Consider the following 144,179-nt stretch of genomic DNA (forward strand, 5'->3'; position numbering starts at 1 on the left):
TATCTGATTTAAAGAATTTATACATTTTAGGTATTACTCCATGTTTCATTTGGATTCAACTATTTCAGTTGCTCAGCTTCCTCTGTCCCTTTTTTCCCCTTAAAATGGATTCCTGGTGGGATACTTGGGTGGCTCAATAGGTTGTGTCCCACTCTTGATTTCAGCTCAGGTCATGATCTCAGGGTTGTGAGATTAAGCCCCACATCTGGCTCGGTGCTCAGCGGGGAGTCTGCCTTAGATTCTCTTTCTCCCTCTGACCCTCCCCCCACTCTCTCCCTCTCTCAAATAAATAAATAAATCTTCAAAAAAACATGGATTTTTGGTTAAGTGTCTTCATTGAGGCAGAGGGTGTGGTCTTTGGAGTTGATGCCCTCACTCTCCTCTGATACCAAGGGCAATACCCTACAAGGCAAGAGCACTGTAAACCAAAGATGAGAGAAGATATTGAAATATGTTCAAGGTTCAATTTTCACTAACTAAGGGGACATCTGGATGGCTCAGTTGGTTAAGCATCTGCCCTCAGCTCATCTGCCCTGATCCCAGGGTCCTAGGATTGAGCTCCACATTGGGCTCCCTGCTCAGTGGGGAGTCTGCTTCTCCCGCTGTCCCTCCCCCTGCTCATTCTCTCTCTCTCTCTCTGAAATAAAAAATATATATATATAATAATCTTTAAGAAAAACTTTCACTGACTACATTACCAGGGAGGATGAATTGAGAAGCATATTCTCTAAACTAGAACAAGGCAAATGTCCCTGAAGATGGCATGAGCCTAATTCTAGGCTTCCAAGCTACAGTGGCCAGAAAAATAAATCTCTTTTCCCCACCATAAGAGAACCAAACTATGAACTAATCATAGTCCTCTCTTCTCCCTTCTTTCATCTATTCCCTCTTCTGGATTTATTCAAAGAGTTCACCTCCCAATATGCAATTCTGAAGAAAAGAGAATGAAACTAGAAGTGATTATTTGCATCCAAGTATGTTTGGCTGCCTAAGAAACAGCAATGTGAACAGGGACCAAGACAAGAAAGGCTCTGAATGTAGTACATGCTACAGAGGATAATATTTTATACTCTTCACTTTTCAAAGCAGAATTGTAAATTGCATCTGAGCCACTTGCTGATGTGTGGAACTTGAAATTCAAAGAGAAAAGATCCAGTTTCTCTAAAACATAATCTCACTAAGTGTCCGATTTCTTTCACCAAATACCCCCTTTTGGCTGTCCCATATTGATCCAGCTGGCATGCAACTCAACCTCAGCTTTAGGCCTCAGAAAGTTCACATGACTAACAGCAATATTCAGCACACTTTGACCCAGGCTGAGGCTGCGTAAGTTCTCATGAGAGGGATGATGAAGGAGGAAACCTCAGAATTCTAAAGCTCCAATGAAAGTAGATTATAATAGGAAAGTTGTAGTAAACACAAAGGCTAAGCATGGAAAGAGCTGGCTAAACTGTTAAAAGCATGGAACAGATAGAAGTTAGATCAATTTTTCATTTGTTGAGTATTTCAGAGCTCAAAGTTGAAATAACACTATTGTAAAATTTACTTATCTGAGTTCTCATATACTTGAAAAAAGGAATACATTTTCTTCAATATAAATAAATTGAATTTACATTGTGAAATACTAAAGAAATCTGTTTATCTTAACCCAATATCCAAATATGTATGGAAATTTAATGCTACATTGTATTGTAAGCAAAAAGAGTTCTAGATACAAGTCATGTGCTGTGATTAGCTGTAGATGTGACTTTACCCAAATCACTTTACCAAAGTGAGCCAGCTCCAGGGTGGTTATGTGAGAATGTGCCAGCTGTCATGGCAAATCTCCAGCAGCAACGCTTTACTTCCTAATCTAGGTGAATGATGCCTCCTGTGGCACAAATATATTCCTGTCTAGATGAAAAAATAAAATTCCTATGGGCTTCAAATAGGAAATGAGGAGCAAAATGAGAAAGTTGCAGCCTGGATTCAAGAATTTGCTTGAAAAGAATTTCTGGACAACGGTCACCATTTTAAAGAGGTAGAACAACTCCCAGCATGCAGTGACTCCATTCATTATCTTGACATCTTTCTCGTGATTAGTCATTTTTTGTTAAGGTTTATTTATTTATTTTTTTTTTTTAGAAATCTCTATACCCAGCATGGGGCTCAAACTCACAACTCCAAGATCAAGAGTCACATGCTCTTCCAACTGAGCTAGTAAATACAGTGAAATGCCATAATATGAAATATACAACTCAACAAAAAAAATTTTGAGATCTCTCTCTACTTGTTACTGAGAATTTATATATATAAATTATATATATATATATCAGCACAATAATGACAACTCCATTTAAACTCCTGTACTTCAAAAACTTAACCAGGGATGCCTGGGTAGCTCACTCAGTTAAACATCTGCCTTTGGCTCAGGTCATGATCCCAGGGTCCTGGGATTGAGTCCCACATTGGGTTCCCTGCTCAGCAGGGAGCCTGCTTCTCACTCTGCCTGCTGCTCCCCCTGCTTGTGCTCACTCTTTCTCTCTCTCTCTGACAAATAAATAAAATCTTAAAACAAACAAACCTAACCAAATTTTAGCATGGCTTCTAGAAGCTTAACACCATGTCTCTAGGATGAGTCCAACACCACCCCTCTCCCAAGAAAATGACTACCTGAGAAAGTTCAAGACTGCCAGGATAATTTACCATTTGTTCCAACTAAAACTTGGTGATAGGCAAATAGGCCTCTAAATGCCTTTTAAGTGCAGTTATTTTAGGAGGCTTGCAATTATAAATTCCCTCTCTGCCCCTTTAAGATATAAATCTTTCAGTACCCAGAACTACCTCCTCAAAGACCTGAGACCCATCTTTTTGAAATGCACACAATCAAGTGACTTTTATTGGTCTTAGTCCCTATGGAGAGTAAAGTCCTAACTTCAGTGTGTGTATCATTGTATCCTTTCAAAAAGGTATAAGAAATTTGTTTCCCCTCCAGATAAGCACCGCTTAACAAGTCAATATGGCCTAGTCACAAGGACCAACATTGACCTGCCGTTAATGCTCTCAGTGCCTTTCCTTTAGCACACCTCAGCCTGTAAAAAGTCTGTCTTTTGTTTCAGTGGATTTGGGTCCAGGTAACACTCAGTCCCCTATTACAAAAGTTATTACCAAATAAAATCTGTCTTTATGACTTGAGCGTCTGGCTGTATCGGTTATATTACATATAGCAATATTTTTTATGTCGCTGAATAGAATTTCATTATAGGAATATGTCACCCATTAATTTCTCCATTACACTTATAATCAGATTTTAACTCAATCTCTTTAAGAAGCAACTGTAAACTAAGCAAAGAGAATTTGGTTATACTCGATTATGAGACAGTTTTGGTGGATACTGGTAACCTCTCAAAGAGATAGAAAAGGGTCTCCATGTCTCCTCTCCTGGGTTCTCACTACCAAATGGTATGCTACAAGTCATAAACACCATTCTGCTATGTGAGCTACATTTATGAGAAAAAGTGGACATACCTTGCCCGTTCAGGCATTTCAGAAAACATTCTGCTGCAAATTTCCATCTATGACAGACTGGCACCATTCAGAAATCCTCCAAAATGGCTACATACAAAAACCAGACATAATCACAGACCCAGAAAACCAGTCTAAAAGGTGCAGGATTCTGGCTTCTCTAGATCTCTTACTTCACTTCATGCAAGGCAGAAATGCAGACAATATTTCTAGCCAATCCACATATGTTAAAACCACTCAAGTCAGCATTTAAAAATCATTCTTTAAATTTTACTGATTAACAAACCAGCTGGTGCTGATCAGAGATAAAGATAGTCGAAGGGCACCCATGGAACCTGAATTTCTGAATACAGATTCTGAAACACTGGGTTAAAAAGCCCAGTAGTGTACACTCTTGATTAGGAGACTCAAATCCTCTTTTAGTGATTTCTTTTTTTTTTTTAAGATTTTATTTATTTATTTGACAGAGTGAGAGAGAGATCACAAGTAGGCAGAGAGGCAGGCAGAAAGAGAGGAAGCAGGCCCCCTGCAGAGAGCCCGATGTGGGGCTCGATCCCAGGACCCTGAGCTGAAGGCAGAGGCTTGACCCTCTGAGCCACCCAGGTGCCCCTCATTTAATGATTTTTAGTGTGTGGACTGAAAGCCCTCTGCTCCACACACAAAACATAGTTTAAATTACAGGAGCACCTGGGTGGCTCAGTCGGTTAAGTGTCCAACTCTTGATTTTGGCTCAGGCCACGATCTCAGGGTCTTAAGCTCAGGCTTCATGCTCCACAGGAAGTCTGCTTGAGATTCTCTCTCTCTCCCTCTCCCTCAGCCCTCCTCCCTTCTTGTGGGAGCACACATATGTTCTCAAAAAAAAAAAGTAAATTGCAGACAATACTAGAAATTTTCCAATAAACATCCAAGTATAACTTGCTAACACTAATCTCTATATCCAGGAGTTAGCACAGGGAGGCTGCTCTTCTTAAAAAATTGGGGAATGCTTGCACATGTTCATTTGACTGACTCTTTCCTAGCTTCTCAACCCTGGGCCATGTCTGAGGTTTAATTGTCTTTAAAGAATCAAAAGGTGAAAGACACAGAGCAAACCATTTTCTGTGATTATAGTCTATTGCTGACCTAGAGCCCCTGACATTTAACTCTAGAAACGATGGGAATATCTCCTGTATTCATTAGCTATTGCCGCAACACTCAGTGGCTTTGACAGAAATTTTTATTTCACCGGATCTGCAAATGGATAGTAAGGTTCACACGACTAGAAGTTGAACAAGCTAGGGTGGGCCTGGTTGACTTATCTTTACTCCACATTACTCATTTGGGTCTCAGGGTGGGGAAATCTTTTTCACAGTGATGCCTAAAAAGTACAAGAGGGTGAGCAGAAATAAATAAGGCCTTACAGGGTCTAGATTTAGAAATGAATCTAGATCACTTCCACCTACATGACAGAAGCAGGCTGGCCAAGCTCAAAGCAGCTGGCCAAGCTACTTTTTTTCCTGATGAGGTAACCATAAAGCAGTAGACGCAGGAAGGGCTGAAGCATTTTAGACTGTCATTCAGCTATCACATTTGCTGCACAGATTCATCACCGAATTAATGATTTCCCTTTTCATTAATAATTATTAAAACATTACTGACAAAGAACAAAGAGACTTTGCTTTTATTTTGGGCTCCCCCCCATTTTATGTCAAAGCCTCTTGCAAATATCAAGACTGATTTGGTTCTGTTTTATAAAATTTATTAATTCATTCATTTGACCATCAAATATTGAGTACCTAATGTATAGAAATCAAGTGAAACAGGGATATCTGGGTGGCTCAGTCTGTTAAGTATATGAATCTTGATTTTGGTTCAGGTCATGATCTGAAAGTCAAGAGATCAAGTCCCACATTGGGCTCTGTACTGAATGTGGAGCCTGCTTAAGATTCTCTCTCTCCCTCTCCCTTTGCCCCTCACTCTGCTTGCATGCTCTCTCTCTCTCTCTCTCTCTCTCAAATAAATAAATACATCTTTTTAAAAAATCAAGTGAAACAAATATGACCCCCAAAAAATGGATCAGGTGTAGATTCCTCCTCAATGATTTTGGGGGTTTGGAGATTGAGGCTGGAAGCTTGAGGTGGAAGTAGCCTCACGTACTGAACTAGAGAAGGTGGAGGGACACCTGAGTGGCTCAGTCATTGGGTGTCTGCCTTCAGCTCAGGTCATGATCCCAGGGTCCCAGGATTGAGCCCCACAGTGGGCTCCCTGCTCAGCGGGGAGTCTGCTTCTCCCTCTCCCACTTCTCTTTCTTGTGTTCCCTGTCTCGCTGTATCTCTCTCTGTCAAATAAATAAATAAAGTCTTTTAAAAAAATGAAGTAGAGTAGGTAGATAAAACCATCAGTTTGTGGCTCAAGCAATCCTAGATTTGAAGCTTAACCCCATCACTTCAAGCAAGCTATTTTATTCTCTCTTCATTAGTTTTACTATGAAACAAGAATACCTACTTCATAGATTAAGGATTAAAACTGTATAATTTATGTCTGTCACTTTTAAGTGTTCAATTAACAGTTAAGCACAAGACAGCAGATTACTTTTACCAGATTGCACACCATCTCCCCACCAGTTAAAGCCCTTTTCAGCTAGAATCAACCTCATCATTTCTTTGCAAAAATGACTAAGAGTTGCTTATAACTGATTTCATTATAGAATATACCCTTGGGAAAAGGCCTAACTTCCTATACCTTGTGTTTGTATCTGTGTTTTATTATCCCCTTTTTTTAAATAAGGGGATAATCATATCCAATTACAACCCACTTTTGTGATCTCATCTTAACTTGAACATCTGTACTTACATTGCCAAATGAATTATAATTCCCAAGGTGCACAGGGAAAGCTCAGAAAATAAGAGGAGAAAGGTAAAATCTTGTTACATGTATATTACATCATCAGAACATCATCTTACCCTCTGGAATCACCATGCTCCAGCTCCAGCAATGTCTTTTCTCATCAGAGGGAGCAACATAAAGCCTCCTGTGATGGATGCCTATGAATGTAAACTTACTAGAAAATAGGGTCTTTGTAGACTCAGAAGGAAGAAAGGCAGTCAGGGTGATGAATCTACCAGCTAAGGAATGCCAAAGACTGCCAGCAAGCGACAGGAACTGGGAGAGCTATAAGGCAGATTCTTCCTCACAGCTTTCAGAAGGAGCCAACTCTGTCAACACCTTGATCTTGGAATTATAGCTTACAGAACCATGAGACAATAAATTTGTGTTGTTTAAGCCATCCAGTTTGTGACACTTTGTTACAGCAGCCATAGGACACTAAGACTGTGATGAAGACTAGGATCCCCCAATAGTCTGTGAGGTCAGCAGAGCTGTGGGTGACTCTATTCATCCTTCCCTCTCTTTGTTGACCCTTTTTTCTCCCTTCTCAAGTTCCCATGTGCCCATTGCCTCTACCCCAGCCACCACCCTCCTGCTCTCTGTGAATTCACTTGCAAGTGCTTTCTGGTTATAACACAGCATCAGGAGATACGGGAGGAATGCCAGAGTGAGAGACAGGACACCTTTACCCCTCGAATTCATTCAGTCAGTCAACAAATAGTTTGTGTGCATCTGAAACATGGAAGCCACTCTTGCAGGTGCTGGCAATACATTCAGGAACAAAACAGAACAATATATATGTATATATATATATATTCCTATCCTCTCAGAGTTTATATTCTAGTGAATTTATGGCCCAGAATTAAATCTAGTTCTCAAATTCTTCTTTAACACCAAAGTTAGAGTGAAATGTTTATTCTTAGGAAGAATAAATCCCAATTACATCAGTATTTCTCAAAATACCTTCCAAGGATGAACTTCATCAGAATCTCTTAAGATGCTAGTCAAACAAAGATCGATGGGCTTCACGGCAGGTCCATGCAATGAAACTCTTTGAGGGTGGGCTGCAGGAACTTTAACATTCTTAGCAGGAATATTCCCTTTGGGAGGATCTGTCAAACTAAAAGGATTAAGTTCAAATAGAGATTTTTTTTTTTTTTTTTTTTTTGCACAAACTGAAGTTTGAGATCTATTGCTCAACCAAAGAGAGAAACTCCCATGGTGGTTTCAGGCACCAGTTACAGCAATGTCTCCGCAACTTCCTGTAAAGTCACCCATAGAAACTGAACTGGTAATACTGGAGCTTCCCTGACTCCTTTCAGATTCTGATCCAGAGGGGCTGTGGTGCGACCACCAGTGAATCGTGGGTTGACAGCACTGTTTTAGAAACACAGAGCTTTAGAATAAAAGTACAAATTGGGGACATTAGAAGTATTCCACATTTATGGAAAAGCATCCAGGACTGATACATTAGCTGCTCTTATTTTTCCCCCAATATAGTGACATTTTTTCTCACATAGATTTGACCCCTTTGCCTCTTCATTTTCTTTCTCTGCTGTATATGTCTTTAAAGCTCAGCTGTGTAAGCCTTATGCTTGAAGGAACAAGCTTTTATCACAAGATTCATCATAAGATCTTCAAGGGTAGGGACTAAACTTGTCACCTAGTATCCACCTCCAGCTTCTCCCCAGTAGGTGCTCAGTAAGTATTTACACAGTACTAGCCTGGTTAATGATATTCTGAGGGGTTAGAAGGTTTTTGAATCTAACTGAGACCACATCTTGGAATCCTCTGGCCTGCAGTCAATTTTCAACTCTTCAATAAATGAGGCACCAAGAGTCAGTTCCTTTGCAGAACACCCTATAACACCCATTGATTCCCCCTAATGTCTCCTCTGCTCTCCCCACCCTAAGGACAAGAGCAGAGCAATATGGGCAGAAGAACAAGATCAGAGCTGTGCAAGTAAGAGATTATACCTTCTGATTTTTCTGGTTGTTGACTTCAAGTTGGTTACTACACCACTGTGATAGCATTTTAGTAGTAAATAAAAATGCAGTGTTTAGATTTTAAAAAGTCAGTAAGCATCTCCTTTCCTTTTTATCTATAGGGCAAATTGAGGTTTGAAATTATACATCTGAAATAAATTTGGGGAAAAGATAAAGGATAAAAGACTGGAACATGTCAAGTGAGTTTAAAAAAAGAAACACAAAAGCAATGTGCCTTGAAGCTATTTTTCATAAAAACCTCTCTTACGATTTTTCCGAGCAGGAACCATGGTTGAGCAGAGAGAGGGAAGAGGCAGCTTAGATAAGCAGAACATTTGGCAGATGAGGACAGCAGAAAGAGAACAGGCTTTGGAGGTAGTGAGACCCTTGAGAGAATCTAGATTTTTACTCGGAATGATTGTGTAATCTTGGGCATATCACCAACCCCTCAAACATTAAAAAAAAACCACACACACAAATTTTTTTAGCAAACATTTGTGAAGACAAATAGTCATCCATCTTCCCTCCCTTTTAAGTAAACTGGTGTCACATGAATTTTTAGAAATGGAATAATACAAAATAGATGAGTTGTAAACTAGTCTATTGGCACAGAAAATACAGGTAATATCTGTCTCAGCAAAGATTTCAGCTAAGCAAAGTAAACAAATCCCTAATCCAGCTGAAGCTCATTCGGCTATTCACATAATCATACATTAAAACAAAAAACAGGGGGCGCCTGGGTGGCTCAGTGGGTTAAAGCCTCTGCCTTCAGCTCAGGTCATGATCCCGGGGTCCTGGGATCGAGCCCCACATCGGGCTCTCTGCTCAGCGGGGAGCCTGCTTCCTCCTCTCTCTCTGCCTGCCTCTCTGCCCACTTGTGATCTCTGCCTGTCAAATAAATAAAAATAAAATCTTTAAAAAAAAAAACAAAAAAAAAACAAAAAACAAAAAACAGAACAGAGCACACACACACACACACACACAAAACAAAACATACCTAACACAGCAGAGATTTCTAAACCCGTTCTTTGTCACTCTATTTGGAATTTCAACTTAATTTGCATTTATCACATGATTATGTCTTTTGGAAGATAAGTTGACATTTCAATAACTTTTATATATGTATATGTTATATATATATATAACATATATATATATATATTTAAATATTTTATTTATTTATTTGACAGACAGAGATCACAAGTAGGTAGAGAGGCAGGCAGAGAGAGAGAGAGAGGGAGAAGCAGGCTCCCCGCCGAGCAAAGAGCCTGATGCTGGGCTCGATCCCACGACCCTGAGATCATGACCTGAGACAACACAGAGGCTTAACCCACTGAGCCACCCAGGCACCCCTATAGATATATTTTTAAGTAATGTCTACACCTAACATGGGGCTCAAACTTACAACCTGAGATCGAATCACAGGATCTACCCACTGAGCCAGTCAGGTGCCCTTCAATAACCTTTGGATAACCTTATATCAGATTTCTTATGTAAACTCCAAGGTTATTAATCATTACCCTTTAGAAATCTGTGCGTTTAGGTAGGAGTTTTAGCGCACTATATATTTTGATGTAGGTCTGGCAACAAAACATGGGGAAGGCCCAGCCTCAAGTTCCAAATTCAGTAGAGTGGTTTAAGCTGGTAGGTGGGGGCAATTAACAAGACAAAGAAGTTGCTCAGAACCACAGGAAATCTGCTTCAGTCCAACACTGTATTCCGGAATGTTAGCATTTGACGAAAAAATGAGAACATAGTTCTACCTTATTTCCTCTATTTCTAGTTTATCCAGCATGTTGGTAATATAAGGCACAAACAAGGGTGTATGATTATGTGCAAAGATGAATCATTAAAAATTAGTTGGAAAACAGCTTTTAAAGAATTCCCCAAAATTCAGAGTTTGTAACTTGGAGTAAATGCTTAGCTCTAGTCTCTCTTTGGAAACTATGAAATACACTCCATCTTCACATGTAAAAAAGATTTTAAGCAAGATTAACTGGTTTATTATGAAGAACATTCATCTTTTGCAAATAGGTTATTGTCATTCTGAAGGCTGTATGTACAAGTACGAAGTCAAAGCTTACATCAGTAAAGGTAAAGGTGTTGTGATCCATTCCAACACAGGGAGATGAGGGGGATAACCTCACACCAATAACCAATCCTCCAAACAGCAGCTGGATGTCCTCAATTCAAATGAATTCTGATACTATCTACCCCAAGGTTCCTACAAGACTGCCCCCTACCCAACCCCCACCACTACTGATGTAGGAGGCAAGTCCACCCCTGGGGATAAAAATATAAGTTTATAAAAAAATAAAAAATTAATAAAAAAAGAGGAGGCAAGTCCAGGCCTTTAAGCTCTGCTTCTGACCAACCGAGGTTCTAAAGGTCCTGTTGTTCAGTTTGCTGAATTTGCTAGAGCAGTTTATGGAACTCGGAGGAAATTTTACTTCCTGGATCACCAGTTTGTTATAAAAGGAAAGAACTCATGAACAGCCAGATGCAAGAGATGCACAGGGCAAAACAGAGAAGAAAGGCGTGGACTTCTATGCCCTCTCCATGTGTGCCACTCTTCACAAATCTCCATGTGTTTACAGAACCAGAAGCTCTCCAACCCCTGTTCTTTTGGGTTTTTAGAGAGGCTTCATTACAAAGGCATGATTGATTAAATTGTTGGCCATTGCTGATTGACTCAACCTCCAAACCCCCCTCCCCTCCATTGAGGTCAGGGTGTTGGGAAGAATTCCAACCCTCTATTCATGATTGGTTTCCCTGGCAACCAGCTCCCACCTGTGGATGCTTTCCAAAGGTTACTCCAGGAACATCAACCCAGCTGTGCTGGAAAGAAGTTTGTTCTGAATAACACCTTCCACTGCTCTTTTAGCTCAGGAAATTCCAATGGTTTGGGGAGCCATGGTCCAGAAACCTTGGACAAAGAACAAATCTATTTCTTATCGATCACAATATCACAACAAGAAAAAAAATTCTCCAAAGGAGAGCAGAATTTGCCCCCCAAATATTTCACTTTGGCATAAGGGTTATTTTAGGCTGATTATTTCTAAGAAGCAGCAAGCAGTGAAAAAGCTCTGAAAAATGAAGTTACTCTTTTGTAAGAGACATTTTAATTTATAAGGGAAATCCCCATTTGTGCAGGTGGCTCCCTCTCCTTACCAGGATCACTGAATCTCTAAAGACTAATCAACAGAGAAGGCAAAGATTTAAATCTGCATAATGACCTTATCCTTGTTTTACCTGGCTTTTCCTGGTGACCTCCCACTCCAGGATTCCTCATCCCCCAACATCTCCTTCGTCTTTAGTTAGAAATATTATTTAAGGTAGTGGCTTGGGCCATTTCTGAGTTACTCAATTTTCCTGGCTCTCTCCCAGGTATACAAGTTATTAAACTTTGTTTTTTTCCTATTAATCTGTTTTTCTTATTACAGGGGGTGTCTCAGCTAAGAGTCTAGAAAGATAGAGGGAAAATTATTTTTCCTCTCCCACATCTTCAAAGGTCTTGCTTGTCATTTAAAATAAAATCTTCCAGAAATATGTCAAATCAGAACTTAGATAGATTCTGCCTAAAATGCCTAATTTAAATGAAAAACTAACATCACTTGGTGTAGAAGTATTTCTTCCAGAGTTTCAATATCCCTATCTGCTTTTTATGTTGCAAGGAAAATTTAAGCATGCCCTCACTGAGGGATAGTGACAAAGTAGGAAAGACAGGACTTTCAGCTAGATCCTTGCTTGATGTTATACTCCATTAAAAGATAGAAATCAAATAAAATATTTCCTCGTTTGTTAATATTTTATACTAACAAGCACACAGTTCTTAAGAACTAAAAATGCCATCAGGAACCAAGTAGCTTTTTATGAATGTGAATTCTCAATAATTAAGTAGGAAACCAACAGGGTCTTAAACATGCTAATTGCCCCTTAGGCAGGGGGCAAATAGGAATTCTCATTGAATCAGAAATCAGAAAGTAGCCTGGATACTTCTTTATAAGCGCCTATCTCAAGGATGGTATATTTATTTCAAACTCTGAATTCCCACTAGTTCTGATTTGTTCTAAGTCTTTTGTTGCTGATTGTAGTGGGGACTGATTTCCTAGTTATTTTGAGGAGACTGTGCTTGTTATGGTGTTGTCTCTACTACCTCCCTGCACAGATAAGCAACCAGAGGAAAGCTCTAACTGGGTAAACCGAAGGTTCAACCCGGGAAAAAGGGACAGTGGCTAATGTGGTTATCTGACCTCCTGGTCTCACACCCTGTCACCTGAGACCCCACAGGGAGAGAACGGGGTCATTTCTCTCCCTCCTACTAGAAGCTGCCCAATGTGGGAGTCCATGTGGCAAAGCCCAGCTTCATCTTTGAAGCCAGATGAAGTCCTGGAAGGAAGACCCTAAAGCCACTGGACCACAAAAAGACTATCACAAAGTTCTTTTTTCCTCCTTTTCTTGTTCTTACTGGTACAGATGAAAAATCTGGAGGCATGAGGGGCATGTACATTGGAAGTTTTGTAAGGGGTTTTGTGAGGACTTGGGAGGTAACATGTAGGATTTAAGGGTCATCATTTTTAGATGAGTGCTCCTGTAAGCAAGGACCAGCTGTCACATCCCCTCTTCTGGCCCAGCAAAGTTGAGAAGCTGTCCTTAGGGCAAGATTGTTTGGAACAATCTGTGCACATTCATGAATGACTGATGGCACAGCCACCTGTTGGGAAAAATTTTTCCACGGATCTCTCAAATTTCTACATGCCTTTTGAATAAAGGCATTGAAAACTTTTCCTCTATGATGTGGAGAACAAAGGCAAAAGATATGTAGAAAACTTAAATCGCCTGACAGCTTGCAGCCCGTTGACAAATACTTGAGACAGGCAGAGTGACCTTCCTCAAGGAACTCGACTGCCTTAATAGTAATACTTTGCTAGATGCAAAAGGTAAACTTAGCTTGACGTCCAGGATCCTGTAAGTCTCCTTTGGTAAGGGCCTATTTAGCCAGAGCGATTCCATCCGGTTAAACAGTGATTTTGTTGTTTATACAGTAAAACTTAAACTGACCCTGCCCCCCTCATGTCTCCCCCCATCCTCCCCCCCGCCAGGGGACTTACTTAAAAGCAAGTCCAGGAAACCAGTCCCAGGTAACAAAGCCCAAATACAAGGGCGGGTCAGGCCAGGTGGAGACATCCAATCAGTGGGGCATGGATAATACTGTCTCCCTAGCTACCAAGGAGTGTGGGCCCCGCCTTTTGGACGCCAATTCTGACCAAGGTGATAGGCTAGTTCAAATAGCTACTATGGAGTGAATTGTAATTCAGTTGGCCACCCGTGTGTGACCTAGCATGACTGTGCCTTCTCTGTGTGTTACAATCTCGTTGGCCACCTGTGTGTGGCCAGGCTCAACCACATGGCCCTTGCCCTTTAAAAGTTAGTCGGTAAGGCAGGGAGGGATCACCCTCTCTGTAAGAGGTGGCTCTGACCAGTCAGTTTGATTCTCGATGCTTGAAGCAAAATAAAGCTTTGCTTGACCTTCACTTTGTATCAGTCTCTCTCCTTTGATTACGGACCCATCACTTTAACATCTAAAAATCACTTTTATCTCTTTATCTTTATCCCTTTTATCTCTTACCCATCCCCCCCCCCAAGATATACATCAGCAATCATCCTCCAAACATATGGCCCACTGACTTACATATAAAGGGTCTCCTGGCTAATGTTTTACTAGTAAATTAGTAGTAAATGACTTACTGTTTGTTTATTTGTAAACTAGTAGTAAATGACTTACTGTTTGTTTATTTGTAAACTAGTAGTAAATGACTTACTGTTTGTTTATTTGTTTTATATATGACATAGCATAATTTAAAAAAGCAAAATTTGGGGCGCCTGGGTGGCTCAGTGGGTTAAAGCCTCTGCCTTCGGCTCAGGTCATGATCCCAGGATCCTGGGATTGAGCCCCTCATGGGGCTTTCTGCTCGGCGGGGAGCCTGCTTCCTTCTCTCTCTCTCTGCCTGCTTCTCTGCCTACTTGTGATCTCTGTCTGTCAAATAAATAAAATCTTTTAAAAAAAAAGCAAAATTTTATTAATCTCTATACCCAACATGGGGTTCAAACTCACAACCCCAAGATTAAGAGTTACATGGTCTTCTGACTAAGCCAGCCAGGCACCCCAGTAAATGACCTTAACAGCAGCTAACCCCTCAAGGCCCTGAATACCTTGCTTCCAAATTCCTTAGAGACTTGTGCTATCCCTAACCCCCTCCCAACTTGAAAGTATGTTATCAGTCACTCCTCACAATCCCAGTGCAGTTCTTTCTGCCCATGGGTCCTGTCCCTGTGCTTTAACAAAAACCACCTTTTTTTGCACTTCAGGCATCTCAAGAATTCTTTCTGGACTGTTTGCTCCTGACCCCCAACATTGTACATTTTCAAGGATGTTTACAGCTGGGTAAACAGAAACAGTTTACAACTGGATGTCAGAATAAAGACTTTTTTTTTTTTTTAACTCTATAGGACCATAAAGATAATGTCTTCCTTGAGGCAAAGGTTAGGCAGGTTTGTTGGAAGTCTTCTGTGAAGAACCTTGTTCTTAAGTTCAAGGTTCCTCATTTGTGACATACATCCATACTGTGCACTGTTGCTCCATACCAGTTCTACAGAACTTGCGGGACAAGGGGAACAGATGCAAATATGAAGCTCATGCTGCCTGCTTGCTGTCTTGTGAGAAGCAAAGACCTTTGCCTTTGATCCTGGAGTACTACAACTTCTGCCAGAATCCATTAAAATGTGACAGACTAACTTGTTAGTTTGCCAGTAGTCTAGAATCTCAGACCAGTGATAGTCACTGCCAAGTATCTCCCCTGTGGTTGCTCTTGTAACTATGGTGCAAACTGTCTTTTAAAAAATTACTTAAGGAGGGGCACCTGGGTGGCTCAGTGGGTTAAAGCCTCTGCCTTCGGCTCAGGTCATGATCCCAGGGTCCTGGGATCGGCCCTGTATCGGGCTCTCTGCTCAGCGGGGAGCCTGCTTCCCCACCCCCTCTCTCTGCCTGCCTCTCTGCCTACTTTTGACCTCTCTCTCTCTGTCAAATATATAAAATAAACTTTAAAAAATTTTAAAAAATTACTTAAGGAAGGCAACTAGGTGGCTCAGTCATTAAGTGTCTGTCTTCGGCTCGGGACATGATCCCAGGGTCCTGGGATCCAGCTCTACATTGGGCTCCTGTTCAGTGGGAAGGTGCTTCTCCCTCTCCCATTCTCCCTGCTTCTGTTTCCTCTCTCCCTGTGTCTCTCCCTGCCAAATAAATAAAAATATTTTTATAAATAAATAAACAACCAAGCAAACAATTTTTGTAGCACCTGGGTGGCTTAGTTGGTTAAGTGTTAGCCTTCAGCTCAGTCATGATCCCAGCATCCTAGGATTGAGCCCCACATCCAGGTCCTGGCTCAATGGAGAATATGCTTCTCCCTCTGCCTCTCCCCCTGCTCATGCTTTCTCTTTCTGTACCTCTCTGTCTCCAATAAGTAAATGATATCCTTAAAAAAATGTCAAAAAATAAAATTAAAAATAAATAAAAACTATTTCAGGTGGGAGGCACCTGGCTGGCTCAGTCAGTGGAGCGCGCGATTCTTGATCTGGGTGTTGCTGAGTTTGATCACCACGTTGGGTGCAGAGATTACTTCGAAATAAAATCTTTAGGAAAGCAAAAACAAAACTATTTCAGGGATATGTAGTACTGATGTAGTTTTGAGCAGTGTTGTTGTTGGGGTTCAGAGCTGACAACCAAGAAAGAATTGTTGAGGTGTCTTTGGTGCAAAAGTTGATTTTATTAAAGCACAGGGACAGGACCCATGGGCAAAAAAATGCTGCTGCACTGGGGTTGTGAGGAATGGCTGATTATATACTTTGAAGTTAGGGGGAGGTAAGGACAAAGGGAGGTTTCCAAAAGGACTTTCATATGCTAAAGAAGTTTCTGGATACTGGAGGTCAAGGTTGTTTGTCCTTAGAATGTTATATTCTGCCTATCTCAAGTATTTGCCAATGGGCTGCAGGTTACAAGGAAATTTAATTTTATTTGCATTTCCTTCTGCCTTTGTTTCCTACATCACTAAGGAAGGGAGGGTGATGTTAGGACTTCAGGAAATTAAGTTATGGATCTCTGAAAGTTAGGCTATTGGTAAGATTGCTTTTTCCTTGTTAATCACTAAGACATCTGTAAACTGAGGGAGACTCAGATCCTGCAGGACTGTGATCTCTGTTAGTTATAACCACTTGCTTTTTCTCTTCCTTTAGTTTTAGGGCAGCCAGGTGTGCCTAAGGAATGTCACATATACCCCACCTGGGAGTAGAGAGGGAGGTCAAGGGGTGTCACCTTGTGTTTTGCCCTCTGCTTGCCTTCTGCTCCCTCTTCAGTAGGTGAATATACCTTCGTGAACATTTCTCCATCCTAAGATTTTATTTATTTATTTGACAGAGAGAAATCACAAGTAGATGGAGAGGCAGGCAGAGAGAGAGAGAGAGAGAGAGAGAGAAAGGGAAGCAGGCTCCCTGCCGAGCAGAGAGCCCAATGCGGGACTCAATCCCAGGACCCTGAGATCATGACCTGAGCTGAAGGCAGTGGCTTAACCCACTGAGCCACCCAGGTGCCCCCTTTTTTTTTTTTTCAAGGACAAACACCTATTTATTGTATTAAATACAAGCCTGAAATGTTAAGTAGATAGAACAGGTTCCAAAAAACTACATTTCAGATTCTCCAAGTCCTGCTGGTGCTTTAAAACTAAAACAGTGCTCGGAGGGCTTTTTCTTTTCTTTTTTAATTCATAAAAAAAAGCAACAATCGGGGGATATAAAATATGTAATAGGTGCAATGATTTAGGGATCTGGATATTCAGACAGTCTTTAGTTTACTTAGATGTGTTGTTCTTTCTGCCAGCATCTTTGCCACATTATCCATAATTTCATCATAAAATTTCATTAGAATTCTTGATGAAAGGGTGCCTGCATGGCTCAGTCGCTTAAGCACCTGCCTTCAGCTCAGGTTATGATCCCAGGGTCCTGGGATCGAGTCCTGCCTCTGGAACCTGCTTCTCCCTCTGCCCCCCACTCCTCTCCGTTTGTGCTCTCTCTCTGACAAGTAAATAAATAAAATCTAAAACAACAACAACAACAAAAAACCTAAATATGCCTACAAATAAGTTCCTTTCAGCTTTCTTTTTAAGATTTTATTTTTGGGGCACCTGGATGGCTCAGTATGTTAAGAGTCTGCCTTCGGCTCAGGTCATGGTCTCAGGGTCCTGGGATTGAGCCCCAGGTTGGGCTTCCTGCACAATGAGGAATCTGCTTCTCTCTCTGCTCCTCCCTCTGCTCCTGCTCTCTCCCTCAAATAAATAAATATGGTAAATAAATAAAATAATATTAAATAAATATTAAATAAATAATATTAAATAAATTAAATAATATAAAAATTTTATGTAATGTCTAAACCCAACATTGGGCTCAAACTCACAACCCCAAGATCAAGAGCCACATGCTCTACAAACTGAGCCAGCCAGGTGCCCTTCCCCAAACTTCTTAATGTCCTGGTTCACAGACAACCAAAGTGATTTTCTCTGAGGTTATACTGATGGGTCCAACTAATTTTTTTTCTATTATTAATTTATAGTAGTTGTAAGTGCTATTTTCACGGTCAGCATTCATATCTACTTTCTCTGGTTAGAGCTTTTCAATTTTCCATCAAGGAATTATTCTGCACTCCACTGTATATAATCACAATGTCTTCATATTCTCTGGTTTCCCTCCCTTCCTATTAAAAAGAACTGCAAATCTAAAAATGTCATAATCAATACACAATTACAAAAAATAAGAGGGTCTAAGGTATGAACCCAAAATCAGTTATTATGTCAGCACAAGATATGACAGAATCCAATGCGTTAAAATTTTAATACATTTAATTAATGTATTTTGTCTTTATTACCATTTTAAAATATTTTAATATCATGTTAAAATTTATAAAGATTTTATTTATTTATTTGAGAGAGAGCACAAACAACAGTGAGGGGCAGAGAAAGAGGGAGAAAGAGACTCCCCACTGAGCAGGAAGACCTATGTGGGGGCTTGATCCCAGGCCCTGGAATCACCACCTTAGCCCAAGGCAGATGCTTAACTGAGCCACCCAGGTGCCCCTCAGTCAAACATTTACAGAATCCCTAATACAGGGCCACCTGGGTGGCTCAGCTGGTTAAGCATCTGCCTTTGGCTCAGGTCATGATCTTGGGGTCCTGGGATGGGCTTCACAGGGCTTCCTGCTTGGTGGGGAGTCTGCTTCTTCTTCTCCTTCTGCCCTTCCCCCTCTCCTTCTGCCCCTCCCTGCCCCCCACCCATGCATGTGCTCTCACTCTCAAATAAATAATAAAAAAAAATCTTTAAAAAAAAGAATCCCTAGCACAAAATGCAAAACCCAGGCAGCAAAACACTGATATTACTCTTTTCTTATCCTTCTAATGTATTTTAGAATCAAAACATGTCCTTCCTAAAATAATGCCTAGCAGCTAAAGAAGGGGCATACGGATGTGGACAACTGCAAATGTAATTTTGCTAAAGAGAACTGCAACTTGACTTGGGTGACATTTATAAATCTGACTTTCTTATCTCATTTTTTTGTAAGGCACTTGTGTTTTGCTTAATGGAATGGATCACCATGACCTAGATAATTTTATAGCTGAAATCAAGGGTAAATGGATTAAAGATCAATGCAATGTAAAAAAGCAAGTCTGGCTTTGACAAAATGATGTGTAAACAGGGAAAAATATTTGTTTTACAAAAACTATTTAAAGGTGAAAACTAACCTTTATATAACTTCTAAGCAAACACTAAAAATGGCTAATTGCTTTTTTCTTCTTTAATAAATAATTTTCCAGTGGGAATATTTTATCTCAACAATGAGTTAGGAAGTCTGATTTACAATCTTGTTTAATTGCTAATTTACATATTACCTTGTAGGGGCTATTAACTTCTGCATTTCAATTTCTATTGAAGGGGAGCTGAATTTGTCCACAGAATAAGTCTCTTTGGCATAAGGATTATTTCAGACTGATTATTTTTAAGAAAGAGCAGACATAGAGGGAGCTCTAAAAACTGAGTAGAGGGGCATCTGGCTAGTGTAGTCAGTAGAGCATGTGACTCTTGTTCTCAGGATTACGAGTTCAAGTCCCATGTTGGACATAGAGCTTACTTAAAAATTTTAAAACAAGTAGAAGTTATCCTTTAATAAGAGACATTTACATTTATAATGATGCTTCTCATTCTGTACCAGGATGATTGAATCTCTAGAAACTTATCAGTGGAGAAGACATGGACATAAACATGCATTAGAACCATACCCTTGATTATTGTGCTTTGCCTGATAACCTCCCATAACTGGTCACCCTCCCCTCAACATCTTTCATTTTTAGCTTTCATCTTTCATCTTTCAACATCTTTCATTTTTAGATGATATTTAAGGCAGTGGCTTGGGAGCCTGAGTGGCTAAGTTGGCTGAGCATCTGCCTTTGGCTCAGGTCAGGATCCCTGGTCCTGGGATGAAGCCCCACATCAGGCTCCCTGTTCAGTGTGGAGTCTGCTTCTCCCTCTCCCTCTGATGCTCCCCCTGGTTGTGTGTGATTGCATATGCTCTCTGACAAATAAATAAAATTTTTTTTTTAAAAAGACAGTGGCTTAGGCCATCTCTGGGAATTACTCAGTTTTCCCATTCCTCTCCCATATACATAGGAGGTATACATATTATTAAACTATGTGTTTGTTTTTCTCTTTTTACCCTGTCTTTTATTATAGGGTATCTCAGCCAAGAACCTAGAGAGATAGAGGAAAAATTACTTTTACTCCCCTACAATATATTTACAAAATAAAACAAAATAAAGCAAAAAAATAAAAAAAGAATGAGACCAACATTTACAATGAATCTAGAAAAGGCTGAGTTTTAGGTAGGTTCCCTCCCTTAATTCTCTCAATAATCCCAACAGGAATATATCACATCTCCATTTTGCAGGCAAGGAAAATGATGTTGAAATATGCTAATTTGTTCATATTAATATAACTATTGAGAAATCCAGTTAGGGGCACATGGGTGGCTTAGTCATTTATGGGTCTGACTCTTAGTTTTGGCTCAAGTCATGATATCATGATCCTGGGATGGAGTCATGTGTCAGGCTCCATGCTTACTGTGGAGTCTGCTTCAGATTCTTTCTGCCTCTCTGTTCCCACTCCTGCTCTCTCTCTCTGTCAAATAAATAAATAAAATCTTAAAAAAAGAAAAAAAGAAATCCAGTTAGAGTCCAAACTGAGGATTCTCTAGCTCTATGATAGATGCTCACTACTCTGCTTCTGCACATGTGTGCATACAGCTACTTAGAAAACTTGAAAGATACATGAACAGAGGATTAAAGCATATATTAATATAACTGCTTGAAATATATTACAAACAAGAAAGGACTCTATCTCAAAGATTATATTGTTTAATAGACACTAGAAGATAAGGAAAACATGCATTATTGGGGCACCTGGTTTGCTCAGTTGGAAGAGCATGTGACTCTTGATCTTGGGGTCATGAGTTTGACCCCATGTTGGGTGTAAAGATTACTAAAAATATGTATATAAAGTTAAAAAAAAAAGAAAAAATGTTATTTTATAAGTAGTACTAAAGAGGTAGAATTTAGCTAAATAGAAGATAAACATATAATGGAGAATAAAAGGAAAAATTCATCTTTTGGAATATCTGACATTAATTAACACTAAACATGGTTTTTCATGATAAGACATAAAATTATCAATATCAGAGATTTAAGAAAAAGAACATCAATGAAAACCCTGAAGGCATTAAAAGCATATAAAAGACATATAAATATAAAAAATAAAATATACAATATATAAATATAAAATATAATATATAATAAATAAATATATGTAATTATATATATAATAAATAAAAATATTTAAAAATATAAAAAGACATATAAATAGCTTCTTAGCAATATATTTAAACATTTATATTAGATTTTAAAAATGTAGAGAAACACCAATTAGCAAAAGTAAGAAAAGTATAAATAGAGAACCAAATAATCTTATCTTTTAAATAAGTTGAATTTGTAATTTAACATCTCTTCACTTCCACCTCCATCCCCAGAAGATACTGTCTATCCCTAGGTAGTTTACCCATGAATTCTACCAAATATTAAAGGAAAAAATATCAATAATACTGTAAAAAAAGATGAGAAATATTTCCAAGTCATTTATTAGTGTAGTATAATCTTGATGCCAAAAATGAAAAAAGGCATTACAAGAGTACCTGGGTGGCTCAGTCAGTTAAGCATCTGTCTTTGGCTCAGGTCATGATCCCAGGGTCCTGGGATAGAGCCCTGTGTTGGGCTCCCTGCTCAGAGGGGAGTCTGCTTCTTCTTCCCTCTGCCCCTCCCCCTGCTTGTGTTCTCTCTTTCTCTCTCAAATAAATAAAATCTTTTAAAAGAATAAAAAAAGACATTACAATAAAGGAAAAATATGGGTCAGTCTTTCTCACAAACACAGACACAAAAATCCTACATAAAATATTAGAAAACAGAAACTTTTAACCTAGAGATGTTTGGGTTAATTCACCCCCATATTCTTGAATCTTCCAATTTCCCTGAATTCTCTGAGCCTATAGAAGTGGCCCACTCGCGCCTGGGTGGCTCAGTGGGTTAAAGCCTCTGCCTTCAGCTCAGGTCATGGTCTCAGGGTCCTGGGATCGAGCCCCGCATCGGGCTCTCTGCTCAGCGGGGAGCCTGCTTCCCTTCCTCTCTCTCTGCCCGCCTCTCTGCCTACTTGTGATCTCTGTGTGTCAAATAAATAAATAAAATCTTTAAAAAAAAATAAAGAAGTGGCCCACTCTTATCTATTAGTGGCTAGCCCTATTCCCTTGTTTGAAGATGATGTCAAAGTTGAGAAGTATATGCAATAATTCTTTCGGTGCTTTCCCTATTAAAACTATGATCATTTACTTAAGTAGCTGTTCCCTGGGCTACATAAATATACATACATCTCAAGGACTATTGACACAGGGTCCAAACTGATGCTGGAATCCAAAAATTCCAAGTATCACACAGACCCCTGTCAGATTTAGGACATATAATAATCAGGTGATAAATGGAGTCCTAGGGCACCTGATTGGCTCAATCGGTAGAGTATGTGATTCTTGATAATGGGGTCATGAGTTCAAGCCCCATTTGGGTATAGAGCTTAATTTGAGTGAATGAATGAATAAATGAATGAATGAATAAATGGTGTTCTGACCCGGGTCAACTCACAGTTAATCCTTTAGGAACACTGTGCAAAATATTCAACAGAATAGATTATGTTTGTAGTTGGCAGAACCCCATGTTGGTTCCTTGGCCTGTAGGGTAAGAGATATAATAAAGTAGAAGGCCATAAAAACTTTAGAAACTACCCCCATTTTTAAATTTTATTTATTTAAGAGTCAGAGAGAGCATGAGAGGGGAGAGGTCAGAAGGAGAAGTAGACTTCCCATGGAGCAGGGAGCCCAATGTGGGACTCAATCCCAGGACTCCAGGATCACGACCTGAGCCAGAGGCAGTTGCTTAACAAACTGAGCCACCCAGGTGCCCTGAAACTACCCCCGTTTTCAACCAAGAATGTAAAGAAAAATCAGTCCCATATTCCAAGGTTAGCAGCACCTAAAGAATGCTGAATTGGTGCTCACCATCATATCTCCCTTTGATTTCTTAGTCTTGCACTTTCAAAATCCAAACACATTCCATACTGTATTAGTGGACTACTGCAAACTCAAACAGTTAATATTCCCAACTGCAGCTACTGTGCCAGATGTGGTGTTTCTGATAGAGCAGATTAACACAACCAAAGTATATGATAAGCAGTTATTGATCTGGCAAATGCATATTTTTCTGTTTCTATCAAAAGGGAGGATTATAAATAGTTTGCATTTACTGAGAGGACATAACAATATATGTTTATAGTCCTGTCCTAGGTCTATATTAAGTCCTCTCCCCTCTGACATCATATACTCTGAAGACATCTGAACTGTCTGGACATTCTGCAGAACATCAAAAATTTCTAACATATTGACTGTAAGTTGCTAACTAGACCTGTAAGAAGCAGCAAAAACATTGAAAGTCCTGGAAAGGTACATGTACTCCAAAGAGAGGGGCCCACAACACTGGTAAAAATGTTAATGGTCCAGTGGTCTGAGACATGCCAGTGTATCTTCTCCATGGTAAAGGGCACATTATTGCATCTCAAATATTCCTCCACAAAGAAAAAAGCACAATTCCTGGAAAGGCCTCTGGGATTTGTCACAAAGCATAATCCATAACTGGCCATATGGTTATAGCCCATAGACTGAGTGACATAAAGTGGTCTCAGCTTTGAGTAGTGCCCAGAGCAAGAATGGGCTCTTCATCAGGAAGAGGCTGCAATGCAAATATTCCTACTGCTTGTCTCCTATCATCCAGGAGACTCTATGTTACTATATGTCTCAAGGTTGACAAAAGATACAATTTATTATTATTATTTTTTTAAGTAGTCTCCAATCCCAATTTGGGGCTTGAACTCACAACCCCAAGATCAAGAGTCACATGCTCTACCAACTGGGCCAGTCAGGCACCTCTCATAATCTGGTTTTTTTTTTTTTTTTTTTTTGAGGACTTTAATTCCAGTTAGTTAAAATACAGTGTTGTATTAGTTTCCGGTATACAATGCAGTTTTTCAACACTTCCATACATCACCCAGTGCTCATCACAAGTGTGCTCCTCAATTCCCATCACCTATTTTACCCATATCCCTACCCACCTCCCCTCTGGTAACCATCTGTTTGTTCTGTATAATTAAGAGTCTGTTTCTTGGTTTGTCTCTCTAAAAGATGCCAGCTAGAGTTTATGGCAAGCCCCAGTGAATGACTCATGACAGAATCCTAGTGTTCTGGAGTAAGACTCTACCATCTACAATACAGAATTGTATGTATTTCAAAAAGCAGTTTCTGATTTTATGACATAGATATTTTTAGTAAATACAGTCCAGTTATTGTGTAGAACTTCTATTACTTCTTTCCCCATCATTAGGTTATGATATGCATTTTTTTCTGGAAGATTACAATAGTGATGTGTCCTTTTTTGGTGCATCATATCAGGAAGCATATGACTGGTAATTTACTTTTTGATCCCTTGGTTAAAGTGCTACCTTCCTAGGTTCTCCATTGTAGTTATATTTTTCTTTCTCTCTGGAGGAAGACTCTTTTGAATGATGTCACTACCTTATTGCACTGTAGATTTTCAATCACTAGTTTTAGAGTCTATTTATGATTCTTGCATGGATTAATTTTTACCATGATGATTACCAAATTTATTTTTTTGTACATCTAACAGTTGGTTTTCTACTATAAAGTATAATTTTCCATTCTTTCACATTTTTCCAGCAAGTTATTTGGGTTCTGCTTGCCCAACTACAAGGTGGAGTGTGGATTCCCCCTATACCAGCAATTAATTAATTAATGATTAATTAATAATTAATTAATTCTCAAACACTATCTACCAGGAGATAGCATCAGATTCCACAGGTTGAGGGCTGTCCTACAAGGTTGCCTCCACCTTAACTTCAGATGCCAATCACAAACCCAGGTTATCACCTATGTTTCTTTTTTTTTTTCCAAAGATTTTATTTATTTATTTGACAGACAGAGATCACAAGTAGGCAGAGAAGCAGGCAGAGAGAGAGAGGAGGAAGCAGGCTCCCTGCTGAGCAGAGAGCCCAATGCAGGGCTCGATCCCAGGACCCTGGGATCATGACCTGAGCCGAAGGCAGATGCTCAACCAACTGAGCCACCAAGGTGCTCCAGACCCACAGTTTAAACCCATGTTGTTCAAGGGTCAACTGTACTTACTAGATTCCTAGTTTATAATAAGATGATATACCTCAGGAATATCCAGATGGAAGAGATGCACAGGGCAAAGTATGAGGAAAGGACTGAAGCTTCCATGCCCTATCCAGGAACTTGACCCTTCACAAATCTCCATGTGTTCACTAACCCAGAAGCTCCCCGAACACCATCCTTTGAGATTTTTATGGGGGCTTTATTACATAAGCAAGAGTGATTACATTATTGGCCACTGGTGACTGATTCAATCTCCAGTCCCAGTCCCCTTCCTAGAAATCAGAGGGTAGGACTAAAAGGCCCAAACCTCTAATCAGGTGGTTGGTTTCCTTGGCAACCCGCCCCCATCTTTAGATGCTTCCAAAAGTCCCCTCATTAACATAAACTCAGGTGTAGTTGAAAGGTGCTTGTTATAAATAACAAAAAACATTTTTATTGCTCTTACCACTTAGAAAATTCCAAAAACTTTAGAAGTTCTATGCCAGAAACTGGACAAAGACCAAATATATATTTATTATAAATCAAAAATTCACACACATCTATAACTCTATTGCTTTGACTTGCTCTCTCTTGTTCTTGGAAATATCCTGTTGGCTGGGGAGCCTAGGTGGCTCAGAAGGTTAAGTGTCTGACTTCCGCTCAGGTTATCATCTCAGAGTCCTGGGATCCAGCCCTGCCCTTGTGAGCCCCACCCATGTCAAGCCTGGCCTCAGTCTCCACACTTTCCTTCCTTTTCCCTCTGCTCCACTTCAAAAAAGGAAGACAACTATTGAGGTCAAACAGAAAGATCTCAATTACTTATTTTTTTAAGATTTTATTTATATATTTGAGAGAGAGAGAGAGAGCATGAGAGGGGAGAAGGTCAGAGGGAAAAGCAGACTCCCCATGGAGCTGAGAGCCTGATGCAGGACTCCATCCTGGGACTCTGGGATTATGACCTGAGCCGAAGGCAGTTGCTTAACCAACGGAGCCACCCAGGCACCCTAAAGATCTCAATTTCAAAGAATAAATAGTCCCTTTAGCTTTAGTAGCTATTGGTCAAGTGATGCTAAGCTGAACTGTGGCTTAAAGATTAGACTGAGGTTGGTTTGTTTGTTTTCAAAGACTTTATTCTCAACATTTAGTTCCTATCTGAGTCCAAATCCGAAACCTTTGCTTGATACTAAGAGGACAGAGTGGCTGGAAAGTTATTTTGCTGCTGAGGTAGAGAGGCCCGGGATTGGCAAAATTGGGAGACAGGCTTCACACTAGATGCTACCAGTCAATCTCTATCTCTGGGTTTCTCACTCCTTCTGTTATCACCTTCAGGATATTTAATAAAAGGACAATTGACATAGATGTGGACAAAGTTAAGAAAAATATGAAGGTGAGTTGTATGTTATATATCTTAATAGAGATCTCCTTGAAGGCTTTACCTCCAGAATTATCCTGGGGTCTAACAGAAATATCATAATCTCTGACTTGCTGTTTCTTTAGTTTATTTTGCTGGATTTATACACAGCCTGCCTTGGAATTTTAGTGTGTAGTTTTCAATTTCCATTATTACAAGTCAGGGAGAATGCAGATGAAAATAAGTGCTCAGCAAATAAGTAAATCTGATTTCTAAAATTCTCCTCTGAACAAAGTATCATGCTGCTCTTATAAAAATTTAAATATAACACACATATTTATGGAGGAGCTTGACTGAGTCTCAGTAGAAGTCTAAAATAGTGAGTGTATATGCTTGAAGAAAGCAAATAAGTGAACATCCATCAGGAGGGAAAGGATGGATATAAAACAGAAGTAGATTTTATGTTACTATTTTCATCTTTTTGAATTCTACAAATTTAACAACATTCAGTAGACAAAAGGAGGATAGAAAAGAAATTGGAACCTCAGAAGGAAATAAAATACCTTCCAGCCAAAGATGATAAAATCAATATTTATCAAACAAGATCATAAAACTTAAATGGCTTCATTTCCTACTTAATCAGAAAAAGGTCTATTAATATTTGCTTTAGGTAGTAGAAGAAAAATAAAGTTGAAATTGTGGGAGGGAGATTTTGATACTTGATTTTTCATCAGCTAATGGGATATTTATTTTTTTCTTTTTAAATTTTATTTATTTTTTAAAAGATTTTATGTATTTACTTGTCAGAGAGAGAGAGAGAGAGAAAACACAAGCAGAGGAAGCAGGCTCCCTGCTGAGCAAAGAGCCCAATGGGGGATTCAATCCCAGGGCCACAGGTTCATGACCTGAGCCGAAGGCAGATGCTTAACTCATCCACACAGGCATTCCAATATTTCTTCTTTGAAAAAAAGACCAGGGACACCTGGCTGACTCAGTCAAAAGAGCACACAGCTCTTGATCTTAGGGTTCTGAGTTCAAGCCCCATGTTGGGAGTAGAGATTATTTAAATAAAACTTTTTTTTTTTTAAAGGGCAAATAATCTAATAGAATATATAAAGACATGAACAGGTATTTCCCAGAGGAAGAAACATATAGCGAGGAAAAATTGTGAAAAAGTGGTCAGCTGCATTAGTGAGCAAGGCAATGCAAATCAATACCAGAATGACATGCCACTTTGTACCCATTTTATGGGTGAAAGTGAAAAAATCTGATAATACGAAGTATTGGAGAAGATCTGGATTATTGTGAAATTTCACACATTGCTAGAAGAAGTATTGATTACTACAACCACTTTGGAAAGCAGCTGGCAATATCTTGCAAAGATGAACGTTCCTATACCATACAGGCCAGCAATTTCCCTGCTAGTCATATACCTAAAAGAAACTTTTGCACATATCCTCTTTCTCCTCCATCACCACCATCACCACTACCATCAGAAGATAACAAGAATGTTCATAGAAACCCTTAGTCATAAAAACCTGAAAACAACTATCAGCAGCAGAATGGATATATAGAACATATAAATGACTGAAAAGCAGCTGTAGGCAGTAAGAATGAATGTAAGCAGTGCAGTTTTGAACAACAACAACAAAACAACAACAACAGCAACAAAAAACCAAAACTAATCCCAGAAGGTGTCATGTTGGGAAATAAAATCTTGGGATAATAACTGATTTTTCTGTCATTTCTCACCATTCTTTTTATTTGAACCACACAATCCTTCCCCATTAAAACAAGACTAGGAGGTTGTGGTTCCATGTTTCTTACCCAAGAATAGCAACATACAGCAAAATGCTGAGGCACAGATTAAAATTCGTTTTGTACATAGGGAAGGAAAAATTTTCTTTTATTCATCAAGATTCTGTGGCTGGTCTAATAGTTAAATCAACATAAGACAAATTGACAGAAGAAAGACAAATTTGATTTCATACATATGAGAACTCCATAAAAATGTGAGATCTGTGGGCAATCAGGGAGTTGGGGTTACATGATGTCCTGAGATAAGGAATCAAATAGGGCCTTCAGAGAGGAGGGTAATTCATAAGACAGCAATAGGAACACATGTTTGATAATTAGATATTTGCCTTGTGTCAGGGAAGAAAACCTTCCTCTGCCCTATGCTCCTTCTAGCTAGACTCAGAATGATATTGACATCCCACAGATTCACAGGAAAAAATCAAATTTAATAGGGCTAGATACAGGGACTCCACACAAACATGAAAATCCCAAAGACAGTGAGGCAATAGGAAGCTTATAGGAGCTAAGGAGAAAGGTAGGGTCTGAGGATACAAAGGGGAGAAAGACCATTAGCCTGAAGGTGAAAGGGGATGTTTTGAATAACAAAAGTTGTGTTCTTGAGAACACAGGAGTATCTGGTAGTAGCTCTCTTCCTGGTACAGCCTCTCCTTTCCAGTGTAAATTTAGGTAGTTCAGGGGGAGGCCAACAGCTTTTCCTGCATCTGCTGGAAAGGACTTTTAACTCAAAATAATCTTTATGCCAGAGTGGCCCATCTTGGGGCAGCCTGCCAGGGACCCCCCCCCATCCCTACCATACAGATGGGTCATTGGAATAAAAGCTATCTCTGGCAGTAACTCTCTGTGAACCAGGTCACTGTCTACATTTTTCTAGGTCAGTAAGGGAAATTCAGTAAGTTGTTTCTTAAGTCTTCTGGGTCCTGATTGCCTTCAGTTCAAAATAACTCATATGCCCAAGTGGCGTATTTTGGGGGTTACATATTCTGCTCCCCTTCAAGTACCATCAATTTGATGTCGAGTGTTTTTAAAAAAACATTGATTGATTAAGAGAGCAAGTGGTGGGAGACAAGAATGCGGGGAAGCAGGAGGAGGCTCCCAAAAAACAAGAGCCCAGGACCTGATGGATTCCCTGGGGAATTTTACCAAACTTTCAAAGAATAAATAACACCTATTCTCCTGAAGCTGTTTCAAAAAATTGAAGCAGAAGGAAAACTTCCTGCCTCTTTCTATGAAGCCAGCATTACCCTGATCCCCAAACCAGGCAAAGACCCCACCAAAAAGGAGAATTTCAGACCAATATCACTGATGAATATGGATGCTAAGATTCTCAACAAGATCCTAGCAAACAGGATCCAATAGCACATTAAAAAGGTTATCCACCATGACCAGGTGGGATTCATCCCTGGGCTACAAGGATGGTTCAACATTCGCAAATCAATCAATGTGATAGAACAAATTAATAAGAGAAGAGAGAAGAACCACACGGTTCTCTCAATTGATGCAGAAGACGCATTTGACAAAATCCAGCATCCGTTCCTGATTAAAACGCCTCAAAGAATAGGGATAGAGGGAACATTCCTGAACTCCATCAAATCTATCTATGAAAGACCCACAACAAATATCATCCTCAATGGGAAAAAGCTTGCGTCCTTCCCGCTGAGATCAGGAACACGACAAGGATGCCCACTCTCACCACTCTTGTTCAACATAGTATTAGAAGTCCTAGCAACAACAATCAGACAACAAAGGGAAATAAAATGTATCCAAATTGGTAATGAAGAAGTCAAACTCTCTCTCGTTGAAGATGACATGATTCTTTATATGGAAAACCAAAAAGACTCCACCCCCAAACTACTAGAACTCATGCAGCAATTCAGCAACATGGCAGGATACAAAGTCAATGTACAGAAATCAGTGTACACTAATACACAAGTGTAAACTTATACACTAATAATGAAAATACAGAAAGGGAAATTAGAGAATCGATTCCACTTACTATAGCACCAAGAACCATAAGATACCTGGGAATAAACCTAACCAAAGAGGTAAAGGATCTGTACTCGAGGAACTACAGAACACTCATGAAAGAAATTAAAGAAGACACAAAAAGATGGAAGACCATTCCATGCTCTTGGATCGGAAGAATAAACATTGTTAAAATGTCTATACTGCCTAGAGCAATCTATACTTTTAATGCTCTTCGGATCAAAATTCCACCGGTATTCTTCAAAGAGCTGGAGCAAATAATCCTAAAATTTGTATGGAATCAGAAGAGACCCTGAATTGCTAAGGAAATGTTGAAAAACAAAAATAAAACTGGGGGCATCACGTTACCTGATTTCAAGCTTTACTACAAAGCTGTAATCACCAAGACAGCATGGTACTGGCGTAAAAACAGACACATTGACCAGTGGAACAGAGTAGAGAGCCCAGATATGGATCCTCAACTCTATGGTCAAATAATCTTCAACAAAACAGGAAAAAATATACAGTGGAAAAAACACAGTCTCTTCAATAAATCGTGCTGGGAAAACTGGGCAGCTATATGTAGAAGAATGAAACTCAACCATTCTCTTACACCGTACACAAAGATAAACTCAAAATGGATAAAAGACCTCAGTGTGAGACAGGAATCCATCAGAATCCTAGAGGAGAACATAGGCAGTAATCTCTTCGATAGCAGCCACAGCAACTTCTTTCAAGATATGTCTCCAAAGGCAAAGGAAACAAAAGAGAGGACGATCTTTTGGGACTTCATCAAAATCAAAAGCTTCTGCACAACCAAGGAAACAGTCAAGAAAACAAAGAGGCAACCCACGGAATGGGAGAAGATATTTGCAAATGACAGTACAGACAAAAGGTTGATATCCAGGATCTATAATGAACTCCTCAAACTCAACACACACAAAACAGACAATCATATCAAAAAATGGGCAGAAGATATGGACAGACACTTCTCTAATAAAGACATACAAATGGCTATCAGACACATGAAAAAATGTTCATCATCACTAGCTGTCAGGGAGATTCAAATTAAAACTACATTGAGATATCACCTTACACCGGTTAGAATGGCCAAAATTAGCAAGACAGGAAACAACATATGTTGGAGAGGATGTGGAGAAAGGGGAACCCTCTTCCACTGTTGGTGGGAATGCAAGTTGGTGCAGCCACTTTGGAGAACAGTGTGGAGATTCCTCAAGAAATAAAAATAGAACTTTCCTATGACCCTGCCATTGCACTCCTGGGTATTCACCCCAAAGATATAGATGTCGTGAAAAGAAGGGCCATCTGTACCCCAATGTTTATAGCAGCAATGACCATGGTCGCCAATCTGTGGAAAGAACCAAGATGCCCTTCAACGGACGAATGGATAAGGAAGATGTGGTCCATATACACTATGGAGTATTATGCCTCCATCAGAAAGGATGAATACCCAACTTTTGTAGCAACGTGGACGGGACTGGAAGAGATTATGCTGAGTGAAATAAGTCAAGCAGAGAGAGTCAATTATCATATGGTTTCACTTATTTGTGGAGCATAACAAATAGCATGGAGGACATGGGGAGTTAGAGAGAAGGGAGTTGGGGGAAATTGGAAGGGGAGGTGAACCATGAGAGACTATGGACTCTGAAAAACAATCTGAGGGTTTTGAAGGGGCGGGGGGTGGGAGGTCGGGGTACCAGGTGGTGGGTATTATAGAGGGCATGGATTGCATGGAGCACTGGGTGTGGTGCAAAAATAATGAATACTGTTATGCTGAAAATAAAAAATAAATTAAAAAAGAGAGAGAGCAAGTGGTGAGAGGGGCAGAGGGAGAGGGAGAAAGAATCTCAAACAGACTTGGTACTCAGCACAAAGCTCAACACAGGGTAGGCTCTATCTCACGACCCCAAGATCATGATCCCGGGATCATAACCTAAGCCAAAATCAAGAGTCGGACACTTAACCAGCTGAGTCACCCAGGCATTCCTGGTGTTGGGTATTAAAAGCAAATCTCTAAAATAATCAAGAAGTACATTTTAGGCTTAAGCCATAGTTCAGAGAAAGAAGGAGAAAGTTACCCAAGATGCCATCAACCACAACAGAAGTTTATACTTAATGGTGACTGACTAAGAACATTGCTTTTGAAGTGAGGAACAGGAAACCATGTCCACCAGCTCTGCTAATCTTTAATACTATATTTGCAACTTTAGGAAATGCAGAGACAAGAAGTGTAAGGATGGGAAGGCAAAAAGCAGACTGATTTTTCTGCATAGATACAATAGCCCATATGTCAAGATGAAGCCTGCATCAGCAAGGAGTCCTGGATAACCTCCCTGAAACACCATCCCTGCCAATCCATATAGAACATTTGGTGTGAAAGAGACATAAACTTTTGCTGTTTTGAGTTGCTGAGACTTGGCCATTGTTTGTTGCTAACTTATTCAAACTGGTACAGATGGCTTCAATTCAATCTATAGTGCTTTATATCCAGCTGGAAAGCTTCACATCCAAGCTGGAAAGCCTGTATTTTAAATGCCTGAAATAATTTATAATATGTATTTACAAATAGAGTATGCATGATTATACAAATTTCCCTAACCTGGACATTAGACAAAGTTAATTCAGCCAGAGTAAGAGTCAGAGAAAGGTACAGAATTGTTTTATGGTGTGAATCTCTTAGAGGGGGCTCTGAAATTTCTCCTGTTCCTTCTCAGGGGAAAGACTGTGTGTGTGTATGTGTGTGTGTTTCAAAGAATGGTTTGGAATATAGCACACAGAAGAGAAATGGCAGCATAGGAGATCGGGACTGAAACAGCCTACCACACCCAGAAACTTTCTCCTCAAACAGTATCTGCAAGTTTCCCTAGCTTTACCCTATCCCCCAACAAGGTGGTGTGGAAGCGCTGAGCGATGGTAAAGGGCCTCATGCCTGAGAGAAACAGGACACAGTGTGGGTAGATGGACTTCCACATCCTGGGCGTGATGGCACAAATGGTACCGGACTGCCAACATGAACAGCTGCCAGGGACCAAAGAGAAGTCAAGCCCCTATCACAGGACTTCTGCTGACAACCCAGTTTCAGAGGTTTTCTAAAATGCCATTATTCTACATGAACCCTTGAAAATATTGGCTACCCTAAGAGAAAGAGGGATATGCAAAAATCTTTAACCGCCCGCGTTTAAATTTGATTTGACTAAGACAATTCTATAATGGGAATGACTGAGTTCAATTTTTTGAATGGGGACTCAAAATGAAGACTGAACATTTGCAAAGTTAAAAGTACAACGATTTGCATTTTGCAAATGAATTTTGCAGTGAATCAAGCACTCCCTCAAAGAGCTGGTTGGCATCGTTAGTAAATTAAATGTGCTGAGAGGGAGAACACTGGGGAATGGATTAGATTTAGATAGAGGAGCAATCAGAAGTTCAATTTGTAGACATGGTAAATTCGAGATGCCTAATAAACTTCAAAGTAGAGGAAGTTGAGTATCAGTAGAGAGGTTTAAGGGAGCTAGGCCCCTTTGGGGGGTTTTAGATATGGATGAAGATTTAAAGTTAGGGACCTGGGAATTGGATTATGTAAGGAATAAACACAGAAAAAGAACAAATCTAGAGACGTCAACTTTGAGGCATTCCAACATTTGCAGATTAAGAGGATGTTGTTCCAACAAAGGAGACAGAAACAGCAGCAAAATGAAGTAGTGGAATAAGACAGGATCGTGTGGTGTCCTGGATGTCAAATAATGTTCCAAGAAGGATGTGAGCAACCATTTCAAATACTAAGAGGAAAGATGGGGATTGAATAACGGCCATTGGATTTGGCAATGCAGGCATAGTAGATAACTTTGGAAATGCACTTTTGTGAGTGTTGGAGATGAGAACATTGTGCAATGGGCCAAATCTGGAATAATTCGTCTTTCCTTTCTTATGTGGTTTTTCTAAAACAGTTTTTTTGACTTGGCATGAGGAAGCTCCTTGATAAGGAAGTTATTCATTTGAATATGTCTAGAAACACAGCATTCTACCTCAGATGTTATAAGTCAAAATGAAAATAAACAAAAACATAAGAAATGAAAAAACAGACCTGTTTACTTCATCTAGAAATTCTTAAACTCCTGTCCTACAAAGTGTACACACGTGTGTGTGTGTGTGTGTGTGTGTGTGCGCGCACATAAGGCCCCACAATCTCTTATATGAAGCCCTTTGGGTCAGATGTAATTTGTAAACCAGAATATTTCAGACTTCAGAGAGACAATGACGTGGATGGTGCATATTTTATGTAATTCCACCAACCACGAACAGGAAATCAAACACAGGAGTACTTTTGCAATTTTTTATAAAAAGTTTCACCCTGGGATAAACAAACAAACAAAAAAAATAGATAGCTTCACACTTCTTTAAGTTTATACATCAAAGAATTATGTGCCAATATTTCTAAGGAAGTAATTTCAATTTCAGAACTTTTGGGGTTTCAGAGCTGTGGGCTTATATTAGGACTCAGTGGAAATGTTTCCTAGAATAAAGTTTGTACAGTGTTGACAAATGACCTTGAAGTGAGGGTCAAGAGCTAGTGGTAACTTTTGGGGTAAAATATAAACATGGGCATTTGCTAAGTACAGCTTAATTGTCGCAGACAATATTTCATGCAAGCCACATATGTCATATCATGAGACAATTAAGTGTATGATTTATAATTTCAAAATGTTACAGGACTGTTAAAAATGACATGAAAATGATATCAAACACAATGTTTTTGTGTTCTAAAAAGGAAAACAAAAGGGGCGCCTGAGGGGTCAGTCAGTGGAGCACCCCACTCTTGGCTTTCAGCTATGGTCACTATCTCATGGGTCCTTAGATGGAGCCCTATGGCTGGTCTGTACTCAGAGTGGAGTCTTCTTGAAGATTCTCACCCTCTGCCCCTACCCCCACTCACAAGCACACGCTCTCTCTCTCTCTCTCTCTAAAATAAATAAATCTTTTTTAAAAAATGGATATATTCTTGAGAGACAAGATGGCGGAGAACTAGGAGGAGGCGCCTTTTCAACCTGTACCCTAAAGTGAGTTGATTACTTACCAAAGAACTCCGATCACCCATGAAATCAGCCTGAGATCAGAATCATACACGTCTGGATCTCTACGGGGGCAGAAGACGCCAGTAGGCAGGTAAAGCAGAGTGGGAACGTTGGACTGATATTGGAAGATAAACAAAAGGGGGAGGGAGCCACCATTGTGACCCATTGGAAAGTAATACCCCAGTATGAGAGTACCCTGCGTCTGGGAACCAGCATTAACTTGGAGTCTGGTTGAAAGCACTCAAAAAGAGCAAAGGATCATGGGGGGAAATTGTGGGAATTGGGGCAGTTAGGGACAGGGGCTTAAGTCCCTGGACCCAGGACAGCCACCCCTGGTGCTGAGCCAGAGAGAGTGCAGCAAAGAAGCCAGGTGTTGGTCCCTGAACCTTGAGCACGTCTGAGAGCGCATTGGGTGTGGCTCCCGTGAGGGGCTGGGAGCCTCTCCAGCCAGTAGAAGCACAGCCTTTTTGCACTCTCCATGCCTGTGCCACACCGAGCTACCAGAGTCTGAGTCGCGCCCCACACCCTCCCCTGAGAGAGGTGCATGCAGGTGCCAGCCTGGCGCACTCAGACCCAGAAAGTCTGAGCACTCCCAGCCTGGGCCAGCAGGAAAAATCTCAGTGTGCGATCACTGCTTGGAACCTCTCTGGCGGTTTGGAGCTGCCCAGACAGCCGCCGTTGCCATGGTTTTGGGTACAAGCAGGAGTTCCTATGTCCTCAGGGACCTCCACTGGGAACGTGCTCTGCCAGCCGCTGAGGGGGAATTTACGTGCTCTGGAGCACCCAGAGGGGAACAGACTGAGGCTTCTCTCTGAGAGGGAGGTTGCGGTGCAGTTTGCTTTCCTCTAAACCTCCAAAAACCATCAAACGCTGTCAAGGCAAGAGAAAACAAAGGAACAAACAAAAAAACCTCCAGAGGATAAAAGCCTGAAAAACCAGTTTCCTCAGAGCCCACCCCCTTCAGGGGGGTGTGAGGACTTAACTCAGGGAACACTGCCTGAAAACCCACATGGCAGGCCCCTCCCCCAGAAAGCCTACCGGAGGAAAAAAAAAAAAAAAGACAAGAGAACAACCACCACTACTTCATAGATACAACTTTTATGTTTAATTCGTTCCCACAATTCTGGTTCATTTTTTTTAATAGATAATTTTTTAGCCTATTTACCATCACAATAAGATGTCCAGTACATCAAATTCCATAATAACCTTTTAACCTGAACTTTTTGACACATATACCCGTTTTTCTTTTGCTTTTCTATTTTTTTATTTTTTTAAGTTTTATTTTATTTTACTTTAGTTTATTCTTTTTTTATTTTTATTTTTTAATATTCATATAGAGTTAAACTTCAAGGTAGTCCCCTTTCACCAATCAATGCTATTCTATAGGCAAACCAATTTTTAATCTCCCATTATCTTAGGAAAGTTGAGTCCCTTAACAAAGATATCAAGATATATCCAGGAAGAATCAAAATAACCTTCTTCCCCCACACTGAGCATTTATAACCACTCTCCCATCTTTTTCTTCTGCCAGTGTTTCTGTGTATTTGTGTTTGTCCTGGTAGTATACAAATTTTATACTTGGGGTTCTTTTTGACGAGGTTCTTTTTTGGTTTTGCTTATATATATATATATATATATTTTTTTTTCTCTTGTCATCTAGTTTTGTCAGTCTTTTGTTTGTCTGTTTTTGTTTGTATACCTCATAAATCTTACCTTGGGGCCCACTTTGGCTGGGCCTTCTCTTTTATTTTCTCTTTCTTTTTTTCCCTGTCTCTCTGTCCCTCTCTCTCTCTCCTTTTTTTTTTTTTCTTTTTTCTCTCTTTCTTTTTTCTTTCATTTGGGTGGGGACTCTTGATTGCTCAGAAGTATTCCAGGGTTCACCTCGACTTAACCATGGTCGATACATCCACCTACATCTGTTCAGTCTTCTCTCACCAAAATGACTAAGAGGAGGAATGTCCAACAGAAGAAAAATTCAGAGGCTGGGCCTTCTGCAGCAGAGCGAATGGCTATCAACATAGACAATATGTCAGAAAGGGAATTCAGGCTAACAATTATCCAGGCAATAGCTGGGTTGGAGAAAGCCATGGATGACAAAATGGAATTGATTAGGACAGAACACAAAGCCACCAAGGATGATGTTCATAATGTTAGGGCAGAATTGAAAGCCACCAGGGATGATATTCACAATGTTTTCAATGAGTTCCAATCAATCTAAATTCTCTAAAAGCTAGGGTAACTGAGACAGAAGATACAATTAGTGATCTGGAGGACAAACAGATAGAGAGAAAGGATCAGGAAGAAGCCTGGAACAAACAGCTTAGAAACCACAAAAACAGAATTAGGGAAATAAATGATGCCATGAAACGTTCCAATGTCAGAATTATTGGAATCCCTGAAGGGGAGGAGAAAGAAAGAAGTCTAGAAGATATAGTGGAACAAATTCTCCATGAAAATTTTCCCAATCTCACGAATGGAGCAAGCGTTCATGTACTAGAGGTAGAACGGTCTCCCCCCAAGATTATAGAATCTAAAAAAACATCAAGGCACCTGATAGTAAAATTGAGAAATCATAATTGTAGACACAATCTCCTGAAAGCAGCTAGGACAAAGAGGCTCCTTACGTACAGAGAAAAACCCATCAGAATAACGTCAGACCTGGCCACAGAGACCTGGCAAGCCAGAAAGGGCTGGAAAGATATATTCAGGGCACTAAATGAGAAGAACATGCAGCCAAGAATACTTTATCCAGCAAGACCGACATTCAAAATGGATGGAGAGTTTCCAAGACCAGCAAGGCTTAAAAGACTATGCAACCACCAAGCCGACACTCCAGGAAATATTAAGGGGGGGGGGTTCTATAAAAGAGGAAAAATCCTAAGAATATCATTGAACAGAAATATGGAGACAATCTACAGAAAAAAAGACTTCAAAGATAACACGATGTCAATAAAAACATATCTATCAATAATCTCAATGTGAATGGCCTAAATGTGCCCATAAAACAACACAGGGTTGCAGATTGGATAAAACGACAGGACCCATCCATATGTTGTCTACAAGAGACCCATTTTGAACCTAAGGATACACCTAGACTGAAAGTGAAGGGATGGAGAAGCATCTTTCATGCCAAGGGGCTACAAAAGAAGGCCAGGGTAGCGATTCTCATATCAGATAAATTAGATTTCAAACTAAAGACTGTAGTCAGAGATACAGAAGGACACTACATAATTCTTAAAGGGACTATCCACCAAGATGATTTAACAATTGTAAATATCTATGTCCCCAATATGGGAGCAGCCAATTACATAAGAAAACTATTAATCAAGATAAAGAGTCATATTGATATGAATACATTAATAGTAGGAGATCTCAACATGCCTCTCTCAGTAATAGATCATCCAAGCAGAAAATCAATAAAGAAACAAGAGCATTGAATGACACATTGGACCAGATGGACCTCATAGATATATACAGAACATTCCACTCTAAAACAACAGAATACTAATTCTTCTCAAGTGCACATGGAACCTTCTCAAGAATAGACCACATACTGGGTCACAAATCAGGGCTCAACCAATACCAAAAGACTGAGATTATTCCCTGTATATTCTCAGATCACAATGCTTTGAAACTGGAGCTCAATCACAAGGGAAAGTTTGGAAGGAACTCATACACTTGGAAGCTAAAGACCACCTTGCTTAAGAATGCTTGGATCAACCAGGAGATCAAAGAAGAACTTACACAATTCATGGAAGCCAATGAGAATGAAGACACTTTGGCCCAAGATCTATGGGATACAGCAAAGGCAGTCCTATGGGGGAAATACATAGCCATCCAAGCCTCCCTCAAAAAAGTTGAAAAATCCAGAATACACCAGCTGTCTCTGCACCTTAAAGAACTGGAGAATCAACAACAAATTAAGCCAGCTCCACACACAAGGGAAAATAAGATTAGAACAGAGATCAATGAGATAGAAAGTAGAGATACAGTAGAACATATCAATGAAACTGGAAGCTGGTCTTTTGAAAGAATCAGATCGATAAACCATTGGCCACACTAATCCAGAAGAAAAGAGAGAAGTTTCAAATTAATAAAATTATGAATGAAAAGGAAGAGATCACAACTAACACCAAGGAAGTAGAAACAATCATCAGAAGTTATTATCAACAGTTATATGCCAATAAGTTAAGCAACTTAGATGAAATGGATGCATTCCTGGAAAACTAGAAACTCCCAAAATTGAACCAGGAAGAAACTGACAACCTGAATAAACTGACATCTAGGAACGAGATTGAAGCAGTGATCAAAAACCTCCCAAAAAACAAGAGCCCAGGATGTGACAGATTCCCTGGGGAATTATACCAGACTTTCAAAGAAGAAAAAACACCTATTCTCCTGAAGCTGTTTCATAAAATTGAAGCAGAAGGAAAACTTCCAGACTCATTTTATGAAGGCAGCATTATCCTGATCCCCAAACCAGGCAAAGACCCACCAAAAAGGAGAATTTCAGACCAATATCACTGATGAATATGGATGCTAAGATTCTCTACAAGATCCTAACAAAGAGGATCCAACAGCACATTAAAAAGATTATCCACCATGGCCAGGTGGGATTCATCCCTGAGTTACAAGGATCGTTCAACATTCACAAATCAATCAATGTGATAGAACAAATCAATAAGAGAAGAGAGAAGAACCACATGGTCCTCTCAACTGATGCAGAAAAAGCATTTGACAAAATCCAGCATCCATTCCTGATTAAAATGCTTCAAAGTATAGGGATAGAGGGAACATTCCAGAACTTCATAAAATCTATGAAAAACCCACAGCAAATATCATCCTCAATGGGGAAAAGCTCACACAACAAGCATGCCCACTCTCACTACTCTTGTTGAACATAGTATTAGAAGTCCTAGCAACAGCAATCAGTCAACAAAGAGAAATAAAAGGTATCCAAATTGGCAATGAAGACATCAAACTCTCTCTGTTCACAGATGACATGATACTTTATATGGAAAACCCAAAAGTCTCTACCCCCAAACTACTACAACTCATACAGCAATTCAGTAATGTGGCAGGATACAAAGTCAATGTACAGAAATCAGTTGTTTTCTTGTACACTAACAATAAAAACACAGAAAGGGAATTTAGAGAATTGACTCCATTTACTATAGCACCAAGAACCATGAGATACCTGGGAATAAACCTAACCAAAGAGGTAAAGGATCTGTACTCGAGGAACTACAGAACACTCATGAAAGAAATTAAAGAAGACACAAAAAGATGGAAGACCATTCCTTGCTCTTGGATCAGAAGAATAAACATTGTTAAAATGTCTCTATTGCCTAGAGAAATCTATACTTTTAATGCCATTCCAATCAAAATTCCACTGGTATTTTTCAAAGAGCTGGGGCAAATAATCCTAAAATTTGTATGGTATCAGAAGAGACACCGAATTGCTAAGGAAATGTTGAAAAAGAAAAACAAAACTGGGGGCATCATATTACCTGATTTCAAGCTTTACTACAAAGCTGTAATCACCAAGACAGCATGGTACTGGCATAAAAACAGACACATAGACCAGTGGAACAGAGTAGAGAGCCCAGATATGGATCCTCAACTCTATGGTCAAATAATCTTCGACAAAACAGAAAAAAATATACAGTGGAAAAAAGACAGTCTCTTCAATAAATGGTGCTGGGAAAATTGGACAGCTTTATGTAGAAGAATGAAACTCGACCATTCTCTTACACCACACACAAAGATAAACCTGAAATGGATGAAAGACCTCAACGTGAGACAGGAATCCATCAGAATCCTAGAGGAGAACATAGGCAGTAACCTCTTTGATATCAGCCACAGCAACTTCTTTCAAGATATGTCTCCAAAGGCAAAGGAAACAAAAGTGAAAATGAAATTTTGGGACTTCATCGAGATCAAAAGCTTCTGCACAGCCAAGCAAATAGTCAACAAAACAAAGAGGCAACCCACAGAATGGGAGAAGATATTCACAAATGACAGTACAGACAAAAGGTTGATATCCAGGATCTATAAAGAACTTCTCAAACTCAAAACACACAAAAAAGTTAATCATGTCGAAAAATGGGCAGAAGACATGAACAGACACTTGTCCAGTGAAGACATACAAATGGCTATCAGACACATGAAAAAATGTTCATCATCACTAGCCATCAGTGAGATTCAAATTAAAACTACATTGAGATACCACCTTACACCAGTTAGAATGGCCAAAATTAACAAGACAGGAAGCAACATGTGTTGGAGAGGATGTGGAGAAAGGGGAAACTTTTTACACTGTTGGTGGGAATGCAAGTTGGTGCAGCCACTTTGGAGAACAGTGTGGAGATTCCTCAAGAAATTAAAAATAGAACTTCCCTATGACCCTGCCATTGCACTCCTGGGTATTTACCCCAAAGATACAGATGTCATGTAAAGAAGGGCCATCTGTACCCCAATGTTTATAGCAGCAATGGCCATGGTCACCAAACTGTGGAAAGAACCAAGATGCCCTTCAACGGACGAATGGATAAGGAAGATGTGGTCCATATACACTATGGAGTATTATGCCTCCATCAGAAAGGATGAATACCCAATTTTTGTAGTGACACGGACAGGATTGGAAGAGATTATGCTGAGTGAAATAAGTCAAGCAGAGAGAGTCAATTATCATATGGTTTCACTAATTGTGGAGCATAACAAATAACATGGAGGACATGGGGAGATGGAGAGGAGAAGTGAGTTGAGGGAAATTGGAAGGGGAGTGGAACCATGAGGGACTATGGACTATGAAAAACAATCTGAGGGCTTTGAAGGGGTGGGGGGGTGTAAGGTTAGGGGAGCCAGTTGGTGGGTATTACGGAGGGCATGAATTGCATGGAGCACTGGGTGTGGTGCATAAACAATGAATTCTGTTACACTGAAAAGAAATAAATTTTTAAAAATTCTTTTTAAAAATGAAAAAATTAATTAAACCAAAAACATCTGTGCGCCTGGGTGGCTCAGTGGATTAAGCCTCTGCTTTCGGCTCAGGTCACGATCTCAGGGTCCTGGGATCGAGTCCCACGTTAGGCTCTCTGCTCAGCAGGGAGCCTGCTTCCCCTTCTCTCTCTACCTGCCTCTCTGCCTATTTGTGATCTCTCTCTGTCTGTCAAATAAATGAATAAAAATCTTTTTTAAACAAAACCATCAGTACAGAATTTTGAAAAAGAAGATGGGGGGGCAGATGGAGAGAAAAATGTTCTCCCTGAAACCTTAGTAAAATAAAGACAAATTAATAAATAATTATCAAATGCCTATTTCTTTTTAAATTTTTTAAATATTTATTTAGTTAAATAATCTCTATACCCAACATGGGGCTGGAACTCACAACCCTGGGATCAAGAGTCACATGCTCCTCCCACCAAGTCAGTCAGGTGCCCCTACCTATTTCTTCCCCCCCCCTTTTTTTTTTAAGATTTAATTCATTTATTTGTCAGAAAGAGAGAAAACACAAGCAGGGGAAGTGACAGACAGAGGGAGAAGCAGGATATCCACTGAGCAAGGATCCCAGTGCAGGACTCAAATCCCAGGACTCTGGGATCAGGGCCTGAGCTGCTGAGCGGATGTTTAGCTGACTGAGCCATCCAGGCATCACACCCCCCTCCCCCGCCTATTTCTTATTATAGTGCATTTAGTGTTATAGGACATAGTTTCCCCATTCCTTCCACTCCACAAAAAACCACAAAAGATCTGTAGATCCCTTGGAGATTATAGCTAATGGAATGTTCATCTTATAAAGTGACCAAATGAGAGCTATACAGAGCCTATGGTAAGAGATAACCTGGTCATAGGAAAGCCAGTGCTGATCTACTTATATAAGTCATCACGGTTTTAGGCTATTCATTCCATTCAAGTGCATCAGGCATAGATAAGAGCTAAAATATCCCATCTTTGTACTTTTAAACTGATTTTCCAGCTTCCATAAGCAATTTTCCACCCAACAGTGATGGCTTGTCCCCACTCTTAAGTGAGATTCAACAGATGCAGCCAGATATCTCATTTACTAACCAAAGCCCAACAGAAGGAAATTCCACAGGAATCTGAGATGAATTTGGAAATAGCAGTTAAAATAACTCAGTCCCACTTAGTTTACATGTTGCCCTTGGAAATGGCCATGAGAAGGATGGGAATGCAAGGAGAGAAATGAGGGCCTCTAATTCCAAAATGAAATACTTTTCTCTACGCGTAAAATAAAATGGGGACCTACACACACGAAAATACAGGCCAGAGAGGTTGTATGACTGAGAAATTGGAACATGGGTTGCTTTCCCCTTGCTCTCATCATGTTGCCTGCGGGGGTCACAGGGCCTTCAGATACATTCCACAATTAATCATTCTGCTTGATTTGGTGTCTCCTCCTGAACACAGCTCCTAAATCATTTGCTGGAAGTTGCAGAAGAGTAGTGATTGGTTCAGGAAAACTGCAGGTGGCTTCAGAATGAGCCAGCTGGAAGGAAGGTGGGACCATCCATGGTTACAGGAAAGCTGACCTAAGCCTGAGCCTCAACTTTATGGTGCACTGGCTTAGAAGAAATTGCCTGATGTCAACCCTTTCCTCAAAGAAAGACAGTGAGGAGATGACATACTAAAAAATAAGCAATACCAAACACCTTTGAGAAATGTTCTCACCAACAATATGCTGTACGGGGGAATTATGCATTTTACTGTGTTGAACGGCATTGTATCTGGTGGTGGGTACTGACTGATAAGTGAAAGCCTCCGGAAGGACATTTGTATGGTTCCCTTTGTCACTGGTTGGTATTGTTCTCTCCTATCTTAGGATGCAGCCCACTGGAGTTCTTCAAAGACGTGGCAGCTTCATGAAAGCAATCCATTGCACCGTGTGAATTACATTTTGTCTTTCCCGAAGAATATCAGGAAAGGAATACATCTTAGAACCATTTCACAAGACATACTCCCTACATAAATTAAGTTTGATAAACTAATGGGCAGCTTGGGGGAAGAATAACACATTTGGCAGCCTCCTGGAGTTCCCAGAATGGCAATGGCGTCCAGAATTAGTGCTGAGCAGGAAGATGAGGACAAGGCAGGGAGGAAGAAAGGGGCAGCTACTCTCCTCAGACCCTCACAAGAGAAAAGAAATGTCTGGCTGGACAAGACTTCCCCGATGGATTCTTAACACTATTCCAGGGGACTTCCTTCAAGGATACAGTTTCTTAGATTATACTAGAAATCCCCTCTCATTCACTTTTGGGTTGCTTGAGAGGCTAGGTCAAAACCCTGTCATACAACTACTGACAGCTTGTTTCCCCAGCTAGTGTTTGAGGACTTGAGTGATGATATAAGAAGAGAACAGCCCATGGGGCAGGATTTGGTTCACTATGCACTAGACCTGGTTAACTTGGACTAACTACCAGTCCTTCCTGAGACTCAGCTTTCTTGTCTGTGAAGTGAGTACTTCCCATACCCGTCTCATAGAATTATTGTGAGACATGCATGAGAAAGGGTGAGAAAGAGCCACTTGTACAGGGTAAAACAACACACAAATTCATTAGAATTTATTTTAAAATTTTCCATAGAGCAAAACAAAGATTTGACCAGGATATAGACACAATGCCTCCAGAAAAAATGAGTGAATTTAACTGAGACTATAATAGTGCTTCTTTTATAACTTTTGTATCACAGTCTCCTTTCCTTAAAGACAAATTGATGGATTTTTTTTGTGTACTATTTTCATTCTCTTTGATGATCTTTAACTCACATTCTTCTAGGTACTTCCCCCAACTTGGGGAAATGGTAACCTAACTTCTGTAACTCACTGTCTAGATGTCTGAATGACTTTCTTTGATCCTTGTTTTTTTTTATTTTAATACTATTAGTACAAAGTAATTGATACACAGGATTTTGAGACACAGGCTATTAATCATGAAGATAAGTGATACCTGTGCTCATTTTGTCCAGACCCAGCCCACTAAGGCTGATGATATTGCTTCTACCTACATTATAGAACTTAGTTCTATTTATTACATATTTATACGCTCACATTTATGCATCCTTGGCCAAGCTCTGAACTTGCAAAGACTCAAAAACGTATCTTATTTTTTTTCTAGCTCGAATGTTTTATTTTTTGGAAAAATGTTAGATATTTTAAGGGACTGTATTTCCCTTTTTTGCTTTGGCTGCTAGGAAGCTCACAGGCAAAATGGAAGCCCAAACTTGCTAACTCTGAAGGCTGAAACAGTATGTATTTCTATGCATAAACTTTCCCAGACCTCTTATTATTCTACCTTCATCTTTTAGACTTCCTTATTTTCATTTTGTTTCATGGTTATAAATTCTTGTCAATCTGTTACAGATTCTTTCATTCTGCTTCAAAGATGCTTCTTTGGGTTCCTTATTATTTTGACCCTTTTGTCCCAACTGGTCTTCTCCTAAACCCATGACAAGTTCACTTTCTGAATCAGAGTCCAGGCCCATATGTACTTTGGGAGAATCTATATCTTTTCCCTTCAGTTTATCTTTTGTGGGAAGAGAAAAGGCTTTCACTTTTTCTAAAAAGTCCTTCTTAGGCTGGGAACTTGCCTTTTCTTGAAGCTTGGATCTGCTTTCTCTCTGGTTGGCCATGCGCTTTTCAGTTCTTCCTAGTTTCCACTGGGTTTGACAATTTGAGTTTTGTTTTGTTTGACAGTAGATGACTCTTCATCCATCCAACTGCCTTCTTTGTCTTCTGCATCTTCTGGCTCATTCTTAGACTTCCACTCATTGCCACTGATACTATCACTCCTATCGGACTTCTCAGTATCTTCAGGATCACTGGGCTCTACAGCTGTGTAAACATCATCTGAGATTTCATTTATGCCTAGTTGTGCTTTGAAAGTCTTTATCATCTTGTCAAGATTTATCTGGAATCTGGTGTGACTCTGCCAGTTGGGTGAGATGAGAAGAAATGTACCACCTGCTGCTGGACCAACTCGCTTAGCTCCCTTAGGTCTATCTTGGCCTTGCTTCAACAATCCAGGTTAGGATTCGGGATGCTTCCAGTGGTGGACATTTCGTTTGTTTTTGTCATGATTGGCATGGATGCTTGAGGAGAGAAAGTTTCAGGACAACTGGATAAAGTGCCTGCTTGTCCCATGTTTGCCAAGGCTGATGAAGCTGTGCTCTTGTCCAGGAAGTCCATGGACTCCTTGCTGGCCCTGAAGTGGCTCAATGTGGCCTTCTTGACATCCTGCTCCATGTCAGAACCTGCTGGCATGGAAGAGTTTGTACTTGTGGGAGAGCTTGGCATATGTGACAAGGAAATCCTGCAACCCCAGCCCCTGCTCAGCATGGGCTTGCCATCAGGATCTTGGGGAACACTGTCATGTCAAAGCTGAGCTTGACCTTTTCCTGCTTGTCTAGCTGGGCAGTGCCAGCTCTGGGGTTGCTGGGGTCAAGCAGCATTTGGCACTGGATGTTTGGTGTGTATGGTTTCCCAACGGGAGAGTAATTAAGACCCCTAATCTTCCTGCAGATGTTCTTCACCTACACCTCCATCTTTCTCATTGCACCGTTGAAGATGCTTTTTGTATTTTTCACAGAAAAAAGGAATTTCTTTTTAGACATGAGGTGGCAATTATTTATTGGAACCCAGGCCTGTCTTGTTGCCCAAATAAATGTACAAATAAATGTAATAATCATGCTACCCATCTTTATCCCTCAGATCTTCTATAGGCCAGAATGAAAGCCCCTTCAGTTTTGCCCAGACCAAAGGATTTGGACTGCTACAAGGTTCATAAAACCAGTTATCTCATTTTTGTCAAACAGCTAGATATTTAGTGGACATACTTTGATTTCATTCATCCCATACTCAGAGACTTTGATCAGTACTTTTGCCATGTCAGTTTGTGATTTATTCCATTTAAATGATGCATTGTGCAAAATCCACTTTGCATCAGCCAGGAAAGCTTCTATGCAGCCCTACATTTTCTTCTTCGCTTTCTTTTCCAACGTATGAGGGTCCACAGAATGGAAGATGTATTTCATGTAGTCAGGATGCTGTTCCAATGGAACAGGTTTCTGGAATGCATCTGTCCCTGGTTGTTTCATTTTCTGAATGGCAAACTTGAACAGGTAGGATAACTCTTTGATAGTGAGCATTGTCATGGCTTTACTCTGAGCCTCAACGCCTTCTGTTACCATAATCTTTTCACATTCAGGACAAAACCCATCTCCCTCTGGTTCTGTTTTCAGTCTCAGACACTTAACATGGTAAACCCAGGGATAAATCTCACAGCCAAGGACTTGGCCTTTCTGGTGACAAACCCAGCAGTAGAAACCATTCCATCCATCCTGTGGTACAACACTGCTGCCCCTCCTCGTATTGACAGGATGCACTGAGAAGGTCCAGCATTCTGTCTGACACCCTCATGGCTCTCTGCAGCCTTCCCTCTGAACTCTGGGTTCCTTTACTTCCTTTGCTTCAGGTCATGAACTCAGGGTCATAAGATCAAGCCCCATGTCAGGTTGCACACTCAGCAAGGAGTCTGCTAAAGTTTCTCTCTCCCTTTGCTCCTCCCTGTGTGCAATCACTCTCTCAATAAAATAAATAAAATACATATTTTTCAAAAGATTTATTTATTTTAGAGAGATAGAGTATGAGCGGAGGGAGGCAAAGGGAAATGGAGAGAATCCCAAGCAGACTTCCCACTGAGCACAGAGCCAGATGCAAGGCTTGATCCCACCACCCCAACATCATGAGAAGAGCCAAAATCAAGAGGTGGGTGCTTAACCCACTAAGACACCCAGACACCCCTGAAAATACTGCTTCAAATGCTTTCTAATAACTCACTGATTTCCACATGTGTCAGTGTGTGTGTGCGGTGGGGATAGAGGGTGGTATATATGTGTATCTTGGACATACAGGCCCATTTGCCCTTGAAGTCATGATTTCCAAAGAATAAATTAATGTCACAGGTTTTCCATATCCAAGGGGAAGTACAACACAGTAATGCAGACCTTCTGTTGGGTAACATCATATAATACAATGGGAGATACAAGGCTAGCATCTCATATCCTGACATAGTTAGCAGACAAAATTGAAAGGAAAAAAAGGAATGGTTCTTTGGGAAAAAAATAAACTGTAAGGCCTCAGAAAACTGTTGGTTAAGTTCATTTTTTATTTCATTGCTAAAGTAATGAATGACAATTAATTTAGGCCTTTCTTCACAAAGTACCAGTATTGTGAAAGTGTGAATTCCTTTCACAGAATCACACTCTAATTGTCTAAGATAGAGAGTCTTAAATGACCTCCATATTTCAGATGAACTATCTTTGCTTCATTGAAGAGTGGCATTATGGGTGATCTATACCCTTGGATAGTTAAGAAACAAAAATACACACTTATGGTACAAATTGCCTCAGTGTAAAACCTGACAGAATTCGGGATCTGAGCCAGAGAATTTTCTCACCTTTCTGCCGCAAAAGGGTAGCAAAATCACATGAAAATCTTTTCCGGGTCCAGATCACACAGTAAATTAAAAGATTTTGCTACTGTGCAATTTTCCCAAAGGCACTAGGATTTTTCAAAATATTTATTTGAAGTGCTTTGAACTTGCTCTAATAGGTGAACAAAGGACTGCAGATATTGTGGAAAGCTATTTACAACCCCTCCTCCCTTGCCTTCCTTAACACTAAAGAGACTGCGAAGTTGCATTAGTCACTGGTTTGCCTCTATTTCAGCAAGGGTAGCAAGATGAGAGGCAATTTTAGTGATCAGTGAGATGTATATAAAGTCTTGGAAAAGGAGAGAAAATGAAAAGCTTTGGGAAGGAAAAGATTTGGGGTCTTCTTCCTGCTTCATGCCAGAAATATGAGCAAAGGATAATGGAGAGGGAAGGAAGAATGAGCCACGATCCCCTGAAGACAATCTATTATGCAATCTACCTCCCAACAAATTAGCTGATAAAAATATGTTTCAGTGTTGGGGTGCCTGGGTGGCTCAGTCAGTTAAGTGTCTACCTTTGGCTCAGGTCATAATGGCAGGCTCCTGGGATTGAGCCCTGTGCCAGGCTCCCTACTCAGCGGGGAGTCTGCTTCTTCCTCTCCCTCTGACTGCTACTCCCACTGCTTGTGCTCTCTTTCTCTGTCAAATAAACAAACAAGCAAAATCTTTTTTTTTTTTTTAAATGTGTCCCAATATGTTTAAAGCAGTTGTTGGGTTTTCTTTTGTTTTAAGATATCTCAACATATAAGAAAGGTGTTTTGGGGATGCTGAATTAAAAAACAAAAAAACAAAAAAATAAACCTTTAAGTAACTATTTATTTATTTTAAAGACTTTATTTATTTATTTGATAGTGAGAGAGAGCACAAGAAGGAGGAGCAGTAGGCAGAGGGAGAACTAGGCTCCCCGCTGAACAAGGAGCCTGATGTGGAACTTGATCCCATAACCCTGGGATTATGACCTAATTGACTGAGCCACCCAGAGGTCCCATGTAACAATTTAATTACTGGTGCAATTAATTTCAAATATTGTCAACATAGAGGGTTCAAATTCAGATTGCTTAGGGAAAATGTTTTTGTATATATTTACTTCATATACAAATATCTATTACATATAGTAGGAATAAAAGAAGTCACAGAAAATAAATCACTGATTTAATAAAAGTAAGAGGTACTAAAATTTCATCAAGTAAATGTTTTATACTCCACAAAAATATATGAGTTACTTCAATAGGCAAACTAAAATGATCTCTGATTCAACTAATTGATTTGGTAAGGAACACTAGCTACTAGAACAGGTTCTCAGATGTCTTCCTTTATTTTTTACAGAATGTTTTACTGAATTTTGTTTTCACTTTTCAATTAACTGTGTTGGCATTACAAATGAACTATATATAAATGAACCACTTGCAATACATATAATTATTCAAACGTATATGTTAAAAAATGAAAGTTTCACATCAATGTCAATTAGCTATGCACACTTGAAATGGAAGTAAAATGGAATATATTGGTTAAGAATAAATTGGTGAATATTTCTGTGATTATGTCGTGGGGTAAGGCACTTTCATACTTACTGAAGGGAATATAAATCTGACAAAAACTATCAAAATTGCAAAAGTACATTTCCTTGGAATCAGCAATTCTACATTTAGGAATTTATTCTGAAGATATACTTACATGCATTCATGGGAAATCATACATGCGCAAGATTATTCTTGCAGCATAATTTGCAATAGCAATCTGGAGACAACTGTTCATAAATAGGGGATTGGCTCTGTAAATTACTGTGCATTCATAAAAGAAAGTATTATTGAAAAGAATGAAGTAAGTCATCATGTACTTATATGAAGCAATCTCCAACTTGTTTTAGGTAAAAAAGGAAAAATGTGGGAAAAAATGGATGGGTAATATATGGGTATATCATATATGTGTATGTAATACACACACACACACACACACACATATCCCCCGTGCCCCTGGTATAGATATAACTGTGGAAGAAACTGACATTTGATGCTTTTGGTGACCAAGAGTAATGCGTGGGTAATATGACTAGGAACAGGGTAGGAGAAAAGCTATAGTACTATTTTTAAAAAAATTATAAGGAATATGTAAGGTATTACTTATCTCACAAAAGAGAATTAAGATATATGTTAGTGGGAGGACTTAAGTGGCTCAGTTGGTTAAGCATCTGACTCTTGATCTCAACTCAGATCTTGATCTCAGAGTCATGAGTTCAAGACCCACATCAAGACCAAGTAGGCTCCACAGCCAGTGTGGAGCCTACTTTAAAAAAAAATAGATAAACAAACAAAATGTATGTTAGTGAAAAATCTCAAATTTTCTTTAAAAATGATTGAGTATGTATAAGCTCATTCTGCTCTTTCCTTCATGCAATGAATCACATCATCCTGTCAAAGAGGAAATTTTAAATGCTTAAATAAATACATAAAGTCTCACAGCTTTATTAATACAACAGAAAAAGCTAGCTTAATTCCAAACTGCTTCCTCGTGGATCTACCCTAATTCAGTGTTAAAAGCAGTGTGAAAATGTTTTTAATTAAGGACATTTCTCACTTTTTGGAATCTTGCAAAATAGGCCATTCTGTGATAAGAAAGAGCTTATATAATATGTCCATCTTTCACATATGAATACAGAATGTTGATCCAATTAATTGAGTCACCCACAAAATGATATTTCTAAATTCATTTTGATGACCAGCAAAGTACAAGTACCCACCACAATTTATTTTTGACTTTGCTAGTACTTTAGTAAGAATTCTCATGGTATGTAACATATAATAGATAGAAGTGGCAGAATTAAAAGATAAAAATGTATTAAATTTCCATAACAGAAAAAGTCATGTTTCCTTCTTCATAAGTGAGAGGTTCATCTTAAACTATTCGAGCTGTGTTCCCCCCACAGAACTTATAAAATGTATCCTTGTCTGAATTTATCATGTAAATCTCCCCCTTTTTTAAAGATTTTATTTATTTATTTGAGAGAGAGAGCACAAGCAGCGTGGAGGGGCAGAAGGAGAGAGAAGCAGACTCCCTGCTGAGCAGGACACTGGGATCAGGACCTGGGTCAAAGGCAGAAGCTTAACTGCTTAACTGACTGATCTACCCAGGCACCCTGCAAAAGCCCTTCTCATGTTAAGTAAGACTAACATGAGGGAAATAGGCACTCCCGCATGAACCAGAGACACCAGACTATTCAGTATCCTCCAGAGTGTGCTTCCTGCTTTGAGACCTTCAAGGACTTTATTAAAGTCTGGATATTAACAATCTTCACCCACTAGAAGTGCACATTATGCTTGGCTCCAGTTCTGGAACCTATTTGTACTCATCACAGATGAAATCCTCAAGTATTCTTTTGTCAGCTGCCCTCATTTCCATCCATTCTACTCACAAAACCAAGTGGGTCAACTCCAGAGGCACATGATGGATACTCAGTTAATACTGAATAGGTGAGGAATGAGTGAATGGGTAACAATAAACTTTATTTTTACATTACTTACTGCTTCTGTGCACCTGGGTGGCCACGTTGGTTTAGTGTTCAACTCTTAATTTCAGTTCAGGTCATGATCTCAGGGTCCTGAGATCGAGCCCCGAGTTGGGCTCCATGTTCAACTAGGAGTCTGCTTGATATTCTCTCTCTTTCTTTCCCTCTGCCCCTCCCCCTATTTACACATGGGTTTTCTTTCTCAAATGAATAAATACAATCTTTAAAAAAATATATATGTATATGTGTGTATGTGTGTATATGAAATGTTTTACTGCTTTTAAAATACTTTTGCATTATCACTGCATTTATTCTTCACAATACTCATGTAAAAAGGTAGGGATGGCGCACCTGGCTCAGTCAGAAGAGCATGCAGCTCTTGATCTCAGTGTCATGAGTTTAAGCTCCATGGTGGGTGTAGAGATTACATACATACATATATACACACATAAACTTTAAAAAAAAAAAAAAAAAAAAGAAGGCAGGGCTTTTAGGTCATGTTTTACACATGATGAATTTGAGGTCCAAAGAGGTGTAAATGAGGTGTTCAATGTCACAACTAAGAAGCTACCAAGGCCCCGTAACATGCCATTGTCCTTCAATGATCATAGGACATCAGTAATGGCATCCATCAGAAGCAGCAGTGGGGGGCAGAAGTGGCCCCCTGACTCCCCCACTCTGGATGTTGGTACTTCAGCTTCCACTTTAGCTCTCAGTTTAGATATGAAAGGGCAAATGCTTTGCTTGGAATGCTCTTTGCTGTGAAGATTCCTGACAACAGAGGGGAGGACCAAGTTGGTGGAGGAGTAGGAGACCTAACTTTTATCTGGTCTGAGGAGTTCAGCTAGAACTATTCAGCTAGATAGTTTTCAAACCATTCTGAACACCTACAAACTCAAAAGGAGATCAAAGAAAAGAACAGCAGGAATTCTAGGAACAGAGAAGCGACTACTTTCTGGAAGGTTGGACATGCAGAGAAGTGAATTTCTGTCTTTTAAATTTTGGGATAGTTTCTTCTAACAGACCAAAATATACCCTAAATCTAGTGTATGGCTTTGTTGAGTGTCCCACCTGATCACATACTCTAACCCCTTTTAAAATTTTTTTTCCCTTTTTTCAGCCAACTTATCAATTCCTTTTTTAAAATCTTTTTAAATTTTCACCTTTACAGTCATACTCCAACCCTTCATCATATTTACTCATACTTTTGTGTGTGTGTATATATATATATATATATATATATATATATATATATATATATATATGTAAGTTTTTCTTTCCCTAAAATTTTGGGAGGCAGTTTCTTCTAACAGCCCAAAATACACCCAAAATCAAGAGTGTGACTTTGTTCTATCCACTAGTGTGATCATATATATATATATATATATATATATATATACACATACACATATATATGTGTATATACACACAAGAACACAAGAAAGGAAAATTATATATATATATATATATATATATATATATACACACACACACACTATATGTAATTTTCCTTTCTTTTCTCCCTAGTTTTGGGGTTCTTCTGATTTGTTTAGTGTATATTTTTCTGGGGTTGTTGTTACCCTTTAAGCATTTTGTTCTCTCATTCATCTAGTCTTCTCTGAATAAAATGACAAAGTGGAAAAACTGGCCTCAAAAACAAACAAAAAAGAACAAGAAGCAGTACCAACTACTAGGGACCTAATCAATATGGACATTAGTAAGATATCATAACTAGAGTTCAAAATGATGATTATAAAGATACTAGCTGAGCTTGAAAAAAGCATAGGAGGTACTAGAGAAGCCCTTTCAGGAGAAACAAAAGAACCCAAATCTAACCAAGTTGAAATAAAAAAAAAGCTATTAATGAGGTACAATCAAAACTGGAGGCTGTAACTGCTAGGATAAATGAGGCAGAAGAAAGAATTAGTGATATAGAAGACCAAATGATGGAGAATAAAGAAGCTGAGAAAAAGAGAGATAAAGAACTACTGGATCATGAGAAGAGAATATGAGAGATAAGTCATATGAAACAATGTTAAAAAAATTGGGATCCCATAAGAAGAAGAAAGAGAGAGAGGGGCAGAAAGTATACTGGAGCAAGTTATAGCAGAGAACTTCCCTAATTTGGGGAAGGAAACAGGCATCAAAATTCAGGAGGCATAGAGAACCCCCTCAAAATCAATTAAAAATAGGTCTACACCACATCATCTAATAGTTAAACTTACAAGTATCAGAGACAAAGAGAAAATCCTGAAAGCAGCTTGGTCTGCTGACCTACAATGGTAGAAATATAAGACTGACAGCAGACCTATCCACAGAGACCTGGCAAGTCAGAAAGGATTGGCATGAAATATTCAGAGCATTAATGAGAAAAATATGCAGCCAAGAATACTATATCCAGGTAGGCTGCCACTGAAAATGGAAGGAGAGATAATTAGCTTCCAGGACAAACAAAAGCTAAAAGAATTTGCCAATACCAAACCAGCCCTCCAGGAAATATTGAAAGGGGTCCTCTAAGCAAAGAGAGAGCCTCAAAGTAACATAGACCAGAAAGGAACCGAAACAATACACAGTAACAGTCATCTGACAGGCAACACAATGGCACTAAATTCACATCCTTCAATAGTTACCCTAAACGTAAATGGGCTAAATGTCCCAATCAAAAGACACAGGATATCATAATGGATTAAACAAACAAACAAGCGAAAACAAGACCCATTGGTATACTGTCTGCAAGAGACTCATTTTAGACCCAAAGACACCTCCAGATTTAAGGTGAGGGGGTGGAAAACAATTTACCATGCTAATGGACATCAAAAGATAGCTAGGATGGCAATGCTTATATCAGACAAATTAGAGTTTAAGCCAAAGACTATAATAAGAGATGAGGAAGAAAACTATATCATACTTAAATGGTCTATCCAACAAGAAGATCTAACAATTTTAAATATCCATGCCCCTAACATGGGAGCAGCCAATTATATAAGTCAACGAATAACAAAATCAAAGAAACACATCGACAATGATACAATAATAGTAGGGGATGTTAACACCCCCCTCACTGAAATGGACAGATCATCTAAGCAAAAGATCAACAAGAAAATAAAGGCTTTAAATGACACAATGGACCACATGAACATCACAGATATATTCAGAACATTCCACCCCAAAGGAACAGAACACACATTCTTCTCTAGGGCACATGGAATATTCTTCAGGATAGATCACATCCTGGATCACAAATCAGGTCTCAATAGTACCAAAAGATTGGGATCATTCCCTGCATATTATCGGACCACAGTGCTTTGAAACTAGAACTCAACCACAAGAGGAAAGTTGGAAAGAACTCAAGTACATGGAAGCTAAAGAGCATCCTACTAAAAAATGAATGGGTCAGCCAGGAAATTAAAGAAGAATTGTTAAAAATCATGGAAACAAATGAAAATGAAAATGAAAACACAACAGTTCAAAATCTTTGGGATGCAGCAAAGGCAGTCCTAAGAGGAAAATATATAGCAATATAAGTCTTTCTCAAGAAACAAGAAGGGTCTCAAATATACAACCTAACCCTACACCTAAAGGAGCTGGAGAAAGAATAGCATTTAAAGCCTAAACCAAGCAGGAGAAGAGAAATAATAAACAGAAATCAATGAAATAGAAACCAGAAGAACAGTAGAACAGATCAATAAAAATAGGAGCTGGTTCTTTGAAAGAATAAGATTGATAAACCCCTGGCCAGACTTATCAAAAAGAAAAGAGAAAGGACCCAAATAAATAAAATCATGAATGAAAGAGAAGAGATCACAACCAACACCAAAGAAATACAAACAATTATAAGAACATATTATGAGCAACTATACACCAGCAAATCAAACAATCTGGAAGAAATGGATGTATTCCTAGACTATAAACTACCAAAATTGAGCCAGGAAGAGATAGAAAACCTGAACAGACCTGTAACCAGTAAGGAAACTGAATCAATCATCTAAAGTCTCCCAACAAACGAGAGCCCAGGGCCACATGACTTCCCAGAGAAGTTCTACCAAACATTTAAAGAATTATTACCTATTCTCCTGAAACTCTTCCTAAAAATAGAAATGGAAGGAAAACCTCCAAACTCATTTTAGGAGGTCAGCATTATCTTGATCTCCAAACCAACAATGATCCCATAGAAAAAGAGAATTACAGATCAATATCCTTGATGAACATTTGAATGCAAAAATTCTCACCAAAATACAAGCTAGTAGGATCCAACAGTACATTTAAAGGATTATTCACCACAACCAAGTGGAATTTATTCCTGGGCTTCAAGGTTAGTTCAACATCTGCAAATCAATCAATCTGATACAATACACTAATAAAAGAAAGAACAAGAACCGTATGATACTCTCAATAGATGCAGAAAAAGCATCTGACAAAGTATAGCATCCTTTCTCAATCAAAACTCTTCACAGTATAGGGATAAACTGTATATACCTCAGTATCATAAAATCTATCTATGAAAAATCCACAGAGAATATCATTCTCAATGGGGAAAAACTGAGACCTTTTCCCTAAGGTTGGAACACAGCAGGATGTCCACTATCACCACACTATTCAACATAGTACTAGAAGTTCTAGCCTCAGCAATCAGACAACAAAAAGAAATAAAAGGCATCCAAATCAGCAAAGAAGTCAAATTCTCACTCTTTGCAGATATGATACTTTATGTGAAAAACACAAAAGACTCTACTCCAAAACTGCTAGAACTCATGCAAGAATTCAGTAAAGTGTCAGGATATAAAATCAATGTATAGAAATCAGTTGCATTTCTATACACCAACAGCAAGACAGAAGAAAGAGAAATTAAGGAATCCATCCCATTTTTACAATTGTACCAAAAAACGTAAGATACCTAGGAATAAACCTAACCAAAGAGGCAAAGAATCTGTACTCAGAAAACTATGAAGTACTCGTGAAGAAATTGAGGAAGACACAAAGAAACAGAAAAACGTTCCATGCTCATGGATTGGAAGCTCAAATATTGTGAAAATGTCTATGCTACCTAGAGCAATCTACACATTAATGCAATCCCTATCAAAATACCCTCAACTTTCTTCAAAGAAATGGAACAAATAATCCTAAAATTTGTATGGAACCAGAAAAGACCCTTAATAGAGGAATATTGAAAAAGAAAACCAAAGCTGGTGACATCACAATTCCAGACTTCAAGCTCTATTACAAAGCTGTAATCATCAAGACAGTATGGTACTGGCACAAAAAAAGACACATAGATCAATGGAGTAGAACAGAGAGCCCAGAAATGAACCTTCAGCTCTATGGTCAACTCATCTTTGACAAAGCAGGAAAGAGTATCCAATGGAAAAAAGACAGTCTCTTCAACAAATGGTTTTGGGGAAACCATGCGGAAAAATGAAACTGGACCATTTCCTTACACCACACAAACAAACAGACTAAAACAAACTGAAAGGCCTCAATGTGAGACAGGAATCCATACAAATCTTTGAGGCGAACACAGGCTGCAACTTCTTCCACCTCAGCTGCAGCAACATCTTCCTAGGAACATCACCAAAGGCAAGGGAGGCAAGGGCAAAAATGAACTACTGCTACTTTATCAAGATAAAAAGGTTTTGCTCAGCAAAGGAAACAGTCAACAAAATCAAAAGACAACTGACAGAATGGGAGAAGATATTTGCAAAGGACATATCAGATATAGGGCTAGTGTCCAAAACCTATAAAGAACTTATCAAACTCAACACCCAAAGAACATATAATTCAATCAAGAAATGGGCAGAGGACACGAACAGACATTTCTGAAAAGAAGACATCCAAATGGACAACAGACACATGAAAAAGTGCTCAACATCACTCAGCATCAGGGAACTACCAATCAAAACCACAGTGAGATGCCACCTCACATCAGACAGAATGGTTAAAATTAGCAAGTCAGGAAACAACAGATATTGGTGAGGATGCAGTGAAAGGGGAACCCTCCTACACTATTAGTGGGATAGCAGCCACTCTGGAAAACAGTATGGAAGTTCTTCAAAAAGTTGAAAATAGAGCTACCCTACAACCCAGCAATTGCACTACTGGGTATTTACCCCAAAGATACAAATGTAGTGATCCAAAGGGGCACATGCACCCCAATGTTTAGGGCAGCAGTGTCCGCAATAACCAAACTATGGAAAGAGCCTAGATGTCCAACAACAGAGGAATGGATAAGGAATAAGTGGTATATAAATACACAGTGGAATGTTATGCAGCCATCAAAAGAAATCTTGCCACTGGCAACGACATAGATGGAACTAGAGTCTTTTATGCTAAGTGAAATAAGTCAATCAGAGAAAGACAATTATTATATGATCTCACTGATATGAGGATCTCACTGATATGAGACAGAGGATCATAGGTGAAGGGAGGGAAAAGTGAAACAAGAGGAAACCAGAGACAGAGATAAACCATAAGAGACTCTTAATCTCAGGAAACAAACTGAGGATTGCTGGAGGGGAGGGGGATGGGAGGGATAGGGTGGGTGGGCGGAGGACGTTGTGAAAGGTATTCGCTATGGTGAGTGTTGTGAATTGTGTAAGACTGATGAATCATAGACCTGTACCTCTGAAACAAATAATACACTATATGTTAATTAAAAAAATAAAACAGAATGTAAATGAGAAAAAAACTCAATGATATTTATATTGATTATATACCAAAATGATATTTTAGATGCATTTGATTGAATAAAATATATTATTTAATTAAAAAAAGAAAGATTCCTGACACCACATTCAGCCACCTGAGAGGCCAAAACATTCTCTCCAGCCTCGAGAGAATCTTCGCAGCCACATCTGAGTTCTGCTATGAAGCCAACAAAGTGTAATCTTAAATCCAACTCAAATATGGAAATGTGAAATGATGAAACAGATTACTTACCCCTTCATAAACTGAAATGTATAACACCAATTATTCTATGCGGGGGCGGGTATTAACAGTAAGTTCTGCCCTCTGAGTGAGAATAATTCCCTTTGTTCTCTAATAGGTACCACCTTCCTCCCACTGGATATGGCACTGTCCCTCCATTGTTAAATTAAATCCTGCAGAAAGCACCAAGGATTATCATGAATGTCTGCAGTAATGTCAGCCTCGGTTAGAAACAAAGCCAACATCTGGGAGTTTGCAGAAAGGGAGAAGCCCACTCAGGAAAATCAGGCAGAGTAGTTCAATGTGCCTGTCAAACTTCACATCAAAACTGATGTAATACAGTAAAATGAATAAAACCAGGGGTGGGGAAAGCATCATTAATCAGAAGAGTTAACAGACTGCCTCCCTAAGCCCTCATTGTCAGTTTTACCAGGAAACTACACATATCATAGAGGAAACACGGATAAAAATGTTGCAATATCCTTGTCTCGATATGTCTACAATATATTATGAAGCCAGAAAAGGTGAAAGTTAACCCAAAAGTTATTGCTGGGGAAAAACTCCATTCAGACTACTAAGTAGAATGGCAAAATGATGCATGCGAGAATGCAACAGAAAGGACTAACCTTACAGAGGAAGATAAATGACAGGATTACTTTGAAATATGTCTCTTTTATACAAATTAATACCTAGAGCTTCATAAAGTGTTTTATTTGTCCCACTGCAAAATTATACTTTGTTGCTTGCTTTTCTGAGCTGTTATCACAATAACATTTATTTCCATCCCAATCCCATGCTCCACTGAATCTATGAAATATCGAACTTCTCTACCAAGGTGGGGTCATCAAAAACAAAAATTCAGAAATTAAGTAATACAAAATAAGGTCCCTTTTTTCCCCACTGTGAATGAGTGACTTACTTTATTACTTTCTCGAAAATCTTGTAATGTGTTTTGAAAGTGTCCGGTTCAAAAAAACCAAGAAATAAAAGTAAAGAAAAAAAGAAAATAGAGAACTGGAGATCAGAAAATCTATGGTAACTTTAGAAGTATATTGCCAAATAGAAAAACAAGACAAAAAACTTTTAAACCCCTTGTATCAAGATCTTGCAACTATGTTCATATAAGATAATTTTATCCTATGTGAAAATAATATGCTTACTACTGCAACTAGCTTCCTATATCTGGGCTGGTGAAATGGCACCCAGCTATACCATGAAGTCACATATGAATGATACCCAATGTAATGATTAAAAACTGACAATGAGTTCCTGTCTGCCCTCCTCCTTTTTTCTGCCCTTCCTCCCTCCATCCTTTCCTTCTTTCTTCCATTTCTCCTCTTTTTTTATTTTTATTTTTTGAAAATTTTATTAATTTACTTGAGGGGGAGAGAGAGAGAATATGAGTGGAGGGAGAAGCAGGCAGAGAGAGAAGGAAAAGCAGACTCCCCACTGGGCAGGGAGCCTGACATGGGGCTCGATCCCAGGACCCCAAGGTCACAACCGGAGCTGAAGTCAAACATTTAACTGACTAAGCCACCGATGTGGCTTTTTAAATTTCTGCCTGAAAGTATAGTCTACCATACCATTATTAGTGCAAATAGTTTTTGGCAAGCCTGAATAAACTACCAATCCAAATCCAATTTATTTTAGTGTCGTTTTGTTACTCCCTCATGCCTTGACATCCTTCAGAAATGTGCCTTGACAGGACCATTCCTTGATCAAATTCTGAGCAGAGAGAAGCACATCCGTATGCAGCATGTGAACGTTCTAAGGGAGCCAGGGGCCAAATGCTATACACTGACAAGAGAGTAGGTAACTGATCGAACCGAGGATATGTGGCAGACTTCCTGTAGGAGGTAACATATGTATGGAATGGTAAATAGGAATTTGCCATACAGACAAAATGAGGAGGCAAGATATTCTATATGAAGTGACTTAGAGAAAAATGTGGTTAATCTAGTCAATAACAACAGATTAGTAGATTTAGGAAATATTTTGTGAATTCTTACTTTAAAATGTGAATTTCTATGCCGGCGTCTAAGCCCACTTGCTCCCTCCTTGAACTAAGTGAGATGTATAGAAACTAATGCCACACCTCGGTTGAAAGGACAGGAAAGTGCTGGTAACCATGTCATAGTATTGTTTACATGGTGCTCTCCATGTCCAGTGGCAGGGAGGGGGGTGGCTTAGATTTTCCTCAAGGCGATCAAACAAGACCCTAGGAATGTGAGCAGATCATGACGACGAGATGTTGGGGAAACATCCTGAAAGCTGGCATCCGTAAGTGTACGTGCTCTAATTTGTGACATTTTTCAGAAATCTGAAGCCACATGTTAGAATACCAAATAACTTGTGCAGGGTACTATTTGAAACATTCAAATATTTCCTTATATCCCCCAATAATATGGATGAAAACTCCTAGCCATTTATGGTGTTTTCTTCTAGGAGGAAGGAAGATATACTCTTCATATTCATATTGGATGTTTTCTTTTCCCCAGACTACTGGCATCTTCATATAAATACAGTTTCCAGGTGGCATGTACTATAAGTTTATTCATTGTATAAATGCATTTTTATACCTCGTTGGTTGCCCAAATTATATTTTTCTATAAATACAGACTGGAATTCTATTCACAGATCAGGTGTGGAAGTATGAAAATTGTCTTTAAAAAGAACTTATTTCTATATTTTCTTTACATTATTGGTCTGAAAATTAAAACTATACACTTAGAAGTGCTCTGCAATTATCTTAATGCCACAAAACACAAATGCATTAAATTTGTGGAATTTTGTAGCCTAAATTCACCTTAGAAATGATTTATTTCATGCTTTTCATATTGAATATAGGAGACTCAGGTCAAATGAGGGTATGGCTTGCTTCTGAGTCCTCAATTTAAAAAAAAAATCCTGGAATTAGAGTATTAGCTCCTAAATTCCCAGCACTGTGTTCCTACCCCTGCTCTCCTGTGGATACACCTATATGACCACGTTTTCTTTAAATAATCATAAAATAAGAGGCTCTGAGGGGCTCTCAAAGATCCTGTAGTGCCCCTGTTCTTTGAGTGGACAGCACTATTGTGTTCTGCATGGACTTTATTAACTCCTGGAGAAACTGACATATAGTAAATGAGAGCATTACTCAAATGCCATCCCCAAATTATCATCTTTCTCTTTAAATAAATGAAAGTGAGCTTCATTCTTAAATGGGATATTATTATATCTTGACACAAACATTCTTTTATATTATGGGAATATTCGAAAGAAAATGCGACATAATTTGTCAGCAAAAATTCTTTATTCTAAAATAAAGAAACTGGGGCACCTGGCTGGCTCACTCTGTAGAACATCTGACTCTTGATCTTGATCTCAGGGTCATGAGTCTGAGACCCATGCTGGGTGTAGAGATTATTTTTTAAAAATTAAGAATTAAAAAAATAAAGAAACCTCATTATCATCTTTGAAAGAACAGTATCATTAAAAGATGCTTATGAGGGGCGCCTGGGTGGCTCAGTGGGTTAAGCCGCTGCCTTCGGCTCAGGTCATGATCTCAGGGTCCTGGGATCGAGTCCCGCATCAGGCTCTCTGCTCAGCAGGGAGCCTGCTTCCTTCTCTCTCTCTCTCTGCCTGCCTCTCTGCCTACTTGTGATCTCTCTCTGTCAAATAAATAAATAAAATCTTTTAAAAAATTATCTAAAAAAAGGATGCTTATGAATTGCCTCAATTGTCTAAGATTCATTTGAGCCCAATGAGTCATTATGTAATAGGAGTCCCTCCCAACACCCCCCGCACTGGGATTTTTCACAGCGAAAGATCAGTGTAGATATACTTCTGCAAAAAAAAAGAAGCAGGCTACTCAAAAATCTGGTGCCATCCGTTCCTTACATGTTGAAAGTCAACTCACAAAAGCACTAGGAAAAATTTCACCTGCAAAATCAGTCATTCACCACCAGGTAATCCCCAAATCCACTTGGACTGGATTTGGTCATCTGCCCATAGGTGGCACTGCCACATTATTCAACATGTATCTACTTATGTGTGCAGCCTCATGCAATGGAAGCACTTTTGCAAATTGGGCCTCAGACTTTACCATCATGCTGTCTTGGCCCATAGCCTCTCTGACAGAGGGTTTTGGAAGCAGAGGGTCTGGGTTCTAGTCCCTCTTCATCACATGCTACGTGAGAACTAACCCTCAGTTTTTTGACTTGGAAAATGCAAACAACAATACCTCATTCATAAAATGTTAAGGAAGGTCAAATAAAATAATGCTTGACAAATATTTAAGCAAACTCTCTAGAGTATAATGTGGAATTGAAAATGTTCAACTACCAAATGTGGTGACTCACTTTGGTTGAAATAAAACCATACACCAACTGTTGCCGTCCGTCTTATTTCTTTAATAAGAAAACTTGGTACAAGGGCTTTTGAGGATGCAGGATACAAGGTTCTCTGTTAATCCTTATTGAAAAGATAATCGAGAAGTTAGGAAAATATTTACAAATTAATTATCATTGAGGCATAAGGTACAAAAAGCATTAATTTCACACTGATTTAACTTAATCTCTCTATATTATTTATCCTGTTGTTGTCAAGTTGATTTGGGGACAAGTCTGTTGTAAATGGAAGAAATTCTCTTATGACATTCTGTTTTCATTTACAGGGTTTTATTTTTATCCCTAGTGCAATATAATCCTTAACCTCAAGATTATAATTACAATAAGGAGGTTGCTATCTCTGCTTTCTGTAGAAAATGCTGTCTGCTGAAGCATTTATTACAGGAAATTGGATTTACTCACCAAAAACTGTAAAGCGCACACTAGCCTTCTGATGTTTGGCTCAATATCCGTTTGTCCTTGCTTAATGTCATAACCCATCTCCTATGTGGGACATAGATTTACTTGTCCACAAGTAAGCTTTTTAATTTTAAATTGGTTCGTTCATGGCCGTTCTCAAAAAATAAATTTGTGACTCTAACAAATTCATTTGTACTGAAAACACAGAGATTTTTCTACAATGGTAGGTACAAAAGATGAGTTCTACCTTGTTACTTCCACTGTCTGACAACCACTCTAAAGCCATTAGAATAACAGAAGTGGAGTCACTCTGCCTCCTCTTAGGGGAAAACAAAGTTTAACACGCCAGGGCTCAGAATCAAGTTAACTGTCCTGCCGGCACCTGGGCTTTTGTCTTATTCCTGGGCTCTACCTTCCTGTAAGACTGCCTACAAATACTGACGGCCCTCATAGAATTTGGGGCTCTTGTTACTTCTGTCACTAAATACTGGTATCCTGGCTAGAAACCCAAACTTATGGCCACCTGGTGAGAGTCCTCCCCAAGTCCCACTGCTTCCCACTCTGTCCACATCTCTGAACAAGGCCTTTTACAAGATTTCTTCGGCCCTTGTCTGCCAAAGAAAAGACAACTGGCCACTGGTTTTTGTTACACTGAAACCACTACAGAAACGTAAAGATGGTTGGAAATTAAGATGGGCACACTAGTGTTTCAGCAAGGCTTGACTTTGAACTGAACACATTCTTCTCTTCCTTATTCTCAAAGCCTCCTCCTCCCATTCACTTGTTTTTCTGTAGAATTCTTTGTTCTAGGAACTCAGTATCAATATGGAGATCGCACTGCTCTTGATATATACTTCCTAAGGAGACTTGGGTGCCAGAGGCCAGTGCTAGTCGCAACATCACCTTGAGGATGTGATAAACGCAGCTGGCAGTTCGTAGCAGATTCCTATCTAAATGGCCCCGATCCTGTATTTTTGTATAAAATTTCTCAGTCTTTCACCCTGGGCGGGCTTGCCCTCTTGGGGGCAGGAGCCAGCAGCAGCCTCCTTTGCCTGGCAAAGTAATAAACTACCTTCTTCTTTATCCGTCCGTGCTGTCTTCCTGTAACATTTCCGCTCTGGAGCACAGAGGTTGGTTTTTGACAACATTGTGCCTTGATTATATCCCATGGTGAATAAAAGTGAATGCAGAGTCCTGCAGTTTGAATCAGAGACTTGGTGCTGTTTTTCCTTTTAAGCATCAGGATCATCCTAGCTAATGGCATCAAGGTCAGTTGAGGAACTGGCTAGCCTTGGGAAAAGAAAGATAAAGAGAAACTCGACCGGCGAATTTGCTTCTTCCTTTTATCCTCACTACTGAACAAGCAGAGTTCAATTGTGACATGAAGAAACTATAATTAAAGAGTGAAAACACACACACACACACACACACACACACACACACACAGCAAAAACAGGCTAACAAATAGACCACGACTTGAGTGTCCTACTTCAGCAAATGAAGGCTAAATTACGGAAAACATTAAGTTCCCATCACTAGCGCTCCAGGCCGATTTCTTTTCTATTTTCTCTAGGTATTGCTTTATGAAGAAGCTCTGTAAGTTTTTAGGTTTTGTTTTTTTTTTAAGATTTTGTTTATTTATTTGACAGACACGCAGTGGGAGAGGGAACGCAGGCAGGGGGAGCAGCAGAGGGAGAGGGAGAAGCAGACTCCCTGATTGGGGCTCGATCCCCGGATCCCGGGATCATGACCTGAGCTGAAGGCAGACCCTTCAGGATGGGGCCCCCCAGGTGCCCGGAAGCTCTGTAAGTTCTAATGTATTTACGGAAAACGGACTTAACTTGCTCGTTTTTGAGCAAATCTCATCATCAGGACACAGAAAATGATGCGCGCACCTGAGGAAGGAGAAACCCAGGGCTCCTCTGGGAACCGGCTCCTGCCCAGCCCGCCCCTCCCCCCCCCGCCCGCCCCCCCCCCCCCCCCCCCCCGCCCGCCAGCCCGACCTGGTCAGGCAGCCTCGTCCGGCCTCGTGGACCCGCCTGCAAAATGATGCTTTGAAAGAACGACGACGCCGGAGGGACGAAGAAGCGCAAACAGGGTGAAGTGTCCCGGGGGCCGGGCCGCCGTTACCCTGCACGAGGTCACCGTCGCAGACCACAGAGCAGGCCCTGGTTCCGACCGGCCCCTCTCTCCACGTCCCTCGGGGGCCGGGGCTCTTCTCCCTCCCTCGTCACAGGGGAGGACGCTGCGGGCTCCGCGAGCCCGAAGGGACGAAGGGACGCTCCTTCGAGCTGGGGAGCCTCCCGCTCCTCTCCGTCTCCCCGCTGGGCCAGTCGGCTTCCCTGACACCCGGCCTTGGAGTAGCTCAGTGCGGAGAAGAAGAAACAGAAATTCCAGCACTTTCTTTCTCTTTTACTTTTTTGTTTTGGTTTTAATTACGTTGAATTTTACCCGAATAGTTTGTTTTGGTTTTAATTACGTTGAATTTTACCTGAATAGTTAAAGGTAACAATAGTTAAAGGAATCTCTTCCACCCACTTGTGTTTAAGGTGTGAGAGAAGAAATAAAAAGAGATCCCTGTGTCAAGGGGTTTTGAGACAGAACTGGGACGCCATTCAGGAGGTGGACCTTATGCACTTCCTCATCAGGCAGAACTATGAACTTTTGGACTAGGCCGGACCGCAAATACTTAGTTTTCTGCCACCAATAACTTATAATCAGAATTCTTTGTAATCTATCTCATATATCTATCTCATATATATATATGTGTGTGTGTATGTGTGTGTGTGTGTGTATATACTTCCTATATCTTTGTAATCTATCATAGATGATCTATTTGATAGATTACAATAAATTACAAAGAATTCTGATTATATATATATAAATTCTGACTATGTATATAAAAATACTATACATACATATTGTATTTTTTGGTATATATTTGTAATCTATCTCTCATATATATATATTTATATTTGTCTTTGGAAACCTCTGATTTTTACTTCCTACTGGGACACTATTTGGGTTGCTGCCCAAATCTGTGCACCCTGAATTGCAATTCTTAGATCCCAAACAAACTGTTTTGCTTAGTTATTGCCTCCTGACAATTTCAGGCTGACAAAGGAAATGGCTTACTGCAAAGAAACACTCTTTTCCATATCATTTAGAAAAGACTCAGATGCTCAGCTTACCCAAGACAAAGCCAGACACTCACCCTTCCAATTCCCATTCTTTTTCTCATAAAACATGAGCTGATCGGCTTGTTCCTGCTGGTCAATAGGAACAAAATGCTCTTTAATCAGACTTTAGTTTAGCTTCTCTACCTTCCCCGGTCCCTGAACCTTGACCCACCTCACCATGAACCAACACATAATGCCTCCTGTCAACAGTGTGGTCTCAGACTAAAAATTTCTCGTATGGAATTTCCAAATTTTCCTTTCAACCCACTTCCCTGCACCCAATTATTTCTAGCCTTATTTATTCCTCCCCATGAAAGAAAACTCCTTTTTGCCTAACACTTGTGAGGCTTGCAGATCTCATGATATTTTTGCTGTTGCTTGTTTGTTTCAACTGTTTATAGGTTTGCTTTTTCAAGGAGGAGCTGGGCATGAAAGGTTGGGAGGGTGTGGTTGAAAAAACTAATGGAAAACAGACATGATGAAGGAAATTTGTGGGTTTTGTGTGTTTGTTTTCATGGACAATTTTCCCCTTATACAAATGAGAGGTGGAGTGGAGCAGAGTCAAAATAGGGCATTCCCAGAAGGCTGTGAGGTAGAAGCAGCCTCTGGATCTCTTAGTCCCACATTGGGTTCTGCACTCAGATCTGTGACTATGGGGCAGTCGCACCCCTGGAGGTAGGTGCTGCCTGCAAACAACGCACCTCCTCATCACTTCTTCCCCTGTGAGCTCAAGTGTAAACTTCTCTAGGCGGAATCTATGGGTAGTGATGTTTCCTGCCAAGCCAGGGGGAGCCAGAGGAAAGAAAAGGAAATTAATCTTAGACCAAGCTGTTAATCAAATTTCAGCAAAGGTCAGAGATGGGCTTAGGGACAGTTTTTTAAAAACTCCCAATAACTTTTGTAGTTTACTGTTCTATTATTTGGAAATTCAGTCTTATCTGTTCCCTTTGACTTCTGGGGGAGAATCTCAGCTGAATAGACAACATTTTTTTTTTAAAGATTTTTACTTACTTGACAGAGAGAGAGACAGCCAGAGAGGGAACACAAGCAGGAGAAATGGGACAGGGAGAAGCAGGCTTCCCGCTGAGCGAAGGAACCCGATGTGGGGCTCAATCCCGGGATCATGGGATCATGACCTGAGCCGAAGGCAGAGGCTTAACAACTGAGCCACGCAGTTCTATCCCAATAGAACACTTTTTACCAACACCATAATCACACTCTGTTCTCATCATTCTTCTTCTTCTTTTTTTATTTAACACTTACTTATTTATTTGAAGTGGGGGGCAGGAACAGAGAGGGGAAGGTGGAGGGGCAGAGGGAGAGAGAAGCAAACTCCATGCTGAGTGTGGAGCCGGACATGGGGCTCCATCTCAAGACCCTGAGATCGTAACCTGAGCCAAAACCAAGAGCTGGATGCTTAACCAACTCTGTCACCCAAGCACCCTTATTCTCATCATTCTGTCTACTGAATTTGCACTGTAGAGACGGACACTGATGGCACACTTACTAGGTTCCAGGTGCTACAGACATAGTGTTCTATTCGAGCCTCACAGTAAATGAGGCATCAGTGATGTGTTATTATTTCCATTTTACAGGTGAAGAAACCAAGACTCAGGAAAGGTAACTTGCAGGAGATTCTAAAGCTAATGGGCAGCAGAGTAGAAACTTAAATAATTCCAAGTAATCGTATCTGAGTCTAAACACCCTACTATTTCTATTGTACCATAATGTTTTACCACATACCTAAATATATCCTCATTTTCATTTTATATTGAACATTTTAACTTTTATTTTTTCCTCTCCATATCTACATAAATAATATTAGTTTAAAGTCATAGGTTACTTATCCATTTTATAAAGCCTATTCCCATATTTTATTCCCTTAGTATTTCTCAGTAGTCCTGTGAAAAGGGCAAAATGGTCTTATTTTCTCCATTTGTCAATGACTTACTTGAAAATGAGAATAAATAAGGACCTTTTGGTAAAGTGAGACAGCTACTAAAATGGTAGTATCCAGATCTGAGCCTGAAATTTCAATTCCAAATCCATGATCCTCAAAAACACATAACATTTTCTTGGATATTGTGGTGTCTAAGGAAAGCATCATAAGTTGTTAACAACTTATTTTCATTGTGAGACAAAGTACACACTAGAGAGTAAGTCTGCAGGAAAATATGTATGGTATACTCAGCCAGCCATGGAACCAGAGTAAAACCAGTATAGCCAAAAATATTTGGCATAAAATCTGAATTTATTTTTTTTTAAGATTTTATTTATTTATTTGACAGAGAGAAATCACAAGTAGGCAGAGAGGCAGGCAGAGAGAGAGAGAACAGGAAGCAGGCTCCCTGCCAAGCATAGAGCCCGACATGGGACTCGATCCCAGGGCCCTGAGATCATGACCTGAGCTGAAGGCAGAGGCTTAACCCACTGAGCCACCCAGGCGCCCCCTGAACTTATTCTTTTAAAAATATTTAAGTTTATAAAAATATTCTTAATTTTATTATCATATTAAAAAGTATATAAATGTAAATTTTAACAAATAACTAAAATGCAAACATCTGGTCAAAGCTGGAACACTACCAGAACAGTTACACTCTAAGTATCTTTTGCTAGAAGGAAAAAGCTTCCTGGTGGAAGGTCCAAAATGAAAGAAGGGAGGAAAACCGACTGTGTTCAAATACTAATAATGTCTAATAGGTTTATAAATAGATTTAAATGCAAGGCAGCATCATATGTTGGGATGAGATTAATTAAAGTGCATAAGATATTATCTAGGAAGATGGTAAAAGAATTGTCCTTATTTTTAAATTAACTGTATTGTTAAATGTAAGAAAATATAGAATATCTGTAAACATCAAAGCATAATTTAATGGAATATGAGGAATGAATACTTGTATAACCGTCCCATTTACCTATTGGGCACAACCTCTTCCCCCAACCCAATTTCCCCTATCAGAATAAAGCTCTCTTTCACGGTAATCACTTCCTTTTTTTGCTGCTATAATAATTATGTCCATTTTATGGTCAATATTTGTAAGTAATCTACATATGATCAAAATAATGTGTACTGTGTTGTTGGGTGAAATAACTTACATTTGAGTGAAATAACTTACATACTTACACACACATACATCTATAACCATTAAGCCACGTTTGTTAATGGTGTTCCAATCTTCTATGGCTAATTGATTTTTTTGCATGGTGATTACCAGAAAATGGATATGCTAAAATCTCCCACAATGCTTACAGTGTTTATTTCTTGTTGTAATTTTACATTTTTTGGATCTATTGATCCATCTGTTAACTGACCAATCCTTCAATCTAGTCTGTTTTATCTCCTTACTGAAATGAGCCTTTCATCTTTACAAACCAATTCTCTTCATCTCTAGTAAATTTTTTTTGTCCTAATTTATAGTAGAACTGCTTCATGGCCATTTTTTGTTTGTTTGTTTGTTTGTTTGTTTGTTTAAGTTATCTCTACACCCAACGTAGTCTCCAATTCATGACCCTGAGAACCCTGAGATTAAGAATCATATGTTCTACTGAATGAGCAGGCCAGGCACCCCAGGGTTATGATGTGTTTTTCTTTCCCTTCTCCCACTCCACTCAACACCAAAATGATTTTCCTGCAACCCTGAGATGAGATTAATTCTGGTTTACTTTAACACTAAGGTTGTAACCCTTTTGGATTCTGGACTTTTCTGCTGGAGGTAGGCCCTGGGTCTTGACTTCTGTAGTCCTCCTTCCTTCTTTTCCATGATGGGAAGCAGAACATGCCATTTCCAAATGTGTCACTTTGCCATGTGGATTGTTTTGAGCTGAAGGCAAATAAGACCCAGTAGACTCAGGAAAAGTTATTACCTCCCCCTTAACTATGTAAAAGAATTTAGATCGGGGTCCAGTACCAGGAAGAGATAACATGTTTTTTTAAGATTTTATTTATTTCTTTGACACAGAGAGAGAGAGAGAGATAGCAAGAGAGAGAGCGCACAAGCAGCAGGAGCAGCAGGCAGAGGGAGAGGGAGAAGCAGGCTCCCCACTGAGCAAGGAACCCAGTGTGGGGTGTGATCCCAGGATCCTGGGATCATGACCTGAGCTGAAGGCAGATGCTTAACTGACTGAGCCACCCAGGAGCCCCAGCGATAACTTTTTATATCAAAAAGAATTTTTCTTTCTTTCTTTTTTTTTTTTTTAAGAGAGGAAGAACTTGCAATCAGGGGAGGGGCAGAGGGAGAGAGAGAATCCTAAGCAGGCTCCATACTCAAGAGAGTCCCATGCAGAGCTCTATCTCATGACCCTGAGATCATGACCTGATCTGAAATCAAGAGTCAGATGCTTAACTGAGTGAGCCACCTAGGTGCCCCATCAAAAAGACTTATCTGCATGGGTTGGCAAATATCTGAACACCAAATATGTGCTCTTCCATCTTCCTGCCCATTGTCTTCCTCCTCTTTGAAGCCCAGACCCTTACCCCCTTCTCCTTATCTCAGGATGGTATAGAATACTCAATGGCTTGACTGCCCAGGGGTCTGTGGGGCTCTTGTACATATGTAATTAAATTTATTTTTCTCCTTTAGTCTATGCTATATCAATTTCATTATTAGACTAAAGAACCTAGAAAGGACGATTCTTCTGCCCAAGAAAATCTAGACCTCCAAAATCAAAGAAGCTCAGTCTTTGAGTGTGAAGGACTGGAAGGTACAATTGGTTGTCCTGAGTTCTGCTAAGCTCCGTTTAATTTATTTTTATTTTTTTAAGCTTATTTATTTAAATGAGCTCTGCATCCAACATGGGGCTCAAACTCACAACCCCAAGATCACATGCTCTTCCAACTGAGGTCCACAAGGTCACATGCTCTTCCAACTGAACCACCCAGGCATCCTTGTTAAGCATCCTTTTAGTTCTCATTTTATTTATTTATCTATTTATTTGATTTATTTGATTTTATTATTATTATTATTATTATTTTTAGTTCTTGTTTTAGAGTACAAGTTTGGCCTGGACTTTTTTCGCCAGAGTCTTATCTGCTCTTTGATGTTTTTAAAGTGATGTTTTTAAATTTTTATCCAAGTTTTGAGTTGTTTTTAGTGGGAAGATTTGTCTAAATAGTTACAGAACTTTTTGTATGAAACAAAAGAAAAATTAGCTCCTTTTCTGTGGAACTTAAAAATTCAATTAAAATATTCTTGATATAGAAGGCTTCTGACCATATGAGGTGGGCTCTTTGTATTGAGGAAGTGATTAGAAACAGTATTTCCAAACTACAATGTGCATCACAGGCACCAGCTAAAGTGACTACTGACACAAAGTCTTAGCATTTTATGTAGCCAAGCAGATATAATCCATTCTCTCTTGGAAGAGGAGAGAGAACTGGGAGACAGAAAGAGTCATTGATGTAGGCACCCTGGGACTCAGTGCTTCCTGGCATCATATTGTGCAGATCTGGTATCATGGGGCAAATATCATTGTCTCATCCTGGGATTGATGACCATTGTGTGCAGAAAGTTCTGTGGACAAAATATAAAACCTAGTATGGCACCTATAAAGTATTCCACTATAGGGGAGGAAGAAAAATTTTTCCTCTACCATTCTATGTTCTTGACTAAGACACCTGTAATATGAGACAGATTACCGGGAGAAAAACAAACAGAGGTTTAATTACATGTATACCTCCAGTATACATGGGAGATACCCAGGAAAATGAGTAACTCTCCAAATGGCCTGAACCATCATCTTAAATACTATCTCCAGTTAAAGACAAGAGATGTTGGGCGCCCGGGTGGTTCAGTGGTTTAAGCTTCTGCCCTTCGGCTCAGGTCATGATCTCAGGGTCCTGGGATCGAGTCCTGCATCGGGCTCTCTGCTCAGCAGGGAGCCTGCTTCCCTCTCTCTCTCTCTCTCTGCCACCTCTCTGCCTACTTGTGATCTCTGTCTGTCAAATAAATAAATAAAATCTTAAAAAAAAAAAAAAAGACAAGAGATGTTGCCTGGGGAGTGTGGAGATAGTTATGGGAGGTTGTGAGGAAAGCGCATTAATCAAGGGAAAGCTTGTTGTGCAGATTTAAGTCCATGTCTTCTCCACTGATAAAAGTTTCTAGAGACTGAGTCATTCTCTTTCTGGTGTGGAGAGGGAGACACTGTTACAAATGGAAATTTCCCTTATATGTGTAAATTTATTTTCCAAGTGTAACTTCTCAGGTTTTAGAACTTTTCTTTTGTCTGTCCCTTAAAAATAATCAGCCTAGGGATGCCAGGATGTAGGGTAGGATGTAGCGATGCCAGTGTGTAGGGTATCTGCCTTTGGCTGGCTCAGGTCATGAACCCATGGTCCTGGGTTCTAGTCCTGTGTAGGGCTCCTTGCTCAGAGGGGAACCTGCTTCTATCTCTTCCTGCCCCTCTCCCTGCTTGTGCTTTTTCTCTCTCTCTCTGATAAATAAATAAAATTTTTAAAAATCAGCCTAGGGGCGCCTGGGTGGCTCAGTGAATTAAAGCCTCTGCCTTTGGCTTAAGTCAAGGTCCTGGGATCAAGCCCTACATCAGGTTCTCTGCTCAGTGGGGAGCCTGCTTCCTCTTCTCTCTCTCCGCCTGCCTCTCTGCTTACTTGTGACCTCTGTCAAATAAATAAATAAATAAATAAATAAATAAATTTTAAAAAATAAAATCAGCCTAAAATAATTCTTATGTCAAAGACACATATTTTCAGATGGCAAATCCTACTCCCTTCTTCACCATTCACAGGAAAAGTAACTCAGAGGGAAAGAGATGATAAAAGTGGAAATCCAGAATTTACTTACTAAATGATACTGAGAGAAATCAAGAAGTGGTTGAGTTTACCAGAAGTGTTAATTTCGTTCCTCAGCAAACGAGGAAATAGAGAGTCAAGTTTGCTAAAATGTAACACATTATGTGTTTGTACATGAGATTACCTAGCTTCAGTGACTGCAGCCCGCTAAACGGGGTCTCGTCAGAGTTTCTGAAGAATTTTTGTGCAGTGTCTACCTGCTTCAAGGACTAACACTAACTCTGGATGAGAAGAGGGATAAGTCACCTCTGACCTTGTAAGAGAGAGGAGATGGACTCCTAGAAGTCCTTGCTGACTTGCAAACAATGGATTGTAATGAGACTGAGAGGCTGAGTGTAAGAATATTGCATAATCCATCACATCCCCTGGGCTGACACGGGAAGGTCCGCATAAGGAAGAACAGTTATGGATGGCCATGGAAAAATACGAACGCTTCTATGTGAACTCTGAGCTGTTCCTGCAAGTAATAAACTTCTTCTGAGTGAGGAAGAGGCAATTCAGCTCAGGGTATGAGTAAGTGCGTCTAACAATCTGGGCTTTCTGGGAAGTGGGAGTCCACACCTGAGCTAAAACGCCAAATCAGCCTCCGGGTAGGGAGTTAAAGGTTCTGGTTACCAACCCAGTGTGTGGGTGTGTGTCCGCTAGGAGGTTCCCCACACCAACAAGCAATTCTCAGGCATCACCTGAGGGTCCCACAATTTAACTGAACTCTGACACTATCTACCTGGGGAGCGCGTCAGATCCCACAGGTGAAGGGGTCAGCCCTAAAAGATTTCCCCCAGTTCACTTCAGATGCGAGTTGCAAGTCCGGATAATGTGGACTGACCTGCTATAGACTGGAGTTTCCCAGAACTTCCTTGGGTTCATTTTATTTGCCAGCGTGGCTCACAGAACTCAGAGAAACAGTTTACTTACAAGATCACCGGTTTATTATAAAAGCACAGAACTCAGGAGCAGGCAGATGGAAGAGATGCACAGGGCAAGGTATGTGGGAAGGGTGTGGGGCTTCCGTGCCCTCTCCAGGCCTGCCACATCTCCATGTGTTTATGAATCTGAAGCCCTCTGAATCTTGTGCTTTTGGGTTTTTATGGAGGCTTCTTTGTGTAGGCTGTTGATTCACTCACTGGCCACTGGTGACTGATTTCAACCTCCAGTCACTCTCCCCTCCCTGGAAGTCAGTGAGGGGAGAAAGGTCAGTGAGCAAGAAAGTTCCAACCTTCCAAAACCAGGATGGTTCCCCTGGCAACCAGGCCTACTACTTAGGGGCTTTTCAGTTGCCTCGTTAACATAACAAAAGACACCCTTCTGGCTCTCACCACTTAGAAGATTCCTAGGGTTTGAGGAGCTCTATGCTAGAAATAGGAGGAAGACCAAATATACATATTTATTATGAATTACAGTATTACAGGAGTTAGAGCATTTCCATGACAGCTGTAGCCCTCATTGTAACACAAGAATTCTGTTTGTTTGGTTTTTTTAATTTAAAGCAAAACCAAAAAATCATGTAATAAACTACAACCATTAAGAAAACGTGGCCAGTAATATGGAAGGTGAGGCAGGATTAGGAGGTTGCTGAGGCCCAAAAGATTTCAGGAGTAGGGTCACCCTATTACAGAGAGAGCCTGAGGATTATCCTCACCTGTGTTTCTTTGGAGCTAGCTAATGCCGAAAGACAAACCATGACTTTTCTCTAAACAAGAAAGCATGGTCAGAGGTTTGTTTTGTGGAATCAGATCATTTTTTGTGACTTTCCAAACAAAGACAACACTCTACACTGTCTACGCTATCGCTGCTACGATTTATTTAAGATGGACCACTACTATCACCAGGATTAAAATTGCTTTGTGGGGGTAAGGGGAAGACAGAGCAGGTGCAGAGAGGATGCAGACTTCTGGGAGAAGTTCTCCATTCTCACTGTATTCATCAAAGGGGAGAGATATTAGGTAATATGTAAAGTTCATACATAAGTTCTTCCATTCTCCCAATGGAAGAAGTGGAGAACAGATTCTCCAACAGAAGGAGCTGAAAATGGGACCCAGGGAGCACCTGGGTGGCTCAGTAAGTTAAGCCTCTGCCTTTGGCTCAGGTCATGATCTCAGGGTCCTGGGATGGAGCCCCACATCAGGCTCTCTGCTCAGTGGAGTGCCTGCTTCCCCCTCTCTCTCTGCCTGCCTCTCTGACTACTTGTGATCTTTCTATGTCAAATAAATAAACAAAATCTTTAAAAAAAAAAAAAAGAAAAAAGAAAAGAAAAAGAAAATAGGACCCAGGATCCGGGTTACCCACTTGATAGCAGTGAGCAAGGGTGTCCTGCGGTCTATATTTAAAATTGTATGGACACACAGCACACACAGATGTACGCCCATATATAACATCTCTCATGTTTTAATAGTTATTTCCAGCACCAACTTGGTCCCCATACCACACTAAAGAACAAGGCACAGCTTAAGCATGGTCGGCTGGCACTCACGTAGGAACTCTGGAGACAGCTACTGAAAGTGCTTCTGTTCCTTGTCTTTCAATCAGCAAGCTAGGCTTTGCAGATTAACATATTAAATGCCAAAGATGGATTATTATTGGTGAAATAAGTGTGTTGACTATAGCAACGATTTTTGTAATTGTACTCTCACAGAGAAGTCGAAAGCAGTTAAGGTTTACGGACTGGATGAACCTAGTGTAAGAGTTACTGCCCACCTCTGCACCAAGAGGTTTTAAGAATCAAATAAGGGGCACCTGGGTGGCTCAGTGGGTTAAGCCTCTGCCTTCGGCTCAGGTCATGATCATGGGGTCCTGGGATGGAGCCCCATATCGGGCTCTCTGCTCGGCAGGGAGCCTACTTCCCCCTCTCTCTCTCCTTACTTGTGATCTCTCTGTCAAATAAATAAATAAAATCTTAAAAAAAAAAAAGAATCAAATGAAGTTGGTAGACTTCCTCCTTTGCAATGGAGACCAAGGCTTGATTCATACAGTCGTGTGGCCTGAACCTGCTTTAGGGATACAGTTCTTAAACTTGGCTGCACATCAGATAGACCTGGAATGCTTTAGGAGCTGCAAATGCTGAAGCCACGCTTCAGGACAATAAAACGAGAATCCCTGGGGGACCAGGCAAAGCATTAGTGGTTTTCAAAGCTCACGGTTGAAAACCACTAGTTTGAGAGGATATATAGCGGCAGTTATGATGTTTGCAGATTCCAGATTCTGTAATAGCTTTGGATCTATCTAGAGTGACCTCTGGGGCAAGGAGGTAGCCGAGGCATCTAAAGAGATAGAAACCTGGTCTTCAAAGAGCCCCATGAATAGGTTATATGAACTGTTGCGGGTCTGCTTCATAATCAGGGCTTGATTAATCTAAGTCTGTGTATGTGTCAGTATTTGTTCTAAGATTTAATTTATCCTGACAGAGATGTTTATAGAGAAGCAATTACCCTTCCCCACTTCCAACTTTTGGGGAGCACTGTTTATCAAAAATTAAGGATTAGGTGAGACCATCTGGGCCTAAGTCAGATAATAGCAGGCACTGCATATGTAATTTGCTATCCACCCAACCATGAGCAGCTTTGTGTAAGACAGTCACTATTTGGGGCACCTGGGTGGCTCAGTGGGTTAAAGCCTCTGCCTTCGGCTCAGGTCGTGATCCTAGGGTCCTGGGATCGAGCCCCGAGTCGGGCTCTCTGCTTGGCAGGGAGCCTGCTTCCTCCTTCTCTCTCTCTGCCTGCCTCTCAGCCTACTTGTAATCTCTGCCTGTCAAATAAATAAATAAAATCTTTTAAAAAAAGAAAAACACAGTCACTATTTTAGGAGGCTAAATTCTGGAGAGAGACTTAATGACTGTATTCATCAAAGGGGAGAGATATTAGGTAATATGTAAATAGTTTGTTTCTAATCAGGAAAGCAAAACTGTCCTAGGTTGAGAAATATCGGATACAGGCACCAACCACAGGAGGGCAAACAAGTCCTTATCTTTTGCCTCTGTAACCACATTTTGATCTTGAATTTTCATTTCAGCTCAGTCGTGAAAAATTTAATCTTCCAAATTGAAGGTACATTTATTAAGTTCTGCTTTGAAATTCAATCGTTTAAAGTAGCACTCTCTTAATTCAGGAATTTCCTGTCACTTCTCTCCTTCTATAGTGGTCCAGGGCAGACCGCCCCAGAATATAACACAATGACATACTGGTTCTTTTGAATCGAAGATACCTGGAAAATAATCGGTGCAAGGACACTGAGACCCTGCTCTGTCTCCTTGACAGCAGGAAACAAATCTCCCGTATGAAAGGCACCCTCCCTTTCCTAAGAAGTAAAAAAGATCATCTTTTCACCAGAGACAGGGACTTCAAAGTTGAGAAGGCTATAAAAATAAACCTTGTTACTTTGTCACTAATCTACTACTTCAGCCCCAGTTCTGTTTAGAATTCCTTTACTAATTAAAGCTCCCAAATACCTGTTTTCTTTATCTTGGCAAGTGCTCACGGAGTTATTATCTCTTTGTCTAGAATGTATAAAACCTGCCTGGGTCGTTTCTTTGGGACTCAACTTCATTTTGGGGCTTCCATGTACATGTAATAAAGTTGTGGCTTTTTCTCTTATTAATCTGTCTCGTATTAATTTAATTGACCTAACCAGCTAGGAGAACCCTGGGAGGGGAGTGAGGGAATTTCCCCCTTCCCAACACTTCTGTCTGTCCTGTTCTGGGAGGATTTACAAATCATTGACATTTAGGATAGATGGACAGATGAATGGATGACACAGATTGATAATGTATAACTTCACATTGGAACCAAGAACCTGTGTTAGCTTTGATATGAATCTTTTTTTTTAATTAATTTTTTATTTTTTATAAACCGATATTTTTATCCCCAGGGGTACAGGTCTGTGAGTCACCAAGTGTACACACTTCACAGCACTCACCAAAGCACATACCCTCCCCAATGTCCATAATCCCACCCCCTTCTCCCAAACCCCCTTCCCCCAGCAACCCTCAGTTTGTTTTGTGAGATTAAGAGTCACTTTGTATCTTTTTTTTAAGATTTTTTTAAAGATTTTATTTATTTATTTAACAGAGAGAGATCACAAGTAGGCAGAGAGGCAGGCAGAGAGAGAGCGGGAAGCAGGCTCCTGGCTGAGCAGAGAGCCCGATGCGGGACTCGATCCCAGGACCCCGAGACCATGACCTGAGCCGAAGGCAGTGGCTTAACCCACTGAGCCACCCAGGCGCCCCTAAGATTTATTATTTATTTGACAGAGATCACAAGTAGGCAGAGAGGCAGGCAGAGAGAGAGAAAGGAAAGCAGGCTCCCTGCTGGGCAGAGAGACCGATGCGGGGCTCGATCCCAGGACCCTGGGATCATGACCTGAGCCAAAGAAAGGCAGCGGCTTAACCCACTGAGCTACACAGGCGCCCCTCTATCTTTTTTTTTTTTTTAATTAAAAAAAGTTTTTAAGGAATCTCTATGCCCAATATTGGGCTCTAACTCATGACCCTGAGATCAAGAGTTGCATTCCCCATGCACTGAGCCAGTCAGGCACCCCTGACATGTATAATCTTAACTGATTTTATTGACTGACATCTATATACTACTTCTGTGCCTCAAATGCCCATGTCCTTTCTGCTCTCTGATGCGCAGTTTATTGCAAGCTAATGTGTGTCTTCATTTTCCTATCATTTTGAGGGATTTTTTTTTTTAAGATTTATTTGAGAGAGAGACAGGGAGAGAGAAAGAGAGCAGGAGGCGGGGAGGGGCAGAGGGAGCGGGAGAAGCAGATTCCCCGCTGAGCAGGGAGCCTGACAGGGAGCAGGCTCCATTCCAGAACCTGGAATCATGACCCAAGCTGAAGGCAGACACTTAACTGACTGAGCCACCCAGGTGCCCCTTGAGGGCTCTTTGAGCTTCTAGCCCATCCCATTTTCAGTCATGTTAAATCCCTCTGAAGGGAATAGGCCACTTTTGGATGTTCCCCCTCCAATCACTTTGAGGGATGTGCACTTACAACTTGGTATTCTAGATTTCAGAGGCCAAACTGGCTTTGGAAATTTTCCAGGGGACTTTCACAAATCCTTCTTTATGTTTGGGTCCCACTAATCCTATCTATCAGGATAGATAGCGTTTCTATCCCACGCCAAACCTTAGAACATGATCCTCGGGCATTTTATGTACAATTTGACTGCTTTGATCACCTCTGTGAAATATATCGCTTTCCCTAAAGCAAATACATGGGTTCTTTACATGCCCAGGGGCAGGAAATTGTTGTCACATCCACATATGGCCCTTAGAGTTAAATGCATATGGCATAAATTCTAGGTTTGCTTCCTTCGAAGTTGACTTTACTGGAAGCCAGGTTTTTACAACTTTTGTGTATCTAGGAGTTTAAAAAATCTACTCAGGAACACATTTGATTTATCTACTCTCAGCCAAGCAAGTCCTCCCCTGACTCAAGGAATGCCACTAAGTCAATGGATGGAGTGCACAAGATCATCAAAAATAATGGGAGAAAGAAAACCTTGGTTATTATCAAAATATTGCCTCCTGCTAAACTTGTAACAAGGGCCTGTGGCTAATTGGACGGCTGGGTGTGGGATGACATTTTATCAGGATATCTGTATTTATCTGTATTAGCTGTTACAGATGTGAGAAAACTGAAGTTCTCATATGTTAAGTGACATGTCTGAGATCACAGTGCTAATTAATAGCAGCTCTGGGTACAGAAAGTGTGGTATTTTTCTGTTGCTGGAAATTCTAAACTTGATTTGGAGAAATAGAAAGTGGCTTCCAACTAGCTCAATATCAGTGATCGACAAACATGGCTGTCCATTAGACTCAACCATGGAGCTTTTGCAAAATGCACAGGGACTCCCCCATAGCAAGCATGTGGATCCACCAGGCCTGTATTGGGTTCCACACCTCTGTATGTAATTATACACAGATAATTTCTATGCTTTATAAAATAAAAAAGAGCTGAAGAGCATATGTAATGCACATACAATCAGCCTCAAATGTTGCCATCCCTGGGCATCCTTCCAAGAGCTTTTTCCTGATCTCCTCCAGCCCCCAAAGACCAAATGGGAGGCACCTAATGCAGGCATCAACCCTGATGTATGCACAGCTTGACACAATGGTTTTAACATCTGTGTGCTTCAGGATCCTCTAGGATACCTGTTAAATATGTAATTATCAGATGCCACTCCCAAGTTGCATGAGTTGCTTTATGAACCCTTAATAAAAGATAATTAATAAATGGGTATATGCTAGAATTTGGTCTGAAGCTGGGTTGTTATAACCCGGAAGTGAGGCTTTGGGGCCCTATTCATCTTGAATTCTTTGACTGCTCTTATATATCTACCAAAAATAACTCAATAAACATGCGTGGCCAAGTTGATTTAGATCATAGGGCTTATTAACCCCAGTGTTTTCCTTCTAATAGTCAAACCTTCCTTCCTTTGGAGGCTGCAAACAGTCTGTATCCTGGCCCTGCCTGTGGAACACAGCTTGGCAATGAGTGGGAAGTGAGCATACTTGTCTACTTGGGAGTTTGGCAGGAAAGCACATGAAGACATTTCCCAAAGTATTTCTGAGCCTGCCCATAGAAATACCAACATCCTTCCACACCTATAAAATGAGCTGTGATGTTTACTAAGTGTTGACTTTGAAAGTACTGAACTTGTTGTTAAATACCTGTTAGGAGAACAGAGAACGCCAGCCAAGCACAATCTGTCACCCAATAATTTCCAGGGAACTCAGATGGCAAGAGTGTTTGGACCTTAAAAGCTCTGATGACCTAGAGAATTTGTTTCCACTTTAATTATTTTGCAGGTAAAACAAGAGATAGATGTATCACACTGGATCTAATAATAGGATGAACCTAGTTATTGGCCTAAACCATCTCTTCTTGGCTCTTTGCATGAATTCCTGGGAGTAGGAAGACAGGTGCGCTCAAATCTGTGTGGTAAGCCCCAGCCCCTGGTCCTGGTCCACCAGACAAAGCAGGTTGAGAGGTTTTAGGAGAAATGGCCCTTTCAGGACAATCATTAGGGCAACCCTCTTACCACCAGACTGACATACAATGGGTGGAAAACCTGAGAGAGGGTGGAGGAAAACAGGGGAAATAAAGTAGAAAAAGAACTGGAAGATGAAGTTGCAAAATTCAGTCTGATTTTGGCAAAACACGAATAAAATCCTATGTCAGCCAAGGAGAGCCTACCTCCTGATTTGCTTTGCGGTCTGTTCTAGAGCCAGGAAAGCCCAAAAAGAGTGGGGTTGTCAGAAAACGTAGAAGTAATACCTGAAGAGCACGGAAAGGAAACAAAACAGAACAGAACAAACAAAAAACACGTTCTGATGGAGAAAATACCATCCTCACTGGGACTGATTTTATTCAGGGAAGTGACAGCGATGTCATTGTCTTTTTTGCATATTACCCTAACAGCACCCGCAAACTGTGCATGGAGGCGTGAGGTGATATTTATTGTTCTATCCCTTGCACGAAGTGTAACACTTACGAACGGTAGATGTTTAATACACATTTGTTGAAAGAATGAACACAACAAAAATGTCTGTTTAAACGGAAGCACAGAAGGAGGCCAGGAGATGAGATGCGAATTCTTTGGGCATATATAATAACACTCGTGTTTCTAGAATTGTATCCCTTTCTCATTTATCATTTCCTTCCTCTCGCCGTTACTTCCTTATTTCGTTCCCTTCCCTTTGCTGGCCAGACTTCTTTCTTCTCCCCCGATTCATTTCCTCCCCCACTTCCTTCCCCTTCTTCCTCTCTCTCTCTCTCCCCCTTCTTCTCAAGCTGAGAGCAGGGAGGCCAAAAGGGGCTAGAGAGGACCTTTCCAAGTTCCTCCCCTAAGCTGGTGGCAGATCTGGGTCACAGACGACTTCTTTTGTCACCCAAGCCAGGTGTCTCTTCACTACATCACAAATGCTCGCCCTAGTTTAGATTTTCGTGCCACGGAAGAGAGCCAAGCTGTCACCATGACACCAGATGAAGTTCTTGTTATGCTCTACTCGTTGCTCTGAAAGTAACACATCTAAAGAAATGAGTGGCCTTTCACACTCTGCTGTATCTCAGGCAGAGGAAATGCCTAACAGTGGAAATGCCACTAAAAGGATGGACGTGATTGACAGGCAACAAATTCTGCTAATATGTGTCAAAAATTACAGTATGTACGGATTATTTCTAAAATTGACTGCTCTGAATTTCAGCTATGATCTTGGACTTTGTCACACTTCAGCTCTATCTTTACAATACCAATTTAGAATGAGAATATGAAAAACCTGTCAGTTCATATTTGAGTATATAGCTCCAGAAATGCACTTATAGTTTTTTCAGATAAATCATGATTATTTTGCTATCATGTAGACATAGCCGCGATTATCATTTTGTTATTTGTATTGCCAAGTGATTATTTCAGAGAAGACGGGAATACTCTCAAGGTAGCCTCTCAGTAACCTGGAAACAAGTTCCTTAGCTACAGTCCTGCTCAGGAATATCAAAACGAATAATAAATACCCCTATAGTATTTCACAGAAGTAATGAGGGCAAATTAAGTGACATTCAATGCATAAGGGGAGTTTTTCAAGGACCAATACAAAGCATTATCCATTTAAGTGGAGAGAAATGGCAATATTTGCTGAGGAAATAGGAAGCGGTATGAGGAAGTGACCAACTCTATTTTCCCTCATGCATATTCTTACTTTTCTCTAGAACTAATGAGCCCTGACAGTGGCAATAGTGAATAATAACATCTGAAGTTCTACTCAAATTGTGCCATACTGCTGATTGTTTTTCTTTTGCATTTGTACCTTTTATTTAAATTTACTTTCTTATATATGCCGCATGTATTAGAAAGTGTGCTTTAGGGAACCTGTTTTAATTTTTTACTATTTTACCTTTAGCAACAATTACTACTTGATAATTTAATTTAAAGGATTGGAAGGGAAGAAGCTATAGGCAGGGAGGGTTACTTTGGAGGCCACTAGCTTGTGAATCAGCTAAGTCCTTGGTGAGTGATAATTGAGAAAGTCTTAAATTATAAACAAGCCACATAATATTGTTTTTAAAAATTCTGACCCAGTATTAGTCTTTAGTGGCTTCCTTCCTGCCTTCCGTCTTTCCTTTTTATTTCTTTCTTTAAGATTTTAAGAGAGAGAGAGAGAGGAGTGAGTGGCAATGGAGGGCAGGGAGGCAGAGGGAGAGGGAGAAGCAGACTCCTTGCTGAGCAGGGACTCCAATGTGGGGTTAGATCCCAGGACCCTGGGAAAATGACCTGAGCCAAAGGCAAATGCTTAACACACTGAACCACCCAGGCGCACCCCCTCTTTTCTTTTTTTTTTTTTTTTAAGATTTTATTTATTTGACAGAGAGACACAGCAAGAGAGGGAACACATGCAGGGGAAGTGGGAGAGGGAGAAGCAGGCCTCCCGCCCGGCAGAGAGCCTGATGTGGGGCTTGATCCCAGGACCCCGGGACCATGACCTGAACCAGAGGCAGAGGCTTAACAACTGAGCCACCCAGGTGCCCCATTTGTCTGCTTTCTTTTAAAAGATTTACTTATTTATTTTAGAGGAGAGGGGCAGAAGGAGGGAGAAGAATCTGAAGCATGCACAGAACTGACACAGGGTTCAATCCCATGACCCCGAGATCATGACCTGAGCTGAAACCAAGAGTCAAACGCTTAAATAACTGAGCCGCCCAGGCACCCCTTATGGGCTTTTAAAAAACATCAGTATTTTTTAAAACATCAGTGACATTTTCTAAAATATCAGCTATTATTTCCTAACTTCCAGAATTTTAGAACAAAAATTATATCTGATGAAAATATCTGGCCCATGTCCTTCAGTCTTCTCTGTCTGATAGGAAGTGTTGACTACAAATACAACAACAAAAAGAGAAAAGAGAAAGACAACTAAAAGAGAAAGCAAAATGAGCAATACAGAAAAAGTAGGTACCTGAAGACAATTTATTGGCATAAACCACCTTAAGAAATTGTTCACATTACTTGCAATAAAGATACTATATCAAAGTTGAACCTTGAGTATCAGGAGAGAAGCTCCACAGACTGGAAGGTGTTAGAAGATATTCTACGAATCGTGCATCATGGGAAAGTTGAACAAGATATTAGTGAGCGGGGGTGCCTGGGTGGCTCAGTGGGTTAAGCCGCTGCCTTCGGCTCAGGTCATGATCCCAGGATCCTGGGATCGAGTCCGGCGTTGGGCTCTCTGCTCAGCAGGGAGCCTGCTTCCTCCTCTCTCTCTGCCTGCCTCTCTGTCTACTTGTGATCTCTGTCTGTCAAATAAACAAATAAAATCTTAAAAAAAAAAAAAAAAGATATTAGAGAGGGGTGGATGGAATCAGTTTCTAGGGTTTTGCTGGTTTTCTGGGAGTCTAACATGACCTCCCCAGGGGAGCTACTTTGTCATAAATCTCTCCATCGGACTGGGCACGGAAAAATGACACCTGGAGCATGAATGGAGGTTTCCTTTGACTAAACAGATCTAGGGCTTGTTAATACACTTTAATCCGGGCTTTCGTAATGTGCATGCAGCATTACCTCCAGAGGCAGAACTTTAATCCCATGCAGAAACTAGTGGAAATCCATTTCTCTTTGAACGGTACATTTACCAAGCTTAGATCAACTTGAAGCTAAACATTCTTCCTCCTCTAAAGTAAGAACTTCTAAATATACTGTATGTTGTCGTATTGTGTTATTTAATTCTTTATTAGTTTCTTATAATTTGTTATATTGGTTCAAAATTCCTTTATTGGTTTCCTATAATGTTAAGCAATGCAGTTCACGTTAACTCGATACCAAATCACTTCTGGATTCTGTTTGCTTATTTATTTGTTTTTGGTTTTTATCAAATCCTTCAGTTTCAAATACTAAAGACTTTGAAGCAACTTGTTAAACCATAGACCATGGGCTTATACTGCTTTGTGCATCCCTCTCCTACTACTGACTAGAAAAACATTCTTAGGCCACCTTGTTAAATAAGCTCCTTCAGTTTTCTTATTTGGTAAATTAGGAGAGAGAAGTGATATTTGGACTCCTTGTTGATATGGTTGTGAGAATTTCATAGCTCCTAATAAGCATAGTGTCAAACCTGTAGAAAATATTCAAGACATTAAAGGTTAGCTACTATAGTTATTCAGTATATAAAACTTATTTCTCTTCTCCCAGTGATTGATCCTTATCATAAAACATGAATGGAGATTCAGAGGTGAAGTCAGCATGATGGTAGAATAGGAAACCTCCGACCTTATTCCCCAAAGAGACACTGACTTAACAACAATATATGGTCCAGAGAGCCTTTGTGAGAGTTCCAGAAACCAGGTAAGATGACTCAGCACTCCAGGAAAAGACAAAGCCAGGAGCAGCCTTATGTAAATGGGTAAAAAAAAAAAAAAATACTGCATTTCACCCATCATGTTCCTTTCCCAAAGCCAACACAGCTTGTTGTGACTGGAAGAAAACATGCAACTCAGTACTTCTTTCTTGGAAGCGAAAGAGAAGAAAGGAGGATACATCCAATGTTCCAGCAGGGACTGGATCCTGTCACATCTGACTCAGAGTGCCCGTGTGGAAGAAGCTGACTTTCCAAGACCGGGGACCACTGAGAGCAAAGACGACCTCGGTGGCCTGTTGCAGCACTGGAAAACCTACAGAACCATAACAGACACCAGAAGGAACAAAAAATTCTAAGCTCCTGAAAAAGTAATTGGAAAATCTGTATGGTTGGGAAACGACATGAGCAAACACAGAGAAAACACATCCTCAGAAAATGTCTGAGAGCCCCTCGAATCCCTAGCCAGTCTTGTGTACAAAGCCAGTCCATAAAGGCTGGAAGAGGTAGATGTTTTTTCAAATACTCAAATGTCAGCACACACACACAAAAATAACGAGGCATATAAAGACTCAGAAATATAGCTCAAGGAAACAAAATAAATCTCCAGAAATTGACCCTGAAGAAACAGACTTCTATGAATTAACTGGCAAAGAATTGAAATAATGATCTTACAGAAGCTCAATGAGTTTCAATCAAAAAAAAAAAAAAAAGAATAAAAGAAAAAACCAGACAATGGCATGTGATGGTGAGAATGTAGAGAAATCAGAACCCTTATACACTGTTGGTGGAAACGTAAAATGGGGCAGCTGCTATGGAAAACAATATGGAAGGCCCACTAATAATTAAAAACAGAATGATCATATGATCTAGGAATCCCACTTGTAGGTATATATTTAAAAGAACTGAAAACAGGATCTCCAAGAGATATTTGCATACCCATGTTCATTGTAGCATTATTCTCAACCACCATGAGGTGGAAGCAAGCTAAATATCCATCACAAGCGAATGGATAAAGAAAATGTGGTATATACAAACAATGAAATATTTACCCTTAAAAGGGGTAGAAATCCTGTTATGTGCTACAATATGGACGAAACTTGAAGACATTAAGTGAAAGAAGCTAGTCACAAAAGGGTAGTTAGTGCATGATTCTACTTATAGGTGGTATCAAAATTAGTTAATCTCTGAGAAATATAAAGTGGAACGGTAGCTGCCAGGAGCTACAGGGACAGAGAGAAGGGGCGTTGCCTTTCAAAGACTATAGATTTTTAGTTTGTAAAATGAAAAATTTCTAGAGATCTCTTGTCCAGCAATGTACTTACAGTTAACACTACTATACTGTATACTTAAAACTGGTTAAAATTTTAATTTTTTTTAAAGATTTTATTTATTTATTTGACAGACAGAGATCACAAGCAGGCAGAGAGGCAGGCAGAGAGAGAGAGGGGGGAAGCAGGCTCCCTGTTGGCAGAGAGCCTGATGCGGGGCTCCATCCCAGGACCCTGAGATCATGACCTGAGCTGAAGGCAGAGGCTTTAACCCACTGAGCCACCCAGGTGCCCCTAAAATTTTAATTTTTTTAAAGATTTATTTATGTAGAGAAAGAGTGCATGTGCGAGTAGGGGGAAAGCAGAGGGAGGAGAGAGAAAATCTTAAGGAGACACTGTGCTGGGCATGGAGCCCAATATGGGGCTTGATCTCACAAACCTGAGTTCATGACTTGAGCAGAAATCAAGAGTCAGATGCTTAGCTGACTGAGCCACCCAGGTGCCCCTAGATTTTTAATTTTTTATGTGCTTTTTAACACAACAAAAAAGGATTTCACTTCATTTCAGTCTGGCTCCGATGGATGGCTCTTGTCCTCACAGCTTCACCATCGAAGAGGGACTGAGCAGAGCTGAAGGCCCAGAGAAGCATTCTGACTGCCTGGCACTGGGTCTATACCCGCCTTTGGGTCTCAGAAGGTGCACAGCTGGGACCGGCAGCCTCCACTAGAATCCCTTTGTTCCCGTGGAAGTGCAAATGACTGAAGTGTGGGCATATGCTTGAGTAAGTATTTTGTTCGATCAACATAAATTTGGAAAAAAGTCTCTCTTCCTAGGGCTTACTAGTTACGTGAAACAAAAAAGTGGGGATGGATTCTAATATTATTCCATGTGGCATTTCTGACAGGCATTTTTCACCCACGTATTATTTCCTTCAAAGAGAAAGTTTAAAACGGCCTCGTTTGGAGTAAATACTTAGTTTTCTATCTGGAAATGATCATGTTTTCCTTGAAACACTATACATCTATGAGTCCTGGGTTTAAAATTACTGCCTGTATCCTGTCATTTTCTCCTCCTCCTAATCCTCCTTCCAATACACGGTTGAATTTTGCTTGTGATATTTTATGTCTCGGCATCTATTCAAGTAAATTTTGTTAACTTATTTCTCCACAGGAAGGAGAAAACCACATCCCCTCCTGGAACATGGGAGGATTTTATCTCATTTTATAGAAGGTTTTATACAGCATTCATTTTAATCTTCCTTCATATGATGGATTGCAGATATCTCTCTTCTTATATAATGTCACTTTGGTGCTAAAGCAAAATGTGAACATTTACAGGTACCATTTCAAAAGAATTACATCCTGGGGGCACCTGGCTGGCTCAGTCAGTAGAGCACATGACTCTTGATCTTGGGGTTGTAAGTTCGAGCCCCACATTAGATGTACAGATGAGTTAAAAACAAAAACCTAAAACAAAAAAACCCTAAAAACCTAAATCAGAAATATTTTCCATTGACTCAAAAACAATTAAAATACCACTGAAGAACATAGCAGAAGGTGAGAGAAATCTTGATGGTGGGGAAAAATATCCCAGACTTAGCATTTTGGTTTATTTGACCAGGAGGGGGACGATCTGAAATGGTGAGCTGCACAGACACGGGAGTGCGGTTGCAAGCCAGTGGTTTGCATGACAATACTGTGCACGCACACACCTCAGGACAGGTGTTTGACCCAGGACATCAAGAGCTAATGTTACTCGAGATACTGATTTCTACATCCTGGAAACATCATCAAGGAGCTTGCGTGGATAAAACAATGCCACACAGGCCGAATCTGCAAATGCCTTTTTCATTTTCAACTCTGCCCTCTCAAAGTAGAATCTCCTGCAGCCCAGGGGACCCCCTTCTCCCTGGTCATCCTAAGTGGCTTTGCCAGTGAGGCTGTTAGCTTACCCTTGATTTGCTACAGGTGGTGGTGAAAAGAGGAGTCATTTGTGAGTGCCATGAGGACACATCGCTCATGACTTCAGTGCGAGGTTTACCCATCACCACACACCAGGTACAGCAGCCCTGGTATCAGATGTCTGGGTGGCCCTACGGACAAACAGCGCATTTCCTTCTCAGACTTGTAGATGTGGCCCTATCCGCAGCTGCCAACCACCAGGCTCTTGACGCCCGGTTAGGGTAGGAATGGCTTGCTCATAAGAAGCAACTGATAAATGATAAGTCATAAGAACATCTCTGCAAAAACCTAGCCATAAATATGACTAGCAGATAGGGCTCCCCACTGCTTTTCTCCCAAAGAAATTTAACATTCTATTTCAGGGGAATAAAATGGGATCTGGGCCCATCAATTCTAGCAATTTATGCTTTTGTGTCATCAAGCCTCCCCCCACTCCTTTTTTTTCCCTGAAAAGTGTGTAGAAATTTAGTGGACTATCTCAAGCACATTTATTAGTTTCCTCCTGGCTTTTTTCTTCTTGTTCTTTCTATGCCTTCATTCCGGGAGCACTGTGAAAGTTTTCCTCACCCTTCTTCACCCAGAGCCCCTCGTGCAGCATCACGGGGTCCCGCCCTCATTTAGTACAACTTAGACCAGTTACCGAGCACCGCTGACTTGCACGATGCCCAACAGAGGGAAGAGGACACGCGGAGGAAAACCAGAGCCTGCAGCGCTGTTGGATGGGATGAAAACCCAGCGTCTCCGAGTCAGCCAGAGGACGGGGAGGTGTCTGTGAGGAAGGCTGAGCCCCGAGCTAGCGGATTCTTGAGTGACAGGTAAGGATTAGCCAGAAAGATAGGCCTCCAGGCAGAGGAGGAAACGAAATCCTAACAGGTGGAATAGCATGGCCAAATACTCGGAGGTTTGAGGGCTTTCAGCCCTGAAAGAACTGAATACAGACAGTGGATGGGAAGTAAGTGATGTATGTGCGCGTGCACGCGCATGTGCATGTTCACACACGCGTAGCATGCGGTGGGGGGAGACACCCTGGAAGAGGAGTCTGCGACCTTAGAGGTCCCCTGCCTCAATACGGTGTTCAAATGTTTCCAGGGCCCAGGAGATCATTCCACAGAAAACAAGGCACATGAAAACACTTCTCTCCTGAACACGAGCATCAAACAGGAGAAAAACAAACAGAACCAAGCATGTGACTGCCTTTATATAGGCATAAATCTAGAGACAGATGGAACAAGTTGACGACTGAGATAGAGGGGCAATTTTTAAGCCCCTCTTGTCCTAAATCTTTACACGGCAGCTTCTTTTTTTATTATTACTGCTATCAAAATTCCTTTGAAGTGCTGCACATTTATACTGCTGTCTATGTTAACCCCAATACTCCATGAAAAATCCAAATATAGACAGACTCCAACTTAAAAATACATTAAGTCCCCAAACTCCTTTCTAAGTTAGCTGTTTTATTCAGTGTGTTCACTCATAGAAACAGTTTTACAAAAAGCAGCAAGCAACACTACCCTCATTCATTCACTGCACCCAGAAAGGCTCCCTCTTTCTATTGCAAAGTTCCACGGGTTTTGACAAATTAATAATGTGATGTGCCCACCATTACAGAATCATACAAAAGAGTTTCCTTGGGCGCCTGGGTGGCTCAGTGGGTTAAGCCGCTGCCTTCGGCTCAGGTCATGATCTCAGGATCCTGGGATCGAATGCCGCATCGGGCTCTCTGCTCAGCAGGGAGCCTGCTTCCTCATCTCTCTCTGCCTACTTGTGATCTCTCTCTGTCGAATAAATAAATAAAATCTTAAAAAAAAAAAAAAAGAGTTTCCTTGCCCCCTCAAATGCCCTTTGCTTCACATATTTAATCCTCACCACGCCCTGAACTACTGGTAATCCTGATTTACCTTTTCTATAGTTTTACTTTTTCCAGAGTGCCATATAGATACAAACCATCCACATGTAGTCTTTCAACGGGTTTCGTTCTCCTAGCAATGTGCATTTAAGAGTCTTTAATGTCTCTGTATGACTTGACAATTCTTCTTATTTTTTAAAATTATTAAGAGCAGTTTTAGTTTACAGAAAAATGGAGCACAAAAGACAGAAGTTCCCATATATCTCTTCAACCTCCCTCCCCCCACAACAGTTTCCCCATTAAAGTCTTGCATTAGTATAGTACATTTTGTACAATTGATGAGTTGGTATTGATACCCTTGATGTTGAGCCCCTTGATGGCTCATTTTGGCATTGATACTTTTTTTTCCCCCTTAGGCAAAGAACTTTATTAACCTTATTTCAAACTGTGTACCCAGGCTTCTTCAGCTTAATTAACTGCAGAGAATGAATTGTGTATAAGCAAAAACTGAAAAGAGCTGCACGCCTTGGGCTTAAAAATATTAGAGATCTAGATTTTGTCAGACTCATGAACAAAATTTTAAAAAGCAGGCATAATACTCTGGAAAACAGCATAGAGCTACCTTATGACCCAGCAATCACACTACTGGGTATTTACCCTAAAGATACAAATGTAGTGATCTGAAGGGGCATGTGCACCTGAATGTTTATAGCAGCAATGTCCACAATAGCCAAACTATGGAAAGAACCTAGATGTCCATCAACAGATAAATGGATAAAGAAGATGTGAGATATATATATATATATATATATATATATATATATATATACACAATGGTATATTATGCAGCCATCAAAAGAAATGGAATCTTGCCATTTGCAATGAAATGGATGGAACTAGAGGGTATTATGCTGAGCGAAGTAAGTCAATCAGAGAAAGACAATTATCATATGACCCCCTGATATGAGGAATTTGAGAGGCAGCATGAGGGCCTTGGGAGGGGGTAGGGAAGGAAAAAATGAAACAAGATGGGATCCAGAGGGAGACAAACCATAAGAGACTCTTAATCTCACAAAACAAACTGAGGGTTGCCGGGGGAGGGGGGTATGGAGAGTGTGGTGGGGTTATGGACATTGGGAAGGGCATGTGATATGGTGAGTGCTGTGAAGTGTGTAAACCTAACGATTCACAGACCTGTACTTGTGGGGCAAATAATACATTATATCTTAATAAAAATAATATAAAAAGGATCCATGTATAAACTAGCAGCTCCCAGAAACTTTTTCAAGTTTTATCTTCTTCAGAACTTGACTCAATTCAGTTTGCTTCATTCTTGGAAGCTTCATCACGATTCTCCACAAGATCTGGAACGTCATCACCTTCCTCCTCTCCGGCAGCAAGTGGGGCTTTTCCGTCCACAGACTGTGTGGGCAGAACTTCAGCCAGTCTTCTTCAGCTAGTCAAACTGTCTGCACCAATTTGGTTTAAGACAGTGGATAGCATTTCTGTCAGCTGCTTTGTCTCAGCATGGCCCAAAATGGTGAAAGTGTTTGTCACTGGCGATGCCTGAACTTTGGGGTTGTGAGAGTGGATCGCTGTTCCTTGGTCTGTGAACATACTCACTTCTTCAATACCAGACATACTGTTTACCCCTAACTTCTTTAAGGAGAACTGAAGTTTTTTTTTTTAATCATCCACTGTAGCTTTTCTATGAACCACCTTCTTCAGGCGAGCAGTTTTTTTCCCACCAATGCACACTTGTGCTTGCAGTTTGGAGTTTATCTTGGTTCATGGTAGTTACTTTCATCTTGTTGGAGTGGAAATGGGATACCGCAGGGGGAATGGGGTTGGCGCTCAGGGGGTCTCGGGTGGACCAGCTGAGATGAGGTGTTGGTACTGATACATTTTTTAAAAACTAAAGTCCGTAATTTATATCAGGATCTTTTGTTATGTTTTATACTCTACGGGTTTTGAAAAATGCATAATGACATGGATCCAGCATTACAGTACCATACAGAACAATAATTCCACTGCTTTTAAAAATTGCCTATGCTGGGCTCCTGGGTGGCTCAGTTGGTTGAGCAACTGCCTTCGGCTCAGGTCATGATCCTGGAGTCCTGGGATCGAGCCCTGCATCGGGGTTCCCTGCTCAACGGGAGGGAGCCATAGGGGTTTGCTTCTCCTTCTGACCTTCTCCCTTTCATGCTTGCTGGTTCTCATTCTCTCTCTCTCTCAAATAAATATATAAAATATTTTTTAAAAATTGCCTATGCTCTACCTATTAGCCCTCTCTCTCTCCCTATGAATGAACCCCCCCCCAACAACCAGTGATCTTTCTACTGTCTCCACAGTTTCGCTATTTTCAGAATGTCATTAGTTGGAATCATTCAGTATGTAGCCTTTTCAGATTAGTTACTTTCACTTAGCAATATGCATTTAAGTTTCCTCCATTCTTTTTGTGGCCTGATTGTTCATTTTTTTCCCAAAAGATTTTATTTCAGAGACAGAATGTGTACCTGCATGCACACATGCAAGCCTGAGTGGGGAGAGGGAAGAGGAAAGCAGACTCTCCACTGAGCAGAGAGCATGATGAGGGGCTCGATCCCAGGACCCTGAGATCATGACCTGAGCTGAAGGTAGACGCTTAACCAACTGAGCCACCCAGGTGCCCCTTGATGGCTCATTTCTTTTTAGCAATGAATAATATGCCATTGTGAGGATGTACCACAGTTTACACCTGTTGAAGCACATTTTGGTTGCTTCCAAGATGTGGCAATTATTAATAAAGTTGCCATATATATCCATATGCTGGTTTTTATGTGCACCTAAGATTTCAGCTCAATTGGGAAAACACCAAGAAGAATTTTTGCTAGATCTTATGCTTAAACTACACTTATTCTTGTAAAAACCATCCAAACTGACTGTACCTCTTTGTACTCCCATCAGCAATGAATGAAAATTCCTGTTGCTCCATCTCTTTACCAGTACTTGGTGTTGTGATTATTTTGGATGTTAGTCATTGTAAAAGGTATGTGGTGTTTTAATTAGCAATTTCCTAAGGACATGATGCTGAGCATGTTTTTAGAATGTATTTTATTCAAGTAGAGTCATCACACAATTTAGAGCATATTTTTATAGGATTTATGCAACTTGTATATCTTCTTTTGATGAGGTGTCTATTCAGATTTTTTGCCTATTTTGTTAATCAGGTTTTGTTTTCTTACTGAGATTTTAAAATTCCTTGTATATTTTAGATGTTTTATCTTACAAATGTTTTGCAAACATCCCAAGTGTGTGGCTTTTCATCTGCTAATATTATCTTTCACAGAGCAGTTTTACATTTTAAATAAGTGCAACTGTTTTTTCCTGAGTCATGCTTTTGGTATTGTATCTAGAAAGTCCTGGTCATCCCAAGGTCACCTGGATTTTCTATATTATTTTGCATTTTAAATGTAGGTCATGATCCATTTTGAATTAATTTTTGAAATTACAACATTTGTATCTAGATTCCATTTTTTGCATGTGGATGTCCAGATGTTCCAGAACCATTTGTTGGAGAGATTATCTTTTACCTCTTTGTCAAAGTCCAGTTGACTATATTTGTGGTTATCAATTTTTGGGCTTTCTAATCTCTTCCATTCCATTGCTCTATAGAGCTGTTCTTTTCTAGTACCATAGACTATCTTGATCATTATAACTTTATGTCAGATTTTGAAATGAAGCAGTGTGAATTTTCCAACTGTGCCCTTCTTCAGAATTATATTGGCTAATCTAGGTGTTTCACCTTTCCACATAAACTTCAGAATCAGTTTGCCAATACCTACAAAATTGCTTGTTGGGATTTTGGGTGAGATTGAATGGATTGAGTTAAGAATAATGGATATTGTAACAATACTGACTCTTCTAAATCATGATCATGGGGGCACCTGGGTGGCTCAGTGGGTTAAAGCCTCTGCCTTCGGCTCAGGTCATGATCTCAGGTCCTGGGATCAAGCCCCACATTGGGCTCTCTGCTCGGCAGGGAGCCTGCTTCCTCCTCTCCCTCTGCCTGCCTCTCTGCCTACTTGTGATCTGTCTCTGCCAAAGAAATAAATAAAATCTTTAAAAAAAAATCGTGAACATGGATCAGCTCTCATTTGGATCTTGATTTTATTTTTCACCAATGCTAAATAGTTTTCTGCATAGAATTCCTGTACATATTTTGTTAGTCTTCTACATACATACTTATTTATTTGGTGCCATTATAAACAATATATTTTTTTTAAAGTTCAGATTTTAATTTTTCATTGCTTATTGATTTTTGTATACTGGCCTGGTATCCTGAAACCTTGTTTTATTTGCTCAGGAGTTCCAGAATTTTTTTTTTTTTCCTAAGAGTTTCCCAGAAGACTGAGGATTTTCTAGATAAACATCTCTGAGGGGTGCCTGGGTGTCTCAGTCAGTTGGGCATGGGCCTTTGGCTTGGGTAGTGCTTTCAGGGTCCTGGGATTGAGTCTCGTATCAGGCTCCCTGCTCAACAGGGAATCTGCTTTTCCCTCTGCCCCTGCCCCTTCTTGTGCTCTCTCTCTCTCTCTCAAATAAATTCTTTTTTAAAAATATGTAAATAAAAACAGCATTATTTTTTTCCTTTATAATCTGAATAGCTTTTTATTTTTTTTACCTATCTTATTGCACTAGCTTGAACTTCCAGAATGATGTTAAGAAGGAGTGTAAGAGAGGATACCTTTTCTTTGTTCCTTACTATGGGGGGAAGCACCACATTTCTCACCTATTAACTATAAATTTTGGAAATACTCTTCTAAGAATTTTTAAATTTTTTAAAAATCTTTTCTCCCCAAAGATTTATTTATTTATTTGACAGAAAAAGATCACAGGAAGGCATAGAGACAGGCAGAGACAGAGCAGGAAGCAGGCTCCCTGCGGAGGGGAGCCCGATGCGGGGCTCGATCCCAGGACCCCTGGGACCATAAGCTGAGCTGAAGGCAGAGGCTTTAACCCACTGAGCCACCCAGGCGCCTCAACAATTTTTAATTTTAAGTGATCTCTATACCCAACATGGGGCTTGAACTCACAACCTGGAGACCAGGAGTCACATGCTCTACCGACTGAGCTAGCCAGGTACCCCTAGATATTCTTTATAAAAGTGAGAAAAGTTATCTATTCTTAATTTGCTAAGATTTTTTATTGTGAATGCATGTCATATTTTGTTATATGCTTTTTCTGCAGAAATTGATATGACTGTACAAGTTTTATTCCTTAACCTATCGGTATGGTGATTAACACTGATGATTTTCAAATGTGAACCAGCCCTTCGTGCCTGTAATAAATTGCCAATGGTTGTTGTTTTATTTTGTTTTTGTTTTCTTTCTCATGTTTATCCTGACTCATGTTTTCTGAGCTTCCTGGATTTGTGGTTTGGTGTCTGTCAATAACTTTGGCAAGTTCTAAGCATGAATACTTGAAATATTTTTTGTTCTGTACTTCTTCCTGCTTTTGACACTCCAGTTACACATAATTTACACATTTTGATATTGTATGTCTGTTCTTAGATGCTGAGTTTATTTTTCTCTTTGAATTTAAGTTTGAGAGGTATCAACTATCTACAGATAAGCCACTAAAGATTTTCTTCTTTTCTTTTTGTTCTTGTTTTTTAAGATGTATTTATTTGAGAGAGAGAGCGAGTGCAGGTGGGAGGGGGAGAGGGAGAGAGAATCTCAAGTAGACTCCATGCTGAGCAGGGAACTGGATGTGGAGCTTGACTCCAGGACCCTGAGATTACAACCTGAGCAGAAACCAAGAGTCAAATGCATAACCAACTGCACCATCTAGGCACCCTCCCTTTTTTACTTTTTAAAATTTTATTTATTTAAACTAATCTGTACAAGCAACATGGGGCTCAAACTTACAACCCTGAGATCAAGAGTTTCATACTCTTCCAACTGAGCTAGCCAGGTGTCCCTGCAGGTTTTCTTCATTTCTGATACTGTTTTTTGTTTGTTTCTAGAATTTTCTTTTGATTTTTTCTTAGCATTTTCATCATTTTGCTTACTCTACCCATCTCCATCCATTCTTTCATATTGTCATTTTCCCCCACTACCACTGTTAACATATTAATCATACTTATTTTAAATTTCCTTTCTAATAATTCCAATATCTGTGCCATATGTAATTTGTATTTGTTTTATTTCTTCAGACTGTTTTCCCTTACCTTTTATCAAGCCTTTCCATTTTGTGTTGATATTTGGACATGTTGTATCAGGTAATGGAAACTAAGGTAAACAGGCATTTAGGGTGTATACGTGTGTGTGCGCGCGCACACATGTGCATTTTGCTTTTTGTCTGCAATTAGTGTGTTTTTATGTTAATCTTGCTAGGGGTGTGCCTGTGCTTAATGTTAGGTGTAGCTGTAGTTGCGAGACATTTCTAACTCTTATAGCTTCTTTTTTTCCTCTTCTTGAATTTGGTTTCCTTGAGTATACCTTCTCAGGGGGAGTCTGTCTTGTGGCTCTTTCAACTGTTATCCACTCTTATCATACTGGAGCTCTGTTGGGGAAGCAGTAACATATGGGAATGGGAGCCCTATTCTACAGTTTTTTTGCTTAAATCTAAGTCTTTGAGTGGCCCTGTGTATTGTGGCCTTTGCAAGAGTTTCTCCAGTGGTATAGCTTTCCACTCACCCACTCAGCTTCATATTGCCTTCCTTGGTTGCATCATCCTCACCTATTTCCTTGAAGCCCTGAATCTTGTTGACTGTGCTCTCTTGTCCCCATCTCCTCAAATGCCTTCTATGACAAGGAAGAGTGGAGGAAGGTGGGATGAGAGTAATTCCCTCTTCTTAGCTGGGGTAAGTCTTTGGAAAGTCCCCTTCCCTGTAGAATTTTGTTATGAAGAAGGCTTAGAATAGATTTTGCAATGGTTACTCTTCTCTTTTCCTTGCCAGAGACAGGAGGGGATGGTTGTTGAATCTCACCATGACAGTCTGATAAGGCTCTTAGAGACAAAGACCATAAAAGTGTAGAGAGTGTCCTAAGACTGTGGCCCTCCAAGAATTTCTCACCCTCATGCTAATCCACACCCAGCCCCTGCTGTTCCTCAAAGTTGCTATTTACATGTGCCTACCAGTCATGGTTCCATTAACTTCTTCTCCAGGTAAACAAATCTTGGATGTGTCTCTCTGGATATGCTTGTCTATTCAGATTTTGAGGTAGCAGTTTGCTCTGTGATCTTAGTCCTCTGACAGGCCCAAGAAAAATCATTAGTTTTCAGTTTATCCAGTTTATTCTCATAAGAATAAGAGCAACAAAGGGCAAACTTTTCTATGTATAGACTAGGATACTTTTTTCTATGAAAGTCAAATATAAAATATGTCTTATTCTAGTCTGTTCACAAAATTAATATTCAAAGTTAAAATGCTTTTAGGAAGAAAGTTTTATGTCTGAGAACACATAAGGCAAAAGTACACTTGCACTAAACTTAAGCCACTATAATTGTGTCTGTGTGAATTTGGTTCCAGCAAACATTTATATGCTTTAGACTGTGTGTGAAAATGTCACTGTGCTCCACCAGACTCAGGGAACTGACATTCAGGTATAGATAGACCAGCAAATAAAGAATATAGGCTATAAAGAAATATAAGCATGATATTACAGGAAAAGTAAGATGATGCTCAAAATAAAAATGCAATTTCAGGGTCAATTTTCCATGCATTCATTTCCATGCAATTTCAGGGTCAATTTTCCATGCATTCATTTAGTTCTAAGCACTTCAAAATGTTCTCAGTAACGGTGTTTGTTCCCTGCAGACCATGTGACTTTGGAAGATGTCAGGGACATATGTTAGAAGGAGTTCTGCACATAAATTACATTAACATCAGGGTTAATCCCCATTTCCCTCATCAACTCAGTGAAAAACATCTCTAATATTGACATTTCCCGATCTTCTTAAGGTCTAGTTTTTGATAGGAATACACATGTAATTCTCAAGAAAAGTACATGGATTGAGAGATCACAGCCTTAAAATGGGCAAAACAAAACAAAAACTATTATTGCATCCTTGAAAAACAAAACGCAATCTTTTGTCTCAGAAAGCAGAGACAGGCACTCTATAAAGAATAACAGAGTCACCTGATAGGCACCAGGACCTGCATTGCCTAGCAACCTTCTGTGATTTGCATTAAGTCAGCAGGCTCCATGGTACCAAGGCATAAGGAAATCTCTGTACTATTCTTCAAAATATTTATTAATTTTTTGACTTCTGAAGTTGGTACTCACTTATTTCCCTTATTGTCCTCCTTGACTAGGCAGGAATTAATATATGGATCCTTTGTATTTTGACAACACAGACAGACCACTTGCTTACAAAAAAATGCTAAAACTCTGAGCTTTCAGGCCACTTAATAAAACTTGTTTTTCTTATGCTCCCATTATTTTTCCTTTTCTCATACCCTCACCTTGAACACAATATATACCTCACTTATACACCACACAAGGTTTCTGATTTTTCTGGAAAACTTAACAACAGTATTTCTTGGTTTTATAGTCTGTAAAAGGCTGAGGAAGACTAGAGCCTAAAAGAAAATACTTTAGTACTACCATAATTTTTTTATTTTTTATTTAGTTATTTTTACAATGGATATTTCTTTGTTAAGTTAATTTTATTTTAAGATTTTATTTGTGCATTTGTCAAAGAGAGAAAGAGAGTGCACAAACAGGGGAAGTGGCAGGCAAAGAGAGAAGCAGGCTCCCACTGAACAAGGAGGCCAACGCCGGAGTTGATCCCAGGACCCTGGGTTTATGACCTGATCTGAAGGCAGATGCTGAGCCAGCTGAACCACCCAGGCATCCCCTACCATAACTTTTTAAAATCTTTTTTAAAATTTGGGTACCTGGGTGGCTCAGTTGTTAAGCGTCTGCCTTTGGCTCATGTCGTGATCTCAGGGTCCTGGGATGGAGCCTCACATCAGGCTCCCTGCTCAGCAAGAAGCCAAGTGAGTTGGGGGAAATCGGACAGGGAGATGAACCATGAGAGACTGTGGACTCTGAGAAATAAACTGAGGGTTTTAGAGGGGTGGGGGTTGGGAAGGCCTGGTGATGGGTATTAAGGAGGGCGTGTATTGCATGGAGCACTGGGTGTGGTGCATAAACAATGAATCTTAGAACACTGAAAAAATAAATTTAAAAAATAAAAATAAATGTAAAAAAAGGAAGTCTGCTTCTCCTTCCCCCACTTCCCCTGCTTATGTTTCCTCTCTCACTGTGTCTCTCTCTGTCAATTAAATAAAAAAAAATTTTTTAAAAGTACTTTTTAAAATTTACTTATTAGGTAATCTCTACTCCCAATATGGGGCTAGAACTCGGGACTCTTAAGATCCAGAGTCACATAATCTTCTGACTGAGCCAGCCAGGCACCCCAGTACTACCATAATTTGAAATGGAAAACAATACCCCTTTCATGAAGATGGCACTGGAGGTGAAGAAGGAAGCCCTGGCCCCTCCCAAAGCTGAAGCCAAAGCAAAGGCTTTGAAGGCCAAGAAAGTGGTGCTGAAGGGCATCCACAGTCACAGAAAAACAGAAGATCCACACATCACCTACATCCCCATAGCCCAAGATGCTGCCTCTCCAAAGGCAGCCCAAATATCCCTGAAAACGTGGCCCCAGGAAAAATAAGCTTGACCACTATGCATCATCAAGTCCCCCCTTGACTACCAAGTCAGCCATGAAGAAAAGAGAAAACAACAACACACTTGTGTTAATTGTGGATGTCAAGGCCAACAAGCACCAGATCAAACAGGCTGTGAAGTTCTGTGACATTGATGTGGCCAAGGTCAACATCTTTTTTTTTTTTTAATATATTCAAGATCAACATCTTAAACAGGCCTGATGAAGAGAAGGCACACATTCAACTGGCACCTGGCCAGAATGCTTTGGATGTTGTCAACAAAACTGGAATCATCTAAGCTGAGACCAGCCTGCTAAATCTAAATCTAAATTTTTCACCACAAAAAGATATAAAGATAAAAGGGAAAAAATAAAAAGAAAAAATAAAAATAACATCTTATTTTTATTCTTTAGGGGATTACCACTTGTTCTTTTTCACTAAATGAACAACCAAAAAAGACTGAGAGATAATGGGCCCAAGTGGAAGACTTACCAGAGTCCCCTTCAGAATATAAGCAGTGGTATTTCTGACTCAGCTTTCACACCAAGTCCTGCTGCCAAACAAGCAGTGTTCTTTCCTGCCCTCTCTCACTGCTCTTTCATTAAAAAGTGCAAAATTTAAGAGGACAAAAGGTTCTTATAATTCTTGACACACTGTATTCCTCTCGCTATCTTTAATGGCCTTTAAAATGTCTCTGTATCGGGGCGCCTGGGTGGCTCAGTGGGTTAAGCCTCTGCCTTCGGCTCAGGTCATGATCTCAGGATCCTGGGATCGAGCCCCGCATTGGGTTCTCTGCTCAGCGAGGAGCCTGCTTCCTCCTCTCTCTCTCTGCCTGCCTTTCTGCCTACTTGTGATCTCTCTCTCTCTCTCTCTCTCTGTCAAATAAATAAAGAAGAGCAAACTATACAGCCTTTATTAAAAAAAAAAAAAGTCTCTGTATCTCTAGCTTTCCCCTTTCTAAATGCTACAACATGAAACTTGAGTGGTTTCCAAGGGGAGACCTTAGCCTTGCCCTGCACGCACTGGCTGGCTAGCAAGTGTAATTACAGCTGGGACCAAGGCTGACCTTGGCTATAGTCAAAGTTCAAGGCTGTCACACTTGAGCTCCATCTCTCCATTGGTAAGAACACTAGAGACAGTAAAAGATGAGAAAATAAGTCTTTACTTGCCCAGTTGCAGAGAGACATTGTTCTCTTCCTTTTTTAAAGGGAATTTCTTGGTAATTATGAAAATGAAACCCTGTAGTTCTAGGTCTTTATGGCCTTATCAAGTATCTCCTGTGTCAGATGAGCTAACCATATCATCTGTTCTTCCTTGGAGAAGTGAGGGCAGGTCTCCCCAAGTGAGAGCAGACTGGTGGAGGTAGGAATGGTCCAAGTTCTGCAGTGGAATCGCTCCTGTTCTGTGGGGGATCAGAGCTGCCAATATCTATGTCTACACATTCCCACTAGGTCCAATGGGGCTTATTTGAGGTAGATTTGAAGCATGCTTAAGAAATGTTAGCCTAGGGGAATCTGGGTGGCTCAGTGGGTTAAGCCTATACTTTAGGCTCAGGTCATGATCCCAGGGTCCTGGGATAGAGCCCCGCATCTGGCTCTCTGCTTAGCCGGGAGCCTGCTCTTAGCCTCTCTCTCCGCCTGTCTCTATGTCTACTTGTGATCTCTGTCTGTCAAATAAATAAAATCTTTGGGAAAAAAAAAAAGAAATGTTAGCCTAAAGACTTAGAGTAAACTGTCTCCATCTGAGTGATTTTATCATTAAAAAGTTTTTGGAAGAGGGAACACAAGAAAAAAGCAGAGGCTAAAAATACCAAATGTTCTCTTGGTCATTCTAGTATTTTCTTGTGAGAATAAATAAATGAATGTATGGATTATGGGTAACATACTGCTGAAAAATCCCTCTAGTCTTTTTTTTTTTTAAAGATTTTATTTATTTATTTGACAGAGAGAGATCACAAGTAGGCAGAGAGGCAGTCAAAGAGAGAGAGAGGAGGAAGCAGGCTCCCTGCTAAGCAGAGAGCCCGATGCGGGACTTGATCCCAGGACCCTGGGATCATGACTTGAGCCGAAGGCAGCGGCTTAACCCACTGGGCCACCCAGGCGCCCCAAAATCCCTCTAGTCTTGAAAGCCACAGGAAAGATGGGAACAAATGATCCACTTATTCTTTCATTTGGCATTCACTGATCATCTGAAGCCCAATGTCCAATGTGTGATCAGAAACGCAAATGTTGAAAACAGCTTCTATATGTTCAAGAAAGACACAGTCAACTGAGAACTAACATATGTTTGTCATAGCAAATTCTAGACGCTAGTTTAATGTGCTAGATAATTCCCAGGGATTATTAGATATCAAGAACTTTTACTCATACAAAATTACATATTTGGCTCTTCCCCACCTCATTCCCCATCATTCAGTTTATGTTATTTAAATCTGAAAAAAATCAAAGTAGGTAAAGACATTATGTTTGGTAAGCACTCTGTAAGGAACATAGGTGAACTTGAACAAGGAGAACATGAGGCTTTCTCTCTTCCCACAAGTCAGCTAGAAATGGAACAATGAAGCAATTCTATACTATTGAAATCAAACACTGTTTATTTGAAATATCCAACAAATAGAGGCTATTATATTTTCTTGACTTGAAATGGGTGCATGATTTCTTCCACTTTCCATCTGGCTTGACATAAACAGACCCAACCCCAAATCTGAGAGAGACATCTTTGTCCCCTAGCATGTCCTCCATGCTCATGGCTTCCACTGTGACCACTGCAACTCCCAGGGACTAGAATTGTTGACTGGGGCCATATTGTTGAAGGCACGTTGGCAAAGGGAAATAGCAATGGTGGGAGAGTCAGTGAAGAGAACGTTGCTCTGCTGTAGGTGGGTTGAACTTAGACTTTTAATTGAGGGCTTGAGAAAGGAGGAAATGATCCTCTGAGAATCTTAAATAAAATATAGCAGCCTGACTTCTGGTGACATGAGAGAGGTAAAGGATGGAATTCTTTTAAATGGCATCATACACATACTTCCAACCAAGATCATTTAATAAGGACACTTGTACAGAAAGCTAAAACAACAATAACAACAAACCAAAAAACAAATAAACAAAGCCCTCCAACCAAACCACCACCACCACCACAACCACCACCACCCACGCTTCAACACTGGCCAAAACACATGAAAAACTAGTGTTCAAGGCATCATGCAATGAGACTGGGAGAAGAAACTGGTCAACCAAACTACTGAGGAGGTGGGTGGGGTAAATATGATTAAGAAGTGGCAACAGATTTCAAGTGCTGGGAGATGGGACAGGTCATGCGCTATTAGAGGAAGCACTTAGACCAGCCAAGACTGTAAAGACCAATGAAGGGTGATGCTTTAGTTCGGGTTTTACTTTTTCATTTTTGCCTGTTTTGTATCTGGTTTTGACCAGACACATGCTCCACATTTAAAGGTGAGATGGAGAGGCCCTAAATACAGTGTAATTTATAGCCCAAAGATCAGGAGATCAGGACCAGGAAAGAGGAATTTTTTTTTTCAAAACAGTGTGTTTTATTTGACATCAGACAATATTCCCCAATTTCTCTCCATTGTGACATGTAGATGGCTTTAGATTGTTTTCGTGGTCACCCATGCTGAAGATTTTCAAAACACTAACTCTCATTTCTCTAAGTTTTTGAGGAAAGAGGCATTTTTAAAAAATTATACACTGACCGGTGGGAGCTGTACTTTAAAGGGGATACGAGTTCTGCAAGGGAGTTCAAGTCAAAGGAGCTGAATGCTAAAACGAACACATTTTCCCTAGAAAGTTGCTGAGCTGTATTTCATTTTATCTTATACCGGATCTTTATAACCCAGACTGCTGTGGAGGAGTGCAAATTGTCCACTGAGTTGAGGTAGTAAATAACTCAGCCTGAATCCCAGTACGTCTTCAATTTTTCATAGTAGAGTTGAAAAGCAGATGTCTAAGAAGTAGTTATTTGTCTGTGTTTGGAGGATTTTCTTCTTAGCATTATCAGCGACCTCAGTAGGAAGAAAGTAATTTCACGAGCTAGTAACATTATTTAAATATTCACACACACACACACACACACACACACCCCTTACTTTTAGCATAAGCACACAGGCACTCCCTCCCACTAAATGCTCTCCCATCTTTATGACATTAGTTTCCACATTTATAGCTGGGATTTTTGCCAAGCTTCTAGTGAAATAAGGCGTGTTTATGACTAAGACTTACTTTCACAGCTTCAAAAAACCTTTCAACTAGATAGTTGAGGAACTTAACAAAATCTTCCTTCCCTAAAGTCACTATAATTCATGGAGATATCAGTGTCAGGCAATTTGAATTTCTTGTGGTTGTCAAGAGTTACGATCAGTAATTTATAGTTAGGGGATCTACTAAGAACACCTTTAGTTCTCTCTGGAGTTTGCCTAAAGACTAACTTAATTTCTTTGACCTCCTTTCATGCCTTTAACCTTACGGTATCATCTTGTGAGGTTTTATATTATTTCTCCCAATGGAAAATAGAAAAGACTTCCATAGAAAAGAGCCTGATATTTAAAATGTTGACTGCTTATCAGATACATGGTTTGCAAATATTTTCGCCCATTCTGTAGGTTGCCTTTTCATTTTGTCGACTGTTTCCTTCACTGAGCAGAAACTTTTTAGTTTGAAATAGTCCCACTCTTCATTTTTGCTTTTGTTACCTGGCTTTTGTATCATATTCAAAACTTCATTGCTAAGATCAAAGTCAAGGAGATTTTCCTCTATGTTCTTTGGTAGGAGTTCTGTGGTTTCAAGTCTTAAATTTAAGTCTTTAACACATTCTGAGTTGATTTTTGTATACAGTGTTAAGGATCTAATTTCATTCTTTTGCATGTGGATATCTCATTTTCCCAACACCATTTATTGAAGAGACTATTCTTTCCCCATTGTGTATTCTTGGCACACTTGGCAAAGCAAATACTACATAATCTCACTTGTATGTAGAATCTTAAAGTCAAACTTGTAGAATCACAGTAGAACAGTGGGTTGCTAGGAGCTGGGGGAGGGGTAAGGAAAATGGAGAGACGCTGGTCAAAGAATACAAACTTTCAATTATAAGATGAGTAAGTTCTGGTGATCTAATGTACAGCATGGTGCCTGAAGCTAATAATACTATATCGTATATTTGAAATTCACTGAAAGGGTATATTACTTTTTAAGATTTTTATTTATTTATTTGATAGAGACATCACAAGTAGGCAGGCAGAGGGTGGGGGAAAGCAGGCTCCCTGCTGAGCAGAGAGCCTGATGTAAGGATCAATCCTAGAACTTGAGATCATGATCTGAGCCAAAGGCAGAGGCTTAACCCACAGAGCCACCCAGGTGCCCCCCACCAAGAGAGTAGATTTTAAGTGTTCATACCACACATAAAAAATGGTAAGTATGTGAGGTGATGAATATGTTAATTAGCTTGATTGTGGTGATTACTTCACAATGTATAGGGATATCAAACCATCACGTTATATACCTTGAATATATATAATTTTCATTTGTCAATTATATCTCACTGAAACTAGGATAAAGTAAGTGTTCAGTGCTTCATAATGTTCCCATTTGCTAATGAGATCCAGGATTGCAATGTCACTAGCTATGCAATGTATTTGAATGTTAAAGTTTGCTTCAACATGCACTGCCAAAATAATTTTGCTTTGATTTTGAACAGGTTACCAGCAAAATATTAATTCCCAGATAACTTAGCTAAAAGTTCAATTCCAGAAGAACTTCTGGAAACACTCAACCTGCTCTTATAACAGATTCTCCTTTTTTTTTTTTTTTTTAAGATTTACTTATTTATTTTGAGAGAATGAGAGAAAGTACAGGAGCATGAGCCGGGGGAGAAAATCTTGCCTGCAGACTCCCTGCTGAGTGAGGAGCCCAAGGCGGGGCTCAATCCCACAACCCTGACATCATGACCTGAGCCAAAATCAAGAGCTGGGTGCTTAACTAACTGAGCCACCCAGATACCCTCTTATGATAGATTCTAATGAGAAACACAAACATAAAGCTCCTATAACCCTAAGCTTCAAGCACTACTTTGGAACTATAAGAAAAAATGGTAGTAAAACCAACACTACTGTATTTCCATATGGCTTCTCTACCAGGCCTACAAACTCTTAATTTACAGCTCTAAGATCAGCCAGGAAAGTCTATTTCCTGATACTTATCATGGATTTTAAAATACTTTTACTGTAAAATTGATGATTAGTATAGAAAATTGAGAAAATGATAAAGAAGTAAAATAACCTAGAGTTCTATATTTTCCAGAGAACTTTATTTTTGTGTGTTTACTACAAATATTTAATGTATTTTGTCTTCACTATGTTACCTTGACCATTTTTTCATATCCTTAAGCATTCTGTAAAATCAAGTTTAATGTTGGGGCACCTGGGTGGCTCAGTGGGTTAAGCCTCTGCCTTCGGCTCAGGTCATGGTCTCAGGGTCCTGGGATCGAGCCCCACATTGGGCTCTCTGCTCAGCAGGGAGTCTGCTTCCCTTCCTCTCTCTCTCTGCCTGCCTCTCTGTCTATTTGTGATCTCTGTCTGTCAAATACATAAATAAAATCTTTAAAAAAGTCAAGTTTAATGTTTATATAATGTTTTATTGTATTCTAGCAATACATAATTTATTTAACCATCTCGCTATAGTTACAAAGCTCTTTTTAACATTTTTTAATATTATAATGTGGTGCATGTACTGCAACATAATTTTCTGATTCACAGCAGATATATGCTTTATTAATATATTTATCTTTTTAGTCATCTACTATCCTTGTTTTGGCTCACCAACAGTCTCCATCATACTCTCTTAGAAACAGTGATTAGGGGTGCCTGAGTGGCTCAGTGGGTTAAGCCGCTGCCTTCGGCTCAGGTCATGATCTCAGGGTCCTGGGATCGAGTCCTGCATCGGGCTCTCTGCTCAGCAGGGAGCCTGCTTCTCTCTCTCTCTCTCTCTCTCTGCCTGCCTCTCTGTCTACTTGTGAACTCTCTCGGTCAAATAAATAAATAAATCTTAAAATAAAAAAGAAAAGAAACAGTGATTAGGCAAAGGGTGTTATCATTACCTCAGTAGGTTAATCTAAGACATTTTATGGTTTGACAGATGCTAGGAAAATAGGAGAAGAAATGCTCTTTTACCTCTGGAGTTGCTAAAGCAGCAAGGGTGGAACTCTGCAGCTATTGGGGGCCATGTTTTCTTCTTAAGAGGAAACCCATCTGAAGAATGAAGTCGAGTGAAATGATAGATGGAGTCCAGGACAGTACTGGCATATTCTGGTTATTACTGCCTGAGCTTGGGCCCTGGCTGTTGCAACTCTTCCTTCAATCTTGTGAACTTCCTTAGTATTCTTTATAACTTTAGGAGCAGCCACATTTCCACTTTTTGCTTGAATTATTTAGAGCTGGGTAATCATCACTTAAAACTGAAAAAACTTATTTTGGTATCTCATGATTTTTAAAAAGATTTTATTTATTTATTTATTTATTTATTTTTATTTTTTTTTAGATTTTATTTATTTATTTGACAGACAGAGATCACAAGTAGGCAGAGAGGCAGGCAGAGAGAGAGAGAGAGAGGGAAGCAGGCTTCCTGCGGAGCAGGGAGCCCAATGCGGGGCTCGATCCCAGGACCCTGAGATCATGACCCGAGCCGAAGGCAGCAGCCCAAACCACTGAGCCACCCAGGTGCCCCAGATTTTATTTATTTTTTAAAGATTTTATTTTTTTATTTGACAGAGGGAGACACAGCAAGAGAGGAAACAGAAGCAGGAGAGACGGAAGAGAAGCAGAGGGAGTGGGAGAGGGAGAAGCACATTTTTTGCTGAGCAGGGAACCTGATGCGGGGCTTGATCCCAGGATCCTGGGATCATGACCTGAGCCAAAGGCAGACGTTTAACAACTGAGCCACCCAGGCACCCCTAAAGATTTTATTTTTAAGTAATCTCTACACTCAACATGGGGCCCGAAGTCACAATCCTAAGACAGAGAATCACATGCTCCACTGACTGAGCCAGCCAGATGCCCCTAATGATTTCCTCTTGAAGGCTGCTTTTTAGGGGCAGACTTTACGACTAAAAGAATAATAATATTTCACAGTTCTTCATATATACTCCAAAACTAAATTCCAGAAAATTAACATCAATATGTACTCTGTTAGTAATGAACATATGCCACAGACCAGGTTTTCTTGAAAAATCCCCATATGATAATGCATCTGTGGGTTTGAGGCTGGTTATAATTCTGAATCTTCATTTTATTTATTTCACCAATAATTATAGATCAGTTGTTATAGTGTGCCAGGAATTGTCCAAAAATAAAGTATGAAGATGAAGAATACAAAAGCCAAATTTAAAAGAGTTCATGTCCAGTGGGGGAAGCAGAAGACTTCCCATCCAAATATATCATGAGGTGGTCCATGATATAATAATAACGTGCCTGAGAAGTGAGCAACCAGGAGGCTATCAGCACCCAGCCTGGCTTTGCAGGAGTGATAAAAGGTATAAAACCTCAATAGTATTTCTAATATAAGAAGTGTGGAGCAGGCATACCCATAGTAAAGATCTGAGAAATCCTCAGAATCCCTAACAGAGTGAAAGGAAGGTATTTCTCTTGCAAAGCATTCAGGAAAATGACCATACAAAATGAGATGCATTTCTATACATTAAAATATCTGGAAAAAAAATAAAGAAAGCAATCTTAACTGTAATAGCAGCAAAACCAATACAATACATAGGAACAAAGTTAACCAAGGATGTAAAAAAAAAAATCCATACAATGAAAATAAGACACCGAGGAAAGAGGTTTAAAAAGACACAAATAAGTGGAAAGGTGGCCCATGTTCATGATTCAGGAAATTAATATTGTTAAAATGTTCATATTACCCAAAGCCATCTACAGATTCAATGTAGCCTCTAACAAAATTCCAAAGGCATTTTTCACAGAAAGAGAAACAATCCCAATATTCCTGTGAAACTACAAAAGACCCTGAAAAGCCAGAGCAATATTGAGAAAGAACAAAAATGCTGGAAACACTGAACTTCCTGATTTCAAAATATATTACAAAGATACAATAATCACAAGAGTGTGGTACTGGCATAAAAAATAGGGACCGGGATGCATGGTGGCTCAATGGGTTAAGCTTCTGATTTTTGGCTCAGGTCATGGTCTTGGTGTCCTGGGACCCAGTCCCGAATCAGGCTCCACACTCAGTGAGGAGTCTGCTTCTCCCTCTCCCTCTGTCCCTCCCCTAACTCATGCTCATGCTCACGCTTTCTCTCTCTCTCAAGTGAAATAAATAAAATCTTTAAAAAAATAGACACTGACCAATGTCACAGAATTGAGATCCTGGAAATAAACACTTGCATATATGGTCAACTAATATTTGAGAAAGAAGCCAGTAATACTCAATGGGAAAAGGGCAGTCTTTTCAAATAATGATGCTGGGAAAACTGGATATTCACATGTAGTAGAATGAAATTGGACCCATATCTTACATCAGTCACAAAAATTAACTTGAAATGGATTAAAGACAAATCTAAGATGTGAAACCATAAAACTTCAAGAAGTGAACATAGGGGAAAAGATCCTTGATATTGGTCTTGACAATGACGTTTTGGATGTGACACAAAAAGCACAAGCAACAAAAAACAAAAACAAACAAGTGGGACCATGTCAAATCAAAAATCTTCTGCATAAAAAATGAAACAAAATGAAAATGGAACCCATGGAATGGAAGAAAATACTTACATACCATGTATTATATAAAGGATTAATATACAAGAAACTCCTACAACTTAAAAGCAAAACAAACAGAACAAAACAATCTGACTGAAAATATGCAGAGAACCTGAATATATATTTTTCCAAAGAAGATATTCAAATGGTCAAGATGTGTATAAAAATATACTTAACATCCTTGTAGACATTTGCCTGAAGAATCATGAGATGCAACATAAGATTAGAAATGGTGGTGTGGAATGTTCCGGGTATAAGGGGCAATGACTCTCTTCTTTCCTTCTTATTGGTCCATGGTTCCAAACAGATAATAGACAACATTCAAAAGCTCAACTGGTACCCCAAGAGAACATTCACATTATCTGAGAGAGAAACTACTGGGAGATCTGTAGATGTCAAAGCAAGTTCAAGGGAATGTTGTAACAGAAGGTGCATTTTGGACTTGCTTTGGGATTCAACTGAGTTTGTGAATTTCTCCTGATGGCAAGGTGAGAAGAAACAAACTTAAAGACAATACTGAGTAAGTTTTAACACTTTAGATGCCAGCAGGGGACCAACATAGAACAAGATGGAGATAAAAATGCTGTCTCCCCACCAATGACATAGTAGCATATGTGTAAGCCAGAAGATTAGACATCAATCCTAAAGAGTTGGAGTCCAAACCCCAAATTTGCCTTAAAACCTAAATGAGAACTCACCAAAGTAACTAGGCTTATCTGGATGGCACAATAAGATCCTAGTGATGACAATGTCATCATCATTACATCTGAGAGCACAAGGGGCGGGGTTAGAGTGTGCTGTGATAGAGAGTAATTTGTGGAAAGACAAAAATTACATTCTGTCACCTAATGCCTAAGTCTGTGGTCTATCAATTTACATCGCTATGTTTTCTTTAACCAAGTCTACTCTAAATAGAATATTAGATGGAGGAATTTCTAGATTTTCATGTACTATTATAAATACCTACTCAGTACTATATAAAAATTAAAGATTTCAGGAGCACCTGGGTGGCTCAGTTGGTTAAGTGTCTGCCTTTGGCTCAGGTCATGATCCTAGGGTCCTGGGATTGAGTCTAACATTGGCCTCCTTGTTCAGCGGGGAGCCTGCTTCTCCCTCTACCTGCCACTCCCCCTGCTTGTGTGCTCGCGCTCGCTCTCTCTGTCTCTCTCCCTCTCTCTGTGAAATAAATAAATAAGTAAAGTCTTTTTAAAAATTAAAGATTTCCTATATTTTACTAGCTGGAAAAATGTTACGGGCAAATTCTAAATTATGCTTTTTGGGAGTCAAATGATCAATAGTCCTTACTAATCGTCAATATAAAAAAAATAAATGGATCACCTACAATAGTACAAGAATAGGACTTGTTTGTAATATAAACCCCTTCCAATGTTTACTTATGACTACTTGTTCTCTCTTTAAGGCAAATCAAGTTACTCCAGGAGACAATGATCACAGCCCCCATTGGATCCCACCTTCTGGTCCTTGGCTGTTCTCATAGCAAGCCAACTCAGGACAGGGTCAGTTCTATCTTCTAGTGTCTGCCCTTCCAGGTTATACACAGCTGTTATACCCCTTTTCCTGCTTACTGGTAATTTTTTCCCCTTTAGCAAGAAGCAGGTTTTCTTCTGGAAAATATCCTGGAGACCTTGGTTTTTAAAGTTTAATGACTCTTACAAGAACTCATGATTTAGAACAACAACAACAAAGCAGCTTCATAAAGCAGCTACATGTTATGCACAATACAAATATTTAGGAGTACCGATCTCCTTAATTATCACTGTTTTCATCCCTTCTCTAAAATACCATTTTTTCCTTTGAGAAGCCTAGCATGCCCTCTGTGAGGACATGGCTCACAAGTGTTGCAAGAAAATCTCTTATGCTTCCTTGTGTTGATGCACCACACCTCAAGAATGAACGTCTCCCCTTTTCTGACTGCCACCGCCTCAGAGTCACCAAGGTAATAAGAACACTCTTGGTGACCTGCTCCCTTACTGATGGCTCCTTACTTCCATGCTTGAGACCCAATCATTTCATTCCTTAGCTTTTCCCAGAATGTAGCAACTACATTGAGGAATGCCTTCTCTTTCCCTCATTCTTGCTGTCTTCTTGTAGGAGTTTATGGTAACCTGCCAAGTGTATTGTCCCACAAGGATGCAAGATCTTCATTTTATGATCCTGCATAGGTTCTGATATTTAAGGATTAGAACTTTTATTACAGATGACTAGAGAGGAAGAGATAGCCTGTGTTCACTAAAGTGATGGGTTCGTTGAGAAGGTTTTACATCCATTTGCAAGGGACAAAATGTGTCTTTATTTTGATTTGCTTTTTTGTTCTTGTTAAATAAGACTAGAAATAACTCACAAGATAATCATGGCACTGTACTCCTTTAAGAAAGGGGTAGTCTGTTAACAATATATGCATGGAAATAAGCAAAGGTAATTTATAAAGAAAAATGTATACTATTCTAATAACAATTACTGCTATCATTCATACTACCCTATCACATAATTCTCACTTTAAGTATTTCAGTAGATTTTCAGATAAATTCTACACTCCTTTAAGAAAGAGGAAGACTATCACGTGTTTTAATTTTATCTGGGATACCTACCAAAGGTCTCTTCATACAGTGGGACTTTCATATATATGTATTGTAGGTGTGTGTGTGTGTGTATATATATATATATATATATATATATTCTAAATACGTCATAATATGGAATATATACATATATTATGTCTCATGCATAGATCTAATATTTTCATACTTGGTGTAATTCTTATTTCAATAGACAATTCTTTTTTTCAGTAGGGAGAGAAAGCCAAATAAAAAGATTTAAAATCCTAGAGCCCCCCGTGAGACTTGGAAGCATCAATGGCACTATGAATTCCGAAGCCGTGAGCTAAGCAAACCCGCGGAAAGGGGTGAGCGCGGAGCCGCGGACTGGACTTGGCCAAGATCCCCCAGTGGGGGGGGGGGGGCGCCCGGGGACAGAAGGACACTGGAGCAGGTGTCCTGATGTCTAGTGAAGACTCTCCCCGGGGCGGGAGGCAAACCCCTCCCTTTCCACATGCGGAAGCCGCGCCCGGGGCGCCTCCAGCCTCCCTCCAGGCGTCCCCAGCGTGGCCGACTCGGACCCAGAAGCCGCGGTACGACGGGCGCCCGGCGGTCGGGACGGGCAGGACGTGGCGCGGCGGCACGGGGAGGGCGCGAAGGCGGGACGGCGCGCTCCGCATCCCGCAGGCAGCTCTCGCCCCCGGCCGCGTGGGACCTGCCGCGCGAAACAAGCGCGTGAGCGCGGAAGCAGCCGTCGGGCGAGAGGCTGCGCCGCCGGCCTGGCCCCGCGCTCCTCGAGGCTCATGGAGGGTGACTGCGCTGCACTGGTGCCGCGGAAGCAGTTCCCGAGGCAAGGATGCGACGGTGGCGGCGTGTGGTTTCCACGATTAGGCTTCCAGACCCGACCGAAAGGCTGGAGCGGGGCCGAGTCCCCCGAGTCTCTGTGCCGCGGCCTGCGGAGAGGGGCTCGCGGCGCTGCCCGCGCGTTTGCGCATTTCTGCACGGTGGCTGTCCGTCTGTCCTCGGCCGTCGGGACCTCTCCGCCGGCTCACTCTCTCAGCAGCCTCTCCGCCGGCTCACTCTCTCAGCAGCATCCCATGCTGTGTCCGTCCACTCGCTCGCGCACATTCTCCGCCGACCGCTCGCTGACTCCGACACCCAGGACCCTGAACACCCTCCGAGCACGGGACTCCCTTCTCCACTGCCTTCGAAGCGGGTTCTCCTCCTCGCCTTTCCCTTCCCGCCTTCCTTCTCATTTCCGTGGCTTCATCTATGTCCGCCGAAGACCTTCAACTGCGTTGCACGGTACACAGTCTGGCCCCTTCAGGATCAAAAGTGAATTATCTTTGCCTTAGTTTCCCCCTTTGGCAAGAGGTCAGAGGATTCGTATAGGGAAACCAGGCAGGACAATAAACCAAATTCTTCCAAAATCCACATTATTCTTTCTTTTTTCTTTTCTTTTCTTTTCTTTTTTTTTTTTTTTAACATTTTATTTATTTGACACAGAGAGAGAGCATGCGCAAGAGAGGGAACACAAGCAGCGGGAGTGGAAGAGGGAGAAGCAGGCTTCCCGCTGAGCAGGGAACCCAACACAGGGCTCCCTCCCAGGACCCTGGGATCACAACCCGAGATGAAGGCAGATGCTTAATGACTGAGACACGCAGGATCCCTCAACCCACATTTTTCTAAATGGATTACTAAATGCATATTGCTAATCACATCATTTCGTGTATGCAAAACAAACCAAGAGAGAGGGAATCAAGATGTCGTTATCCACTGCTAATTACAGATTAGAGGATTAAGTTGGAAAGAATCTCACTGTAGGAAAATGGTAAAGGGGAAAAAAAAAATCAAGAAGCCTAATATTGTTACATTCAACAGAGACAACAAAGAAAACAGAGTTTAAGCCTTTCCTCAAAGGATTTTAGAAGCATTTTGGATTTTTGCAATCCAATTAGCGAGGTTTTCTGTTCATTTGTTTGTTTGTTTAATAATCAAAAGTTCAAACTCTACCATCAGTACATTTCTAAAACAAAAGAATTCAGGGAATGGCAGAATCTCCCCCGCACAGACAGAAAAGAAAAGGGGCTCAGTGGTTTTATAGCAATGGGTTCCTTACCATGAAATTCTCGATTTCGGTCCCAGTTGTGCTACCTTCTGTGGACTATCCTCTACTCCCTCATGGTATCATAAGCTTTACACCAAAGCCATCTAGACAGGTGCACTTTCCCAATGTGACTCTGAAACCTTATTGGTCATGCTAAATTCATCTTAGCCTACAAAGTAGAATACATGTTCTTGTGCCACAGAAATGTATTTGTTCATTTTTAGGTGTTTTGAGGGATAAATTATGTCACTGCATAATGCAACATAACAATTCCATGCCTCATTGTGCTCGCTATACTGATTGAACTTGTTTGCCAAGAGAGAGGTTTTGAAAGTTAACAGCTTTAAATCTCCAAACCCAGTCAATTTATATTATCTATCAAACAAACATGGTGTGGCCTGGAGAAGTCACAAGAAAAAAATGGGGCCTTTTGCTGAAAATAAATAGCGTTTACATTTCTCTAAGTCTCCATCATTAAGGAATAAAATGATTCTTCTTTTAATTTAAACCAACAGTTTTAGCTGGGAGAATAGAAAATAGAATATTCTTACTATTTTTTGAAATTATATTGGCATACTTCATCATTTACTTGATTCATGTCCTATAACATAATGTAGCTAGCCTGTCTAAAACTTCCACTATTCTTCAGTCAATATGGAAATAACTAATCATGAATATTTACAAAAATGGGAATAATATTTCTTTAGGTGAGATACGATGAGCTCAGTTTTGTGGGAAAAGAACCAGAAAAACCTAAAAGCTAATATGATGCCGTTTTTTCTGCTAATGCAGATAAATCTGTCCCTAATAAAAGTCAGAGTTTTATTGCAGAATGCAGTTGCAGATAATCGTTGTTGTGATGTAAATGATACAATTTATCTCACCGGGGAAGCAAAGGTAATTGAAGTCTTTAGATCATTTCCACATTTTAAGTATTCATTTATAGTTTTTTCCAAATGAAATATTTTACCCTGTGTATAGTGGAATCTAAATACAGTGATAAAAGAGCGACTTGGATTTAATTATTAGAATTGGCAAGTCATTCAATCATTCATTCCAAAGCTAATCATGGAGCATCTTCTTTCTGCCACATGGGATTAAGAACTGGAAGATGTTCACAACCAGAGCCCCAACAGAAGGTACACCTTAGTGGTTTTGAGTTTGCACTATTTCTCTATTTTTCTAAGTCCGACAGTCAGGCCAGTCTCCTTTGACTAACAGCTGCCTCCACACTAAAGGTGTGACCTGTGGCTGTGGCACAAAATTTTCCCTTTGAGAGATCTATGGGGTCGTGGGAGAACCTGCCAGTGCTGCTGGCACCTCTACCCCTAGAAACAGTGACAGGGAAGAGCGACCTGGGCAACTTGGAATCAAAATACCATACTGTGGGCTCCATTTTCTCTTTAAGTTGGGTTGCACATCAGGATGAGATGCTAAGCTTCTAAGAACCACCAAAACTCCTCTTATCTTCCTTCATTCCATCTCCTTTCATGCCAGCTAAGTAATGACTTCCTCCCAGAGGACTCAGCAGCATGGCTGAGTACCAACAGGCTTCAGAGGTAAGAAGACACCACTGTTTCCTGTTTGAGCTACATTGGACATTCTATGTAGTATTCTGTCTGTCTGTTCTGATTTTTTTTTCAAAGATTTTATTTATTTGACAGAGATCACAAGTAGGCAGAGAGGCAGGCAGAGAGAGAGGAGGAAGAAGGCTCCTCACTGAGCAGAGAGCCCAATGCAGGGCTCAATCCCAGGACCCTGACATGACCTGAGCAGAAGGCAGAGGCTTAACCCACTGAGCCACCCAGGCACCCCTGTCTGTTCTGATTTTAATGAGGTGTAACTGACATAAAATAAACTACATGTGTTTAAAGCAATTTGAGAAGTTTCCACACATTTGTATTTCCATGAAAGCACATCACAGTCCAGATAATGAACAAATCAATAACCTCAAAAATGCTTTTTCATGCCCCTCTGGTACTTGGAATTCTAAGCCCCAGATTTTTCAATCGTAAAACCAGCATGAACATTACAACCTCATAATGTTTCAGTAAAAATTTACAAAATTCCAAAGAGCACACTAGGTAGCAGGGGATAAGGTTGTGTTAAATCCTTACCCCCACTTTGCATTTAGTGAATATGCAGGAATCATGGCGCTCCGACTGACCGTACCATTTTATGCTTCTCGTCCTCTTCCCTCTGATAAATCAAATCTGCTCTCACGCTTACAACCAGAAATAAGATTCCACATGGATTTTTTGAGCGAGCTGTGCAGGACAGAACTGGGTATTTTGAACTATCCAGGGAGAGGATGGTAACTACAGACACAGTCTCTAGTTCTGAGAGACCACTAAGCCAAAGCCTTACGTGAATGTGGAAGAGAAGGGTGTATCAAGGGCAGTAAGCTCACTACGGGAAGAGAGTGTGATCTCTCACCAACAGCAGACACCAGGGGATGGAGAGTCACAAAATTCTGTCAACAAGGTGATACAGAGGGACCCTTAGCTTCCAGGAGAAAGCTGTGCTTACCTGATTCCACGTGGACTTGGTCAGAGCTTAGTTCTGTAGATGTTTAAATGAATATAGTTGAGACATGACACTTCTTTGAGAATAGACCATTTTCATATACCTGTGTAGGAAAAAAAAAAGGAAGAAATGAAAGGTGAGTAGAAACTGCCACACTACAATATTCCTCTTTGGAGTTACGATCGTTTTAGGCTGATCATTTTTTTTTAAGTTTTTATTTATTGTGGTGCCTGGGTGGTTCAGTCATTAAGCATCTGCCTTTGGGTCAGGACATGATCTCAGGGTCCTGGGATCGAGTCCCTCATTGGGCTCTCTGCTCCACAGAAAGCCTGCTTCTCCCTCTCCCACTCCCCCTGCTTGTGTTCTTTCTCACTGTCTCTCAAATAATGAATAAAATCTTTTTGTCAAAAAAAGATTTCCTTAAAAAAAGATTTTATTCATTTATTTGAGAGAGAGAGAAGGAGAGAGAGAGAGAGAGAGAGAATGAGCAGGACAGAAGGAGAGGGAGAAGCAGGCTTCTGGCTGAACAGGGATCCCAATGCAGGGCTTGATCCCGGGACCCTGGGATCATGTCCTGAGGCCAAGGCAGATGCTTAACCAACTGAGCCACCTAGGCTGATTATTTTTAAGAAACAGCAGACACAACAAAAGCTTGGAGAAAACTGAGTAGAAGTTAATCTTTTGCAAGAGACATGTACAAGAGAAACCTGCAATTGGAAGGGCATATCCCTCTCTGAACCCAGAAGAGAAGAACCACTCCAACTCCAGCAACTCCTATCAATAAAAAAGGCAGGAACCTAATTCAGTATAACAACTTTACCCTTGATTACTATACTTTTCCTGATAGCCTCCCATAATGGACTCCCTACACCCAACATCTGTCTTTAGCTGGAGATGGTATTTAAGGGGGTGTCTTGGCCCATTTCAGGGAGTTACCCAGTTTCCCTGGGTCTCACCCAGGCATAAAGGAGATAATCAACTTCTGTTATTTTCTCCTACTAAGCTGTCATTTTATTACTGTGTGTGTGTGTGTGTGTGTGTGTGTGTGTGTGTGTTGGTGGGTGGGGGAGGGGCTCAGCCAAGAACCTAGAAGGATAGAGGGAAAATTCTGTTACCCCTCCCACAAAACTGTCTTAAGGAACCCACTTGCTTATAAGAAAAGGAATGGATGGATTTCATATTTTCAAAAAAGTCAGTACGAAGTCCAGGTATGACTATAACCATTTTCTCATTTAAAAACTGACGTTTAGATGGTTATGTTGTTTTGAATTGAATCTTGCTAGTTTTCTAACTGTTAAAATTCACATGTTTAAAGTCATATTCAAGCAGTAGATGATTCAAAGCAATATAAGTTTGTCCAACTGGAATTTGGGATATTTATTTTAAAAGCACACTATGTCATTAAATTATCCATATCCTAACACACACAGGCCTATAAAATATGTTAATTCATTCTTTTCCAGCTTGGGATCTCACATCTCAGGCAAAGCCCTTTTTTTTATTGTGCTTTCTAAAATAGTAAGTATTATGAAGAACATTGGAAATGGTAGAATTGTAACTATTTTTTAAAGTTTTGAAAAGAGATGAAATGGATTAGATTCAATCATAAGAAACAGCCATTTGTTAGGTTAAAATCATTCAAGTACAATAATTTTTATGGTTCATGCTAAATATTTCAGCTTCTCTATGAGAATTTTGGGACAGAGTCTACTTCCAGAAGCCTACTTCTATTTTGTTTTTTTTTTTTTTTGTAAAGCATTTCTGTTAACAAAGATAAAGAACAGAAATGGACTCAAATACAGAAAATAAGCAGGTGGTTGCCAGAGGGGAGAGAGGTGGGAAGATGCACAAAATAGGTAAAGGGGATTAAGAGGTACACACTTCCAGTTATAAATTAAATAAATCACTGAGATCAAAGTACAGTATAAGGAATATAGTCAATAATAGCATAGTAACTTTGGTGACAAATGGTGACTACATTTATTGTGGTGAGTGCTGAGTAACGCATGAAATTGTTGAATCACCATGTTGTGTCCATGAACCTAATGTAACACCACTGTATGTTAACTATACTTCAATAAAAAATGCTAATGCAAAGATCATTATCAAAATACTATGAAACAGAATTTACTACCATATTAAAGGAATGTACACCATGACCGATTATTACTTCTAGAATGCAAGAATAGTTCCACATATAAAAATTCAATACCACACAGGTTAAAGGAGGAAAAAAAGCCCACATAATCATCTCAACAGAGGCAGAAAAAAATTTGTCAAAACTCAATGCCATTTCATGGTAAAAACATTCAAAAAATAGAGATAGAAAAAAATTTCTTCAAAATGCTAAAGGCCATGTATGAATAAAAAAACAAACCCAGAGCTAAAATACTCTACAATGAAAGACAAAAAGATTCCCCCTAAGATTAAGAACAAAACAAAGATGTCAGCTTATGTCACTTGTATTCAACATATAATTAGAAGTTCTAGCTACAGAAAAAAAGGCAAGAAATAAAAGGCATCTAAATTCTAAAGGATGAAGTAAAATCTCTCTTTATAAATGACATGATCTTATATGTAGAAAATCTTAAATATTCCACAAAAAACCATTAGAGCTAATAAACAAATTCAGAACACAAAATCAACAAACAAAAATCAGATGTGTTTCTATATACTAACAACAAACAACTTGAAGAGGAAACTAAGGAGAAAATTCCACTGAAAATACAACCAAAAAGGATGAAATACTTAGGAACAAATTTAATCAAAGAAGCTAAAGATTTATATCCTGAAAACTACCAAAAATTCTGAAAGAAACTGAAGACAACTTAAATGAATGGAACGATATTCTATGCCCATGGATTCGAAGATGTAAACTGTTGAGATGACAATAGTACCTACCCAAAGAGATCTACAGATTCAATGGTGTCTTTACTGACATCCCCATGATATTTTTGCAAAAAACCAGAAAACCCCATTCTAAAATGTATGTGCAATCTCAAGGAACATGAATAACCAAAACAATGTTGAAAATAAAAAATTCGAACAACTTAGCCTTCCTAATTTCAAAACTTAATGAAGAGCTATAGTAATCAAAATAGTATGATACCATTAGTGAGCCCTGTTGCTTGACTATAGATCCCAACAGTATCTCTTACCAGAGTTTTTTGAGGTGTTGACAATGACTAGAATATACCAGCACCAGACTGGGAAAGCCCTGGTAGTAATGGAACGCCTAGGTCATACCCCACATATCCCCTTCCTTGCCCATGATCACCGCTGAACACATAGTGACCCCCACCCATGATCATGCACTCTCCACATGCTCCCTTGCATGTTCCCACCCAACCCCATCTATAAAACTTAAGGTGTGCATCTTGTGGGTAGAGAGGTCTGTTGTTAAGGCTTGAGCCTGCCACTTTTTCTAGACCTTGGCACCCAAAATAAATTTCTCCCTTTCTTTTTTCCAGATTCTTATTTCTTGAGCTATTGGCTTCTCTTGTGGTGAGTTTATCTGAGTTTTTAGGCAGCAGCGTTGGCAAGCCTGGTCAGGAGAAATGCTTTCAATTTGTCCAGCCTACTGGGGCTTTCCCAGGATGCACCAGTTGGCTATAGCAGTGCACCAGGGCTTACCGGTTCATTTCCTGAGTTCACAACTGTAATAGATAGTTCAGTAGCAATACTGGCATAAAGACATATATATTAATGTAATAGAAAACCTAGAAATAAACCTTCTCATATACGGTCAAATGATTTTTGGCAAGGCTGCTAAGACCATCAAATGGGTGAAAAGACAGTCTTAACAAAATGCTGCTGGGATAACTGGATATTGACATGCAAAAAAAAAAGTGGTACTCTTATCTTACATCATATACAAAAATAGACTCAAAATGGGTCAAAGACCTAAACATAACACAAAATTATAAAACATAAAAAGAAGAAAGTGGGAGAAAATTTCATGAAACAGGATTTGGTATAGATTTGCTTGATTAGGACATTCAAAGCACAGGTTTTTAAAAAAGAATAAATAAATTGGACTCAATCAAAGTGAACAACTATTACTGTATAGCAAAGGACAATGTCAAGAGAGTCACAAAACAGGAAAAAGTCACAAAATGGGAAAAATATTGGCAAACAATATATCTCATAAGGAATTAATAGTTAGAATATACAAAGAATTCCTACAATTCAAAGACAAACAAACAAACAAAATGCCCAACTAAAAGCCTGATGATTTATTTATTTTTTACTTTTTTGAAGATTTTATGTATATATGTATATATTTGATAGAGACAGAGAGAGTGAAAGAGCACACAAGCAGGGGAAGCAACAGGCAGAGGGAAAGGGAGAAGCAGGCTCCCCGCTGAGCAAGGAGCCCAATGCAGGGCTTGATCCCAGGACCCTGGGATGATGACCTGAGCTGAAGGCAGATGCTTAACTGGCTGAGCCACCCAGGCTCCCCATTGATGAAGGATTTAAACAGACATTTTTCCAAAGAAGATATGCAGAGGGCCAATGTGCAGGTGAAAACATGCTCAAATCAGCACTGGTAGTCATCAGGGAAATGCAAATCAAAACCACAATGATATACCACTTCATATCCATTAGGATGGCTATTATACCAAAAAAGAAAAAAAAAGAGAAGAAGAAGGAGAAAGAAGAAGAAGAAGAAGGAGGAGGAGGAGGAGGAGAGGAGGAGGAAGAAGAGGAAGAAGAAGAGGAAAACTTAAAATGCTGATGAGATTGTAGAGAAATTAGAAGACTTGTGCTTTGCCAGTGAGAATGTAAAATGATACAACTACAGAAAACATTTTGGCAGCTCCTCGATGTAAAATAAAAACTTTTATTTAAAAAAATTCTTCTGATCTTTGGAAAAACAGTTAAAAATAATAATAGCAATAGTGTATTTGACCCTGCATGCATATAGACACAAATATTCTTATGTAAACTTGTATACAGGTGAAATGAAATGACTCCAACTATACAAAGAACTGGAGGAAGGCATTAACAATATTTCATTTTCCTTCCCATCTTGCAAGGTGGCAGGTGAGGAAGTTGAGAAGTCAGATACCAAGGAGAGGAAACCTGAAACCAAGAAAGCTGACATAGGTGGCAAGGTTAAAAAGGGTAAGCCCAAGGCTTAAACACCAAGGAACAACAGCCCAATCCCTGTCCCAGTCAGAGAAATTGGCAGATTTTCCCCATCAGATATGTATTCTAGAAAGGTCCTGTACAAGAGGAAGTATTCAGGAGTTAAATCCAGGATTAATCTCATTCTTGCTACTGTCACAAAACCAGTTGGTGGCGACAAGAACGGTGGAACCTGAATGGTTAAACTTCACAAAATGCCAAGGCTTGATCCTACTCAAGTTGTGTCTCGAAAGCTGTTGATCCTCGGCAAAAAGACCTGCCCGTTAGCACGTGGGAAAACTGGAAATGGCATCACTCCTGGGGCCAGTGTGATCATTCTGACTGGGCGCCACAGAGGCAAGCGGGTTGTTTTCCAGAAGCCGCTGAGCAGGGGCGCGCTGCTTGCGATCGGACCTCTGGCTGCAGCCGAGCTCCTCCGTGCGGAACACAACACCAATCTGTCATTGCCATCTCCACCAAAGTTGTACGGGGGCTGTGAAGATCCCCAGAGTTCTCACTGACCCTTCTCACTTCAAGAAGATGCAGAAACCCGGACACCGGGAAAAGTGAGATCTTCCTCACAGGGAAAGAGAAAAAAGAGATTACAGAACAGGGCAAGGTTGATCCCAAATCTGCAGTCTCGCAAATCTTGCCCCAAATCAAAGCTCTCCCTCGGCTCCAGGGCTGTTGTGCTCTGTGTTTTCTCTCCCAAATGGAGTTTACCCTCACAAATTGGTTTTCTAAATCTCTTACAAAGAATCTAATTAAATAACTGATCCGTTATTTAAAAAGATTTTTTTTTCTTTTTGAACATTTATTTTAGAGAGAGAGCATGAGTATGTGTGCATGTGGGGAGGGGCAGAGGGAGTGAATCCCGAGCAGACTCCCCAGAGTGCGGACCCCCCCCCCCCAACATGGGACTTCATGCAGGGCTCTATCTCACAACTCAGGAGATCATGACTTAAGCCAAAGCCAAAAGTTGACTTGTAACTAACTAGCCACCCAGATGCTCCAAGAATATTTTGTTTTTGTAAGTTACTTATACTACATGTAAGCAGTGTAACTGAAGTATACCTGTATTAATTGTAAATATATATAACAAACACTAGGGCAATGACTAAAGACAGAAAAAAGGATAATCTGCATGTTAAGAAAGAAGATGGAATCACATAAAATGCTCAATTAAAACCGCAAAAGCAGAAAAACATGGAAGACAAAAAGAAGCCAACAAATAGAAGCAGTGATAGGATAGATATTAATCCAACTATACACCAGTTAAGACAGAGACTGTGAGAGTGGATCAAAAAATAAGACCTACCTATATGTTGTCTATAAGAAAGCCACTTATTTTTAAGATTTTATTTTATATATTTATTAGAGAGAGAGAGAGAGAGCACAAGCAGAGGGAGTGGCGGCAGAGGAAGAAGTAGGCTCCCCTCTGAGGAAGGACCCTGATGCAGGACTCAATCCCAGGATCCTGGGATCATGACCTGATCTGAAGGCAGATGCTTTAACTAACTGAGTCACTGAGACATCCCAAGAAAACAACTTTATAAATGGTAAGACACATATAGATTAAAAGTAAAGGGATGGGAAAAACAATTCAATTAAAAAGTGGACAGAGGACTTGGATAGACATTTTTCTAAAGAAGACATACAAATGGTCAGCAGGTATATGTAAAGATGCTTAGCATCACCAAATAGTGAAATATGAATCAAAACCACAATGAGGGGGGCACTTGGGTGGCTAAGTGGGTTAAGCATCTGCCTTCAACTCAGGTCATGATCCCAGGGTCCTGGGATCAAGCCCTGAGTAGGGCTCTCTGCTTAGTGGGGAGCCTGCTTCTCCCTCTGCCTGCCCCTCTGCTGCTTGTGCCCACTGTCTCTCTCTCTCTCTCTTTCTGTCAAATAAATAAATAAAATATTTTTAAAAAAATCACAATGAAATATCACCTCAGATCTGTTGGAATGGCTATCAGCAAAAAGAAAACAAATAAAATTATTGCCAGGAATATGGAGAAAAGAGAAACTGAGCATTGTTGGTAGGAATGTAAATTGGTATGGCTGGTATGGAAAAGAGTGTGGAAGTTCCTCAAAAAATTAAAAATAGAACTGCCGTATATTCTAGCAATTCCACTTCTGGGTGTTTATCTGAAGAAATGAAAACACAATTTGAAAAGATCAATGCACCCACATGCTCATTGCAACATTACTTACAACAGCCAAGATGTGGAAACAGCCTTAGCGTCCATGAGTTGATGAAGGGATAAAGCATGTGTGGTATATATGTACATGTGTGTGCATGTGTGTGTAATGGAACATTTTTCAGCCATTAAAAGAGAATGAAAGCTTGCCATTTCCCAAGACATGGATGAGCTAGAGAGTATAATGCTAAGTGAAATAAATCAGAGAAAGACAAATATCATGCGTTTTCACAATCTGCCAAAACTCACATGTTGTTAGAAAAAATCTGGATGCTGTACAACATTTTTACTCTCAGGAAAGCATTCCACATAAGTTGGAAGCAAGACAAATTTACTATAGCCTCACCATGTAAAAGAGGTAGATAGTTCTTGAGCACCAATGGTAAGAGTTTTATTTACCCAGGGTGATTTTCTCCTATTAACAATAGAACTTGTGTTGGGAATCCTCCATTTATGTGGCATTCCTTATTATTAGAAAAGCTCCTGGTTCATCAGCTCTCCAATGAGGCTGGAAACTGGGATCGAGTCTTTACAGTTTGGAAGATTTCAGAACCCCAAATGCCAGGAGAATTAGTTTAGCCTGCAGTGTTATACACCACCATTTCAGTACAGGGAAGACATTTTCAAGATGGATACTTGATTGGTAACAGTATGATTCCTCAAGTTAATGTCTCAGGCAAGGAATTAATAACCCTACTGGCAACAACTTCCTTTTTTGTACACTAGGCAAACATCATAGTTTAAACAAATGCCATGTGAATGTTTTGGATCTACTGTTTCTTTTGGGATGGCATAATCCTCTTTGACTTTAGAAACCATCATTTCATTTGCTTCCTCTGTCACTGATCATCATGCAGAGATCATCATGCCCTCTAGCTCAAAAAGGCATATGGCATCAGGGGCTATGAAATCCACTGTGAAATAGAGTAATGCCAAGTAAGGAGGTTTTAAAACACAATTGTAAAAAGTTTACCTTCCTCTGCTTTCCTCATTGCATGATCTGAGTATCTTTTATCAGCCTGCCTTAAGTGTTCAACCGATGTCCTCTGGTTAACAATTTGGTAGATGGCCCTGTGGGAATAAATACATGGTAAAAAGAGAGGATAACATAGAGACTGGAAAACAGCAGGGGCCCAATAAATATCTGCTGAATGAACTTTTGAAATGGCAACACTCTTAGCATTAAGCATGTTATAGTTTGGATTCAGTGTTGAGTTCAAGATCATTAAGAAACACGTTGCAGCTGGGTGGCTCAGTCGGTTAAGCCCCTGCCTTTGGCTCGGATCACGATCTCAGGGTGCTGAGACTGAACCCCGCTTCGGGCTCCATGTTCAGCAGGGAGCCTGCTTTTCCCTCTGCCTCTGTCTCTCCTCCTCCTTCTGCTCGTTCTATCTCAAATAAATAAATAAATAAATAGAACCTTCGAAGAAAAGAAAAATCCAATGAGGATGTGACCCAAGGGAGAGTGACATCAGTAAACTGGGGCAGAATGCAGAGCAGGAAGTATGTGAGCCCTGAGGACTCTGGGCATCTACCAGAATTAAGTTTCAAAAAATGGATGGAGCTTGACTGATGTTTTTAAAGTCAACCAGTGCCAGGAGCTGTGTATGGCAACCTACAAGGTGTTTAGTGCTTTTGGTATAAGAGAATGAAGTCAAAATTCACTCATATAAAAAAAAAATGCTTGAAATTATATGTTATCTTGCTTTGTGTTGTTAACAAACATTTTCCTTCCAGATCTAAAATGATTGACCAGCAAGTGCTTCACACATACTCTACCTTGTCCTGCGAACAACTTATCTACAATCCCTAGAAAGAAGGCAGTCAGTCAATCTTCAGCATATTGATTCTCTGATACTTCTAGAGAAGCCAGCATGATAGCCAACAAGGAGTTCAGTGTTCAGTATCTTTAACATATATTAGGAAAAAAAGGGATAGAGAAAATATTTCAATTGAAAAATGGGTTTTAAAATGTTGGGTGATTCCTCACAGAATAAATGAAAATGCCTAATCAGCATATGAAGATATGTTCACTCTTAATTATGAAGGATAGAATACGATCACAATTGATTACATTTGCCTATAAAGACAGCAAATACTTCTTTGCTCCCTTTTGGTGGGTGATGAACGAGACAGATGTTACAATGTCTTATTTGTGGATCATTGGTACAAATTCTCTGAAAGGCAATTCAGTGTGTTATCAAAAGACTTAAAAATACATGTGCCCTTTGATTAAGAAACTTAGAATCTGACAATTTAGTCTCAGTAGATAATTATATATGTGCATAAACTTTAGCAACAAGGTTGTTCCTCATAATAACATTTATAAAATTAAACTATTCAAAAAAAGATGATTGGTTAAATAAGAATGAATAGGAATAGTTTTAAGACTTATTTATTTGAGAGAGAAAGAGTGGGGGGTAGGGGCAGAGGGGGAGAGAGAATCTCAAGCAGGCTCCCCGTCGAGCGTGGAGCCCAATGTGAGGCTCGGTCTCCTGACACAGAGATCATGACCTGAGCCAAAATCAAGAGTCAGATGCTTGACTGACTGAGCCACCCAGGTGCTCCAAGGAACAGAATTTTCTTAAAACAAACCAAACTTAGGGGGAATTATCAAATAGCATAAAATAAGATGCCAGATAGGGTGTGTGTGTATGAGTGTATGACAGAATACAGGAAATGACGAGAGACTAAAAATGGAGAATGTTCTAAATGGAGAGTCTAAAAATGGAGAATGTGCTTCCTTTTCTGTGAAGAAAAATAAAGAAGAATAGAAGCAGGCAAAATAGTCTGTAAGTGAAAGAAAACAAGGGTGAATCGTGAGAGAGGGCAATTAAGATTTTCCTTCTGTTCTCTCTTGAGGCTTTAGGTGTTCATTCTTTGCATAGTTTGTCAACTATGCTGTGGAGCACTTCTGTGCATTATCTCATTTAATCCTAACAACAGATATGAACTTACAATCATTATCTAAACTTTAAAGATGAGGAAAAGAGATTGAAGTTCCTACAGATAATAAGAGACAGAGTTGAGATGCTAGCTTCAGAGCTTTTGAAGAGACTGAACAGAGTAGAGGACATGAAGAACTGTGTATGCAAGTGAGTTCTAGGGAAGAGTGATTCTGAATGTAGTGTAGGTAGGCAAGATGGGCTCACGATCTTCAGGTGGTGCTTCGGCTCTGAGACACAGAGACGCCCTGTGTCCTCAGCACCAACAATGCAGAGAGGCAGAGGTTTTATAAGAGAATGGCAATTGGGTAAGCCAGGGTCATGGGGAGAGTTTCAGTTTTTGTATACCAGTGCTGCCCTTCTATTGATCACATATTATCTTGTGAAATTTTTAAAAATTCAAGGTATCTCTGAGAGAGCTCACTAGGAACAGTGGTGAAATTTGTTGGGTGTCAGGGCAGAGAACAACATAATGGAAAAGAAGACAATGTATGGGGGGAGGAAACAAATATTCCTAGGAATCCACTGCACACTGAACTGTTTGCATACTTTGTTTCATTTAATCCTCAAAGAAAAGCAAGAAGTAGAAAAAGTTTTAAAAAATCTTATAAAACTAGGATTCGTATCATTAAGAGTTGAAGAGATTTCTTTTCTTTTTTTTTTTTTTAATTCATTTGACACAGATCACAAGTAGGCAGAGAGGCAGGCAGAGAGAGAGAGAGAGGAGGAAGCAGGCTCCTTGTGGAGGAGAGAGCCCAATGTGGGGCTCGATCCCAGGACCCTGGGATCATGACCCGAGCCGAAGGCAGAGGCTTCAAGCCAGTGAGCCACCCAGGCGCCCCGAAGAGATTTCTTTTGTCTTATAAACATGAAGATATTTTCCCAATGCCAAAGCACTAATAGATGGCAAAGTCAGAGTTTCTCTCTAAAAAAATGAACATCAGAATGAATGACAGAACCCAAATGTCTGTCAACTGAGGAATGGTTATCAGTGTGGTGTATCCATATAATGGAATATTATTTGGCAGTTGAAAGGAATGAAGTAAGGACACAAGCTTCAACATAAACGAACCCTTAAAACATGACACTAGGGAAGCTGGTCACAAAATACCAGAGGGTGTAGGATTCCATCTATGTGAAATGTCCAGAATAGACAAATCTGTAGACACAGAAAACAGATTCACAGCTGCCAGGGGCTTCAGGAAGGGAGGACTGAGGAGTGGCTGCTAGTGTGTACAGAGTTTCTCACTGGGGTGGTGAAAATGTTCTGCAGAACCTTGTAGAAATACATTGAATTTACTAAAAGGTGCTCACTTGCATACTTTAAAATGATGAATTTTATGGCCTATGAATTATATCTCAATAATAAAAGGAAGAATGAATGATGATGAGGTAGTTTTGGGTTGAGGGATTACGAATTTTCTCTTTATTTTTTCCGAATTTTCTGTCCTGTGGTTAACTAACTTTCAAAATAAAAAAAGACAAAAGAAAAAAACCAGACATATGTCTACACAGAACAAGCAGCACCGGCGAGAGACACATCATAACATCATAACAAGTTACCAGATTTGTTCCCCGCTAAAGTTAAGGAGAAGGATCATCACTCCACAAGAAATGAGTTTACAAGCACCTGCTCTCAGTTACCATGGCAACCAAAAGGTCCTCACCTCCCCAAGATGCAGCACTAAGTAAAATCTACTAAATCCATGCTGGAAAATGCCTTCAATCTTCCCCTGTAAAAGAATCAAGGTCAACAGCCTGTTCTCGCTGGAAGACTCGTGCCTCACCCCTCTAAGTTGAGGGTGAGGAGAAGCATAAGGCAAGACATGCTTTTGATTGAGTGAGCTGGCCGATGATGAGGCTGTGGACCCCTGAACATTATCTTGGCCCAGCACTGACCAGCTGTGTGACCTTGAACAAGTTACCTGACTTCTCTGAACCTTGGTTTCCTTTCCAAGAAAAAAAAATCTTGGTTACCAGAGACTCAGTCCTCATGAGAATTCAGGGCTGCATTAGCATACAGAGTGCTTAGCTCTGTGCCAGGCCCTAATGACAGCTTAATAAACATGGCTGTTCCCATTATGGACTTTTATCATTTCTTCCGTTCCCTTGATAAATATGCATTGATTGTCAGCTCTGCTGGGTACGGTTTTTTAAACACTGGGAATAGAGCAGAAAACAAAACAGATAAAAAATTATGGCACTTACATGCTGATGGGGGTGTGCACAGGTAGGATTTTAAATTAATATAAAATTTAAGTGTTTAAGAGAAAAATAAATCAGAGAGGAGGTGTTCAGTGTCAATACGGAGAGTCCAGGTGGACAGATAAGGCTCTGTTCACTGAGGTGGGACTTTGGGTCGAGACACAAAAGAAACAATGACAGAGCCATGAGGGTATCTGGCAGAACATTTCAGGTAAAGCAAACAGTGAAAGCAAAGGTCCTGAGTTGGGAGTTTGCTCGGCATGCTTGAGGAATAGCAAAGAAGCTGTCCTATTGAGATCAGACTGAAGGGGACAAGGAAGAAGTGGAGAACTCTGTTCAGGGACAGGAATTCAGACCAGAGAGGAGCTTGGACCAGGCTGGTGAAGATGCTGGGTATCTTCTGAAGGGAACACTGGTAGAATAGCTCGACGGTGAGATATTTAAAGGCCTAGGCTCTATGCTAGTTTGAATTCACTACTATGGAAGTAATGACCTACTCGTGATAGGCACTTAAGAAATACTGAACATTCTCAAAAGTGGGAAGAGCCTGCTAATTAAGCCATGTTGTTACTCCTTGATTTTTCTTATCACCACTATCTGGATTTAATCAAACTACACTTCAGCTAATGCCAGAGAACTCACTACTTCTCTGGGCAAGTCATTGTACCCTTAATCAGTTCTGATCTCAAGGGTTAACTACTTCTCTGTAGAATTAAAAAACAAAAACATGAAGGGCACCTGGCTGGCTCACTCCGTGGAACATGTGACTCTAGATCTCCGGATTGTGATTTCAAGCCCCACAGTGGGTGTAGAGTTTACTTAAAAACACAAATGAGGGACACCTGGGTGGCACAGTCAGTTAAGCCGCTGCCTTCGGCTCAGGTCATGATCTCAGGGTCTTGGGATCGAGCCCCGCATCGGGCTCTTTGCTCAGCAGGGAGCCTGCTTCCCTCTCTCTCTCCGCCTGCCTCTCTGCCTACTTATGATCTCTCTCTCTGTGTCAAGTGAATAAATAAAATCTTTAAAAAAAAAAAGAACTACTTTTAAGTCTTTAGGTGCATTTTTAATCTGACAACTTGGCAGGAGAACACGAGGAGAGGAACAGGCAGGCTGTCCACCCAGATTTCACTGTGTATCAAGAAACCTATATTTGGAGATATCCATCAAGCACTCTAAAAACATATTCCTCCTTAACCGGGAACTCTTCTCCTGGAAACACTTCACCAACTTGTGGCCTGGAATTTCTTTTTAGCTCCTATGTTTGTTCCGTAACTTTCTTTCTAATAATCACTCTACCTGATGGGGGAAAAAAAGCCATAAGGAACATGAGATGAGGTCATCTATTATCATAACGTCGGCCCATCTTTTTCCTTATCCTACTTACTGTAAATATAATTCACAAGTGGGTTACTCTTGTCCACATTTCTTTCTCAAGCCTTCATATATTATAGATGTTAATTGACCTGATGCTATTCCTATGGTTGCACTCTTTTCTACTGCCTCTATTTTCTACATATAGTCCCGAGATTATGAGTCTTCTTTAACATATAATAATAATTTTTATTTTATTTTTAAGAGGTTTTTATTTTAGAGAGAGAGTGGGCGAGGGAGGGGAGGGGCTAAGAGGAAGGAACAGAGGGTGAGGACAAGGGGGAGGGAGAGGGACAAGCAGATTCCCTGCTAAGCGTGGAGCCTGACATAGGCCTTGATCCCAGGACCCTGAGATCCTGACCTGAGCTGAAACCAAGAGTCAAATGCTTAGCCAGCGGAGCCACCCAGATACCCTTGTAATAATTTTTAAAAATTAATCCATACAACTTCTTAACTGATCAGAAATGTAATGGATATTTGGGAAATTTTCTCTTTTTCTCTCAAAATTAATTTCTAGTGTGTATTAGGAACTAAAATTGCTTTAAAACGGTTGAAGCTTTCCCTCTGTAATTTTAAGATATAATGCACATAGTCTTCACAGAGCCAGCATTTTGAGATTAAAACCCCACTCAATATTAACAACTGATGAAGTCCTTTATGAAATTAGGTTCTGCTATGAAGAAAGAGAAGGGAGATCCCAACACTGCTTAAAATGGCAGATCACCCAGGAAACAATGTCCTTTATACCCGTAAACATCATTTTTTCTGACACAGTATTCCTTTTTGGAAGCCAGCCACATCACCAAGCCCAGGGTCCCACGTTCCCTCTATGAAGCCTCCTCTGTCAACCCTGGCCCCAGCGCTGCACCATCCTGGAACTCCCAACATCAGCTTTCCTCTCCCCTCCTTCTTTTTTTGGTTTTTATATTTTATTTGAGTCTAACTTTTGGTGTAAGATCCTCGAATTTCTGCTCTTTCACTCAGGAACTCTCGCATATACCATCCAGCCAATAATCCACTTCAGATCTTTCTTCTTTGGAAAGCAGAGGGTTTGCAAAGGAAAAGGGAAATTGATCATGCTTTGATTTTGCCTGAGTTAGGGGATTCTCTGTCTGCCTCCATACATCATAGGGGGCTTCAAATATAGGGCCTGGGGTCTCTCTTCCATCATGATGTCCTGTCAGTTAAGCAAAAGACTCATTTTCTTGTTCTAGGAAATAGATTTCTGATTGATTTCAATGGGAGTATCCATAGCAGGGAATTGGAATGTGGCCCACGAGAAGATTAAGAGCATAATCACGTGTCACTTCTACTGGGGATCTTTAGGGGAAGTGATGTCTGTTATGAAAAGGAGTTCTCCTCAGATGCTTGTTCAGCCCCCGGGGCCCAAGCAACGTAAGGTGCCTTAAAATTAGGGGCTTGGCAGTGGGTGCTGAAGACCCAGTTTCAACAAAGTTCCTATGGAATTTAACAATGCCTCAGTATTGTGACCATTCACTCTTAGACAGTTTGTTCAAGGGTCTACCTGTTTCTCCAAATCTCCACTGATCTCTGTATCACAACTTTTCTCCTATTAGTTATTTTATTCCCCAATCCTGAGGAAGTCCTACAAGCCTGAACATAGAGCCTCACCGCTTCCCTAGGTCTTACACATCTTTCCACTGCCCATGGGTCATTATGAAAACACATATTCAGTGTTTTTCAGGTTTTTCAACAAGTTTGGTGAAACTTATTTTTTCTTAAGATTTTATTTGACAGAGAGAGAGATCACAAGTAGGCAGAGGGGCAGGCAGAGAGAGAAAGGAGGAAGCAGGCTCCCCACTGAGCAGAGAGCTCAAGGCAGGGCTTGATTCCAGGACCCCGAGATCATGATCCAAGTCAAAGGCAGAGGCTTAACCCACTGAGCCACCCAGGTGCCCTGTGAAGCTTTCTTTTTTAAAAAAAGACTTATTTGACAGAGAGAGACAATGAGAGAAGAAACACAAGCAGGGGGAGTGGGAGAGGGAGAAGCAGACTTCTCTCCGAGCAGGGAGCCCGACACAGGGCTCAATCCCAGGACCCTGGGATCCTGACCTACGTCAAAGGCAGACACCCAATGAAAACTGAAGCTGTTTTAATGTAAGGAAACAAATTTTCTCTTCAAAAAGAGTCTAAGTTTGTCTTACTTCATGTAAAATGGCACTCTGGTCCTGCTAGAAACACTTTTTTTTTTTTTTAACATTTTTACTCATTTATTTGGGAGAGAGTGAGTGAGCATGAGTGGGGAGCAGCAGAGGGAGAAGGAGAGGGAGCAGCAGATCCCCTGCTGAGCAGGAGCCCAATAAGGGGCTCTATTGATCCCAGGACTCTGGGATCATGACCTGAGCCAAAGGCAACTGCTTAACTGACTGAGCCACCCAGATGCCCCAGAAACAGACCTATTTTCTTTTTTGATAAATAATTCTCAGTCTGTCTGCTCATAGGAATCACTGGGGGCTTTTTAAAAACTCCAGTGCCTGGGTCTCATCCCCAGACTGATATAAGTGATTTGGAATGAGGCCGGGATTTTAGAGTTTTTAAAAGCCCTAACACGCAGTCAAGATACACACCATTAGGGACGCCTGGGTGGCTCAGTGGGTTAAAGCCTCTGCCTTTGGCTCAGGTCACAGTCTCAGGGTCCTGGGATGGAGCCCCAAATTGGGCTCTCTGCTCAGCAGGGAGCCTGCTTCCTCTCTCTCTCTGCCTGCCTCTCTGCCTACTTATGATCTCTGTCAAATAAATAAATAAGATCTTTTTTTTAAAAAAAAAGATGCACACCATTGGCTTAGTCCATTTTCACCTAACACCCTTGAATAATAGAAGAACTATTTGCCTCATAACATATGTAGTCTATATTTTAAGACAAATTCAATCCTACAGTACAGCTGCTATTACTTTGATAATTCCAAACAGCAATTTTTCAATGCCTCTTTGATTTCTCACAACAGATATTCAGAGAAATGCTTGAGGGCATCAGATTCATCTTATGGAAAAAAAAACTTACATACATGCTTTAGCATCTTTTTCCTCCTCCATGGAACAGAAGGAAGCGAAAAGATAGATATGTTACTTAGATTGTGGTGATGATTTCACGGTATATGCATAGCTCCAAACATGTCAAGTTGTATACATTAAATGTGTAGATTTATATACTGATTATACTCAATAAAGCTGTTTAAAAAATATTTCAGCTAATCCACACAGAGAGTTTTCCAGAGAGATTTACTTGATGCCATGTAACAGAAAAATGCTATAGTATGGACCTTTTATAGAGAATCATAATGTAACTGTTAGCTATTTATGAAACACCCATTTAAAAATTTAATTTTCAAATGTTCAAAGAAACAAAGCGGGAAATTCTTTTTAGCATTCCATTGTAAATCTTTCTAGAACAGTCTTTGTTCTAAACTTCACGTTTTTTCTTCTGATAGTGTTCCATGAATATTCAGTAAGAAAATTCCTTACTTTTTTCCTTGTTATCCTAGGTCTTAAAATGATGTCTTAGGTTCAGAAAAAATACCACCCTCCAATATTTGGCTCCTAGTTTGGCAACATAAGTATCTCCTAGAAACATCTTAGAATTTCACATTCTCAGCATCACCTTAGAACTACTGAATTAGAAACTCTGGTTGTGGGATCCAGCAACCTGTATTTTAATAGATCCACAATTTAGATACTTACTAAGTTTGAGAATCAATGATACAGAAGATAATAGACATTTATATTTGTGCTCTGGCCCTAGAGAACATTTCAACTTGATTAGGCCCTGAATAAAACTTTGGAAATCAGTTTATTTATTATCCCTAAACCAGGATCCGGACTTGTAGAGAAAACCCCTAAAAGAGTCAAGACCACAAGACCATTTGCATGATGCTTTTAATATTCTTTGATTTCCTTGATATTTTTTGATTTCTGATCACTTTACAATAACCAAGCCATGCCCCTATCTGTTTTATCTCAACATGTAACAGTATTGATTGTAATATAAACATCTGCATGAAATTCTTTTCCCAAAAATCTTCAAGGGCAAGAAGGAAGACAGATTGCGGACAGGCTGCTCTCTCCTGAGAATTCAAGTTTGTTCTCGGTCAACAAGACTCTTCATTTCATATTTCAAATTTATTACCCTTCCGTGCCCCCAAGAAAGACCTCAAGGGAAGCTTAATGTTTAAATCTGGCAATTCGCCTCCTTCATGATGTTCAGCTTCTGTGTTCTTCTCCTGTTTCATACATCTCACAGTGCCTCATTTCTCTTCGTGATTTTCCTTACAATTGACCTCCTGTTCCTGTTGATGACAAGAAGCCTGCCTCATCTTCTTAGAATTTCCTTTTACACACAACCCACTGCAGGCATGTGCTGAATCATTAAACATCCGAGTCCAAGTTCCTTAAAAAGCAATTTCTAACAAATTTAAATTCTAATGTTTCATTGCAGGAGGGCTAGGAGGGGTGTCAAGTCCCAGAGAAGCAAGTGAGGTGACAGGGGAGGAACTGAGGCAAAAAGGAAAAGAACATAAACGTAAGAGGCTATATTATCAAGCTGGCCTCAGTATTATAAGAAAATGTAGCTGTTTGCTTGATCTCATGGGCCAGCTCCTGAGAGGCTATATAAAGCCATTTTACCTCAGAAGAATATGTGCAAAGAGGAAAATCCATAGGAATTAACAAAATCTTGTTTAGTATATCACACAGATTCAAGCTTGCCACCCAGAACATTAATTTCCCAAACCTCCAGGACATGTTACTGAGCTCTTCCAGGCAAGCACTAGGAAATTAACCCCTCCCCCATCCCGTGATACAGGCCATCACATAAACTACAAAAAGAGATGGGCCATAGCTTCCCTAGGTTGTAGCCCTGGGGTGTCTGAGCTGTGGGGGCTCTTGCTCTGGGACTATGGGGAAGCCTAGTATCATCCCGAGAGGCTGAGACAGCTGGCAGTGTCAAGACACGTGTCCACGTGTCTTGCAGGTGAGAAAGTCTTTAAGTAGTGGTTGTGGGGTCATATAGGTCCCAGAGGACCTGGGGAAGTGCAAAAAATGGGGTGCTCAGTTGTACCCCTTCAATCTAGTTGTGCCATGAAGGTGAAAATCCAATCCTTGTCAGCTGTAATTTCCTAAAAATATACTTTAATGATTATTGTTGTACCTGATCTTGAGACTGTAACAGACATACGTCATCTTTTGTTTCACTGGAACTTGAGATTGCCATCATCACCCGCCAGTACTTAGCCTTGTCTTGGTTGCTTTCCCAGAAGGGTGAACCAAAACTTGATTTCCAATGGGTCTATGCCCTAAGTAGTCTTTCACTTGCTGAGCTGGTGGATTGCTAATACTGCCCATTTATAGCAATTCTTTGAATGGAAGCAACAAGAAATGCCCCAGTGAAAAACCTGGGTACAAACTGCACTCCCCTTTGCCCCTATCGAAGTAGCATCCTTACTCTTCCTAGTCATCAAAGTATACTCCATTACCTAGTTTGTTTGCTTTCCCTCTGATAGGAGTCCCAAGTTGACATGGGGTAGTTTCACCCTTCAATTCAGGGGAATTCTTCAAATGTCCCTGTTAGTTTACCCCCCCCCCCCCGAAACTAGGACTTCTCATCTGGCGAAGTTAAAGATTCCACAAGTAGATCAGTGAAAGTGATGGCGAAATGGGCCAATGCTACTTACTGTGTATTCTAGCTACTGAGGACAAAGCCCTCAATGTATGTTGTTGCTTCAGTGTATATGTGACTTGGGGGACACTGCTACTATCCATGTATGTGATGACTCATATCTGTTTTGAGTGGGGTCCATTTTGAAAGAGGGCTCTTCAGCAAGTTCAATGTGAGGAACATGTTGGAGTAACACTTCTGTCATAGAGTCTTAGATCTGTTGATGCTAGAGATATACAGTATGGGTGATGATACTGTGTCAAGTCTCTGGCAAGCCCCAATAGGAAAGTTGCAGAGAAGAGCCCTAGAGTTCTGAAAATATACTATATTCTATATTACAAAGAACTAGTCCTCAAAATAACCCCCCTAAATGATCTCCTGGTGTACTACTAGGCCCCTGTAAAGACTGAGTACCTAGATGTGAAGTGGCCAAGAGACTTGAACTGCTCATCATTAATTGGGTGCTATCAAATCCATTGAGGTGTAAATTGAAACTGACTTTTAAAAAGGTGGAGGAGGCTTATAAACTGGGTGCAGAATCAATCATATAAGAGATTGCTATGGCCTGAAAATTTATGTCACCCTAAAATTCATATGTTGAAGCCCTAACCCGAAATGTAATGGTACTTGGAGATGGGGCCTTTGGGAGATAATTAAAGTTCGATGATGGATCCCTCATGCCCCGATTAGTGCCTTTATAAGAACTGACATCAGCAAGCTTGCTCTGTGTGTGTGTGTGTGCACAAAGAATAGGTCATATGAGCACAAAGAGAGATGGTAGCTGCTTGCAAGCCAAGAAAAGATGATTCTACCTTGCCAGCACACTGACCTTTGACTTCCCCAGACTACAGAACGAGGAGAAATAAATTTCTGTTGTTGAAGTAGTCTATGGCATTTTGTTATCACAGCTTGAGTCGACTAACACAGAAACAAAAACAAAACACAAAAACTTATAGGTATAAAACATTAAAATACCGGAGCTAGAAGGAATCTTTGTGGATTTATCAGTTCATTTTATAGGTAACTTGCAGAGTTCCACAGAAACTACAGAAACAGAGAGAGACAGAATTCCTGATGTCCTCAGGCCAACTCCTGACTGAACAGGACTAACTAAAGGTCATCATCTAGTATTCTTTCCATTTAAGCACTTGGCTGCATTTAAAGACAGACAAAGTGAATGAGCAACTGCAAAGCTCCATTTCACAGAACCAGCTACTGAGATAGGGCAGTATTCGAATTCAACTTAACACACCAGCCAGTACCTAGAAGATTCTAATGATGTCATAAAGTATATAATTTAGGTAAAAATGTCCTTCAATTTATAGAATAACTTTGTAAAAAACTTCATAGCTCCTTTTTGCATCTAATATGAACAGAAAGCAAAAAAAAAAATAAGAGAAAGGAAGATGATTTAGGTATTTTATTTTTAAAAAACTATATAAAACTTTATCAGTGCTTTCTCAGTATTACAAATTTAAGTTTATAACAAACTTACAAAGCTCCACTGTCATCCTCTTTTTACAGATAAGAAAAGTTGTGACCTTGAACAACTCACTTAATTTTCTAAGCCTCCGTTTTCTGATCTGAAGTCGATAACTGCATTACAGTCATGGAATCAAATGTCCTTATTCTTAGTAAATTCAGGCAGGAAGTGAACAATAAGAGATTTCATTCTCATAAGTTGTACTTAATGTCATCATTCAAAAGTTTCAAAATGATCATAACTCAGAGTTTAGCATTTTATAAGACTCACAAACAATAAAGGAAGGCTAGTGCTCCTGCCATGACATAATTAACTGTTCTCCCTTCATAAAACAATGCTGAAATAAAACTCACATTTTAAGCAAGTGAAATGTTAGTAAACCAGTTACAAAAATGTCTGTAGATTCGAAAAGGAGCCCTCAAACTGCAAAGAAAATGTTTACATATATTGCAGATGGCCCAGATTTGCAGCAATAAGACCAGAGTGTTTTTTATTTGAGTTGAATGTGTTAATATCACTACTGAGATTCATCCGGGGGGAAAAAGCTAGATCCTATTTTCCCCAAAGTTCTAACTCTGATGGAAAATCAACTTGCAGAGACAATAACAATAATACTGAGAAAGTTTCTCATCTGAGAGACTCAGCAGGGGAGAGAACCATCCTTCTGGCTGTTGACAGACTGCATTAAGCAGTGGACCATGATATACAGCCATACCCTTCTACTATGCAGTAAACATACCACTCAGGAAATGTCCTGCACTGGAAACCCCCAGAAAGCCCATGAGAAGTCACTAGGATGCTTAACGAGCAGCAAATTTCCTAAATGGGTGTGCAATTGTCATGGTGTGTAAAAAGGCCCCCACATTGTGCACAACATTGTATCTGGCCTCCATCTTCATTCTCTGTGATATTGCCGCAGGGAAAGAGTTGGCATGCTGAATGGCCTTGCAGAAGAAGAGAGGCATTCAAAGATTTCCATCATGACAATCTAGATTGTTCTGCATAGAAAATGGAAGTTAATGTTTTTTTCAGCTTATGTGGGCCCCTTATCTGTTGCTATTAGTGCCCTATCTCTCTACTTTTGGCATTTACCTCAACATATTAAAGGTTGCCTCCTGCAAACACTTGTTTGAAGCTGGAGCAGTCTCTGTAGTGGGCAGACCAAAGTGGCCAGGAGATTTAGTACCTCAAGAAGCAGTTCTCAAGGGCACCGGGGTGGCTCAGTGGGTTAAGCCTCTGCTTTTGGCTCAGGTCATGATCTCAGGGTCCTGGGATCAAGTCCTGCATCAGGCTGTCTGCTCCGCAGGGAGCCTGCTTCCCCTCTTCTCTTTCTCTGCCTGCCTCTCTGCTTTGTGATCTTGTGATCTCTGTCAAATAAATGGATGAAATCTTAAAAAAAAAAAAAATCTAAGCTCTGCTTGTTTGCAGTCATAGTTATCTTACTAACACACCATTTATGCCTCCCTCCCTTTATTGTCTCTCTTTGCTGTCTCCTAAAGGGTTTACAGAGATTAACCTGCAGAGAAGATATTTGTCTCAGGTTCTGCCTTTTAGGGGACCCCACACAAACACAGACTTCCGATGAAAACTTTTTGAAGTTCTTTAGATGAGAATAAACATCCCTCGAGATCATTAATCCCAGAGTAAATCATATATATCTTTTTATGGTTAAAATTATTTTTTTAGTAAACATGAACTATGTCCCTTAAGAATCTTACAAAACAGGTATGCAGCCTAAAAATTTTTTGAAAGGCTGAAGTTCTCCCTGCTTTGGCTTGCTAGCAGTATGGTGGTCATCTCTTATCAGATACACTATAGATTTATATAGGTGAACCCCAGTATATTAAGTACCTCTTGCAGGAACATTTTTTTTTCATTTTCTTGGCCTTGGCCTTTGTACTCCTTGAATAATTTCTTCACTGGATTCTTTAATATATACCCAGATAAGACAAGATCTTTACCAATCAACATTCTTAAGCCTTGGGAAAACACTTGAATGGCTTCCCTTGAGAAGTTGAGAGTGGCATGTTCTCGGAAGGAGTGTGAGCCAAGAGCAAAGGAATGAATACAGATGTGTGGGAGAGAATTAGGAAAGGCAACATTCCCTGTGTTTAGATTCCTCAGGTTTTGCAGACATGCTTCTTCCTCTCCACCCAACTTTATTGCCGCTGATGAATTTTAAGCCTTTTGGATTTGCATTGGTGCTTTTGGAAAAAAATCCCATGGGTGCTTTTTTCGAAGTCATGCCTTTCTCATTCTGATAAATACATCTCTAGCACTCCTTGATGACCAGGAAGTCCCAGACAAAATTCTGAAACAGAAAAAGTATGTGACCTCCTATTCTTTGACAATTCATGATCCCCTCAATCAAGTACCATCTTTCTTTCCCACTTCATCTTCAATGGGACCCGTTGTCAGGAGGAATCTTGACTTAAATTACTTACAAATTAGTTGCATTAGCTCTCCTAAGAGAATTCTCTTAATTATGAGAATTCTCCTTAATTATGTAATGCAAAGTTCTTAATTATGTAATAGAAAGTTTTATATCTCATTAATGATATTTTGAACACAAGAAAATAGGTGAGTAATGACTGTAGACGTGAGGAATCTTCTACTTAGGATTAACTCACAACTGCCTGTTTATCAGCCACCTCTTGAATTCCCCACAGCCATTTCTCCATAGTATTTATTTCTCATGGACCTTAAGTGAAAACATTCCATCGTAATTTTGGTTCAAAGAATCACTATTTATCAGACTACATGGTAAATTGCGTTTGTTCAGTGTGTATTTACTGAACCAATGGCAAGGATAATAATTTCTTTAAAAATTGCAACCTGATTCTTCATGGTCTTTTTTTTTTTTTTAAAGATTTTATTTATTTGACAGACAGAGATCACAGGTAGGCAGAGAGGCAGGCAGAGAGAGAGGAGGAAGCAGGCTCCCCACTGAGCAGAGAGCCTGATGCGGGGCTCGATCCCAGGACCTGAGATCATGACCCGAGCCGAAGGCAGAGGCTTAACCCACTGAGCCACCCAGGCACCCCTCTTCATGGTCTTTTAAAAACTGATTTTATTTGAGGGCTCAAGTGTTGCTTTCCTGAACAATAAAAAGCTTGGTGTGAACTCAGCCTGGCCCTTTAACGGAGAGGACTAAACAGGGTGAGTATGTCTTCAGGGAAAGCATGTAGGAAAGCCTAGTAATGCAAGCCCATCCCACACCATTTTATTGAAAAGAGAGAGCTGCATTGACCCCATTTCTACCATATGAGGCTTGTTGCTCACTTAATCTCTGCTCAATTTAAGATACAAATTTAGAGGCAGAGGTACAAGCTACCAGTAAGAAAAATCTCTTCTCTCCTTGCAGTTGTGTAGCATGTATGGTTATTACTTGATATTCTTTCTAAATATTAGACTTTGAGAGCACATTATTCTTTTTAATAATGCTAGTTACAGTTTTATTAGTGTATGAAGGAGATTTCTTAATAGTTAATATAAAGATAAACATTTAAAAATGAACAATGGTAAGTAAAAGGAAGGTTTTGTTTGTTTGTTTGTTTGTTTTCTGAAGGTCAGAAGTTTGGTCAGGATTCATTCCTGTTGAAGAAGACCACAAATCAAATTTTGGGGGGGTTTGAAAGATTTTTATATTTCTGTAAAAAATGCTACAGGAATTTTGATTGGGATTGCATGGACTCTGTAGATCCCTTTCAGCAGCATGGTCATTTTAACAATATTAATTCTTCCAATCCAAGAACACAAGATATCTTTCCTACTTATTTGTGTCTCCTTCAATTTCTTTTATCAGTGTCTTAGCTTTCATTGTACAGGTCCTTCATCAACTTGGTTAAATGTATTCCTAAACATTTTACTGTATTTGTATTCTCTTGTAAGATAGATTGTTGCTAATGTATAGAATTTAGGTGGATTTTTACATGTTGATTTGTATCTTGCAAGTTTACTACATTTCTGTCTCAGTTCTAATAATGTTTTGATGGAGCCTTGAGGATTTTTTATATATAAGATCCAATTAATCCGCAAATAGAGATAATTTTACTTCTTCATTTCCAATTTGCATGCCTTTTTTTTTTCTTGCCTAACTTCTTTGGTTAGGATTTCCAGTTACTGTGAATGAAAGTAGAGAGAATGGTCTTCCTTTTCTTTGCTTAAAGAAAAAGCTTTTATCTTTTCATCTTGAGGTATAAGGTTATCTGTGGACTTGTCATATATGGTCTTTATTTTGGTCAGGTACATTCCTGCTATACCTGATTTGTTGAGAGTTTTATCATGAAAACATGTTATATTCTGTCAAATCTTTTACCTGTATCTATTGCAATGATTTTTATCCCACATTCTGTTAATTTGGTATTTCGCATTTTACTTGCATTTGTTGAACCATTCTTGTATGTTAGGGATAAATCCCACTTGACCTTGGTGTATGATCCTTTCAATATGCTGTGGAATTGGGTTTGCTAGTGCATGTTGTCAAAGATTTTTGCATTTATGTTCATTAGAGATGTTGGCCTTTCATTTTCTTCTCTAGAATTATCCTTGCCTGGATTTGGTACCAGGTTAACACTGGCCTTGTAAAATGAGGCTGGAAGTGTTCCCTCCTCTTCATATTTTTGGAAGAGTTTGAGAAGGACTGTTGTTAATTTTTCTTTAAATGTTTGGTAGAATTCACCAATGAAGTCATCTAGTCCTGGACTTTTCCTTCTTGGAAATTTTTGATTACTGATTCAATATCTTTATTAGTTATAAAACTATTCAGATTTTCTATTTTCAGGTTCAGTCTTATTAGGTTATATATTTGTATATGTTATATATAATATAATGTTATATATGTTATATGTTTCTAGGAATTTATCTATTTCCTCCAGCTTAGAGAAAGGTGTAGAATTGTTCATAGTAGTATCTATGATTTTTTGTATTTCTGCAG

At 40.0% G+C, this 144,179-nt stretch overlaps 1 long non-coding RNA gene and 3 pseudogenes across 4 annotated transcripts; 2 read left to right on the plus strand and 2 right to left on the minus strand.

The window, feature by feature from the left end:
* Nucleotides 1–46,513: 46,513 nt before the first annotated feature.
* On the minus strand, nt 46,514–65,355 carry LOC309855928 (MYND-type zinc finger-containing chromatin reader ZMYND8 pseudogene; annotated as a pseudogene). The gene is made up of 2 exons: nt 65,208–65,355; nt 46,514–47,882 (listed from the first exon to the last, which is right to left on the minus strand). The product of its transcript is annotated as an MYND-type zinc finger-containing chromatin reader ZMYND8 pseudogene (transcript).
* A 27,575-nt stretch (nt 65,356–92,930) lies between these two features.
* LOC309855972 (transcription factor BTF3 pseudogene) lies at nt 92,931–93,420 on the minus strand (annotated as a pseudogene). The gene has a single exon. The product of its transcript is annotated as a transcription factor BTF3 pseudogene (transcript).
* Nucleotides 93,421–106,319: 12,899 nt separating this feature from the next.
* LOC309856091 lies at nt 106,320–113,932 on the plus strand. The gene is made up of 3 exons (XR_014307064.1): nt 106,320–106,381; nt 112,467–112,563; nt 113,854–113,932. It is a non-coding gene; the product is annotated as an uncharacterized lncRNA (long non-coding RNA).
* Nucleotides 113,933–116,425: 2,493 nt separating this feature from the next.
* LOC309855929 (large ribosomal subunit protein eL6 pseudogene) lies at nt 116,426–124,108 on the plus strand (annotated as a pseudogene). The gene is made up of 2 exons: nt 116,426–116,605; nt 123,274–124,108. The product of its transcript is annotated as a large ribosomal subunit protein eL6 pseudogene (transcript).
* Nucleotides 124,109–144,179: the final 20,071 nt, after the last annotated feature.

This window comes from Mustela nivalis (assembly GCF_964662115.1).
Source record: "Mustela nivalis genome assembly, chromosome: X".
Lineage (NCBI taxonomy): Eukaryota > Metazoa > Chordata > Mammalia > Carnivora > Mustelidae > Mustela > Mustela nivalis.